The sequence below is a fragment of the Muntiacus reevesi genome, chromosome 9, assembly GCF_963930625.1.
Source record: "Muntiacus reevesi chromosome 9, mMunRee1.1, whole genome shotgun sequence".
In the NCBI taxonomy this organism is placed as follows: domain Eukaryota; kingdom Metazoa; phylum Chordata; class Mammalia; order Artiodactyla; family Cervidae; genus Muntiacus; species Muntiacus reevesi.
The window spans coordinates 83928181-84072359 of NC_089257.1; the positions used below are offsets into that span (position 1 = coordinate 83928181).

The following is a 144179-nucleotide window of genomic DNA, read 5'->3' on the forward strand; positions in this document are numbered from 1 at the left end:
CCCCACGCCGCCCGAGCGGCCCAGGCAGCCAGGCGCTTGACGGGCGCTCTCTCCCCGGGTGCGGCTCGTCTTCTGCCCCGCGCGGTCCCAGTCTCAGTCCCCGCTGGCACCAGTCGGGCGTGCGCGCCCTCTGCCCTCCGCGTCCCCAGCCCCAGTTCCCGCCCGCGCCGGTCGGGCGCCTGCGCCCTCCGTCTCACCGCGACCCTCCTTGCGGACTTCGGTCGCCCAGAATCTCGGTCCCTTTGTTCTGCGAACGGCCGGCAGTGTGTTCGGGCCGGTTAACTTTCTCTCTCTTGCTCTCCCACAGTTCAAGCTGGGAACTCACAAAAGCTCCCTCCGATTGTCCTCAGGGCGCTCAGGCCCGGACCCTGCCCCAAGTAATGCCGCCCGCCCCTCTCCGTTCCGCCCCCACTTGCTGGTGGCGGATGCGGGCGTCTGGGGTACTTTTCTGCTGGGAGTTGCTTTTAGGCTCGTAATCTGTGGGTTTTATTTATTCTATCCCTCCCAGTCAGATTCAAACTCTTGAGATTCCAACACTTCCCCCAGGCCCGCCAGTGCGAGGGTTTCCCGGTGTCTGGGAACGTCCTCTATTAAGACCCTTCCCGGGACGGATCTCCGTCCTTAGCTCTTTTGTCTCACTTTTTATCTTTTATATTTTGTCCTACCTCCTTTCGAAGACAATGGGCTGCTTTTCTGGGCGCCTGATGACTTCAGCTAGCAATCAGAAGTTGTTTTGTGAAGTTTGCTCTGCGTTCAGTTATTTTTTTGATGAATTTCTAGGAGAGAAAGTGGTCTCTCCGCCCTACTCCTCCGCCATCTTGGCTCCTCTCCAGATTCTGTGGAATCTTAAAAAGTCAGATAAATAGAAGTAGAGAGTATAATTGTGGATACTGAGAAGAAGGAAGTGGGGGAAATGGGGAGATGCTGGTTAAGAGAAAAAAATTGCAGTTATTTTGGATGGATACAGAGATACAATATATAGCATAATGACTGTAGTTATTATAGTTAATAATATTGTATTGAGTAACGGAAATTTGCAAAGGATAGAATCAGGTTCTCTCATCACAAAAATTACATAGTAAATATATTTTTTATTTAAAATATAAAATTTTTAAAAATGGGCACTTGCTCTCAAGGGCACAGAGCACACACACACACACATCTTAATTGCCCATAGATTAGGGATTTATTCCTGATGTTTAATTCAATTCCATTGGTGTATATGTCTATCCTGGCAAAGGTTAGTTTTCATTCCAATCCCAAAGAAAGGCAATGCAAAAAATGTTCAAACTACTGCACAATTGCTGTCATCTTACATGCCAACCAAGTAATGCTCAAAATTCTCCAAGCCAGGCATCAACAGTATGTGAACCATAAACCTGCAGATGTACAAGTTGGATTCAGAAAAGGGAGAGGAACCAGAGATCAAATTGCCAGCATTCGTTGGATCACTGAAACAGCAAGGGAGTTCCAGAAAAACATCTACTTTTGCTTTATTGACTATGCCAAAGCCTTTGACTGTATGGATCTCAACAAACTGGAAAGTTCTTAGAAGATATGGGAATACCAGACCGCCTGACCTGCCTCTTGAGAAACCTGTATGCAGGTCAAGAAGCAACAGTTAGAACCAGACATGGAACAACAGACTGGTTCCAAATTGGGAAAGGAATCAATCAAGGCTGTATATTGTCACCCTGCTTATTTAACTTATATGCAGAGTACATCATGCAAAATGCTAGGCTGGATGAAGCACAAGCTGGAATCAAGATTGCTGGGAGAAATATCAATAACCTTTAGTTCCTGAAGAGGAACTAAAAAGCCTCCTGATGAAAGTGAAAGAGGAGAGTGAAAAAGTTAGCTTAAAGCTCAACATTCAGAAAACTAAGATCATGGCATCCAGTCCCACCACTTTATGGCAAATAGTTGGGGAAACAATGGAAACAGTGACAGGCTTTATTTTTTTGGGGGGGGGGGCTCCCAAATCACTGCAGATGGTGACTGCTGCCATGAAATTAAAAGGCGCTTGCTCCTTGGAAGAAAATCTATGACCAACCTAGACAGCATATTAAAAAGCAGAGACATTACTTTGCCAACAAATGTCTGTCTAGTTTTTTTTAAAAAGTTGTGGTTTTTCCAGTAGTCATGTGTTGGTCTTCTTTACAGACTGGGACCTAGTGGACCGGAGCTGACAAAAAGAGAGAAAGAGAGAGAGAGCAGTATCTCTCGGGTTATGTGGAAAACCAATAAAGCCCATACACAGGACTTGTACCACTCACAAAGGCACAGGGTGTCCTCTCAAGGAGGTCTTGAAAGCCTGGGCGAGAAAGTGAACTTGGTAGGTTTCCATGTTCCGATGAGAATGAAGCCAGAAAGAAGGACATGGGGGAACCAGGTCTCTAGTGGAGCAAGGGTATTTTATTAGCAGAAATGCAGGTTTATATATCTTTAGTAAAATAATTACTCAACTATTACAAGGGGTGAAATTCCATCAGTTGCAACAAAATGGATACATACAAGGTTGCTGACGCTGAAAAGTCATTGAAGGGAGTTACTGAAAGGAATCCAAGCAGGTACCCTTTCCCATGAGCTCAGTCCTGAGAACTGCATGCAGCTCTACTCACTCCCGGAATAGGAGCTGATAAGGAACAGAGAATCCTTGAGAAGTGGCACATAAAAGAAGAAAAGTGCAACATATTGGATTCCTTAAAGTTGAACGTCCCCTGACAATTCCCCCCCCCCTTTTTTTTTTCATAATTGGGTGTGACTGTAGATACTTTAGTGAAAAAGGTCCTGACCAAATGAGTTTGTTTAGTCTGAACAATTTTAGTTGAAAGGCATCGGTATAATATGCATATAACCATTAGGACAATTATTAGCGTTACAATTTTAGATCCAATACTATGTGTAATGTTTTGCAGCCATCTTCGAGGGTCTAGCCCAGATAATTGATTGGCTAGCTGTTCAGCTAAGGTTTCCAGATGGTTGGAAGAGGGTAGACTCTTAAAGAAGGCCTCAAAGATTTCTTTTCGTAATAATTGTACATTTAAGGAAGCATTATCATGTAAATCTTGTAAATGAAAGTTGATTTGTTTCCAATTGTAGGCACCATATCTGAACCGCACAAAGGTAATACAAAATTGAGTAGAATTTCAATCACATTTTAGTATAACTTGTTTTTGTAAATCTTTTACTTGATCTCCGACCCATTGGAGGGCTATTTTTATTTTCTGTATTTCATCTTGAACTTCGTCACTTATCTGAGCCTGCGTGGTCCACATAGTATGAGCATCTTTAGTTCAATTTTGGATAAAATTGTGCGTTTGCATTGAGGTTTATAAAGCAATCCTGGCAACAGCAGCAGTAGTGCAAATGCCTAATAATCCCCAAATGCCAATAATTAGCCATCCAATGAATCATTTAGATCGTCGGAGTAATAGTAAGTAACCGGGAAGCAAGTCCGGCCATGGGACCTTCCTCCCAGGGTCGCTGGAGATCTATTGGCTACCATAGGTTATGTTGGGGTCGAAGAATCAGAAGGGATTCATTTTTTATAGACATGGAGGAGTTAAGACAAGTATATAGTTTGCAGTTTATACAAGTTACAGAATGTAAAGTCTTATTAAATTGCAAGTTTCCTATAGCTACTACAAAAAGAAGGGGAACACAAGCTTGTATGAAATATGAATGATTATAATGAAAGGAATAATGACTAGAACCATGACTAGTCCCTCTAAAATATCCAGTCCAAGTTACAAGTTCTTCAGTGTTCATGGTAAATTTCCAAATGTCCCATTGTTCAGGTCCAATCTGTTTATTAAGGACGATTCGAAGGCAAGGAGGAGCCATCCCATCGCTGCCACTAAGAAGCCCTTTGTCATGGTAATGTTTCATTGTAGTATTGGTAGTCTCTCATGTTACTTGAGTAGTATAATCACATACAGTGCGGTTAATATTATCTGAACAGTCAGATAACCATATACCATGGGGTCCCCAATCGACAATGGTGTAATTGGCCACAAACATTAATTTTCCTGATTTGGTTTGACATCTGTCTTAATGAATAGGAGTATATTTAAAGTTTTTATAAGTAAACCCTTTACACAATGTTTTTTGTCCTTTTCCTAGAGTTTCAGTAGTGTTGACATGGTTTTCATAAAAAGAAAGGGCAGTAAATAATCAAGCAATGTCTGATAGTCCTTTTTTGGAGGCAGGACGAAAGTCCAAGTTTGTCGGCTAACGTTTATGCATAATTATGTCGGTCCCATGCATAAAGGAAGGATTTTATAGCCTAGAGAAATATTAATTAGTCTCCCTTCTTCCTCAGGGTGTGAGGGCCCCTCCAGGCTCTAAGGAGGAGGCATACGTACTGAGTCATTAGTGGATACAATTGAACCTATGTCTGTCCATATTATAACCTGCAATAAAAAGTGGTTAGGTATATGAGCCTAATAAGTGTAATTAATCAAGTCAGCCTGAGCAGGGGAAGCAAAAGCAAGCAAAGCAAGCATAGCGGCAAAAATATTTTCTGGATTCTGAGGCATTCCCTGTTGATAAACCAGATTTTCAACTTGATTAGTAAGGGTTTTTATCTGTCCCCAAGTACGGAGATCCCGAGGTAGATGACGTTGAGTGAGGCGTTTTTTGGAAATCTCTAAAGCCGCCATGACTTGTACTGGAACCTCCGAAGGGATTTCGCCTTTTCCTATCTTGAATGTTGGTGGTTCCCTGGGGGTGGATCTTCTGAAGAAGGAGCCAACTGACTTCGTTGGATCCATCTGGAGAAATATAAGCATGCCTCTTTCTCTGTAATATTAATTTTCCAGATTTTCATTGTTTAGTTAACCCGTCTTGATACCAATGGGCAGAGGAAGGGAGGTATCCTTCAATGCCTCGAAATGTTTTTCTGCTTTTGTCAAAATATCTCCTTGCAGTAAGTTTAAAAAATTTAAAACAAATAAAGCTGTATTAACAATTGTTATAGGTTTAGAGAATAGCTTATGTTGGAATCTAGTAAAGTCTGTTTTAGATAAGGAAGATAGTAGTGTTCCTGTGTATTCTCCCTTTAAAAATTTTTTTATTTGTAGTTTTAGTGTGTGATGTGTTCATTTGACTATATCTTGTGTTTGTGGATTATAAGGAATACTTGTAACATGTTTAATAGAAAATGATTGTAAAAATTGTTTAAAGTGTTTAGAAATATAGGCAGGGCCATTGTCTGTTTTTATAGAACTAGGAGTTTCCTTTATAGCAAAACAAGTTAATAGATGAGTTATAACGTGTTGTGTAACTTCACCTCGAAGAGATGTGGCCTAAATAAAAGCAGAGTTTGGGTCGGATACAGACATGTAAGAAAGAAGATGGAGGGTTCAGGGCAATGAGTCATATCCATTTGCCATAATTCATTGGGTTGTAATCTTCAAAGATTGATATCTTGTGTAATGGGTCGAAGATGTAAGGGTTTATGAGTAGAGCAATTATTAATGAATTTTTTAGTTTGGTGGTATGGAATTTTTTATATTTGGTGTAAAGAGCCAGCATTATTATGTAATAAAGCATCTTGTTTTTTGGGGAGTAGCAAAAGAAACAAATTTATTAGCTGCTCATTGCCATGAGTCATGGGGCCAGGAAGGCAAGAATGTGTTCGAATATGTGTAATGTAAATGGGAGAAGTGCCGTTTCTAATAACAGATTGTAGTTAGAAAAAAGTTGTTGAATAACAGGTTGATAGGAGTTTATAGTGGAGGTTTCTATATTTTTTAATATAGAAACTGAGTATAAGGAATCAGAAACTATATTAGTGTAGTAAGGATGTAAGTAAATAACTTGAATGAGAGCATATAATTTGTTTAGTTGAGTAGAATGAAATTTAGTATAAAAATTTTTCTATTTTTTAAGAGACCAGAATGAGGCTTTGGCATTTTTGGTCCCATCTATATAGAAAACATCATCTTAAGGCATAGGTTGTGAGCTGTCGATGAGGGAGATAATAAATGCAGTCTTTTTGAAGAAATTCTAGAGCTTGTTAGAAGGATAATGAAATGAAATTTCTCCAAAATATTTCAGAAAGTCTGTTTGGAAATCAGTAGAAGTTTGTAATGTGTTTTTGAATTGAGATTTATTAATAGGTATAACAGTTTTATGAGTATCAGAGCCAATTAATGTCTTAGTTCTACTTCTTTCACTGATAACAATTAAAGTGATTAAATCAAGATAGGGTGTAAGTGATTTTGTCCTTCTAAAATTGATATCAGTTCAGTTCAGTTCAGTTGCTCTGTTGTGTCCGACTCTTTGCGACCCCATGAATCGCAGCACACCAGGCCTCCCTGTCCATCACAAACTCCCGGAGTCTGCCCAAACCCATGGCCATCGAGTTGGTGATGCCATCCAGCCATCTCATCCTCTGTTGGCCCCTTCTCTTCCTGTCCCCAATCCCTCCCAGCATCAGGGTCTTTTCCAATGAGTCAACTCTTCGCATGAGGTGGCCAAAGTATGGGAGTTTCAGCTTCAGCATCAGTCCTTCCAATGAGCACCCAGGACTGATCTTCTTTAGGATGGACTGGTTGGATCTCCTTGCAGTCCAAGGGACTCTCAAGAGTCTTCTCCAGCACCACAGTTCAAAAGCATCAATTCTTCAGCACTCAGCTTTCTTCACAGTCCAACTCTCACATCCATACATGACCACTGGAAAAACAATAGCCTTGACTAGATGGACTTTTGTTGGCAAAGTAATGTCTCTGCTTTTTAATATGCAATCCAGTTTGGTCATAACTTTCCTTTCAAGGAGTAAGCGTCTTTTAATTTCATGGCAGCAGTCACCATCTGCAGTGATTTTGGAGCCCCCAAAAATAAAGTCAGCCACTGTTTCCACTGTCTCCCCATCTATTTCCCATGAGGTGATGGGATCAGATGCCATGATCTTAGTTTTCTGAATGTTGAGCTTTAAGCTAACTTTTTCACTCTCCTCTTTCACTTTCATCAAGAGACTTTGTAGCTCCTCTTCACTTTCTGCCATAAGGGTGGTGTCATCTGCATGTCTGAGATTATTGATATTTTTCTCGGCAATCTTGATTCTAGCTTGTGCTTCATCCAGCCCAGCGTTTATCATGATGTACTCTGCATATAAGTTAAATAAGCAGGGTGACAATATACAGCCTTGACGTACTCCTTTTCCTATTTGGAACCAGTCTGTTGTTCCATGTCTAGTTCTAACTGTTGCTTCCTGACCTGCATACAGGTTTATCAAGAGGCGGGTTAGGTGGTCTGGTATTCCCATCTCTTGAAGAATTTTCCACAGTTTATTGTGATCCACACAGTTGAAGGCTTTGGTGTAGTCAATAAAGCAGAAATAGATGTTTTTCTGGAACTCTCTTGCTTTTTTGATGATCCAGTGGATGTTGGCAATTTGATCTCTGGTTCCTCTGCCTTTTCTAAAACCAGTTTGAACATCTGGAAGTTCACGGTTCATGTATTGCTGAAGCTTGGTCATACCATTCAGGTATGACCTAAATCAAATCCCGTATGACTATACAGTGGAAGTGAGAAATAGATTTAAGGGACTAGATCTGATAGAGAGCCGGATGAACTATGGATGGAGGTTCGTGACATTGTACGAGAGACAGGGATCAAGACCATCCCCATGGAAAAGAAATTCAAAAAGGCAAAATGGCTGTCTGAGGAGGCCTTACAAATAGCTGTGAAAAGAAGAGAGGCAAAAAGCAAAGGAGAAAAGGAAAGATATTCCCATTTGAATGCAGAGTTCCAAAGAATAGCCAGGAGAGATAAGAAAAGTCCAGAATGGGAAAGACTAGAGATCTCTTCAAGAAAATTAGAGATACCAAGGGAATATTTCATGAAAAGATGGGATCAATAAAGGACAGAAATGGTTTGGACCTAACAGAAGCAGAAGATATCAAGAAGAGGTGGCAAGAATACACAGAAGAACTGTACAAAAAAGATCTTCATGACCCAGATAATCACAATGGTGTGATCACTCACCTAGAGCCAGAAATCCTGGAATGTGAAGTCAAGTGGGCCTTAAAAAGCATCACTACGAACAAAGCTAGTGGAAGTGATGGAACTCCAGTTCTGCTCTTTCAAATCCTAGAAGATGATTCTGTGAAAGTGCTGCACTCAATATGCCAGCAAATTTGGAAAACTCAGCAGTGGCCACAGGACTGGAAAAGGTCAGTTTTCATTCCAATCCCTAAGAAAGGCAATCCCAAAGAATGCTCAAACTACTGCACAATTGCACTCATCTCATACGCTAGTAAAATGGGTATAGATCCATTCTATTGGGTGTTTTAGTTGGGCAAGAAGTCCTGTGGGGGAATGAAGAGGGGAGTATAATTAATTTTAGACGTAAATGAAGTCTAATATGAGTAAGAAATTGCTATTAAAGAGAGTTTTTCTTGTGTCTCTCACTAAAGTGAACACGGGTTGTTTAAATTGGGATCTCCTTTCAAAATATTAAATAAATTAGTTGATAATTAGCAATGTCTAAAGAAGATCTAATCCAATTTATGTTATCTATAAGTTTTTGAAAATTATTAAAGGTTGATACTTTATCAATATGAATCTGTGTTAGCTGAGGAGGAATGTGTTGTCTATTAATAACAAATCTTAAGTAAAGGTAAGATATAGAGATTTAGATTTTTTCCAGGGGCAATAATTAATCCAGAGTCTTTCAAGCATTGTTGAGTTATATTAAACATGTGTTGAGTTTCTAAAACAGATGGAGCTGAAAATAATATATTATTTATATAAATGAATAACAAAAAAGTTAGGAAATTGTTTTCTTATAGGTTCCAGGGCTTTGGTTACATAATATTGACATATGGTAGGAGAATTCATCATTCTTTGAGGTAATATAGTCCATTGGTATTGTTTATGGGGCCTGGTGTGATTAGGATAAGGAAGAGAGAAAGCAAGTTTCTCTCGGTCTAGAGGGTGTAAAGGTATAGTAAAAAAGCAATCCTGTAAATCAATAATAATAATATGCCAGTTTTGAGGAATAGTAGTAGGTGATGGAGGAGAAGGCAATGGCACCCCACTCCACTACTCTTGCCTGGAAAATCCCATGGACGGAGGAGCCTGGTAGGCTGCAGTCCATGGGGTCGCGAAGAGTTGGACACGACTGAGCGACTTCACTTTTATGCATTGGAGAAGGAAATGGCAACCCACTACAGTATTCTTGCCTGGGGAATCCCAGGGATGGGGGAGTTTGGTGGGCTGCCGTCTATGGGGTCGCACAGAGTCAGACACGACTGAAGTGACTTAGCAGCAGCAGCAGCAGCAGCAGCAGTAGGTGATGGGATTCTTGGTTGTAAAGCATCCATAGGTTTCATAGATGCATTAACTTTTTAAAGGTCTGTTAGACATCAATTGCCAGATTTCTTTTTTATAAAAAAATGGGAGCGTTCCAAGGGGAATAAGATTTTTTAATATGTTTTAATTTTAATTGTGTATCTATCTATAGTTCTTTAGTAGCCTGTAATTTCTCTTTTGTCAGGGACCATTGTTCTGTCCAAATAGATTTGTCATAATTTCAAGATATTTTAATAATTGTTTTGTTTGTTAAATGAGCAGTGGCCCCTAGGAAAATGTGGAATGTATATTTGAGTTTGTCATAGTATAAGTAAATATCTTTCTATTAGATTAAGGGGTACATCTATCATATGAGGTTGTAATGTTGCAGGCGGGCCTTCTGGTCCCTCATAAGGATAAGTTTGAATACTTTGATAAACTTTTTTTATTTTGGTTTGAGAAACTCCTGTAATTTGGCAGGAAATTTTCTGGCCAAGATTTGGGCCATAAATGTTTGGAAATAATAGTGATGTCAGATCCAGTATCGAGGAGACCAGAAAATTTTTTTACCATAATTTTGATGTTTATATTTGGTTGGGCATATATAGACACCAATGATGTCCACAAGGATTGTTTTTGATCTGTATTTCTTGATCCATCTGTCTGTATATCATGAGAGGAGTTAATAGAAATATAAGGTAAAAGAAATAATAGGGCAATTTTTTCTCTCTTCTTGAATTGCCATAGTATCTGAGATGACATGATAATTTGAATTTCTCCCTTATAATCTGAATCAATTATTCCAGGGTGAACAGTAGTTTTCTTAGAAGTCAAGCTAGACTGGCCAAGTAAAAGGCCAAAGGTTTGTGGAGGTAGGGGTCCAAAAAGTCCAGTAGGTATTCTAGAAGGGATTGTTTGAGGGAAAAGATGGAGTTTGCCCCTGTTTTTTGTTGAAGGGGACCTGGGGAGACCCCTGTTTGAAGTTTTTCAAAATAAGTTTTCCCTCAATATCATATTTAGATCCACAACCTTTGGCCCAATGTACCCCCTTATGGCAGCGAGGGTAGATTTTTGGAAAATTTTTTATTAGTTTTAATTTTTTATTAATTTTAATTTTTTCCCATGTTTCTTAGGGCAATGTTTTTTTAAATGGGTCTTATCCCAATATGTAAAATAGCCTTCATTTTCCTTTTTTAAAAGTAGCAGCCATTGTTTCAGCTAACATTTGTGTTTTTTGTGTCTCAGACCCTAGATTTTCAAATAATCAATAACACTCCTGGTCTCACATATTGGAGTGATAGCCCTTTGACATTCTTGATTTGCATCCTCATATGCAAGTAGTTTTCCTAGTTGTATTCTGGTTTCTTCTCCAAACACACTATGGGAAATAGCAGTTTCTAGTCTAGTTAGAAAATCAGCATAGGCTTTATTAGGCCCTTGTAATATCTTAGTGTAGCTATCTTTAGGTTCTCCTTGAGGAGTAATTTGGCCCAAGCTTCAAGGGCAACTTCTTTTAATTGTTTGATGAGCCTCCAAGATGATAGCTTACGGTGAACGATACTGTTAGATTAGTGGTCTCTGAAGGAGAGTTAATTTCTGGACCAAAGATAGGTTTCAGTCATTGAGAGCTTTGTGTAAAGTGACAGATCAGAGAAAGCTTCTGATATAGATATCAGAAGGGGGTAGAAAGAGTATTTGTCTCAGTAGTTTAAGTGGGACCTTATATATTTCTCAACTGGTTGAGAATAGGTAAAAGAATACCTCAATGTTGTAAGAGTTCTATTAAGCCCTTTCCCAAGAAATATATCTGGAGATAACTTTGGCACAAGATTAGCCAGGGAGAGCAGGTTCCAGATAATGTCTCTGGGCAAGATTTGTTACAATTATAATCATTAACATAGAGCCTAAGAAAAGCATTTCCATGAGTAAGATGTTGTGCTGTGTAATCATTAGTTTTGGATCTAAAGAAAGGTCAGTTCTCCGGCAAGATCCATTGTTGCACAAGGCGCAAGGAAAGCATGAGTGGGAATGTTTGCTTCCTCTTTATAGGGCCTTGACTGTCTGTTTGAGCTTTAACTCTTTCATTTCCTCCTGCTTTTAGGAGAATATGGTTGTCAAGGAAAGGAGTGGAGAAATCATTCCGTAACTTTTTCCTGTTGGAAAGGGGTGTAGACCCTAAATTGTTGAAGCAATATATTTTCTTTATCCTCATATTGAGGATCTTTGATCCAGGGGACCCAAGTAATAGTTGGAAGAGCCTGTGGCAATCATAGGAGCTTGAATAATCTTTGTAATTAAATGCTTCAAACATTTTAGATACAAAATTAATTATATAGTTATAGATATAAAAAGCAAACAGCAAGAATAAGATGACTACAATTATTACGTCAAAATAGTTTTCCATCATTTGGAGATAAGCCTCTATTTGCTGACATGAAACTGAAGGTCTTTGAACTTTAATAAATGATGAAGTAAAGTAGAAAAATGTTGGGGCTTTCCAGCTGTTTGTTCCATAACCTCACACTTACCTGATCTCAGTAGGTCCCAGGCACTCCGTCCTGAATACCATGAATTCCAAGTCCCTGTTTTGGGGGCCACTTGTTGGTCTTCTTTACAGACTGGGACCTGGTGGACCGGAGCTGATGAAAAGAGAGAGAGAGAGCAGTATCTCTTGGGTTATGTGGAAAACCAATAAAGCCTATACACAGGACTTGTATCACTCACAAAGGTACAGGGCGTCCTCTCAAGGAGGTCTTGAAAGCCTGGGTGAGAAAGTGAGCTTGGTAGATTTCCATGTTCCAACGAGAATGAAGCCAGAAAGAAGGACATGGGGGAACCAGGTCTCTAGTGGAGCAAGGGTATTTTATTAGCAGAAATGCAGGTTTATATATCTTTAGTAAAATGATTACTCAACTATTACAAAGAATGAAATTCCATCAGTTGCAACAAAATGGATAGTCTAATACATACAAGATTGCTGATGCTGAAAAGAGTCATTGAAGGGAGTTACTGAAAGGAATCCAAGCAGGTACCCTTTCCCATGAGTTCAGTCCTGAGAACTGCATGCAGCTCTACTCGCTCCCGGAATAGGAACTGATAAGGAACAGAGAATCCTTGAGAAGTGGCACACAAAGGAAGAAAAGTGTAACATATTGGATTCCTTAAAGTTGAACCTCCCCTGACAGTCATGTATGGAGGTGAGAGTTGGACTGTAAAGACAGCTGAGCACCAAAAATTGATGCTTTTGAACTGTGATGTTGGAGAAGACTCTTGAGAGTCCCTTGGACTGAAAGGAGATCCAACCAGTCCATCCTAAAGGAGATCAGTCCTGAATATTCATTAGAAGGACTGATGCTGAAGCCAATACTTTGGCCACCTGATGTGAAGAACTGACTCCTTGGAAAAGACCCTGATGCTGGGAAAGATTGAAGGCAGGAGGAGAAGGGGACAATAGAGGATGAGATGGTTAGATGCCATCACCAAGTCTATGGACATGAGTTTGAGTAAACTCCAGGGATTGGTGATGGACGGGGAAGCCTGGCGTGCTGCAGTCCACCATGTTGCAAAGAGTCAAACATGACTGAGCACCTGAACTGCTACTGATATGTCTATCCTGTGCCAGTACCACACTGTTTTAATTACTGTAGCCTCCTAGTAAGTTTTTAAATTGGGAAGTGTGATCCTCAAACTTAGTTCTTATTTTTCAAGGTTGTTTTGGATATTTGTGGCCCCTTGTGATCCAGGAATTTCAATACAGATTGCATTGAATCTGTAGATTGCCTTGGGTAGTGTTGTCATCTTTACAATATTAAATCTTCTCATCCATGAACATGGGAATTTTTTCCATTATTTAGGTCTTTAATATCAGCAAAGATTTGTAGTTTTCAGTGTACAAGACTTCCCCTTTCTTGGTCAAATTTCCCCCTAGGTGCTTTATTCTATTGGGTGCTGTTAATGTCATTTTGAGCTGTTCATTGTTGGTATGTAGAGACACAACTGATTTTTGTGTATTGGTCTCATACCCTTACAACTTTGTGAATTTAATAGCTCTATATTCCTTGTTTATTTGTTGGGAATTTTTATATATAGAAGCATGGCATTTATAAATAGTGAGTGTCTTCTTTCCCAGTTTTGAAGTTTTTTCTCTTACCTAATTGCTTTGGCTAGAATTTTCAACAGGATGTTGAACTTCAATGATACAAGTGGGCTTCTGTAGAAGGAAAGCTTTCAATCTTTTACTATTGGGTACATTAGCTCTTTTTATCTATTTTTTTTAATAGATGCCGTTTGCCAGGTCGATGAAGTCACTTCTGTTTCTAGTTTTCTGAGTGTTATAAAAGATGTTGGCTATAAACAAATACTTTTTCTTCATTGAGATGGTCACATGATCCCCTCCACGTTTGTTCTATTAATGTGGTATATTACATTGATTGATTTTGTTATGTTGAAACATCCTTGTATTCATGAAATAAATCCCATTTGATTGTGGTATATGATCTTTTTAATATGTTGTTGGATTAAGTTTGCTAATATTTTGTCGAAGATTTTTGCCTTTATATTCATAAGGGATATTGGTTTGTAGTTTTCTTGTGGTGAGTTTGTCTGTCTTTGGTATCAAGATAATGACACCAACTGATATTCATTCAGAGAATGAGTTAGGAAGTGTTCTATCTCAGTTGATTTTTTCCCTAACTTCCTTTGATGCAGAGCATTTTGTAGTTCCTGGAAATTTCTTTCCTAATCCTGCAGCAAAAGCAGCAGAATATGACATGATTTGAGAATCCTTTTGCTGCATTCCTGTCAACACTTTGAAGGATCAATATCAAAAGAAGAAAAACAGCAGGCTTGGGGGCATGGGAAAAGTTCTGCATAAAAGGAGTGGCAATTTAAGTGGCTGTTAAGAAATTATTAAATAATGATTATGATATTTTATTAATAAAAATAGACAAGGCCTTTGAGTAGTTGGGAAGTGATATATCTAGGTATTTTTGGGCAGAAGTCTATCTCTTCTTCAAATGAAATGGAAAAGTGTTACGATGGATGGATGGGTGAAAGGGGAGATGGTAGGTATAGTGGTGCTGCTGCAGGAGAAGTGGAGAGAGCTGAGCACTCTCTACTCAGTAAAAATCTTCTAGGACTTAATCTCAGATCTCCAACTCATTTTCTTCTTAGTTGTCTGCTATTTATATCCAGAGATATCTGTTGTGTTCTCCTGTTTGCTGCAAACTTAGTAATGAACCTGTGCATCTATGATCACACAACAGCAGAGCAGATATAAAATGTTCGTATTTATCAAATGTTTCTTTTTATAATATTATGCATTACTTCTTAGGAAGTTGTCAGTCACTGCACTCTAATACAGAACAATTTCAGGGATAATAACAAATATCTCTTTTGCTGGAAACATATTTAATGGAAATATGCCATATGTTCTTTAAATTATACACTTTGCATAGAACAAAAATTTAATTTTCCTGTATTTATTAGATGGATTTGGAGAGATCTATTTGTAAATGTATTATTGACAGAAACTTTCATCAAGGGCATATAAGCCTACTGTACAGCACAGGGAACTCTCCTCAATGCTCTGTGGCGCCCTGAGTTGGAAGGAAACCAAAATAGAGAGGATACATGTAAATGTTTGGCTGATTCACTTTGCTGTATAATACATAATGCAACATTGTAAAGTAACTATACTCCAATAAAAATTTTGAAAAATAAACCGAAAAAGGATATATAGAAAATTACAAATAAGGAAGCCTATCAAAAAATGGGCCAGAGACTCAAATTGGCACATCCCAAGAGTACAGCCAAATGGCCAACAAACAAATGAAAAGGTGTGTAATCTTGAATCAGCAGTTACCAAAGAAATGCAAAGTACACCCACAGTGGGATACTGTCACCTGCCAGGATGACTGAAATTCAGGCCTGATAAATCAAGAACATGAGACAATAAGACCTCTTAGGCCACCACGGGACTGCAAACTGATGGAACCACCTTGAGAAACTGTTTAGCATTTTCTACTGCAGCTCAGCTCTACTCATAAACCCTCTGACCCTGCAATTCCTGTCCTAGGTATATACCTAAGTGAAATGCTTACAAATTTGCATCAATAGCCATGTATAAATAGTTCTTACCCATGTTATTTGTATAAACCAAATTCTGGAGACCCAAATGTGCAGGAGAAGAACAAATCAATATGCTCACAATGGAATACTAAACAGCAATGAACGTGAATTAGTGACTACTTACAATAATATGAATTATTCTCACAAACATTGACGAAAGAATCTAGGTGAAAAGAAGCATGATTCTATCACATGAAATTCTTAAACAGGCAATATTGATCTATGATGCTGAAAGTAAAGCACTTGTTAGCCTCAGAGGAGAAGGAGAGAAGTGTGGTTGGGAAGGGGCGTAAGAGGGACTTCCAAAGTGTTGGTCTCTGATCTGGGTGGGGGTTAAAGAGGTCTGTCCACGTTGTGATTATTCATTGTGCTGTATATTTATGACATGCATTTTACAGTTTTATAGAGATATACTTGATATATGATACTGTGTATGTTTAAAGTTTACAGAATCATTATTTGACTTACATATACTGTGAGATGATTGCCACAGTAAGTTTAGTTAACATCCACCATCTCATATAGATACAAAATAAATTTTTTTTCCTTTGTAATGAGAATTCTTAGGATTTACTCTGAACAACTTTCTTACATATCATACAACAGTGATCAACTAGTCATCATGTTGTAATTATATACCTATCAGATATTTACCTTAACCTGAAACTTGTACATTTTGACCTTTTATCCAGTTGTCCCCTCCCCCACACTTCACTTATGGTAACCACAAATCAGCTCTTTTCCTGAGTTTGGGTTATTGTTTTCTAGATTCTGCATATATGTGAGATATTCACTGTTTGTCTTTCTCTGTCCAATTATTTCACTTATCATAATGTCCTCAAAGTCCATGTATGTTGTGTGTGTGTATATATATATATATGTAAACACCACAAGCTTTTTGATCCATTCACCCATTAGTGGTCACTTAGATTGTTTCTACATTTTGGCTATTGTAAATAATGCTGCTAATGAACGTGGGGGTGCAGATATCTCTTCAACATAGTGTTTTTATTTCTGTTGGATACATTCCCAAAAGTGGAATTGCTAGATCATATGATAGTTCTATTTTTAATTTTTTGAGGAATCTCTATATTGTTCATTTCCTTTCCAATTTTTTTTTTTGCTATTGTTGCAAGAGTTCTCTCTATATTGTTCACTTCCTTTCCAATTAATGTTTTTTTGTTATTGTTGCAAGAGTTCTTTATACATTATGGATATTAACCCCTTATTAGATATATGGTTGCAAACACTTTTATGCTTTTGACTGGTTGTCTTTTAATTTTGTTGATCATTTCTTTTCTTATGCAGATGCTTTTTAGTTTGATGTAGTCCCACCTGTTTATTTTTTATTTTGTTGCTTTTGCTTTGTGGCATATTAAAAAAAAATCGTTGCCAAGACCCATGTCAAAGAGGTTCTTTCCTGTTTTCTTCTAGGAGTTTTATGGTTTCAGGTCTTACATTTAAGTTTTTAATCCATTTGAGTTAATTTTTGTGAGGAGTGTTCAGATAGGGATCTAATTTCACTCTTTTACATGTGAATGTCCAAATTTCCTAGCCCCATTTATTGAAGACTGACACTTCCCCATTGAGAATTCTTGGCTCCTTTGTCAAAATTACATTACCATATATTATTGTTCAGTCACTCAGTCATGTCCAACTCTTTGTGACACCATGGACTGCAGCACACCAGGCTTCCCTGTCCTTTGCTATCTCCCGAAGTTTGCTCAAACTCATGCCCATTCAGTCAACGATGCATCCAAGCAACTCATCTTCTGTTTCCCCCTTTTCCTCCTGCCTTCAATCTTTCCCAGCATCAGGGTCTTTTCCAGTGACTCAGCTCTTCAGATCAGGTGGCCAAAGTATTGGAGCTTCAGCTTCAGCATCAGTCCTTCCAATGAATATTCAGGGTTGGTTGCCTTTAGGATGGACTGGTTTGATCTCCTTGCTGTCCAGGGGACTCTCAAGAGTCTTCTCCAGCACCACAGTTTGAAAGCATCAATCCTTCGGTGCTCAGTTTTCTTTCTGGTCCAACTCTCACATCTGTACATGACTGGAAAAACCACACCTTTGACTATAGGGACCTTTGTTTGCAAAGTGATGTCTCTGCTTTTTAATATGCCATCTAGGTGTATCATAGCTTTTCTTCCAGGGAGCAAACATCTTTTAATTTTATGGCTTCAGTCACAATCCACAGTGATTTTGAAGCTCAAGAAAATAAAGTCTGTCACTGTTTCCATTGTTTCCCCATCTATTTGCCATGAAGTGATTGGACCAGATGCCATGATCTTAGTTTTCTTAATGTTGAGTTTTAAGCCAACTTTTTCACACTCCTCTTTCACATTTATCAAGAGGCTTTTTAGTTCTTCTTCTTCTCTTTCTGCCATAAGGGAGGTGTCATCTGCATATTTGAGGTTATTGATGTTTCTCCTGGCAATCTTGATCCCAGCTTGTGATTCATCCAGCCCAGCATTTTGCATGAATGTACTCTGCATATAAGTTAAATAAGCAGGGTGACAATATACAGCCTCAACAGATTCCTTTCCCAATGTCGAACCAGTCTGTTGTCTCGTGTCTTATTTTAACTGTTGCTTCTTGACCTGCATACAGGTTTCTCAGGAGGCAGGTAAGGTGGTCTGATATTCCAATTTCAAAAGATTTTCCAGTTTGTTGTGATCCACACAGTCAAAGACTTTGTGAAGTGAATTTGCTCAGTTATGTCCGACTCTTTGTGACCCCATGGACTATAGCCTACCAGGCTCCTCCATCCATGGAATTTTCCAGGTACTGGAGTGGGTTGCCATTTCCATCTCCAGGGGATCTTCCCGACCTGGGGATCAAACCCAGGTCTCCCTCATTGCAGGCGGATTCTTTACCATCTGAGCCACCAGGGAAGCCCACAGTATAGTCAGTGAAGCAGAAATACAAGTTTTCTAACTCTCTTGCTTTTTCCATGATCCAGTGGATGTTGGTAATTTGATCTCTGGTTCCTCTGCCTTTTCTAAATCCAGCTTGTACACCTGGAAGTTTCTGTTCATGTATTGTTGAAGTCTAGCTTAAAGGATTTTGAGTATTAGCTTGCTAGCGTGTGAAATGAGTGCAATTGTATGGTAGTTTGAACATTCTTTGGCATTTCCCTTCTTTGGAATTGGAATGAAAACTGACCTTTTCCAGTCCTGTGGCCACTGCTGAGTTTTCCAAATTTCTGGCATATTGAGAGCAGCACTCTAACAGCATCATCTTCTAGGATTTGAAACAGCTCAGCTGGAATTCCATCACCTCCACTAGCTTTGTTTGTAGTGATGCTTCCTAAGGCCCACTTGACTTCATACACCAGGATATCTGGCTCTGGGTAAGTGACCACACCATCCTGGTTATCCCGATCAGTAAGACCTTTTTTTTATACAGTTCTCCTGTGTATTCTTGTCACCTCTTCTTAATCTGTTCAGCTTCTGTTAGGTCTTTACTGTTTCTGTTCTTTATTGTAACCATCTTTGCATGAAATTTTCTCTTGGTTTCTCTAATTTTCTTGAAGAGATCTCTAGTCTTTCCCATCCTATTGTTTTCCTCTATTTCTCTTCGCTCTTCACTTAAGAAGGCTTTCTTCTCCTTGCTATTCTCTGGAACTCTATATTCAGTTGGATATATCTTGCTCTTTCTCTTGTGCCTTCAGCTTCTCTTCGCTATTTGTAAGGCCTCCTCAGACAACCATTTTGCCTTGTTGTATTTCTTTTTCTTGGAGATGGTCTTGATCACTGCCTCTTGTACAGTGTTTTAAACCTCTGTCCATAGTTCTTCAGGCATGCACTCTATCAGATCTAATCTCTTGAATCTGTTTGTCACTTCTACTGTATAATCATAAAGGATTTGATTTAGGTCATACCTAAATGGCCAAGTGGTTTTCCCTACTTTCTTCAATTTAAGTCTGAATTTTGCAATAACGAGTTCATGATCTGAGCCACAGTCAGCTCCTGGTCTTGTTTTTGCTGACTGTACAGAGTTTCTCCATCTTCAGCTGTGAAGAATATAGTCAATCTGATTTTAGTAATGACCACCTGATGATGCCCATGTGTAGAGCCTTATCTTGTATTGTTGGAAAAGGGTGTTGCTATGACCAGTGCATTCTCTTGGCAAAACTGTGTTCACCTTTGCTCTGCTTTTTTCTCAGGATTGCTTTAAGCTCTTTGTAGTTCCATCTAAATTTTTGGATTGTTTTTCCTTTACCTCTGTTAAAAACGCCATTTGAGTCTTGGTAGGGATTTCACCGAATTTCTAAATGGTTTTTGGTAGTATTGATTTTTTACAATATTAATTCTTCCAACCCTGGATATATTTCCATTTATTTGTGTCTTCTATTTCTTTCACCACTCTTATGATTTCAGAGTGGAGATCTTTCATCTCCTCGATTAAATTTATTCCTAGGTTTTTGCTTTTGATGCTATTGTAAGTGGGACAGTTTTTCTTTTTCAAATAATTCATTATTGGTGTATAGAAAAACTACTGTTTTTGAATGTTTATTTTGTAAACTGCAACTTTACTGAGTTTGTTGAACAAATCTAAAAGCTTTTTGGTGGGTCTTCCCTGGTGGCACAGTGGTTGGGAATCCGCCTGCCAAATCAGGGGACACAGGTGGTCTGGGAGGGTCCCACATGCTGTGGGGCGACTAAGCCCCTGTGCCATAACTACTGAGCCCGTGTGCTGCAACTACCGAGGCCTGCAAGTCCGAGAGCCTGTGCTCCGGAACAAGAGAGAATATACCAACTAGAGCGTAGCCCCCACTTGCCTCAACTAGATAAAGCCCAAACGGAGCAATGAAGACCCAGTGCAGCTTATACATTTCTGAAAAAGATTTATGTTTTGTCCATAGTCTGTATTTAACAAAATAAAAGCTTTCTGGTGGAGTCTTTAAATTCTTTTATATATAAAATCATGTTATCTGCAAACTGGGTTAGTTTTACTTCACTCTTTCTAATTCTGTTGCCTTTTCTTTTTCTTGCCTGATTGCTCTGGCTAAGACTTCTGGAACTATGTTGAATAGGAGTGGTGAAAGTGGGCACTCAATGTCCTGTTCTTTAAAAAAAAAAAAAAGTTTTAAATATTTATTTGGCTGCACCAGGTGTTAGTGGCAGCACATAGGATTGTCAGTCTTCATTGAGGCATGTGGAATCTTTAGTTGCAGCTTGCAAACTCTATTAGTTGTGGCATATGGGACCTAGTTCCCTGACCTGGGATCAAACTCAGGTCTCCTGCATTGGGGGCACGGAATTTTATCTACCTGACCATCAGGGATGTCCCTCTTGCTTTGTTCTTGATCTTAGAGGCTAAGCTTTCAAACTTTCACTAATGAGTATGTTAGCTGTGGGCCTGTCATACATAACTTTTTATGTTGAGGTACATTCTTTCAATTATGTTAAGATAAACAGATGTTGAAATTTTCAAATGCTTTTTCTGTCATTGAGATGATTTTTTTTTCCATTCTATTAATGTGATGTATCACAGAATTATTTGCATATGTTAAACCATCCTTACATCCTAGGAATAAAAGTCCCAGTTGATCCTGGTGAATGATCATTTTTGTGTGTGTGTGTTGCTGAATTCAGATTGCCAGTATTCTATGCAGAATTTTTGCAACTATATTCATCAGGGATATTGGCCTATGGTTCTTTTCAGGTAGTGGCCTTTTCTGACTTTGGTATTACAGTAATGTGAGCCTCATAAAATGAATTTAGGAGTGTTCCTTCCTCTTTTTTTTGGTAAGAGCTTTGATAATGATTTAGTTCTTCTTTCAGTGTTTTGTAAAATACTCCAGTGAAGCTGTTTGGTCCTGGCTTTTTTAGTGCTGGGAAATTTTTGACTACCCATTCAGGCTCCTTTGGAGAAGGAAATGGCAATCCACTACAGTACTCTTGCCTGGAACATCCCATGGATGGAGAAGCATGGTAGGCTACAGCCCATGGGGTCACAAAAGAGTCAGACACGACTGAGCAACTTTTCACTTTCAGGCTCCTTATTAATAAATGGTCTGTGCAAATTTCCTATTTCCTCTGAGTCAGTTTGGCAGGTTATGTTTCTATTTTTCCCATTTCAGCAGTGGGCCAGGGTATGCCTCAGCTTTCGGGGGTGAGAGTAGACCACGCTTCAGGGCTGTCAAATCTCTGTGGGGACCCAAATCAGGCAGACCTGCACCTCACCGAGTTCCAAGGTTAGACTGTGCCACCAAATTGATTCTGCAGATGAGCAAAACTGCTGGGACTACAACACTTGCATGTTGCTGGTCAGACTTCACCTGCCACGTTCTGAATGCTGGTATTGCAAGCCTTCTCCTTTTCTCTGTTGGATTCCCAGTGGTCAAGTCCCTCAGATTTCCTTGCAGTTCCCATGGAGTGAGACAAGTGGGTGCTCCAAAGAAGTGACCCGTAGTGCTGGGGGAACTGGATGTCCACTCTGGGCTTTCTCTTCCAAATGGGGTAACGTTAAGCTCAGGGGAGACCTCTTGGTATGGTGCGGGGCTAGCCTGGGGGAGGGGCAGTGAGTCACCATGTAGCCCTTCCTCTGTACCTTTTAAATGTGGTCTTTCTTGGTGTCTGTGGTGCAAGGGGATGCTTCAGCCTCACTCCTGTGTTCCAGGCTTCTCTTGGTGCACAATAGTTGTTAGCTGTCCTTCTTTAAGTGGGGTGGGGGGGAAGTCAGGAACAATCTATTTTGCTATCTTGGTGACGACACACGGCAGTTTTTTTGTATGTATAAGATACTTCAGTTTTTTAAAAAATAATTAGCTGAACCTTAAAAGGGCATTTTTTCCTTGACAAATGTGATGTTTATTGTATCTACACTCATATCATTGTTTACCTAAGTAAGACACACATTCAAGCCTGATGTTGCTGGGGGCATAACTCTGCCCAGAGTGAAGCTGAAATAATGATGGGGAGGGAGGAAGAATTATGTACAAATATTACTGTAGGAGTACTTTTTATTATATAAAGAATTTTCTGCAGATTGCACCTTTTCCCCTTGGATACTCTGTAACAATATATATTTAAGTCTTCCTTGCATGTGTGGTAAGTCGCTGAGTCATGTCTGACTCTGCAACTCTATGGATTGTAGCCTGCCAGGCTCCTCTGTCCATGTGATTCTCTAGGTAAGAATACTAGAGCAGGTGCCACGCCCTCCTCTAGGGGATCTTTCTACAGGGCTGGAACCCCCATCTCTTATGTCTCCTGAATTGGAAGGTGGGTTATCACTAGCCCACTTGGGAAGCCAAATCATCCTTTTGATATAGTTGAATTATATCCAGTTGTAAAGAAAAAGTGTTGAAAAACCATATGTTAATACAGTTGCAGCTGATTTATATCAGGAATGGTAATTTTAAAATTTCTACAACAGATACACTTGTTTTAAAGATTCTACCCAGAAGAATAAATAAGTGGCTTTAAATGAAAGTCCTTTGAGCAGTGCCTCTGAGACCCTGGTGTTCAGAATCACCTGATAGGATTGCTAAAAGACTGCTGGGCTCCACCCCAGAGATTGTGATTCAGTAGATCTGGGATGGGATCTACTGTAACAAGCTTCCATGTGAGACTGCCGCTGGTCCAGGCAACCACACAACAATCTGCCTTTTCACTTTGGGCATTTTCTGTTAGTTTCTCCTGAGCTTGATAAAAATGAAGCAAAACCACACACTACTCTTGGATAAAGAACAAAATTTTATTCTAAAAATAGATCTCAGTAACAAGGCAATACCAAAAGTTGGTCCTTATAATAAAAAGAAAAAATCTAACAGAAATTTGCTTTATATTTTTTTCCTGAAAAATACAAAATTATCACTCTAATTTTGCCAGCTCTCATTAACTGTATTTGAATTATTCATTCTATGGACTATCCAAGGACATTTAAAAATCATAAGCTGAATTCTACCTAATATTTAAACATACATTTGAATTGCTTTTATCTTCAAGTAACTACATTCTTAAAGAATGCAAATGAAACTGAATAGTTGCTGAAGTAAACATAATGAGGAAGATAAATTTATGCTTAGGAAATGTGCTCCAAAGTGAAATACTGGTTTATATAGCTGTTTCCCTTATTTTTTGCAGATTACAAAAAAAAAAAAAACCCCAAACCCCAAAACCTGATTGCATTGAAGTACTGATATTTGAAAGTAACAAATTATACAACTTATATACAGAAAAAGACATAACTAAATTATTTCAAGCCCCAAGCACAGGAAATTTTAAAGGCAAATAATGACATTCAGTACTTAAAAAGTGGTTTTATATTTTCAAAGTGCTAAGAAACAAGTATTCAAGAAAATTTCAGGCCTGTCTACAAAGTTCTGACTGACTTGAAGTACTGAAATATCAAGAATTCAGAAGACAAGTTAAGGTTAGAAAACCTTCTTTACTGTAAAACATGTCTTCAGTATATTTTGCAAAGAAATGAAGCAGTGATTAAAAGACCAGTTATGGATAAGTTAGTAACACACAACTTATCTATCAGCCCAGATGTCTTTTCAAACTAATGCAAACACATGTTTAATAACACCCTTCCATACTGCACGTGTCACATCGATCCATCCTGTCACATCCATATTTTGTGGACAATTCTTATTATTCATCATGTTAGTTGGCCATAATACACAGTGAGTAGAAATGATCCTTTCATATCAAAATTCTTGATTCTCTGCACAAAAGTTACATTTAATGCCTCTTAAATGTACGTACACATTTATTAGGACTTCTTAGCTCATTTCTGGGCTGTCAGAAATTGGTGTGATTTACTTTAACCGTCTAAGATAGAAGAAACAGTATGTTAGTATGTAGTATGACTAAGTATCTCTTTTGTTAAAACTTGACCCTGAGTTTTGTGTCCTGGAATATAAACTGTAAAGCTGAAAACACTCCAAAATATGTTGGCTAATACTGCTGTCTTTACAATATTATGCTTTTTCTCTCCATTAACACAATACATCTGAAAGTGCCTCCTCTTCAGCAGGGGAGAAGAGGAGTAGTCTAGAAAAGACCCAAATATGGAAGCAGGAACGTCCAGTCTTAAAAACTCCTGTTTTAAAACTGTGTAAGAATTTATTCCAAAATATGTTGGTGTTTTAGTGTAAAGACGCTATTTCCCCAAATCTCTGAGTGACACTGATGGAGTGCACCTACAGGTTTAGCAGCCTGAGGGGAGCCCCACAGCCCCCGCCTTGGCAGACACAGCACTTCTCTCTCATCTGGACCAAAGACTGCTAACTGTTGCTGTGGAAATCATCTAAAGGTCTTTTTTTTTTTTTTTTAAAGCTAGGTCTGTTTACATTATGTTAACCATTTCTAAACATTGAAAGCAGTTCTATATCTATTAAAAATATTCACTAAATATAAAATTAACAACTGAACATGAAATAAAGCAATTTCCAGTGGTGACAGTGTTCTCACAGTAGCAAATAATCTAATTATTTAATACTAACAACTAAGTCTTTAAAACATTATTATGTTAAAACACCACAACTACAGAGGGGAAAAAAGGCAGTTACTTGTCAACTGCTATTGAAAGCGCAAAAGAAAAATAAAGGCTCTCCAATGGTTCTCTAACAAGGATAAGCCCAGATACTGTTTCTAGTTTTAATTTTTTTGTTGTTGTTGTGGGAGGGCATGTATTTTGTTCTAAACAAAAGAACTAACTTTATAAAATATCGATGGTTTCTGAAGAGACAATAAACAAATTACGCTTAAGACGTGGCTTATTCATATAATTTCTGCTATGTGGCAATGGTAATTAGGATATATCCAGTTGTCAATAGCACTGAGATTCTTTGTGTGACTAACAAAGACATCAAAATCCTTAGTGCTGAGACAAGCTCCTTATTTGAATGACCAGATGGCATCATACCCTTCAGGGATAGTGCTTTCCAATCACTGGCCTATCACTTTTCCAATCACTATGACCACTGCCACAGAAAAGTAAGACTGAACTTGTTTGTCTCACTATGTATTTTCTAAAACTGAATATAATACCACTGCATTAACTATATGCTCCATATGTTCATTAAAAACCCCCAAACCAAACCCCTTTTCCTTTAATAATCATGAGGAATCTTTACATATTTATATAATACACTGTATATTATATGCATGGCCTGTTTATGCTATTTTCAAGAAGAGAATACTGTATTAAAGTAATAAATCAAAATTAACTGATAGGGCTGTATCACTCTTCTTTCCATTGGTTCTTGGAGTCCCTTAAATGATGGCATCATGTTCATCGCTGTAATAAATCAAAAGTTAAAATTACTTTGTTTTATATTTGTATCAAAATACTTATAGTTCGTATTTTTAAGTAATGAATAATTCCAAGCTTCAGAATCAAAACTGTCATTGCTTTGTGTTTTCTTAAGCAAAATACCTGGTATACTGTAGTGGTTAAGGATTCAATCAGTGTATTCAGGTTGCAAAATGGATCTACATTCAAATCTCTGCTCTACAGTGGCTGTGTGACTTTTTATCAATTAACTATTACAATGCTCTTTAAAAAAGAAGATAACTAGAACAACAATCATTTCATGAGCATCTACTATGTGCCAGGTGTTCTGCTACAGACTTTACACCCATAGCTCATTCAGTCATCACAGGGTTACAGCTCATTCAGTCATCACAGGAGCCCTAAGCAGAGGGAGGGCACTGAAGAAAAAATATGTATGGGTGTGTATGTATGTATAAGGTTAGGTATTTAATCAATCAATTCCATTTTGCAGAAGATCAGAAGCTAAGCAAGCATGTAAGCATGTGGACTCTCATCGTGACTACTAGACACTGTGCTACACCATTTACATGAAAGTAGGCGGGCACCCTGCCAGTCAACAGTAGACCCAGACTCAGATTCAAGTCTGTCTGCCCCAGCCCATCTCCTACCACATCACCCCACTGTCTACCCATGCAGCCCTGAGAAACACCACAGCTAACCCTTAAGCAGCATTATTATCCAGTAAATTGAAGTTAGAAATGCTCACAATTACTAGATGCTGGTCTCAGTTTCCTTAATGGGAAAATAGTAAGTCTTTATTTATGGAATGTCATTCTTTATAGCTTCAAAGGAATGACTGGCTTTAAAATATACTTTAAATATTGATATTATAAAAAAGGAGATGTATTAAATTTAATCAAAATGTGCCTTCTGTTTAACTGGTGAAATTTACAAAAAAAAAAAAAAAAAAAAAACCAGATGATAAATATTTCTAGGAAGTGAGTGTTTTAAAAATATTCCAAATTTAAAGCATTTTTAGAATTAACTTGATTTAGTTAGTTTCCTTTTTTCTTCTTCTTTTACGACTGAGCTACAAGAGGAAAGACTGAATGTTTCTGAATGTGCTTTAATCTGACAAAACACTATGTTGATATTCTTTTAAAGTAAGTTTGATATGATGGCTACTATACATGGAAGGTAAGTTACAATTTAAATATTTTTTAAAGTCTGGTTTTCTTAGTTCAATGAAAAATCTGAGACTTATTTTGATATTATATTTTCCTCCTAGAAATTCATAATGTACATCAACATATCAAAGGCTTAACAGAATTTTACTGTGCTGAATCTGTATTTCCCAAATGTTTCTGACATGGAAACTCTATGGGACACATATGCATTGACACATGACAACTTAAATTTTGGAAAATGCCATCTATTCTATGGTATTTATTTTATATATACATTAACTGATGCTGGGAAAGATTGAGGGGAGGAGAAGAAGGGGACAACAAAGGATGAGATGGCTGGATGGCATCACCAACTCAATGGACATGCGTTCGGGTAAACTCCGGGAGTTGGTGATGGATAGGGAGGCCTGGCATACTGCGGTTCACGGGGTCGCAAAGAGTTGGACACGACTGAGTGACTGAACAATCAAAAGAATAAATTCACTCTTGTACATATAAGACTCAAAAGAAAAACCAAAAGGACTTTGTTGGAGTAACAAAAATTGGGAGATGATACCTCTAAAAACCATCAGATCTATAGAATGACATGATTTGTTGTTGAGGACTTGTTGATAAAGCTCACCTGAAAAATGGTTTTACTATAGATTAACTGTATATATTATACTAACAACTCATTATCAGGGAAAATAAGGCTGTCAGAATTTATTTTCATTGTCACAGAAAGCAAAAATCATGTTTTTATCGAGGATGCTATTTTAGTGTGTTTTATGTTTGTTGGCAGCACTAAGTCAGCAGCCTCAGGAGACCTGATGCGGTATTTCTTGTGATTAGAGGTGTAAGCATGTGAAAAGGGCTAATTAAACTTGGGTCTCCAGTTAAAAAAAGAAAAAGGATGACACACTAATAAAATACAATCATTTTTACAGGTATGTACATCCATATTCATTTGCAAGTATTTATAATCATGAGCTTGTACCCAATTTGCTTTAGGCATAAAGGATTAATAGGAATATAACTCATAAATCTATGAATTATTAATCCCTGAGATGAACACTGGCTCTACTCTTAAATTTTGTCATGATATTTAAATAAAGAACTAATAATAATAATAATAATAAAAGTCCTGGCCAATCAAAACTTACATGGTTCTATACCGAATGCCTCGTCTTGAATAATACACTTTGCATCCAATGTAAAGAAAAGATAAAACTCCCAGTGTTAATACAATACCACCAACAAAGCTGCCAGTATCAAATTTTGATCCTTTATTTTCCTTAGAAATAATAGTTGCTGTGACTAGAAGAAAACAAAACAAAAAATAGGTTTTAGTGCTTTTAAAATACATTCTAATAAGCTAAAGCACTCTGAATTTCCATATAAGCATTCTGACTTGGGGACGAGAAGGACATGAAGTTGCTTTCTAGTTGATTTTGTGTCTAGTGACTGCCTGGCTTTAGTTTTCTTCAGCTGACGCAACACATCCCTTATTAAAGAAACCCCCACTGCCTGCAGTCCCAAGATCTTAATTCGAGACTGGACTTGGATGGTCTACCAAAGCCATCCAAGGCAGCAAGATTTGGGGAATTCTTTTATGAATTCTCTTTAAAGGTTCATGCCCTAAGCAAAACATGTCTGGGTAACAGCTGTACTCCTGAAACTGGATCCAATTTGAGTAAATGTTTCTAATGGAAATTTCTCCTTTTGAACAAATTGTGAATTTTAACTATTTTAGTTTTGTGAAGTCAATACATAAATTGTGGTAATAAAGAAGAGAAACTATTCAGAATAGAAGTATATAAAAACACAAAAAAGGAACCATAAAGTCTGATATTTGTTCTGATAAATGTAACCAACAGCTTTTAAAGAGAAGTTCAACTTTGGATAACTTAAAAGAGAATTTTAAGGTTTTTGAATTCCGGGTTTCACAGGCATTACATTTTAAACAAATGAAAAAAAAAAAGAGTGCTGACACTAATAATATATATGTGACTATATCTAATACCATTAAAAAATATCTTTATGGCACAAGTGGATTAAAACTGAAGCTCGCCATGATTTAGGTTTAGAAATCATGGAGGCTGATCCTACCTAATTCCCTTCTAGAGTGAGGTACAAAAAATTAAAGGTATGACAAGTTTTCAAATCATGCAAAATAAAATTCCGTTTAGGATAATTTATTTATTTACAGATGGATCTTATACAGTCATTATTTGGCATGATTAAGTTGGAAGCTAATTTCTTAAAGGAACAAGATAGTTACTACATCAACTCTTTTCCTGATCTCTACAACTAATTTCTACAGGAAATGAGAAATAATTGCCTAAATTTCTACATTTTGCAGAATGGAATGATATAAATGCGGCATTTAACAACTATTTTTCAGCATAGGAAAAAATAGGTCCATTTTATACATACCTGTTACTGATGAAGGAACAGATGTCATCGAATTATTGTGGGCTGTGGTAACTGTGGATACTGATAGCTGGGATGTATTTTGTGAAACATTCATTATTTTGGGTGTAGACCTTAAGATGGTGGAAGTCGTATTTGTTGACACCACTGGTGTTATCACTTTAGATGTTGCAATGGGTTTCGAGGTGGTGGCTGTCCCACTATTTGAGCCTGAGGAATCTTTATTTTCTGATGATTTTCCCGCAGGTTTCAAGGTAGTAGTGGTCACATTCTTTGGGGAAACTGAAGCTGTTGATGGTTTCACACTGACATTGGAAGATTCATGTCTATGGTTGGGATGTCCCTGTTGGTCTATGAGAAGATGAAGAAACATTAAGGCAAGAGCTGTGACTCGGATAATCAAGCTGCCACTTCACTCACTGCCTTTCATGGTCACGCATAAAGGAAAAGGTCTAACAAACACAGCAGCGTGAAGACACTTGGTCTACTAATACTCTGCAGTACCCAGCAATAAGCCATTGAATGTCCCAAATAGGAAAACATTCAAAAGGAACCAAGCCTGGATATACATAAAGTGAGGAATTTTTGTGACCATATGGTGGGGCGGGGGGAAGGGGGAAGGAGACCCAACCCAGAAGACGGAGCTCTTTCAGTACAGGGACAGTGTCTTAACCACCTCCGTCTGAATACTCCATGCTTTATGTCACAGTGTTAGTTGAAAAGATTATTAAACCAATGGATGTAAAAAAGGTTTTCAAACTTTAAAGTTTCCCTGCCACATTCTTCCAAAAGGCTTTGAGGACAAACAGTAGCTGCATGCTTCTAACTGCCTGAAGTGGATGTAAGCATAAGCGGGACATTCTTTATAAGAGTAAAACCAACTTCCCATGATACATTAGGAAGTGAAATAACATTGCAGAACATGGTTGGTTCGAAATCTCATAGTGGTGATAATAATTTTCCATCGTTGGAAACATATTTCTAAAAATATTTTGGAAAGCTTTAAATATGCAAAAGCCAATTTTATAAGAGGAAACCATTGATGTTAATTTAAAACAAACAACTGGAAATAAGTAAGCACTATTACCAAAAAATAAATACTAAGTATCTATGTATAAAATGCCCTATGGCCAAAAGCAAACATTTTTGTCTTAATATTTTTTCATACTCTATCGTCATTGTAACACTATAACCTAACTGATACTTACAACTAAAGATACTTTAGTTATTTATAATTTACTAAATAAATGTGTGTTAGTTGCTCGGTCATATCTGACTCTTTGTGACTCCATGGACTGTAGCCTGCCAGGCTCCTCTGTCCATGGAATTCTCCAGGCAAGAATACTGGAGTGGGTAGCCATGACCTTCTCCAGGGGATCTTCCCAACCCAGGGATTGAACCTGGGTCTCCCACACTGCAGGTGGATTCTTTACTGTCTGAGCCACAAACTATTTTACTACATACTATCCAAGGAATCAGAAATCTCTCTTTGCCCTATTGTTGTTGTTCAGCTCCTCTGTCCTCCACTATCTCCCTGAGTTTGCCAGACTCATGTCCATTGAGTTGGTGATGCTATCCAACCATCTCATCATCTGCCGCTCCCTCCTCCTCTGCATTCAGTCTTTCCCAGCATCAGGGTCTTTTCTAACGAATCAGCTCTTTGCATCAGGTGGCCAAAGTATTGGAACTTCAGCTTCAGCATCAGTCTTTCCAAAGAATATTCAAAGTTGATTTCCTTTAGGACTGACCGGTTGCAATTTCTTTCTTTATTTGTGTCTGCAGGTTTAGTAGTTTGCTATGTTGTCTGCATTTTCTCATTTCACTCTCTCTGGCCAAGAACCAAAGTGGAAAGAACTTGCCCCTGGCCTGCCTTCTCCAGCGACAGCAGCATCAGGCCTTCAGAGTCCCTGTCACACCCAAAAGCGATGACTTCAGGTACTAACACCCTATCTTTCACAATTATTCTGGACTTTTTATTCAAATAATTCAAATATTTATTTTCAGCTTTACCGGCTGGTTTTAATAGTGCTTCTTATCTGGCCATCAGCTTTTACTATTTAAATTCCTATCACCTTTTCTGAACTCTGGGTCTTTATTGTGTGATCTCTTCCACTGAGTATTATCTGAGTTTTAAAAAAGACGCAAGGAATTAGTACTTCTATATTATGTTGTTATTGTTCAGTAGCCCAGTTGTGTCTGACTCTCTGTGAACTCATGGACTGCAGCATGCCAGCCCTCCTGTCCTTCACCATCTCCTGAAGTTTGCCCAAGTTCAGGTCCATTGCATTGGTGATAATACAAAAACTTTTGTATTATATAGACTAATAAATTATAATTATTCAAGTAGATGATAGAATGTTATGTATTTGAACTAACCTTTTATTAATCAATTAAAATGCTCTATAGATATAAGTAATATACTTTAGCACTGAAATAATCATGTACTATTTTAATCTACTGAGTGAATTCTATTATAGTGAAATTAAATACAGCAAAGAACCATTGTTTATATCATATCTTTAGAACAGAATGATCTTTGCAGAGTGCAACAATGAACATAGTGCTGCTTTTGGATTACACACACACACACACACACACACACACACACACACAGAGCCTACTCTCTTCTCCTGGCCATAATAAGATATTCTTCATGGATACTGTACAAAGTCACGTGGGCAAAAACAGGGACCTGTCAGGTTAGTTCTTCATTAAGAAAATCCAAATGTGTTAAAGAAATGACTAAGAAGCTAAAAATTTCTACAAATTTTGCTTGACAAAACAGGCAAATAAGTTTTATGTTAAGGTGTGTTCTGTGATGTTTAAATGTATTAGCTGCAACGCAAGGATGCTCTCTTCCAGGTCAGAGCCCACGGTCATCTGTGCTCCTCTGCAGAGGAGACCACCCCGCCATGGGATCTGGGTGTCTTCCCTCTCCTGTAACTGCTCAATGACTGGCCAGTGTCCTCCACGGCAAGGCACAGTGAACACCTGCAGAGATGTCGGAGGAACAGACCACCTGTGCAGGGCTTGGGCAGGGTTAAGCTCTGCTGCATTAGCCCTTCAATCTCCACAGCCTCTGAGAAGCAGAAGTCATAAAGGTGTGGAGGGCGGGTGACATGAGCGAAGGGGGTCAAAGGGATCAACTTCTAGTTATAAAGTAAGTCAATCATGGGGATGTGATGTAAAACACATGGTGACTCCAGTTGTATCACACTGTATATTTGAAAGTTTTTAAGAGAACAGATCTGGAAAGTTCTCATCACAAGAAAAAAAAATTGTAACTAAATATGATGACAGATGTTATATAAATTCTTATATATATTATGATAGCTGTTACTTATTGTGATCATTTTATAATATAGACAAATATCAAATCATTATGTTGTATACCTGAAACTAATATGTTATATGTCAACTATGTATTTCAATCCAAGAAAGTACAAAAACATCCAGTTAAGACAAAAGAAGGTATAAAGGCCCCAGGAGGGGACGTTATTGGAAAGTGTGACGCATGCTCTGTGTCCACCCGCACCTCTGCCCGTGGAGGAAAACAGGGGTACACATGCCCTCACCCTCAAGCCAAGCTGGAAAGGCTTCAAGGGAACCACCTGAAGAGCGGGCCCAGCGTCCCCTGGGCCTGAAGGGACAAACACTGGGATCTGACACCGGCCTGGTGACGCTAAAGGCGAGGCGGCGGGTGAGCTGTCTGCCTGTCCACGGGTTGAAAAGGCTGCTCGGGGAGTTGATTTTCGCCTCCAGTGACCACAGAGGCGCTTGTTTCCCACAGACCAAAGCAGGCCCCTGGAACATGGCCAGCATGGGGCTGCTTTCAAAGACAGCTTCACAGAGAGTTCTGCACACAGGGGTAGAGAGACCCAGCAGAGAGGTGGGACATCAAACAGCAGGGGCCACGGGAGTGGCATCACCGACTTGATGGGCATGAGTCTGAGCAAACTCCGGGAGCTGGCGATCGACAGGGAGGCCTGCTGTGCTGCGGTCCATGGGGTCGCAGAGAGTCGGACACGACTGAGCGACTGGACTGAACTGGACTGGAGGGAGTGGAGCGCGAGGGCCGGTGGGGGGAGGCCCCAGGGCATAGAGACTGGACGGGGAAGCGCCAGCTGAGGGTCTCCCCAGAAGCTCCGCAAGAACCGCATCTGCCACCCGGGGCACCTCCACCAGGTGAAAACATCCCAGAGGGCTTCTCCCCAAGCCCCTTCAGGCCTGCTTCTGTGAGGTCAAAGCAGCAGAGGTGAGGGGAGAAGGGCGGGGCAAGGACGGGGCCAGAAGTGCAGACCCCCTGCAGCGGGCCCGGGCTGCCGGAGAGAGGAATCCCAGTCATCACAGTGCTATTCCTTTTGGTTTCATTCTGAACAAGACAGACATCCTGCCAACTACAGCTCATTCAACAAGCGGAGCATATGTACTGTCAGTAACACCTCGGCTAACGCAGGTGGGGCTGCGGGACAGGGTGCAGGGGGCGCACAGGGCCAACACTTACTCAGTGTCAGCGCTGAACTGTGTCCCCCTAACACTCACATGGTGAAGCCCTAACCCGGAGTACCTGAGGATGTCGCCTTATTTGCAGATAGGATCTTCACAGAGGATTATAATCAAGTTAAAATGAGGTTATCAGGATGAGGCTTAAGTACCTGGTATCCTTGTAAAGTGGGAAATTTGGAGACAGACAAACATACAGGAGGAACACCATGTGAAGATGAAGGCAGAGATCAGGATGGTGCTTCCGAGAGGCCAAGGAAAACCAAAGAGTGCCAGCAAAACACCAGAAACGAGGCAACAGGCATGGAACAGACCCTCTGTCATCAGCCCTCAGGGCAATGTAATCTGACAGCCTGTCGACAATCTGACAATCCATCTATGCTGCTTACACCACCCAGTTAGTGGTCCTTTGCTGTGGTAGCCCTGGCAAACGAATGCACTCAGGATCACAGGTCTTCCATTTCTAATAAGATGTCTCTGGGCAACAGCGCTGGCTGGTGGCTGGTTCCTTTCACAGATCTTTGAAACTCAGATCTTTGAGACAAATTCAGTCAGTCAGTACTTGTCAAACCACTCTCAAAATTTGCTTAAGTAAAACCTAAGATTATCTAGAGATTTCAGTCAGAGCTATAAAAATTTCCTGACCTTACCTCTTGGTTTCAGCTAACAATCACAGAAAAGGAGGTGAGGGGCTGCAGTGAGGGCACCATGTGCCCTTCGGGCCAGCAGCTGCCAAGCTCAGGGGGAGAGGAACGAGACAGACAAGGTACCGTGGAGATGAGGGACATTCTGCCACTGCTGCAGAGAGGCTCAGAACAGACCTACTTCCATGATTATCACCACTGCCGCTGGGATCACAGCACGTGAAGAGGATGCTATTGAAGATATTTTCAGTTCACTGATACAAACAACCAAAAAAGAAAAAAGGGATACTCCAAGCCTTTTTCTAATAACACCAGCTGGCCACCTTCTATCACAGCAAGACCAAGGACACTATGAAGCAGCCTGTTTTTTTAGCACCAAGTAAAAGTACTCATCCTCTTCAGAGTCTGCATTTATTCCAACTACATTTGTATACCCCTTCATGGATCACTGCCTTATGGCGAGGGAGCTTGCGTAACTCAGTGATGCTACGAGCCATTCTCTGCAGGGCCACTCAAGGCAGATGGGTCATAGCAGAGAACTCTGACAAAACGTGATCCACTGGAGGAGGGAATGGCAAGCCACCCAGTATACATGCCATGAGAACCTCATGAACTGTACAAAAGGTCAAAAGGATAGGACACCTAAGATGAGTCCCCCCGGGCCTGAAGGTGTCCAATACGCTACCGGGGAGGAGCGGAGGAAAATTACCAGTAGCCTCAGAATGAATGAAGCGGCTGGGTCAAATCGGTAAGACAGTCAGTTGTTGATGTGTCTGGTGACTAAAGTAAAATCCGAAACTGCAAAGAACAGTACTGCACAGGAACCTAGAATAGAATGTTAGGTCCATGAATCAAGGAAAATTGGAAGCGGTCAAACAGGAGATGGCAAGAGTGAACACCGACATCTTAGGAATCAGCAAATTAAGATGGATGGGAATAGGTGAATTTAACTCAGATGACCATTGTATCTACTACCGTGGGCAAGAATCCCTTAGAAGAAATGGAGTAGCCCTCATAGTTAACAAAAGAATCTGAAATACAGTACTTGGATGCAACCTTAAAAATGACAGAATGATCTCGGCTCATTTCCAAGACAAGCCAATCAACATCATAGTAATTCAAGTCTATGCCCCGACCACTGATGGCCGAAGAAGCTGAAGTAGGTTAGTTCTATGAAGACCTAGAAGACCTCCGAGAACTAACACCTAAAAAAGATATTCTATTCATCATCAGGGATTGGAATGCAAAAGTAGGAAGTCAAGATAAACCTGGAATCACAGGCAAGCTTGGCCTTGCCGAACAAAATGAAGCAGGGCAAAGGCTAACTGAGTTCTGCCAAGAGAATGCACTAGTCATAGCAAATACTCTTTTTCAACAACACAAGAGACAACTTTACACATGGTCATCACCAAATGGTCAATACCAAAATCAAACTGGTTACATTCATTGTAGCTGAAGATGGAGAAGCTGTATACAGTCAGCAAAAACAAAACCTGGAGCTGACTGTGGCTCAGATCATCAGCTTCTTATAGCAAAATTCAAGCTTAAACTAAAGAAACCTGGGAAAAACACTAGGCTAGCCAGATATGAATTTGCAGTGGAGGTAATGAATAGACTTAAGGGACTAGATCTAGTTAACAGTGTGCCAGAAGAACTATGGACAGAGGTCCGTAATACTGCACAGGGGGCAGTGAACAAAACCATCCCCAAGAAAAAGGAAAGCAAGAAGGACAAGTGGCTATCTGAGGAGGCTTTATGAATAGCTAAAGAATGAAGAGAAGCAAAAAGCAAGGGAGAGAGGGAAAGGTACATCCAATTAAATGCAGTTTCAAAGAATAGCTGGAAGAGACAAGAAGGCCTTCTTCAATGAACAGTGTTTAATAACAGAAGAAAACAACAAAAGGGAAAAGACTAGAGATCTCTTCAGGAAAATTGTAATCATCACGGGAGCTTTCTGCCCAAAGATGGGCACAGTAAAGGATTAAAAATGACAGAGACGTAGTAGATGCTGAAGAGATCAAGAAGAGATGTAAAGAATACACAGAAGAACTGTATAAAAAAGATCTTAATGAATCAGATTACTATGATGGTGTGGTCACTCAACCAGAGCCAGACATTCTGGAGTGCAAAGTCAAGTGGGCCTTAAGAAGCACTGCTTTAGTTAATAAAGCTAGTGGATGCGATAAAATCTTAGCAGGACTATTCACATCCCTAAAGGAGGATGCCATCAAGGCTTTGCATTCATTATGTCAGCAAATCTGGAAGACCCAGCAGTGGCCACAGGACTGGGTACATGCCCAAAGGGCTCTTATTGCTGGGCCTGAGGGGCAGGCTTCTAATTAAACACACATCAAAGAGCTGACCACAGTCCTTTCCAGAGACCTAGGGTGGGCCCTATCTTCATGTTCCCCCTCTGCCACACTCTAGAGCACTGGAGTATATCCTGGAGTTGGCTTAGACGTGTCTGGTGCCCTGTTTTTTTGTGGATGCTCCCCAGGGGACACCCCTTGAGTGCCTGACTCTGGAGGCCAGGGACACTCGTGTTCCTAGATCCCGTGGGACTGTAACAAACGCAAAGGTAGTTCCTGGCTGACTGCCACCCCCAGAGAACTGCACAGACAGCAGATGGAAACACATTTGTCTTTCTGAGAGGCAAGAGCTCTGGCCTGAGGGGCAGGTTTCAGGTTTGGCATACTTCCCGAGGCCCACAAAGGTGCTCCGAGGGGATGGAGGCTGGGGGACACCATCTTTCCCCTCTCTCTCTGCCTAACTCAAGGTTTTCAAGATCTTCTGCAAAGGAGGTTGCATCCTCTTCTGATGCCCCAGTTTCTGTGATGCTGCCCACGGGACAGCACCAGATCACCTGGCTCCAGCTGCCTGTGGGGCTTGTGTGTGTGGCCCTGCAGGACTGCGTATGCTGGCATACTCTGAAAGCTGTTACGTACGGGTTTGGCTTCCAATCGGTGCTGACTGAGATCCTCTCCTACGCTGACATGTCTTGGCACACCCTCAGCTATTAGCATCCATTAAAAGTAAACAGACTATTTAACAATCAGAAAGGTTTGAGAGAGAAGCATGAGCTAGGGCAGGACTGAACAGGTTCGTCTCCTACATGGATCCACTCACTCAGGTCTGGGCCAGATGGCTGTTTTATCTAATGCACAGAAACCATGACAGACAGTCAAAGAAAAGGAAGAAACAGGAATGTGTTCCAAAGTTAAGAACAAGATAAAACATTAGAAAAAGACTTCAATGAAACAAAGATAAGAAATTTACCTGACAGAACATTCCATCCAAAAAGCTATAGAACACACAATCTTCTCAGTGCACATGGAAAATTCTCCAGGATAAATCATATTATTAGACCAGAAAACAAGTTCTTAATGAAGTTAAGAAGACTAAAATAATATCAAGCATCTTTTCCAACCACAATGGTAGGAAACTAGAATTACAGAAGAAAACTGGAAAATGCACAAAGATGTGAAAATTAAACAACATGCTACTTATTGAACAACCGATGAGTCAAAGAGGAAACAAAAAATACCTTAAGACATATGAAAATGGAAATGTAGGATACCAAAATTTATGCGTGCATGCTAAATTGCTTCAGTTGTATCCAACTTTTTGTGACCCCATGGACTGCAGCCTGCTAGGCTCCTCTGTCCATGGGATTCTTCAGGCAAGAATACTGAAGTGGACTGCCATGCCCTCTTCCAGGGGATCTTCCTGAACCAGGAACCAAACGAGCATCTCTTATGTCTTCTGCACTGGCAGGTGGGTTCTTTACTACTGCTGCCGCCTGGGAAGCCCCTTATGGAACGCAGCAAAGGACTTCTATCAGTGAAATGCATAGCTGTAAATGCCTACCTCAAGAAACAAACAAGAAAACCTCACATAAACAACCTAAATTTACACCTAAAGAAACTAGAAAAAATATTAAACTCAAAGTCAGTAGAAGCAGTAAACTAACAAAGATCAGAGTAGAAAAATGAAATAGAGACTAAAACGGAAACAGAAAAGATCAGTGAAATCAAAAGTTGTCTTGTCTCTCTCTTTGAGAAGATAAACAAAAAATGGACAAACTTAGCTAGATTCACCAAGAAAAAAAAAAGAAACATTAAGTCAGAAATGAAAGAGACATCAAAACTTATACCACAGAAATACAAAGAATTTTCAGAGACCACTATGAACAATTATATGCCAACAAATTGTACAACCAAGAGAAAACAGATAAATTCTTAGAAACAAAATCTTCCAAGACTGACTAAAGAAGAAATAGAAAATATGAACAGAACAATTACTAATACAGAGATTGATTTAGTAATCAAAACCTCCTAACAAACACAAGTCCAGGATAGGACAGCTTCACTGGTGAATTCTGCCAAATATTCAAGAAGAATTAATATCAATCCTTCTAAAACTCTTCCAAAAAACAGAAGAGATGAGAAGATTTAAAAACTAATTTTAACTCATTGACTGGGGGATTTTTGCAGAAACTAACACCTATGGCCAGTGATTTTTATTTTGACTGGCCAAAAATTAAGTCTGTCATTTCACTAACACTTTGTGGGTTATTACACTCAATAGTTACAACTGGCACACCGGTAAAATCTGCTAACTGTCATAAAAAATTGTCTCCAATCCACTCTTCTGTAGAAGAAATGGAGCATTCTCCAGCACCGTTTCATTTTCACTTGCCATATCAGAATCAGTCAGTAGGGTTTATTGTCTTTTGTTGGTCTACTAATCATACATGAATCAGAACTGCACTCTGAAGAACTACTGAGACCCTAGTATATATGTCACTCAGATAATCAGAGAAAGTATCTGCATAAAATTTACTGAAAAATTCTTCACTCAAAATTTTTCATTTTTGATGCATTTCATTGCACCATTTTTGAAAATCTTATGTTTATTGTAACATATGCAAGGTTGAAACCAAAACCTAATGGAACAAAATGTGGATGATAATGATCATAAGTTGTATAATGAATTCTTAGTCAATTTTAAGCTCTAACAGCTTTGCACAGTGATGTTAACTGTATCACTCTCTAAAAATGTATTGATATGTGATAGGTCTCTTGTTGATAAATGTTTGGGTAACAGAAGATGTAGTAACACATCTCCAGTCAATAAAGTGTTAAGAGGTCAACATTACCCTGACACCCAAATCAGACAAAGATGCCACGACAAAAGAACAGGCCATATCACTGATGAAAATGGATGTAAAAATCCTCAACAAAATATGAGCAAGCTGAATTCAACAATACATGAAAAGAATCATACATTATAATAAAGTGAAATTTATTCCAGGGATGCAACTATGGTTCAACATCTGCAAATCAATCAATGTTATATACCACATTAACAAAATGAGGGATAAAAACCATATGATTATCTCAATAGTAAGTAAGTGAAAGTCACTCAGTCGTGTCCAACTCTTTGCGACACCATGGACTGTACAGTCATGGAATTCTCTAGGCCAGAATACTGGAGTGGGTAGCCTTTGATGCAGAAAAAGCATTTAGGAAAATTCAACATCCATTTATGGATATGTCTCAACAGAAGAGAGGCCATAATGTGCCTCAACATGATAGAGGCCATAAATGACATGACTGTAGCTAACATACTCATCAGTGAAAAGCTGAAAACCTCCTGTAATATCAGGAACAAGACAAGGATGCCCACTGTAACCACTGTTATTCAACACAGTATTGGAAGTCCTAGCCAGAGCAATTGGGCAAGAAAAAGAAATAAAAGGCATCCAAATTAGAAAGGAAGAAGTAAAATTGTCACAATTTGCAGATAAAATGGTATTATAAACAGAAAACCCTTAAGACGTCACAGAAAACTGTTAGAACTAAAAAACAAATTCAGTAAAGTTCAAGGATACAAAATATATAAAAATCTATTGCATTTCTACACACTAATGACAAACTATCACATAAAGAAACTAAAACCAATCCAATTCACAATTTCATGGAAGAGCTAAAATACCTAGGAAAAGATTTAACCAAGTAGGTAACAGGCCTGTACACTGAAAACTATAAGACACTGATGAAAAGAATTAAAGAAGATACCAATAAATGGAAAAATACTCTGTGATCATGAATTGGAAGAACACTGTTAAAATATCCACACTAAAAAAAAAAAAAAAAAAAAAAAAATATCCACACTACCTAAAGCAATCTACAGAGTCCATGCAATCTTGATAAAAGTTTCAGTGGTATTTTTCTCAAAAATAGAAAAAATAATCCTAAAATTTACATAGAATCACAAAAGATCCTGAGCAGCCCAAGCAATCCTGAGAAATAACAACAAAGCTGGAGCCATCACACTTTCTAAATTAAACTAATCACAAAGCTACAGTAATCAAAATGTATGGTATTGGCATAAAAACAAACACACATATCAACAGAAGTGACAGCCTAGAAACCATACAAATATGGCCAATTGATTTATGACAAAGAAGCCAAGAATATATGAATACAAAGGGAAAAGGACAATCTCTTCACTAAGTGGTGATGGGAAAACTGGACAGCCATATGGAACAGAAAGAAACTAGACCACTCTCTTATACCATACACAGAGAATTAACTCCAAGTGCAGTAAGACTTGACAGTACTTAATGTAAGACCTGAAACCATAAAACACCTGAGAAAACACAGGTAATAAAGTCCTTCACAGAAGGGTTGGCTATGGTTTTTGAGATTTGACACCAAAACCAGAGATAACTAAAACAAAAAATAAACAAATGGGACTACATTAAACTAAAATGCGTTGGAACAGCAAAGAAAACCATAAACAAAATGAAAAGGCAGACTACTGAATGAAGGAAAATATTTGCAAATCATATATGTTAAGAGGTTAATATCCAATTTGTATAAAGTCATATAGCTCAACAGCAAGAAACTAATCTCATTAAAACACAGAGAATCTGAATAGACATTTTTCCAAAAAAGACAGAGATGGCTAACAGATCAAAAGTGTTCAACATCACTAATTATCAGTTCAGTTCAGTGGCTCAGTCGTGTCTGACTCTTTGCGACTCCATGGACTGCAGGACTCCAGGCCGCCCTGTCCATCACCAACTCCTGAAGCTTACTCAAACTCATGTCCATTGAGTCAGTGATGCCATCCAACCATCTCATCCTCTGTTGTCCACTTCTCCTCCTGCCTTCAATCTTTCCCAGCATCAGGGTATTTTCCAGTTAATCAGTTCTTCACATTAGGTGAACAAAGTATTGGAGCTTCAGCTTCAGCATCACTCTTTCCAATGAATATTCAGGGCTGCTCTCCTTTAGGATGGACCGGTTGGATCTCCTTGCAGTCCAAGAGACAGTCTCAGAGTCTTCTCCAACACCACAGTTCAAAAGCATCATTTCTTTCATGCTAACTTTTCTTTATAGTCCAACTCTCACATCCATACATGACTACTGGAAAAACCATTGCTTTGACTAGATGGACCTTTGTCAGCAAAGTAATGTCTCTGCTTTTTAGTATGCTGTCTAGGTTGGTCATAGCTTTTCTTCCAAGGAGTAAGCATTTTTTAATTTCATGACTGCAATCACCATCTGCAGTGATTTTGGAGCCCAAGAAAATAATTCTGTCACTGTCTCCATTGTTTCCCCATCTATTTGCCATCAGGTGATGGGAACAGATGCCATGATCTTCATTTTTTGAATGCTGAATTTTAAGCCAGCTTTTTTACTCTCCTCTTTTCACTTTCATCAAGAGTTTCTTTAGCAGCTCTTCACTTTCTGTCATAAGGGTGGTATCATCTGCATATCTGAGGTTATTGATGTTTCTCCCGACAGTCTTGATTCAAGCTTGTGCTACATCCAGCCTATCATTTTGAATGATGTACTCCGTATAGAAGTTAAATAAGCAGGGTGACAATATATAGCCTTGACAGACTCCTTTCCCAATTTGGAAACAGTCTGTTGTTCCAAGTCCGGTTCTAACTCTTGCTTCTTGACCTGCAAACAGATTTCTCAAGAGGCAGGTCAGGTGCTCTGGTATTCCCATCTCTTTCAGAATTTTCCACAGTTTGCTGTTATCTACACAGTGAAAGGCTTTGGCATAATCAATAAGGCAGAAGTAGATGTTTTTCTGGAATTCTCTTGCATTTTCTATGATCCAATGGATGCTGGCAATTTGATTTCTGGTTCCTCTGCCTTTTCCAAAACCAGCTTGAATATCTGAAAGTTCACGGTTCATGTACTGCTGAAGCCTGGCTTGGAGAATTTTGAGCATTACTTTGCTAGCGTGTGAGATGAGTGCAATTGTGTGGTAGGTTTGAGCATTCTTTGGTATTGCCTTTCTTTGGGAATGGAATGAAAGCTGACCTTTTCCAGTCCTGTGGCCACTGCTGAGTTTTCCAAATTTGCTGGCATATTGAGTGCAGCACTTTCACAGCATCATTGTCTAGGATTTGAAATAGTTCAACTGGAATTCCATCACTTCCACTAGCTTTGTTCGCAGTAATGCTTCCTCAGGTCCGCTTGACTTTGCATTCTAGGATGTCTAGCTCTAGGTGAGTGATCACACCATCATGGTTATCTGGGTCATTAAGATCTTTTCTTGTATAGTTCTTCTGTGTATTCTTGCTACCTCTTCTTAATATCTTCTGCTTCTGTTAGGTCCATGCCATTTCTGTCCTTCACTGTGCCCATCTTTGCATAAAATGTTCCCTTGGTATTTCTAATTTTCTTGAAGAGATCTCTAGTCTTTCCCATTCTTTTGTTTTCCTCTATTTCTTTGCACTGATCACTGAGGAAGGCTTTTCTCATCTCTCCTTGCTATTCTTTGGAACTCTGCATTCAAATGGGCATATCTTTCCTTTTCTACTTTGGTTTTTGATTCTCTTCTTTTCACAGCTATTTGTAAGGCCTCCTCAGACAGCCATTATGCTTTTTTGCATTTCTTTTTCTTTGGGATGGTCTTGATTTCTGTCTCCTGGACAATGTCATGAACCTCCATCCATAGTTCATCAGGCATTCTATCAGATATAGTCCCTTAAATCTATTTCTCACTTCCACTGTATAATCTTAACAGATTTGATTTAGGTCATACCTGAATGGGCTAGTAGTTTTTCATACTTTCTTCAATTTAAGTCTGAATTTGGCAATAGGAATTCATGATGATAGCCATAGTCAGCTCCCGGTCTTGTTTTTGCTGACTGTATAGAACATCTCCACATTTGGCTGCAAAGAATATAACCAATCTGATTTTGGTGTTGACCATCTGGTGATGTTCATGTGTAGAGTCTTCTCTTGTGTTTTTGGAAGAGGGTGTTTGCTATGACCAGTGCTTTCTCTTGGCAATACTCTATTAGCCTTTGCCCTGCTTCACTCTGTACTCCAAGGCCAAGTTTGCCTGTTACTCCAGGTGTTTCTTGCCTTTCTACTTTTGCATTCCAGTCCCCTATAATGAAAAGGACATCTTTTTTGGGTGTTAGTTCTAGAAGGTCTTGTAGGTCTTCACTGAATCCCTCAACTTCTTCAGCATTACTGGTTGGGGCATAGACTTGGATTACTGTGATATTGAATGGCTTGCCTTAGAAACGAACAGAGATCATTCTGTTGTTTTTGAGACTGCATCCAAGTACTGCATTTTGGACTCTTTTGTTGACTATGATAGCTACTCCATTTCTTCTAAGGGATTCTTGCTCACAGTAGTAGATATTAATGGTCATCTCAGTTAAATTCACCCATTCCAGTCCATTTTAGTTCGCTGATTCCTAAAATGTTGACATTCACTCTTGCCATCTCCTGTTTGACCACTTCCAATTGCCTTGATTCGGGGACCTAACATTCCAGGTTCCTATGCAATATTGCTCTCCACAGCATTGGCCCTTGCTTCCATCACCAGTCACATTCACAACTGGGTATTGTTTTTGCTTTGGCTCTGTCTCTTCATTCTTTCTGGAGTTACTTCTCTACTGATCTCCAGTAGCACATTGAGCACCTACCGACCTGGAAAGCTCATCTTTCAGTGTTCCATCTTTTTATCTTTTCATACTGTTCATGGGGTTCTCAAGGCAAGAATACTGAAGTGGTTTGTCATTGCCTTCTCCGGTGGACCACGTTTTGTCAGAACTCTCCACCATGACCCGTCTGTCTTGGGTGGCCCTACACAGCATGGCTCATAGTTTCATTGAGTTAGACAAGGCTATGGTCCATGTGATTAGATTGGTTAGTTTTCTGTGACTATGATAGGAATGATGGCTGATATTGACAAATGAGAGAATTAGACACAGGGAGACGGTCACCGAAGGGTCATCTTAGAATTCTGCCTACCAGTGTTTTTGATCCTGCTTTGCAAATATGAGAAAACTAAATTCCCAGCTGCTGAATGGGAGAAAGTGTGAGCAACCCCTCATTAAATTCAAAAGTTCAAACTCAGGCAAAAAAATTGGCTCCCAACCATAGGCAAGCTAAAGTTCTCCTATGTAAAACATAATTTTGGGTGTTTCAAAAAAATGTGTTTCCTCATGCCCTGAATCATTCATTACTTATTATTTACCAAATGTCCGACCACATAAGATGGATGGAGTTTGAGGAAGCTCTGGGCGTTGGTGATGGACAGGGGAGCCCGGAGTGCTGCAGTCCATGAGGTCACAAAGAGTCAGACACGACTGAGCGACTGAACTGACTGACTAACTAAATGTTAATTGTCAAATCAGGGCTAATCATGTCCCCCATGTGCCTGAACACAGAATTAACACAATGCTGTGAGGTTAAGTGAGTTTCCTTCTCCAGGCTGCAGAAATTTAAAATGGTCCTCCAGGAACAATCACCAAGAGAATTAAAGCCTGCTCATTTGTCATCTCCCAGCTACCTCAATTGCCCAGAGCAACTGTGTGTCCAGTCTGTTATATAGTGATTGCTTTTGAAATGTTCAATTAACTACTTTTCTTATTCATAATATTGCATATCAGCTTTACCTCCCACTGAAGACATGAACATCAGAGTGAGCTCAATAGGGCTCTAGTAGAAGAAAAATGAAATGACTGATTTAGGCATAGAAAGTACTTTTAAAACCTAATGCAGTATATTTTGTTGAATTTATGAACAGATTCAATTCTGTTCTGTTTATGAACAGAAATTATTGGTGCAGATTAGAAACATTTGGTATAAAGACTGAGAAACAGTTTTGCTGGCATTTCTATATGGGAGGTAGTATTATCAATTCTATCTTTCAGCTCTTCAACATTTCCTACCAGGCTTGGAATGGTTTTTTTGGATTAAGTAGAAAATGAACTGTGTTCCTCTGCTGTTTTAAACCAGGCAATAGTAATGCTGAAATATGCTTTAAGTGACAGAGACTTTCATGTTGAGATCAAATTTCTTTCTGTGGAGAGTTAGAAAATACATGGGAAGATAATAGAAATTTTACATAGAAATATGCACATATCTACATATTATATATGCATTATATATAAATATGCACTCTGTCTCAGAAACTGTGATGGATATTTTCTGTCTGTCCCTCCAGATCCCTCCCTACCCCTGTCCCACCAGCCCTCTGCCCTGAAAAATGACACAGGCTTAACCCCTAGGCTTCTGGTTTGGTTAAGCCAAAGGGAAAGCATCATTCATTGATGATTTATACTCCTCCTTATCCTTATGAGCTTATATGACTAATCTGACTGAAAGGACAGTGTCTTTTACTGTTTGGGGACTGATCCAATCTGGGATAAGCTCACAGAGCTGAGCTTATGTGCTCTATGCTCTACAGCTGTCTATCTGCTGTACTTATTTAATGTGCTTATTTAATGAATATTTGAACAGTCCCTGTTATGAACCAGACACTGCTTTGGTATTCTGTAAATACTAGCAATTTTCAAAATTACTGTAAGGGGCAGATTTTATGTTCATCCCCATTTCATAGATGAAACTGAGGAACAGAGAGGTTCAGTGACTTGAGAACAAACTAGGGAAGGGAAGAGCCAGAATGTGAACTGAGGCAGTTTGGCTCAAGAGCCTCTGTTTTCAAGCTCTGTGTTTGGCTACCAGTCATGAAAAGTAGTGCCGTCAAAGCAAAAAGCTTTGTCGGGATGAGTGAGTAGCTGTGTCATTGCCCTAATGACCTTCATTCAACATGTTTTTCTAAGAATAAGCTAGAAATAGATTTTAGGGAGAAAAAAAAACAACATGAACGTTTTCAAAATTACTCTCAGTATTTAATAACCCCCAGCTAGGTATGTACAGAATACTCTGGATGTTCTACATGTTCTACAATCCTACATACAGGAAATTCTACCGTCTGTCTCCATTGTAAAATACACACAAAAAATAACAATAGTTTCTGATACTCTGAAATACCATTTCATTGTCCCAGTTGCGCTAAAATGTACGAGCAAACATGTCTGGAATATTTTGAAATAACATTATTAGAGCTATATCTGCAGCATCAAAAGACTATGCAGGTGGTGCTGGCACTCAGTCACAGAAGATTTGTGGTCTGAACATGGAGAATAAGCATGTGTAATGTGCAGCTGCCGCATAAGAATCTGGTTGTTAACGAGCTCAAAGCACCATCACAAAGAGATATTCAGTCAGCAAAAAAAAAGCTGTCTGCTCAAATGTCAGCAAAAAGAAAAACCTAGAGATGGCAACTGTACAGTTTAACATCCACTATTAAATAATTTTAGCTCATTGTATAAAAGCATTAGAAAATTTAGTATTTAATACTGAACATTTTTTCTTGTACAACAAAAGAAAAATATAAAACTTGCAATTACTAAAAATACACACTTGCTAAAATGCTAGACACAGAACAAGAATCAAGAGGCAATAATCTGTGCAAGCAGGAAGAAAATACTGAGGATCTGTTGTGTGCCAGTAGCTGGATATATTTCATATTAAAAATTAAATATCTCATATTTTTAATTTAAAAAAATTTCATGTGATCTGTGTAACAGCATGAGAAGTGGGCTTCTTCCCTGCAATTGACTGATGAGAAACTGACTCCAGTTAAGTAAATGCTCCAAATCACTGTCATACATGGTGATGAACAGACCCTAACACAGGCTGTTGGACTTCTCCAAGCCTGGTGAACTTTCCACTGGTTTCCTCATTGTCTCTTAATGGAAATCCTCTTGAATTCCAGAGCCTATTGCATTTACTTTAGGTGTTAATTTTACCATTGACTATCTTCACTGTACTAAAACCACCATCAATAAACAAATGTATACATGTAAGCTGAAGCTAAAATAAAAGCTCAGAATTTAAAAATTGAGAGCCTCTCAAAATTTTCATTAAGCAATATGTTTAAGAACATCTCATGGTTAAGAACATCTGTGTTCTCATTAGTTTGATAAAGACATAAAATTGTCAGTTAAGAAATCCCCTCAAATTGTGCACCTCCTCAAATGCAGTGCCTTCAAAGTAACCATTACCCTGAAATTATTGTAGATTTATTTATAATTTACTGTCTCAAAGCACTTCCTATACTATTCCTAAGTACTACACTATTTCTGTTTCACTTTCCTTCTATGTGGACCTCACTTATAAACCTGCTTCTAGCAAAGAATATGTCAAAACTATAACTTCTGAGGTTAGGTCATAAAAAGGATCGCTTCTACTTGGCTCTCTCTAGGATCCAGTGAATCTCTAGACAGCTCACTCTTGGGGAAGCCTGCCACCATGCTGTGAAGATACTCAAGCAACGCTATGGAGAGAGAACTGAGGCCTCCTGCCCACAGGCTGACTGTGAGTTAGTTTACCTTAGAGTGAAGCCTTCAGTCCCACTCAAGCCTCCAGTACTGTAACTTCAAATCCACCTTCAGTGAAAAGTGAAAGTCACTCAATTGTGTTCGACTCCTTGCAACCCCATGGACTATACAGTCCATGGAATTCTCCAGGCCAGAATACTGGAGTGGGTAGCCTTTCCCTTCTCTAGGGGGTCTTTCCAACCCAGGGATCGAACCCAGGTCTCCTGCATTGCAGGAGGATTCTTTACTAACTCAGCCACAAGGGAAGCCCAAGAATACTGGAGTGGGTAGCCTATCCCTTCTCCAGTGGATTTTCCCCACCCAGGAAACGAACTGGGGTCTCCTGCATTGCAGGTGGATTCTTTACCAACTGAGCTATCAGAGAAACCCTGAAACCTTCAGCGAAGTACCCGGCTAAGCCCCTACTGAACTCTTTACCCAGAGGAACTGAGGTAATATATACAGTCAAACCACTAAGTCCTGGCAGTTCTGTTACGCAGCAATAAGCAATAATGTGGGCCTCCCAGGTGGTGCTAGTGGTAAAGAACCTGCCTGCCAGTGCAGGAGACATAAAGAGATGCAGTTCGATCCCTGGGTCTAGTGGATCCCCTGGACAGCATGACAACCCACCCCAGTATTCTTGCCTGGAGAATTCTATGGACAGAGGAGCCTGGTGGGCTATGGTCTACAGGGTCGCAAAGAGTCAGACACAACTGAAGTGACTTAGCACATGTGCACATAACCAATAATGTACTAATACAAAAAGGTCAATAGTTTGGTAAAAAAAAACTAGGTGCAGAACTAATGTTCTGCCTATTTTGAGCCTATTTTGTATATTCATTCCACAAATAGTGATTATTTCTAGGGAGTTATTGAGAAGGGAAAGGGAGGGAGGCATCAGATCTTTTTTTATCTTATACGCTTTTGCATTGGTTGAAGGATTAAATGTAAGCATTATTAATTTCTAAAAATGCTTAAGAACTTAAAAAAGATTTCAAAAATAAACATGAAATTTTAAACCAACTGAGATTTTAAAAAAACTTCCTCTCACTCCTTGTGAAAAAGAACAAAATTACTTTAATTTTAGACATATTGCTAAGAAGTTGTATTCTGTGGTTTCCTAGTTGACTGCTGACTAAAAGCAGCAAATTGAGGGAGGAGTGGGTATCAGAGGGAAGTATAATGCCAATACAAAGACATGACAGTTGAGTCTGTTAGAAAAAAGGAGAAGCTAAAAGAAGCCATCTGAAGCCACTCGAGTGTGGGAACAAAGACCCCTATGTATCTAGAAGTCTCTGAGGATATAACTGTCTCACAAGACTATGATGATAGAAACAATGTTTATAAAGCAGTGAATAGCTTATGAACTATTCCATGTACTAAATTTTACTTTATCCCACAATAAACCTCAAGGCATACAGAAGTATTTTTACTGATGTTTTACAGATCTGGAAACAAAGCCAGGAAGTGCGTGGAGCCAAGGCACACAGGCCCTGAATTCCATTCTGAATTAGAACTTGATTACACAGATAATGCTATTTATCTGATATGGAAATGGGAGAGGGTCAAGCTCATAGACGCGGGACCCCGTCACTTCAGCCAGAATGAGTGCTCCCTCCAGACCATCCAACTCTGCACAGACTGCACTCACTTGCTACCTTTTCAGAAAAGGTCTTGGGGAAAGACAGACAAACCATCTTATCAGGGGTTTCTGGGAAACACCAGGGGCAGAAAAAGCTGCTGAAAATTCAGAAGTAGTAATGAAAATTCTAATCTGTATCAATTGGTATTCTCAAGATGGCAGAATAGGTATCTAATTATCTGTCAATCAATCCCTGGAGATTTTGAAGAGGCTGCCAGGTATGTCAGAAAGAAACCCCCAGTTTTCAAACCAACTCCTGGGCTTCCCAGGTGGTTCAGATGGTAAAGAATCTGCCTGCAATGCAAGACACCCGGGTTCGATCCCCGGGTCGGGAAGACCACTGGAGGAGGGCATGGCAACCCACTCCAGTACGCTTGCCTGGAGAATCCCAGGGACAGAGGAGCCCGGCAGGCTGCAGTCTGCAGTGTCGCACAGAGTCAGACATGACTGAGCGGCTAACACTTTCACCTTCCTTCCTGTGCTCAAGCGGTCATGCAATTGTTTTCTAAGTGTACAACGTTTCCTCATCTCTAAAATAGGGAAAACAATACTTAACTCATCTGGTTATCATGCAGAATTCAATAACAAGGGTGAAGAACCCGCATGATGCTAGGCAGCCAGAGGCTACCATTGTTACCACCACCACCCTCACCCTCATTTCACAACAGGGAACACATGACTTAAAGACAGCCTGGACCATCTTTCCAACCCAGATTCATTCCGTTCCCCACACCATTTCTCACATCGTGTCCTCCAATGACAAATCTGTTCTTCCTTACTACATTTTTGAATGCCACATCCACTCAGACATGTTCAAGTGCTATTTCCTTCAAGGTTTTCCTAACTGAAAGTAATCTCTCCCTTCTTTGAGTGTGTTTTTCTACTAAGCACATTTTTGATTATAGCTATTACTACCTTTGGAAGTAAATTCCAAGTATCATAAAAACAGTGTCTATATCCAGTTGGTCTCTACAACTCCCAGAGTCTGGCACACTGCCTAACACATATTAGGTTCAAAAGGAACCTTTGATGAGTGGATGTAAGAAAAGAATATCAGAGGCTTATGTAGCAGAATCATCACTGAACTCTGACAGAAAGGTCAGCTAGGTTTTTACAGCTTTGAGTCTAAGTAACTATGTGGTTGTTTAGTTGCCAAATCCTGTCTCTTTGGGACCCCATGGACTGTTAGCCCTCCAGGCTCCTCTGTCAATGGGATTCTCCAGGCAAAAGTACTGGAGTGGGTTGCCATTTCCTTCTCCAGGGTATCTTCCCGACCCAGGAATCACACCAGGGGATCTTCCTGACCCAGGGGTCGAACGAAACTGCATCTTCTGCTTGGCAGGTGGATTCTTTACCACTGAGCCACCTGGAAAGCCCCTAAGTAACTACAGCATCCTATTAGAACTTTGACTTCTCACTCTTGAGCATCTGGATCATTCTTAACAATAATAATAATTCATATATATATATGTGTGTGTGTGTGTGTGTGTGTGTATAATATATATATTATATATATATATAATTTATGATATGCCAGGCACTGTTGTAAATCCTTTACATGTTATCAACTTGCTTAATCCTCACAACCTTAGAAAGAAGAGCTAGAAGAAAACTGAGGCACAAAGATTTCAGTTCTTTTCCTTCTAACTGTGTAAGAAAAAGAAAGACTAATGAAAACTCAGATTGGTAAAATAGGAGCCAACAATTTGAAAAGGCTATAACGGGTAAGGAGAATTTATTAAGTGTTGCAAAGCTCCTCACAGTTTACCTCAGTAATCTCCATAAAACTTCTGTCAGTTAGAATTAGTTCTTTTTTTTTCTTTTTTAGAATTAGTTCTATGCTTTATTTTCCACTCTTTCTTATTCATATTTCAGTGATATTTGTATTTATATTTTCCTCAAGTAAAAGAAGTTTCTACTATCATAATCAATTTCCACTGATCTACTGAGATACTTTTACTTACTTCTAACTAAACAGTGTCAATATCAAGCAAATTCTCTCCCTATCTCTAGGCAATGAACTTCCAGAGGGACTTAACTTTGCCTGATGTCAACTGTCTTGCAGCTAACTAGTGGGATGGACAGAGCATATATGAGATTTTAAAACAGAACAAAAGATGCATTTAACCAAAACCCTGTCTTGAGTAGAAAATAATGCAAGGTCAGTTTCTTTTAATACTCTAATACTGTAAAACCTCTACATACAGAGATTACTATGTAAATTTTAGCTATCTCAAGGAAGTTATAAAATTTGTCTTTGACTTCATTAATAATGGAAAACCCCAGGAAAGTTTACACCCAAAGGTATGTGAGGATTTTGGTATGCCCTTTGTTGTTATTATTTAACACTGAAAGCAAAATTACTTACTAGGGTATGATGATAAAGACTGAATGAGCATGTGGCCTAGTGTTTACAAAGGCTGTTTTATTCCCTACTTATTGATTAAAATCTGGCTAATACATTTACAATTAGAAACTTCTATTTTGTTTGGCGATACCCTGATTACTATAAATAGCAAATAACTGATGTATATGCCTAGTCACAAACCTTTTTATTAACCGAATAGCCAGCTGTGATAAACAGTTTTGTGTCTGGGCATATACAACCAGTTACCTGCTAGTCTATAATAGTTAGGACGTCACCAAGCTGAACGGAAGTCTTCTAATTGTGAATGTGTTACTGTCTACTATGGAATGCTTTAACTTGCAGAATTAAGCTGCAATGTTTTGGTCTTTAGCAGGTTCTCTTTTCACAACCTTCAGTCTGTGGCTGGAACTTAACCTGCCTCTTATCCACACTCTGTATCAAGCTAGAGTGCTGAGCAACACTGTTATTCACAGCTGGCTTAATGTCCTCAGCAGCACCCGCCTCTCTGTCCCTGCAGAGGTCTGGGTGTGTGCTGGGAGGAAGGCGGCTGGGTCCTTCTCCACAGCCGGTTTCCTTAGGGCTGCTCAGCCCTCCCTCTTCCTCTAGGCACGGTGGGGGTTCCCACCCTTTTCCTCATGGACTGGAGGGCCCCCTTGTGCTCAGAGGCCTTGAACAGCCCCCTGGGTGCACGATCACTCACCCCGGGTGAGACCATGCACCTCTGGGACAGGGCCGCATAAACCGAGTGTGCCGGGCCACCTCGGGGCGCTTGCCGGGTCGTGGCTGTGGGGCAGCACTGAGCAGTGAGCACTGCTCTTCAAGGCCAATGGCACAATGTTACCCCCGCACATATCAATTAATCCCCATTCCGTGGGCTTTTTGACTGCTCTGAGTTTCACAAAAGCTGCCCCAGGTCCCTTCTGAAGTAGCACCTGACCAACTAGAGGACAAGAACTACGAGGGACAAGGAGAAAGGTAGAAGTGGCAGAACAAGAATAGGGTGGGTATACGTTCTAAGGAAATAGACTTAAAAAAAATTCTTTGTTTTTCCAGCCCACTGGAACACCAGGTAAATCCTAGTAAATAGACTTTAAATGTAAACAATCTGCCAGCTCATTCAGGAAGACAAAGAATATTTTCTCTACACAGAGATGTAGAAAAGAAGAATACACATAAACCTTCTGAGAATTATCATGATAACTTTCTGGCAATGCATACTTCAAGTATAAGAACTTGCTGAAAAAAAAAATTGAAGCAAACAAGAAAAGTGATTTTAGATTATTTTTACTCAATATCAGAAATTACTGGTCATCTGGACAATTTATAAAGCTAAACGAAAAAGATATTCTGAAATTCAAGGGAAACGATCCCTCTCCAATTCAAAGTGGCATAATATTTTTGCCACAGTTCACGTATTAATATAAAGTTGACAAGAGATGTTTCTGAAGAGAAAGATAATAACTATCTGGCACTTACTCTAATCAGGCTTCTGCCTGTCATTACTACTGACAGTGGCTACGTGGCTGGTGTAGCAAACATTCACTGTTCTTCCCTTGTCTAGCTCCTGGTCCTCATTTTTTCATAACAGCTTCTACTCTTCCTTTAAAGACCCCTCAGTCCTGCCCTCCATGCAGTTTGGAGGCACTGTGAATAGGTAGGCGATGACTCAAATTAGGTCAATCAGATCTTTCCAGGAATTTGAAACTCAAGCAGCGTACAACAGAATGGAAAGGAGCTGACAAGTCATCTTGATGGAAAACAGCTGACAAGTCATTTTGACAACTCTTTCAAGATTCTTTCTGTTCAGCCCTGCCCTTAAAATACCTGGTGCTAGGTCTAGCTGTTCAATGTTTTCTCTTTGATTTTGTGACTGACCCCATCTGTGTCCAACAACTTCTTGTTTGCCTAAGTGCTTAGGTGGAGTTAGTTTTTGTTGCCTGCAACCAAATACATGTAACAGGAAATATGAAACATGAAAATTAAATCTGTGGTGATGTTTACTTTCTTCTTTCTGCTCCCTCGCTTCATAAACAGGCTTACAGTTTCTCATCAGGTTATTTTCTTTTTTCCTTTCCAACAGAATGTACTTTTCAACCTGTGCCAGCAGGAAAATTACCCGAGCTATTTATTGAAATGAAAGTTCTGGTGTGTAAAGTGGAAGCTCCTAAAATTAGACTTTTCTTTTTGAAATGGACTTTGACACCCCTCGATGAACTTCTGACTAAGCTAACGAACATGAATTCCTGTGTCTGTGTGCTGCAAGGTTACAGTACTTACACCAAGTCAACTGGACTCTAAGAAGTGATTCTAAAGTAAACTGTTAAAATCACAGCATTCTACTAAGCAGAAGTTTTATGTCTTATGCATAGCACCTTTCACTGGTAAACTAGCATGGATCCCAGATGCAGCCAGACTCACTGAACTTACAGAGACTTATCATCATTTAAAGCACTTAGTCTAAAAAGTTTATCCTGGGTCAGCATGATCTAGTCTAGTTATAAATAGAATCATCCTCAGAAAAACTTAACACAGAGAGATTAACCTCTTTACAGAGACAGCCACACATACATTTGTTATACATATCATGTCGTCTCATCAAAACAATTATGCTGTGGTAAGCATGTCATAGTTGGTGTGTCATAGTTACTGCAGACTGCTGAATCTTAAGGCTACTTTGTGAAACAGAAACTCTGTGAATAGAAAGGATGTAGTCATGGCAAAACTTGGATTATACAACTCACAAGAAAACTGAATAGCTAAACTCAACTGGAAAAAGTCAGAAACTGAATACTTTCTCCTCTCTGGTTAAGTTTGGATGTTCACTTTAGAACTGTATAGTACTTTTGGTTTATAATTTTCACATAACTAAGCATTATCATAGTTCCCAGCACAAATAGGTTAAATAACCAAAAGGAAAAAAAAATCATACAGCTGAGGGAATGACAGGTTGCTCAGTTGGTTAGAATATGGTGCTAATAACGAGAAAAACTGCCCAAAGGTTACTTCTAGTTCTAAGATTTGATAATTTTAAAAAATAAAATGCAGTAATATAACTATTAATACTAGATGACAATTTCTAAGACTTACCCTGCAAAGACCCCCCCCAAACTGGCTCATGTAGGAAGTTAAAACTGCCTAATTCTCACATTGTCACCCCTACCTCTCAGCTTTCTCGAAGACAAGGAAATACACAAAGTGGGGCTCTCCTCACCCCCCACTTCTTTGTCCGTGCTCTTCCCTCTGTCTTTCATCACGAGGCACTCCATCTTTGGACACTCTGCCCACTCGCCTTCTCCACTCTGCTGGGATCTCTCAGCCATTCTCGTTTTTAACTCCTCCCCTGTAGTAACTGCCTGGACACGTGGTGGCCAGGTGTTGGGTTTCACTGGGCCGGTACAACATCTGAGCTCAAACTCGAATACCCAGCCACCAGTCCCCTCTTCCTCTCACCTGCCATAGTCAGCCCCATCAGCAAAATCTGTCTTCATGTCCACCACAAGCGTCCTGGCCCACCATCCATTTGAACTAATCTGTTTAAAACCCTGCAATGTCTTCCCACCGCATTACTGTCAAACCCATACTCCCTAAGGGACTTGGGCAACTCCTTCCATCCCCCAACATGAGTAAATCCAATGCCTCCCCCCTTTATCACCGCTATAACCTCTTGTGTCACACAGAGCACAGATGGTCCCCTCCTGCAGAAGGTCACCAGGACTGAATGACCTGAGCACCCCCAACTCAGCAGGAAGACTGACCACAGCTCGGCCCTGCTGAGCCTGGCGAGCTCCACTCTGTCCTCGCAGACCTGAAGGCCCCTGTCCACCACCTTCCCCACACCCCTCATTGATCAGGGCCTGGCTGGAAAGGCTTCATGGGAACAAGAACGAAGACAGGCGTTGCCCAGGAATGCAGTGACAGCATTATGGCAACGCTCCTACATCATGTAAGCCTGTTCTTCCCGACTGTAAAGTAAAAAGCCCTGTGTCCCATTAGAGAAGTATCTGTAGAGAGCAGACGGTGATTTATTGTGATCAAAGGACTCCCAACTAACCTTGCAGGTAAGGCTGGGGTAGCAAGTACAGAAACTAGATTCCTCCTCCCAGGGCATTCACTCATCCTTTGCTTCAGCAAAAATGTGTCAGGCCTGAGCTGGACACTGGCAATGTGGTGCTAAGGAAGATGACTTTTCAGCTGAGAAGGCAGTCTTCGCTAAAGCCTAACACAGACAGATATGGTCCTCGGGAGGCCTGTTAAGCATAGGGCAAGGACTACTCTCAGAGGAGGTGAGGCTGGAGCAGACCCCTGAGGGCAGAACGGGTGTTCAGCAGGCAGAGGCAGAGAAGGGAGGGGAGAGTGCCTGAGGGAGCGAGAGCAGAATAGCCAAGGTTCTGGGGCAGAGAGCTGGGGATCAAACAAGGCCCATTCTCACAGGGCCGAGGACAGACTGGGGCCAACAAGGGAGACTTCTCGTTGCAAAGTTAAGTCATGAAGAGGCAATGTACAGCACAGCAAATATGGTCAATAATATTGTAAATGCTCTGTATAGTGACAGATGATAACTAGACTTACTGTGGTGAACATTTCTTAATGTAGAATACCAAATTACTATGCTAAACACCTGAAGCTAACATAACATTTTAAATTACTTATATTTCAATGAAAAGAAAAAAGGACCATCATGGCTGGAGAGCAAAGAGGAACACATTAATTTAGTTTTTAATTTGTGCCAGGTACTTTTTTAAAGCCAGGTGCTTTACTTGTAATTTATCCCATTAGGAGATCTGTATTATTTTATCAGTTCTATTTTTTACAAAAGGAACTGAAGCATAGAGAGGTTAAGTAACTAATCCAAGTTCACTTAACAGCAAAACAATTATTTTTCTCTTTGTATCTTCCCCCAAACACAACAGGGCACACACACTGGGGTGAAAACACTAGAACTGGCGAATCAAATTCACTGCAGAGTGAAAAAAGCAGTCAAACCAAAACTTACTAAGCAATAAGTAAGTTATTATTGTAATAGGTAATAGGCTAAAAGTGTCACTTCTCAACTAGCTGTTCTCATGCTGTAACTTGAAACCATAATAAAATGTTTTTTGGAAGAGTGTTAGTTTCCATTTAAGAAACTGTGCCTATATATTGATTCTGAGTATAAAAAAAACTAAAAGTGCTTGGTGGGAGTAATTTGAATAATTAAAAAACTACTTTGCTGTAGTTTCCAAAATCTCCACAAGAACTGTTTTTACAATTAGAAAAAATTTAATAATTTAAAAATGGGCAAAATACTTAAATATATTGAAATGGATGGTTGGGGTTAGCAGATGTAAGATTTTACATATAGAATGGATAAACAACAAGGTCCTACTGTGTAGCAGAGAGAACTATATTCAATACACTATGATAAGCCATAATAGAAAATAACATATAAAGGAAGAATGTATATATATGTATGTAAAACTTAATCAGGGCTTCCCTGGTGCCTCAGTGGTAAAGAATCTGCCTGCCAATGCAGGAGACACAGGTTCAGTCTCTGAGTCAGGGAGATCCCCTGGAGAAGGAAATGACAACCCACTCCAGTATTCTTGCCTGGAAAATCCCATGGGCAGAGGAGCCTGGTGGGCTACAGTCCATGGGCTTGCAAAAGAGTTGAACACAACTTAGCAACTAAACAACCATACAACTGAACCACTATGTAGTACAGCAGGAAGTAACACAACACTGTAAATCAACTATACTTCAAACTAAAAAACCAAGTGTTTTCCAAAGAAGACATGCAAATAACTAATAAACACATGAAGGGTTTTTTTTTTAAGAACATCTTTATTTCATATCACAAAAAATATGTAATCACAAACTTCTGATTTTACATTGTGTATATTTCTTTTTAAATATAAATTTATTTATTTTAATTGGAGGCTAATTACTTTACAATACTGTAGTGGTTTTTGCCATACACTGACATGAATCAGCCACGGGTGTACATGTGTTCCCCATCCTGAACCCTCCTCCCACCTCCCTCCCCATCCCATCACTCAAGGTCATCCCAGTGCACCAGCCCGGAGCACCCTGTCTCATGCATCGAACCTGGACTGGTGATAAGTTTCACATATGATAATATACAAGTTTCAGTGCCATTCTCCAAAGGCATCCCACCCTCGCCCTCTCCCACAGAGTCCAAGACGGTTCTATACATCTGTGTCTCTTTTGCTGTCTCGCATACAGGGTTATCATTACCATCTTTCTAAATTCCATATATATGTGTTAATATACTATATTGGTGTTTTTCTTTCTGGCTTACTTCACTCTGTATAATGGGCTCCAGTTACATCCACCTCATTAGAACTGATTCAAATGTGTTCTTTATAATGGCTGAGTAATATTCCATGGTGTATATGTACCACAGCTTTCTTATCCATTCGTCTGCTGATGGGCATCTAGGTTGCTTCCATGCCCTGGCTATTATAAACAGTGCTGTGATGAACATTGGGGTACATAGGTCTCTTTCAGTTCTGGCTTCCTCAGTGTGTATGCCCAGGAGTGGGATTGCTGGGTCATATGGCAGTTCTATTTCCAGTTTTTTAAGGCATCTCCACACTGTTCTCCATAGTGGCTGTACTAGTTTGCATTCCCACCAACAGTGTAAGAGGGTTCCCTTTTCTCTACACCTTCTCCAGCATTTACTTGTAGACTTGTATAGCAGCCATTCTGACTGGCATGAAATTATACCTCATTGTGGTTTTGATTTGCATTTCTCTGATAATGAGTGATGTTGAGCACCTTTCCATGTGTTTGTTAGCCATCTGTATGTCTTCGTTGGAGAACTGCCTGTTTAGTTCTTTTGGCTCATTTATTTTTCTGGAATTGAGCTGCAGGAGTTGCTTGTATATTTTTGAGATTAATTCTTTGTCAGTTGCTTCATTTGCTATTATTTTCTCCCATTCTGAAGGCTGTCTTTTCACCTTGCTTATAGTTTCCTTTGCTGTGCAAAAGATTTTAATTTTAATTAGGTCCCATTTGTTTATTTTTGCTTTTATTTCCAATATTCTGGGAGGTGGGTCATAGAGGATCCTGCTGTGATTTATGTTGGAGAGTGTTTTGCCTATGTTTTCCTCTAGGAGTTTTACAGTTTATGGTCTTAAGTTTAGATCTTTAATCCATTTTGAGTTTATTTTTGTGTATGGTGTTAGAAAGTGTTCTAGTTTCATTCTTTTACAAGTGGTTGACCAGTTTTCCCAGCACCACTTGTTAAAGAGATTGTCTTTTCTCCATTGTCTATTCTTGCCTCCTTTGTCGAAGATAAGGTGTCCATAGGTGCGTGGATTTATCTCTGGGCTTTCTATTTTGTTCCACTGATCTATGTTTCTGTCTTTGTGCCAGTACCATACTGTCTTGATGAGTGTGGCTTTGTAGTAAAACCTGAAGTCAGGCAGGTTGATTCCTCCAGTTCCATTCTTCTTTCTCAAGACTGCTTTGGCTATTCGAGATTTTTTGTATTTCCATACAAATTGTGAAACTATTTGTTCTAGCTTTGTGAAAAATACTGTTGGTAGCTTGATAGGGACTGCATTGAATCTATAAGATTGCTTTGGATAGTATACTCATTTTCACTGTATTGATTCTTCCGATCCATGAACATGGTATATTTCTCTGTCTATTTGTGTCCTCTTTGATTTCTTCCACTAGTGTTTTATAGTTTTCTACATAAAGGTCTTTTGTGTCTTTAGGTAGATATATTCCTAAGTATTTTATTGTTTTCGTTGCAATGGTGAATGGAATTGTTACCTTAATTTCTCTGTTTTCTCATTGTTACTGTATAGGAATGCAAGGGATTTCTGTGTTGATTTTATATCCTGCAACTTTACTATATTTATTGATTAACTCTAGTAATTTTCTGGTGGTGTCTTTAGGGTTTTTCTATGTAGAGGATCATGTCATCTGCAAACAGTGAGAGTTTTACTTCTTTTTTTCCAACCTGGATTCCTTTTATTTCTTTTTCTGCTCTGATTGCTGTGGCCAAAACTTCCAAAACTATGTTGAATAGTAGTGGTGAGAGTGGGCACCCTTGTCTTGTTCCTGACTTTAGAGGAAATGCTTTCAATTTTTCACCATTGAGGATAATGTTTGCTGTGGGTTTGTCATATATAGCTTTTATTATGTTGAGGTATGTTCCTTCTATTCCTGCTTTCTGGAGAGTTTTTATCATAAACGGATGTTGAATTTTTCAAAAGGTTTCTCTGCATCTATTGAGATAATCATATGGTTTTTATTTTTCAATTTGTTAATGTGGTGTATTATGTTGATTGATTTGCAGATATTGAAGAATCCTTGCATCCCTAGGATAAAGCCCACTTGGTCATGATGTATGATCTTTTTAATGCGTTGTTGGATTCTGCTTGCTAGAATTTTGTTAAGGATTTTTGCATCTATGTTCATCAGTGATATTGGCCTGTAGTTTTCTTTTTTTGAAACACAAGAAGGATGCTCAACATCATTAGTCAACAAAGAAATGCAAAACAAAACCACAATGAGATATTATTTCATACCTACTAGGATGACTAGAATCATAAAGCTTAAAAGTGCTGCAAAGGATATAGAGAAATCAAAATCCTGACACAGTGTACACTGCTCATCGGAATGTGAAATGGGACAGCCTTTTAGGAAAACAGCCTGGCAGTTCATCAAGCACAGCTGCCATATGACCCATCAATTCTGCACACCTGTTTATAGCAACACTATTCATAACAGTCAAAAGGTTGAAGCAACCTAAATGTCCACCAGTGGATGAATATATAAGCATTATATGGTATCTTTGTACAATGGAACATTACTCAGCCATAAAAGGGAATGAAGTACTGACAACTTGCTACAACTCACGTTATCTTGAAAACATAAGTTAAAGAAGTCAATCATAAAAGATCACATACTAAAATGATTCTGTTCATATGGAAGTCCAGAATAAGGAAATCTAGAAATAGAAACTAGATAAATGATTGCTTAGGGATTGGAGGGTCAGGGTGAGATGGGGATAAGGGGGGTGATGGCTAAAGGGCACAGAAGTTCTTTCTGAGGCAATGAAAATATTCCAAAATTAACTGGTGATGGTTGCACATACTTGAATATACTAAAAAAACCACTGAATTATACACCTGAAATGAGTGACTTATATCTCAGTAAAGTGGTTTTTTAAAAAAAGAACCAAGCCCCTTCAAAATCAATATGAAAATATTCTAAACTTATTTAAAGGACTGTAACTCCAAACAAGGAGACTTCATTAATCACGTATCAGATTGGCAAATATTAAAATGTTTGCTATTACCCAGTGCTGTTGAGACTGTGGAAAACAAGCTCCTTTCACTGCCTGTGGGAGTAAACTAGTGTAATCTTCTTGCAAGAAAATTTAGCAAAATATCATCAATTAAAATACATGCACAATCTGACTCAGCAGTGCCACCACTTGCAAAAAGCACCACAGGGGCCCTAGCAGAGGGAAGCCAGCATGGAACAGGAGGGATATTCACTGCAGCAGTGCTTAAACGAGCAGAGACTGAAAATAACCTACACCTCCCTCAGTGGGGACCTGGGAGGATCATCTGTACCGTGGAATACCATGTAGCCACCAGGAAGGATGAGTGCAAGTGAGACCAGCTGAGCAGGGAAACATGTGCTTAGTACATTTATGTGCTTATCCATTTATGTTCATAAAAAATACATATGCTATATATGGATTAGGCTTAAACTGTCTTGCCTGGAGAATTCCATGAGCAGTGGATCCTTGTGAGCTACAGTCCATGGGGTCACAAAGAGTTGGACACGACTGAGTGACTAACACTCTCTTTTAAACTGTCTTTTGGAAGAATACATGTAAAACTGGTAATCATTTCTTGCTTTAGATACAAATGGTTGGTCATTCAAGTGAGACACAAAATACAGATCTTTGGATGGAAACAATGAGTCTGGCTTTTGACCATTAAAGGACATCTGAGAAAAGGAGTCAGTGGGACTCAATTGAGAAAGGAAGGCAGGTATTATGTATTTCATATTTTCAAGTATTCTCTGAACTTTCAAATTATGTACATGCATTACTCATTTTATAATAAGTTGTAAACAAAATTAAAATATTAAGGAGAAAAAGAAGATACTGACAAAAAGATAAATGCCTGATACCAACTACTGCTTAATTCTATCATCAAAGTCTTTTTTTTTTAAAATACTATGCATGTGGGAAAGTTATTCTTGAGAAATCTCTATGTATTACTGTACACGATTGAGTAGATAAGTCAATAACATTTGTCTGAAAGACGACATGAGAGTCCAGAGCAAGCTAAAAAAAATGAGTGTCATGTATTCAATGCCAAGTAAGTCCATTCTCCTATTCAAACTAAAATTCAGATTCAGCAAGGACCCACTGGGGCACTCACTGTGTGTCAGACCCTCGTGTGCATACTGAAAGATAACAGGAAAAGAGGGTCTGGTAGCTGGCTTTCTGCCCTAGATTCACTTTTGGGGGGAGAGGGAGGACACCTATGTTTATCTTCTACGCTATCTGTGAAAAGGAACAAAAGTACTAGAAACTGCTCATTTTCCTCATTTCTGTTGCTGTTTAGCATTTCTTGGTATTTCTGGGATTTCTGCACTGAATTCTCAGCGCATGTGCATCCCACACCGTTTCTCTCTCCTAACCTCCATTCATCACAAGCTCACAGCCCCCACAAACCCAAGCTAACATTCACGATCTCCTGGGTTTCCCAGAACTCACACAGCAGGCTGGTTACCCAGCCCCATACCGCTAACCCTGAAAATGGTTTAACTGTTAAACATCTGATGCTCCCTTTTAAAGCTCACATCACAGTCAAGTACAAGCAACAGTTCTTGATCTGAACTGAAAGCTTTTCATCTGGCTCCTAATTATAACTTCGGGATAGTGGCACACTTCAGGAAAGAAAGCACCAGAACCGCTCCAATTTATTATTATACCTGTTGTCTTGAAAGTACAGAGAATATGAAGGTGCACTGTGGTTTAGAATCACCATAACATTTTATGTGTGAAGAACTAACACCTACCTCCACTCGAACAACAACAAAAAAGACCCAGAAAATTTAATGAAGTAGCCAGAATCCACATCTCTGGCCTCTTCTTCTGAAATGTGCTCTACTATGTTTTTGATGTTTCAAAATACAACTCTTACATATTAAACACTGTATTCCCATTTCATAATTCCTGTATGTAATAAGTGCACACCCACGGCTACATGCCAGCCACATGTCACAGAGGTTCACTCCTGTTTCACACCTGCACTAATTATTCCTTCTGCCTGCAACGCTCTTCCTTCTGGTATATGCAGGGCTGGCTCCTTCCTGTCAGTCAGGGCTCAGCTCAGATGACTCCACCTCAGAGAGGTCCTCCCAGACCACCCGGTCTGAAGCAGCCCTTCCTCAGTCATTCTCCACCATATACATACATACATATATATATATAAATATCCTGTTTATTTCTAAAAATCACGATCTGAAATCGCCTTCAGTTGTTTATCTCATAGTTTGTATCTCCTCACCAGATTATAAGGGCTTCCCTCATAGCTCAGTTGGTAAAGAATCTGCCTGCAATGGAGGAGACCCAGGTTCGATCCCTGGGTTGGGAAGATCCCCTGGAGAAGGAAATGACAACCCACTCCAGTATTCTTGCCTGGAGAAGCCCCATGGACTGAGGAGCTGGCAGGCCATAGTCCATGGGGTCAAAAGAGTCAGACACTACTTAGAGACTCAACCACCAACTGATTATAAACTTCTTGAGAGCAGGGCCTAATCTGTCTTATTTATTAGGTTGGTGAAAAAGTAACTTTAGTTTCAGACCATGAATCTTAAATCACTGTAACTAGGCACAAACACATTTTTCTTAATAAAAATAGAAACCTTAATGATTAACATATTTTTGCCAACGAGAAATAAGTTTGTTTATTGCTGTAGCATAAAAATCCATGCTTTGGGATTTGAAAAACTCCTACAAAGCATTTCCTGCCGCCTGCTGGCTGTGGAAGCATTTTCCCTGCAAAAAGTTGTCAAGATGCTTGAAGAAGTGGTTGTGGTGTGTAAGAGGTCAGGTGAATATGGCGGATTAGGCAAAACTTCATAGCTCAATTTAAGAATATATTCTAGTATCAAACAGCAAAGTTCAACAATGCAAAACCACAATTACTTTTAAACCAACCTAATATCACTACATGCCTTGTGCCTAAAACAGTGAATAGCAGAGTGGGCAGTCAAAACAAACATTTGTTCCTGAAACTGAACATAATATTGCATGATTTCCCACTCTACATTCCTACAAAATCTAATGATGTTAAAAATTATCAGCAATTTTCAAATGCAATCTCATAAACATGAGTTGAACAAAATAAAGCCTTTGAAGAGTTGAAGCACTTCCTTAAGTACACAGTAACCTTCGGAGTAGTCAGAGAAATTGTTTCCTACATCAACTCTCTGGTTAGAAATAACAATATCTATACCTACATCTCTGTCTGTCCATCTAACACCATCTGCATCTGAGATAACCTGTCAGGTTATCTAGTTTCTGCCTTATAGCAGCTTACAACCTAACTGGAAGTTTCCATCTAATATTTCTTTCATACATAAACCATATTACCCAAAGGAAATAAAGGAAGGCACTAAGGAATATGAGATTATGTACCTGATGAATTCTTCCCATCAGTAAGGTTTCTAGTGTTTTCATTGGGGGTAACAGTTGAAATAATTATTTGAGTAAGCTGTTCCCAAATTTCCACTACCTTTTCTGCAGAAATCTAACACTCAAACCAGGTGCATCTGTTCAAAACTGCTGTGGTCCTGCTGAAACTGTGGATAAAGCCAACCCCACTAGAGTAGCCCAAGCAACTGTACCAAGGATGTACCAAACAACTGTACCAAGCCAAAGGCAGTCATGTATGGTGAGAACATTAAGGGAGGTCAACTGCTTTGTAAAATTATGCCCAAGAAAAGAGCTTCAGACTGGATGGTGGTACCTTGAACCTGAGACTCCCCTTTTGGGGGAAGCATTAATCCTAACTGATCAAGAAGAATGACCCTGTATCCTGATACTGAACTGTTGTTCTGATATCTACTGTCCATTCTAGACTATGTTACATTTCCTTGCCCAAACCCTGTTATGAAAAACAATCTGGGCCTGTGCCTTTCTTGCACAGGAAGGATAAATCGATCCATCCACAGACCCTAAATAATATGCTCTCAGACTATACATGAAATGGGGGAGATTATTTTCTTTCTAAGAGGATGAAGCATCAAACAAGTCCCTGTACAAAAGAAGGTCAAAAGTATGTCTGTCTTCAAATAATTATTAGAACATACTAAAAAACAAAACCATCACATGTAACTCTGTGGTACAGTTAGAAAGTAACCTTAATTCCTGTTTCTTTAACCTCAAGTGTCTATCTTACTCTATAAATAGAAAAAATTCAGCTAGAATAACAGAGAAGATTGGAGCATGAACCAGTAAAGTCTGAAAAACATATACAGTGGTTCTTTGTAAATCAGCAACTACAAAATATGTACTTGGTTCCATATAGTGTTAGGTGCCAAGATGAATAAATCAAAAGGATCAAACCCAGAGTGGACTTGTACTGGTGACTTGAAAACAAAGACTTCTAAAAAATGAAGCAGACGACATCTGAAGGAGACAGTTTTTCCAAGATGACTGAACCAGGCCTGTATACCTTTTTCTCTCATTCTTGGAAAGACAATGCTTTTATCTGCATTTCCCAAACTACTGCAAAAGGGGGAATTTCTCTGACCATTGGATCTGTCATTAGAAACTTCCATCTGTTCATGATAGTGGAAATACCTCGTTTTCCCCTGTAACCAACTGCTAATCACCAACATCCGCTGGCTCATAGAGAAAGTAAGGGAATTACAAAACGCATCTACTTCTGTTTCACTGACTACGCTAAAGTCTGACTGTGTGGATCACAACAAACTGTGGAAAATTCTGAAAGAGATAGGAATAACAGATCACCTTACCTGCCTCCTGAGAAACCTGTATGCAGGCGAAGAAGCAACAGTTAGAACTGGACATGGAACAACAGATTTGTTCAAAATTGGGAAAAGAATATGCTAAGGCTGTCACCCTGCCTATTTAACTTCTGGCAGAGTACATCATGCAAAATGCTGAGCTGGATGAAGCACAGGCTGGAATCAAAATTTCCAGGAGAAATATCAATAACCTCAGATATGCAGATGACACCATCCTTATGGCAGAAAGCGAAAAACTAAAGATGAAGAGCCTCCTGATGAAGGTGGAAGAGGAGAGTGAAAAACCTGACTTGAAACCCAACATTCAAAAAACGAAGATCATGGCATCTGGTCCCATCACTTCTTGGAAAATAGAAGGGGTGAAAGTAGAAGCAGTGATGTTTTATGTTCTTAGGCCCCAAAATCACTGAGGATGGTGACTTCAGCCTTGAAATGAAACATGTTTGCTACTTCGAAGAAATGGTATGACAAAGCTAGACAGCATATTGAAAAGCAGAGGCATCATTCCACTGACAAAAGTTCACATAGTCAAAGCTATGGTTTTTCCAGTAGTCATTTATACATGTGAGTTGAACCATAAAGAAGGCTGGACACAAAAGAATTGATGCTTTGGAACTGTGGTGCTGAAGAAGATTCTTAAGAGTCCCTTGGACAGCAAGGTGATCAATCAATCCTAAAGAAAATCAACCCTCAATATTCATTGGAAAGATGGATGCTGAAGCTACAATACTTTGGCCACCTGATGCAAAGAGCTGACTCATTGGAAAAGACCCTGATGCTGGGAAAGACTGAGGGCAAAAGAAGAAGGGGGCAAGAGAGGATGAGGTGACTGGATGGATTAATCACTGATTAAGCAGTGATCTGATTCAATGGACATGACTTTGAGCAAACTCTGGGAGACAGTGAAGGACAGGGACGCTTGGCATGCTGCAGTCTGTGGGGTCACAGAGGCAGACATGACTTAGTGACTAAACAACAACAAATCACTTATATGTAGAATTTAAAATATGGCACAAATGAACCTATCTATGAAGTAGAAACAGATACACAGAACAAACATAGGGTTTCCAATGGGGAGCAAGGGTCGGGGAGGGAGGGACTAGGGGTCTGGTGTTAGTAGATGCAAACCATTACATATAGAACTGAGAAATAACAACAGTACACAGGAACTACATTTAATATTCAGGAATAAACCAAAATGGAAAAGAAAATAAAAAAGAATGTATACATGTATATAACTAAGTCATTGTGCTGGACAGCAGGAATTAACACAACATTGTACATTAACTGTATTTCAATAAAAAATCTCCATGATATAGCACAACACTGTGAATGTATTTAATGCAACCTGTACACCTAAAAATGGCCAAGTCTGTGAATTTTTAGTTATGTGTATGTTTAAACAATAAAATAAAACAAAAAACAAAAACTCCCAAGAAGTTAGAGCTTGGTCCCTTTTGCACTGTGTCCACACATTACAGACACTCAATAGTCATTGAATAAAGTACGAAAAACAGGAGGGACAGGGTCTGTGTACCTTTTGAAGTTTCTACCTCTGTCACTCTTAATAAAGGCAGTGAGAAGATAAACTAAATATAACTTAGTAGAAACATGTGTTGATGGTACTATTATTTATAACATTAGTCTGGTTCCTATCCTTGCATGTTTAATCAGAAAATCAAGGAAGAAATCCATCTGTCCCAACCTAAAAGCACAAGAAAAGGGCCTCATCTTCTGTTTCAATAAGGAAGCAAGGGGGTGGATTGAAATCTAACTGATAGGTGAAATATAAGCAAGGTCTCCTCAGAGTCCACCAAGGCAAATTAAGGCTACCATAGCTGACCAGCTTAAAGTGATTTCTTCTACCAGCAAGATCAGCAGATTTATGAGTTCCTAGCCATAGGAAGAGCCGAAAATGTCATACCGAAAAATGTGCTTCAAAACTCACTAATAAATTCCAGTATGTTTTTATTAATACTTTTACAATTTACTCACAACTTTGCCAGTTGATGCTAGATGAAGAATCCAGTGAACTATCATTTCCTGATGCCTACTAAGGGAAGCCTTTGATGGGAGGCTTTAAGTATTCACAAATGCAAAATCATGGTTAAGACAGGTCAGTGTACCAGCTTACAAGTATTGGACTAGCTGATATTACTTTATGTATGCTTGACAGATAATCCATTTTCTGACCTCTTAAAACTCACCTCCTTGGTTGTTACCATTGGAGTTTTGTACAGACTGAGGATTATTCTGGTTTGGAGCTCCTATAAAAACAAAGAAATATCCTGTGAAGAATGGACATCAATATTTAACTAAGAATAGTGGCAATATGTTTCTTTTGGCCTCTGAGGGGTGGGAGGGTAGATTATCCCACAGGAAGTTCTACTTTTGCCACTGCTTCTATAAAACATGCCTTGAAACTGTTCATAAATCTAGATGTGTATCACTGGATATTTTAAGACAGAAAACATATAGCTAATGTAACACTTACCAGGTACTTACTATGTGCCAGCCACTGATAAAATAGTTTCTACATGGGCTATGTGGTTACGAGGAATTTCTACTACTGACAAGTCTGCTCTTCTGAGGACAGTGGACCACCCTTACTATTAACGAGTGCCCAGGTCTTGTACACCAGCACGCCTAACTTCATACAATGGAGAGAAGATGAAATGGCTTAGGGTTTTCATATAAAATTGCAAGCCTTCTTGATATAATTCTTTGAATTTTAAACTAGTACCTTAAAATTTGGAAAAAGTTTGGAAGAATTCTATGCTCCAGTTAAGCAACTTTTCAGGGTGCATTATTCACCCTGGATCTTGGTATAATGGAAGATTAAACATATATGGGAGGCGAGCAAGTGTATTACTGTGTACTTTTCCAAAGAAGGCGTCCCACACCGCAAAAACCTCCCAAGTACAAAGAAACTAAGGAATAACAATTCTGATGGAACTATCTTTACTTTGTGTGCAAATATCTTCCTCTTGCTGGAACCATAATCCATTTATCCCAAAAGACTATGGTGTGAAGACTAAACCTAAAAAAGATCAAGGTCAGTAGACGATGTATTTAGATGTATTTAGCAGCAGGTAGCAAATAATTGACAATATTATGAAGGACCTGCGCCATGCCAGGCCTTGTGGGGAGCATGTAACCTGCATGAGCCCATCTAACCCCCCAAACAATTCAGTGACAGAACACAGCTAGGCAGTGACAAAGACCCATAGGAGACCCACAGGAGACCACCCAGCAGTGCATCATTGCTCAGTCATGTCTGACTCTTTGTGATCCCATGGACTGTAGCCCAGCAGGCACCTCTGTCCATTGAGATTCTCCAGGCAAGAATACTGGAGTGAGTTGCCATGTCTTCCTCCAGGAGAATCTCCCCAACCCAGGGATCGAATCCAGGTCTCCTGTTTGGCAGGCGGATTCTTTACCATCTGAGCCACCAGGGAAGCCCATGAATACTGAAGTGGGCAGCCAATCCCTTTCTCCAGGGGATCTTTCCCACCCAGGAATCGAACCAGGGTCTCCTGCCTTGCAGGCAGATTCTGACCACCCAGCCAGTAAGTGGCGGATTCTCAGATGTGGACCAGGCTGTTTGATTCCAAAGCGTGTACAAGAGAGTACCAAATGGAAGTGCTGATTTTCTAAGATAAACCGGCTTCTTCCCGCATGTTCCCACTTGTTGCATTGCTGGTTGCTCAACCCTAACCCCGGAAGTTACCTTTTGATTCTTCCTTCTTCCTCACTCCACCATCCATTCCATTAGCAATGATATCAGTTCCACTCCCCAAGCAGATCTAGACTCGACCCACTTATCTCCATTACCCCATGTCTTCCTGTTGCCCAGATTACAAAAGTCTCCTGTTTTTCTCCCCCTGCTGTTGTCACTCTACGACAGATGCTTTCCTTTTTTCTTTTTTCTGGCTTGAGGAAGAAGGCAGAAACTGCCTTCTTTCTAAGCTCTTTCTAGTTTTAAGACCTCTTCACCCTTTTCCAAAAAATACTTATGAAGTACCTACTGTATGCAAGCACTGAAATAAAGAATGTCTTGGACGATCTAAGTACAAGGAAGCGGATGATTTAAGTGACAAAAAAAGACAAAGTATTACAGCAGAATACTTCACCAAATGGAATTAAGTTCATAAAGTGGCACAGATTCATAAAAAATTAATTTCATCTCATATTGGCTATGCATTATGGTGGCTTTAGAAGTCTAGCAATCACTTTACACATAGCTTATTAAAAAGCAGAGACATTACTTTGCAAACAAAGGTCCATCTAGTAAAAGCTATGGTTGATTCACTAGTCATTTACACATGTGAGTCGAACCATAAAGAAGGCTAAACACAAAGATTTGATCCTTTTGAACAGTGGTGCCAGAGAAGATTCTTAAGAGTCCCTTGGACAGCAGGGAGATCAAACCAGTCAATCCTAAAGAAAACAACCCTCAATATTCATTGGAAAGATGGATGCTGAAGCTACAATACTTTGGCCACCTGATGCAAAGAGTTGACTCATTGGAAAAGACCCTGATGCTGGGAAAGACTGAGGGCAAAAGAAGAACATGGTAAGAGAGGATGAGGTGACTGGATGAATTAATCACTGATTAATCAGTGATCTGATTAAATGGACAAGAGTTTGAGCAAACTCCAGGAGACAGTGAAGGACAGGGAAGCGTGGCATGCTGCAGTCTGTGGGGTCACAGAGGCAGACATGACTTAGTGACTAAACAAGAACAAATCACTTATATATGGATCCTAAAATATGGTACAATGAAACTATGAAGTAGGAAGAGACTCATAGACATACACAACAGACTTAGGGCTTCCAAGGAAAACGCAAGGTTTACAAGCTAGGGGAAGGAGTAGGAGTCTGGGGTTAGTAGATGCAAACTTTTACACACAGAATTGAGAAACAACAATGGTGCACAGAGGAACTACATTTAATATTCAGGAAAAAACCTCAATGGAAAAGAAAATAAAAAAGAATGTATATCAATATAACTAAGTCATTTTGCTGGATAGCAGAAATTACACAACACTGTAACTTAACTGTACTTCAATAAAAAATTAATAAAATATCTCCATCATATTGCACAACACTGTAAAAGTATGTAATGCCACCTGTACACCAAAAAATGGCTAACATTTGAATTTTATGTTATGTGTATGTTTTAACGATAAAATAAAACAAAAAACAAACAAAAACTCCAAGAAGTTAGAGCTTGGTCCCCTTTGTACTGTGTACACACATTAGAGAAACTCAATCAATATTTGTTGAATGAAAGTAGAAAAAATGGGTCCAGGGACAGGATCTGTGTACCTTTTTAAGTTTCTAACTCTGTCACTCTTAATAAAGGCAGTGAGAAGATAAACTAAATATGACTTAGTAGAAACATGTGTTGATGGTAGTATTAATTATAAAAATTATAAATTATTTTTATAAATTATAAAAAATTATAAATTATAAAAGTATATTATTTATAACATCAGTCTGGTTCCTATCCTTGCATGTTAATTCAGAAAATCAAGGAAGAAATCCATCTGTCCCAAACTAAAAGCACAAGAAAAGGGCCTCATCTACTGTTTCAATAAGGAAGCAACGGGGTAGACTGAAATCTAACTGATGGGTGAAATATAAGCAGGGTCTTCTTAAGAGTCCACCAAGGCAAATTAAGGCTGCCATGGCTGACCAGCTTAAAGTGATTTCTTCCACCAGCAAGATCAGCAGATTTATGAATTCTAGTTCATATCCATAGGCAGAGGCCAAAATGTCACACTGAAAAATGTGCTTCACCTCACTAATAAACTCCAGTATGTTTTTATTAACACTTTTAGAATTTACTCACAACTTTGCTAGACTGAGAAAGATGATGAATCTAGTGAAGTATCATTTCCTGATGCCTACTAAGGGAAGCCTGTGATGGGAGGCTTTAAGTATTTACAAATGAACAAATCATAGTTAAAGACAGGTCAGTGTACCAGCTTACATGTACTGGACTAGCTGATAGTACGTTATGTATGTTAGACAGATAATCTGTTTTCTAACCTTTTTAAACTCACCTCCTTGGTTGTTACCACTGGACTCCTGTTCAGACTGAGGATTATTCTGGTTTGGAGCGCCTGTAAAACAAAGAAATATTCTGTGAGGAAAGGACATCAATATTTAACTAAAGATACTGGCAATATGTTTCTTTTGGGCTCTGAGGGGTGGGAGGGTCCATTATTTCACAGGAAGTTCTACTTTTGCCACTGCTTCTATGAAATATGTCTTGAAATTGTTTACAAATCTAGATCTGTATCACTGGATATTTTAAGACAGAAAATATATAGCTAATGTAACACTTACCTAGTACTTTCTATGTGCCAGCCACTGAAAAATTAGTCTCTACAAGGGCCTTGTGGTGATGAGAAATTTCTACTACTGACAACTCTGGTCTTCTGAGGAAAGTGGACCACACTTACTATTAACGAGTGCGCAGGTCTTGTACACCAGGACGGTTAACTTCATACGATGGAGAAAAGATGAACTAGCTTAGGGTTTTCACATCAAACTGGAAGCCTTCTTGAAATAATCCCCTGAATTTTTAACTAGTACCTTAAAATTTGAAAAGAGTTTGGAATAATTCTATGCTCCAGTTAAGCAACTTTTCAGGGTGCATTATTCACCCTGGATCTTTATATAATGGAAGATTAAACACATATATTACATAGGAGGCGAGCAAGTGTATTATTGTGTAGTTTTCACAAGAAGGCCTCCCCCACCCCCAAAACCTCCCAAGTACAAAGAAAGTAAACAATAACATTTCTGACGGAGCTATCTTTACTCTGAGTACAAATTTCTTCCTCTTGCTAGAACCGTAATTCATTTATCCCAAAGCTATGGTGTGAAGATTAAACCTGAAAAAGATCAAGGTCAGTAGACTTGTATTTAGATGTATTTAGCAGAAGGTACCAAATAACTGCCAATACTATGAAGGGCTTAAACATGCCAGGCCTTGTGGGGAGCATGTAGCCTGCATTAGCCCATCTAACCCCCAAAACAATTCAGTGACAGGAACACAGCTGGGCAGTGACAAAGACCCACAGGAGACCACTCAGCTGTGCATCGTTGCTCAGTCATGTCTGACTCTTTGTGATCCCATGGACTGTAGCCCACCAGGCACCTCTGTCCATGGAGATTCTCCAGGCAAGAATACTGGAGTGAGTTGCTATGTCCTCCTCCAGGGGATCTCCCCAACCCAGGGATCGAATCCAGGTCTCCTGCACTGCAGGAAGATTCTTTACCATCTGAGCCACCAGGGAAGCCCATGAATACTGGAGTGGGCAGCCAATCCCTTTCTCCAGGGGATCTTTCCCATTCAGGAATCGAACCAGGGTCTCCTGCCTTGCAGGCAGATTCTGGCCACCCAGCCAGTAAGTGGCGGATTCTCATACGTGGACCAGGCTGTTTGATTCCGAAGCGTGTACATGAGAGTGTCAAATGGAAGTGCTGATTTTCTAAGATAAACCGGCTTCTTCCCGCATGTTTCCACTTGTTGCATTGATGGTTGCTCAACCCTAATCCCGGAAGTTATCTTTTGATTCTTCCACCTTCCTCACTCCACCATCCATTCCATTAGCAATGATTTCAGTTCCACTCCCCAAGTAGATCTAGACTCTGTCCACTTACCCCCATTACCCCATGTCTTCCTCTTCTGCCCATATTACAAGAGCCCCCTGTTTTTATTCTCCCTGCAGTTGTAACTCTTATGACAAATGCTTTCCTATTTTCTTTTTTCTGGCTTGAGGAAGAAGGCAGAAACTGCCTTCTTTCTAAGCTCTTTCTAGTTTTAAGATCTCATCACCTTTTTTGAAAAAATCTTATGAAGTTCCTACTGTGTGCAGGCACTGAAATAAAGAATGTCTTGGACGATCTAAGTACAAGGAGGCAGATGCTTTACATGACAAAGAAAGACCCACTATTACAGCAGAATACTTCACCAAATGGAATTAAGTTCATAAAGTGGCACAGATTCATTAAAGATTAATTTCATCTCTTAACTGGCTACCCATTATGGTGGCTTTAGAAGTCTGGCAATCACTTATACATAGCTCATCAAAAGCAGAGACATTACTTTGCAAACAAAGGTCCACCTAGTCAAAGTTAAGGTTTTTACAGTAGTCATCTATGGATGTGAGTTGAAACATAAAGAAGACTTAATACAGAGAATTGATGCTTTTTAATGTGGTGCCAGAGAAGATTCTTAAGAGTCCCTTGGACAGCAAGGAGATCAAGCTAGTAAATCCTAAAGAAAACAATCCTCAAAGTTCATTAGAAAGACTGATGCTGAAGCCACTATACTTTGGCCACCTGATGCAAAGAGCTGACTCACTGGAAAAGACCCTGATACTAGGAAAGACTGAAGGCAAAAGAAGAAGGGGGCAACAGAAGATGATGGGACTTGATGGATTAACCACTGATTAACCAGTGATCTGATTAAATGGACATGAGTTTGAGCAAACTCCGGGAGACAGTGAAGGACAGGGAAGCTTGGCATGCTGCAATCCACGCGGTCACAGAATCAGACACAACTTAGTAACTAAACAACAACAAATCACTTATATGTGGAATCTAAAATATAGCACAAATGAACTGATCTTTGAAGTAGAAACAGACTCACAGACATACAGAACAGACTTAGGCTTTCCAAGGAAACCCCAAACTTTCCAAGGGAAGGGAGAGACTAGGAGTCTGGGGTTAGTAGATGCAAACTGTTACACATAGAATTGAGAAACAGCAAAGGTGCACAGGGAACTACATTTAATATTCTGGAATAAACCACAATGGAAAAGAAAATAAAAAAGAACGTATACATGTATATAATTAAGTCATTTTGCTGGACAGCAGAAATTACACAACATTGTAATATAACTGTAGTTCAGTAAAAAGTTAATAAAAAATCTCCATGACATTGCACAACATTGCAAATATATTTAATGCCACCTGTACACCTAAAAATGGCTAACATTGTGAATTTTAAGTTATGTGTACGTTTGAACAATAAAATAACACAAAAAACAAACCAAAACACCAAGACGTCAGAGCTTGGTCCCTTTCGTACTGTGTCCACACATTAGAGACACTCAATCAATATTTGTTGAAGAAAAGTACAAAAGACGGGTCCAGGGATAGGATTTGTGTACCTTTTTAAGTTTTTACCTCTGTCACTCTTAATAAAGGCAGTGAAAAGATAAACTAAATATTAGTTAGAAGAAACATGCGCTGATAGTACTATTACTTATAACATTTAGTCTGGTTCCTATCCTTCCATGTTAACTCAGAAAATCAAGGAAGAAATCCATCTGTCCCAAACTAAAAGCACAAGAAAAAAGTCTCATCTACTGTTTCAAGAAGGAAGCAAAGTGGTGGGTTGAAATCTATCTGATGGGTGAAACATAAGCAGGGTCTCCTTAGAGTCCACCAAGGCAAATTACGGTTGCCATGGCTGACCAGCTTGAAGTGATTTCTTCCACCAGCAAGATCAGCGGATTTATGAATTCTAGTTCATATTCATAGGCAGAGCATAAAAGGTCATACCTAAAAAGGTGGTTCAAAATTCAGTAATAAATTCTAGTATGTTTTTATCAATAGTTTTAGAATTTACTCACAACTTTGCTAGACTGAGAAAGACGGTGAATCCAGTGAACTAGCATTTCCTGATGCCTACTAAGAGAAGCCTTTGATGGTAGGCTTTAAGTACTCACAAATGCACAAATCATGGTTAATACAGGTCAGTGTACCAGCTTATGTGTACTTGACTGGCTGATATTACTTTATGTATGCTAGACAGATAATCCATTTTCTGACCTTCTAAAACTCACCTCTTTGCTTATCCTTCGAGTTTTCTGGAGATTTAGGATCATTCTGATCATTCTGATTTGGAGCTCCTATAAAAACAAAGAAATGTTCTGTGAAGAAAGGACATCAATATTTAACTGAGGATACTGGTAATATGTTTCTTTCAGCTTCTGAGGGGTGGGAGGGTAGATTTTTCCACAGGAAGTTCTACTTTTGCCACTGCTTCTATGAAACATGCCTTGAAACTGTTCATAAATCTAGATCTCTTTACTGGGTTATTTAAGACAGAAAACATACAGCTAATGTAACACGTACCAGGTACTTACTATGTGCCAGCCACTGATAAAATAGTTTGTACATGGGCCATGTGGTTATGAGGAGTTTCTACCACAGTCAGCTCTGCTCTTCTGAGGACAGTGGACCACCCTTACTATTAACAAGTGCCCAGGTCTTGTACACCAGCATGCCTAACTTCATACAATGGAAGAGAAGATGAAGTGGCTTAGGGTTTTCATGTAAAATTGCAAGCCTTCTTGATATAATTATTTGAATTTTTAATTAGTACTTTAAAATTTGGAAAGAGTTTGGAAGAATTCTATGCTCCAGTTAAGCAACTTTTCAGGGTGCATTATTCACCCTGGATCTTTATATAATGGAAGAATAAACACATATATTACATCAGAGGCGAGCAAGCATATTATTGTGTACTTTGTGAAAAGAAGGCCTCCCCCCAAAAAGAAACTTTCAAGTACGAAGAAAGTAAGCAATAACAATTCTGATGGAGTGATCTTTACTGTGTGAGAAAATTTCTTTCTCATGCTGGAACCATAGTACCTTAATCCCAGAAGGCTACGGTGTGATTAAACCTGGAAAAGCTCAATGGCAGTCAACTATGTCTTTAGATGTATTTAGCAGCAGGTACCAAATAACTGCCAATATTATGAAGGGCTTAAACATGCTAGGCTTTGTTGGGGAGCATGTAACCTGCATCAACTCATCTAACATCCTAAGATATCTGCGACAAGAACACAGCTAAGCAGTGACAAGACCCACGGGAGACCGACAGGAGACCCAGAGGAGACCACCCAGTCGTGCATAGATGCTCAGATATGTCTGACTCTTTGCGATCCCATGGACTGTAGCCCACCAGGCACCTCTGGCCATGGAGATTCTCCAGGCAAGAATACTGGAGTGAGTTGCCATGTCCTCCTCCAGGGGATCTCACCAACCCAGGGATCGAATCCAGGTCTCCTGCACTGCAGGTGAACTCTTTACCATCTGAGCCACCAGGGAAGCCCATGAATACTGGAGTGGGCAGCCAATCCCTTTCTCCAGGGGATCTTTCCCACCCAGGAATCGAACCAAGGTCTACTGCCCCTTGCAGGCAGATTTTGGCCACCCAGCCAGTAAGTGGCGGATTCTCAGATGTGGACCAGGCTGTTTGATTCCAAAGCATGTATATGAGCGTGCCAAATGGAAGTGCTGATTTTCTATGATAAACCTGCATCTTCCCGCATGTTCCCATCTATTGCATTGCTGGTTGCTGAACACTAACTCCTGGAACTTATCTTTTGATTCTTCCTTCTTCCTCACTCCACCATCCAATCCATTAGCAATGATTTCAGTTCCACTCCCCAAGTAGAACTAGACTCTACCCACTTATCCCCATGACCCCTTCTCTTCTTCTTTTGCCCAGATTACAGAGCCTCCTGTTTTTCTCTCCCTGATGTTGTCACTCTTATGACAGATGCTTTCCTTTTTTCTTTTTTCTGGCTTGAGGGAGAAGGCAGAAATGCCTTAAATAAAGCACTGAAATAAAGAATGTCTTGGACGTTCTAAGTACAAGGAGGCGGGTACTTTACATGACAAAAAAAGACCAAGTATTACAGCAGAATACTTCACTAAATGGAGTTAAGTTTATAAAGTGGTACAGATTCATTAAAGATTAATTTCATTTCCTAATTGGCTACCCATTACGATGGCTTTGGAAGTCTGGCAATCACTATATAGATAGCATATTAAAAAGCAGAGATTTACTTTGCAAACAAAGGTTCATCTAGTCAAAGCTATGGTTTTCCAGTAGTCATATACAGATGTCAGTGGGACCATAAAGAATACAAAAGAATTGATGCTTTTGAGTGTGATGCCGGAGAAGATTCTTAAGAGTCCCTTGGACACCAAGGAGATCAAGCCAGTCAATCCTAAAGAAAACAACCCTTAATATTCATTGGAAAGACATGCTGAAGCTGCAATAGTTTGGTCACCTGCAGCAAAGAGCTGACTCACTGGAAAAGACCCTGATGCTGGGAAAGACTGAGGGAAAAAGAAGAACGGGGCAACAGAGGAAGAGTTGACTGGATGGATTAATCACTGATTAATCAGTGATCTGATTAAATGGACATGAATTTCAGCAAACTCTAGGAGACAGTGAAGGACAGGGAAGCTTGGCATGCTGCATCCGTGGGGTCACAGTGGCAGATGGACATAACTTACTGATTAGGCGGATGGACATAACTTACTGATTAAACAAGAACAAATCACTTATATGTCAATCCTAAAATACGGTACAAATGAATCTATCTATGAAGTAGGAAGAGACTCACAGACATACAGAACAGACTTAGAGTTTCCAAGGAAACCTCAAGATTTCTAAGGGGAGGGAAGGACTAGGACTCTGGGGTGAGTAGATGCAAACCATTACATATAAAACTGAGAAATAATGGTGCACAGGGAACTACATTTAATAATCAGGAATAAACCACAAAGGAAAAGAAAATAAAAAAGAATGCATAAATGTATATAACTAAATCATTTTGCTGGACAGCAGAAATTAATACAAGATTGTAAATTAACTGTACTTCAATAAAAAATTAATAAAAATATCCATGATATTGCACAACACTGTGAAAGTACGTAATGTCACCCGTACTCCTAAAAATGATTAAAACTGAATTTTATGTTATGTGTATGTTTAAACAACAAAATAAAACTAAAAACAAACAAAAACTCCAAAAGTTAGACCTCGGCCCCTTTTGTATTGTGTTCACACATTAGAGACACACTATTAATATTTGTTGAATAAAAGTAGAAAAAATGGGACCAGAGACAGGATCTGTGTACCTTTTTAAATTTCTACCTCTGTCACTCTTAAAAAAGGTGGTGAGAAATAAACTAAACATGACTTAGTAGAAACATGTGTTGATGGTACAATTATTTATAACATCAGTCTGATTCCTATCCTTCCATGTTAATTCAGAAAATCAAGGAAGAAATCCATCTGTCCCAAACTAAAAGCACAAGAAAAGGGCCTCATCTACTGTTTCAATAAGGAAGCAACGGGGTAGACTGAAATCTAATGGATGGGTGAAATATAAGCAGGGTCTTCTTAAAGTCCACCAAGGCAAGTTAAGGCTGCCATGGCTGACCAGCTTAAAGTGATTTCTTCTACCAGCAAGATCAGCAGATTTATGAATTCAGTTCATATCCATAGGCCAAAAATGTCACACCGAAAAATGAGCTTCACCTCACTAACAAACTCCAGTATGTTTTTATTAATACTTTTAGAATTTACTCACAACTTTGCTAGACTGAGAAAGATGATGAATCTAGTGAAATATCATTTCCTGATGCCTACTAAGGGAAGCCTTTGATGGGAGGCTTTAAGTATTTACAAATGAACAAATCATAGTTAAGACAGTCAGTGTACCAGCTTACATGTACTGGACTAGCTGATATTACTTTATGTATGCTAGACGGATAATCCATTTTCTGACCTTTTTAAACTCACCTCCTTGGTTGTTACCACTGGAGTTTTGTACAGGCTGAGGATTATTCTGGCCTGGAGCTCCTATAAAAACAAAGACATATTCTGTTAAGAAAGGACATCAATACTTAACTAATGATACTGGCAATATGTTTCTTTTGGGCTCTGAGGGGTGGGAGGGAAGATTATTCCACAGAAAGTTCTACATTTGCCACTGCTTCTATAAAACATGCCTTGAAACTGTTCATAAATCTAGATCTGTACCACTGGATATTTTAAGACAGAAAACATATAGCTAATGTAACAATTACCAGGTACTTACTATGTTCCAGCCACTGATAAAATAGTTTATACATGGCTCATGTGGTGATGAAAAATTTCTACTACTGACAACTCTGGTTTTCTGAGGACAATGGACCATCCTTACTATTAATGAGTGCCCAGGTCTTATATACCACGATGTCTAACTTCATACGATGGAGAAAAGATGAAGTAGCTTAGGGTTTTCACATCAAACTGGAAGCCTTCTTGATATAATTCCTTGAATTTTAACTAGTACCTTAAAATTTGGAAAGAGTTTCGAATAATTCTGTACTCCAGTTAAGCAACTTTTTAGAGTACATTATTCACCCTGAACCTTTATATAATGGAAGATTAAACACATATATTACATAGGAGGCGAGCAAGTGTATTATTGTGTAGTTTTCACAAGAAGGCCTCCCCCACCCAAAAAACCTCCAAAGTATAAGAAAAATAAGCAATAACAATTTTGACGGAGCTATATTTACTCTGTGTGCAAATTTCTTCCTCTTGCTAGAACCATAATTCATTTATCCCAAAGCTATGGTGTGAAGATTAAACCTGAAAAAGATCAAGGTCAGTAGACTTGTATTTAGATGTATTTAGCAGAAGGTACCAAATAACTGCCAATACTATGAAGGGCTTAAACATGCCAGGCCTTGTGGGGTGCATGTAGCCTGCATTAGCCCATCTAACCCCCAAAACAATTCAGTGACAGGAACACAGCTGGGCAGTGACAAAGACCCACAGACCACCCAGCTGTGCATCGCTGCTCAGTCATATCTGACTCTTTGCGAGCCCATGGACTGTAGCCCACCAGGCACCTCTGGCCATGGAGATTCTCCAGGCAAGAATACTGGAGTGAGCTGCCATGTCCTCCTCCAGGGGATCTCCCCAACCCAGGGATCGAATCCAGGTCTCCTGCACTGCAGGAAGATTCTTTACCATCTGAGCTACCAGGGAAGCCCATGAATACTGGAGTGGGCAGCCAATCCCTTTCTCCAGGGGATCTTTCCCATTCAGGAATCGAACCAGGGTCTCCTGCCTTGCAGGTAGATTCTGACCACCCAGCCAGTAAGTGACGGATTCTCATACGTGGACCAGGCTGTTTGATTCCAAAGCATGTATATGAGCGTGCCAAACGGAAGTGCTGATTTTCTACAATGAACCTGCTTCTGCCCGTATGTTCCCAGCTATTGCATTGCTGGATGCTGAACCCTAACTCCCGGAAGTTATCTTTTGATTCTTCCTTCTTCCTCACTCCACCATCCAATCCATTAGCAATGATTTCAGTTCCACTCCCAAAGCATATCTAGACTCTACCCACTTATCCCCATTACCCCATGTCTTCCTGTTGCCCAGATTACAAGAGCCTTCTGTTTTTCTCTCCCTGATGTCATCACTCCTTATGACGGATGCTTTCATTTTTCCTTCTGGTTTGAGGAAGGCAGAAACTGCCTTCTTTCTAAGCTCTTCCTAGCTTTAAGACCTCTTAACCCTTTTTCAAAAAATACTTATGAAGTACCTACTGTTTGCAAGCACTGAAATAAAGAATGTCTTAGACCATCTAAGTACAAGGAGTCGGATGCTTTAACTGACAAAAAAAGACAAAGTATTACAACAAAATACTACACTAAATGGAATTAAGTTTAGTTCATAAAGAGGCACAGATTCATTAAAAATTTATTTCATGTCCTAATTCGCTACGCATTATGGTGGCTTTTGAAGTCTGGCAATCACTTTATACATAGCTTATTAAACAGCAGAGACATTACTTTGCAAACAAAGGTCTATCAGGTAAAAGCTATGGTTTATTCACTAGTCATTTATACATGTGAGTCGAACCATAAAGAAGGTTGAACACAAAGATTTTATCCTTTTGAACTGTGGTGCCAGAGAAGATTCTTAAGATTCTTTCCTTGGACAGCACAGAAATCAAACCAGTCAATCCTAAAGAAAACAATCCTAAATATTCATTGGAAGGATGTATGCTGAAGCTACAATACTTTGGTCACATGATGCAAAGAGCTGACTCGTTGGAAAATAACCTGATGATGGGAAAGACTGAAGGCAAAAGAAGGGGCAACAGAGGATGTGGTGATTGGATGGATTAATCACTGATTAATCAGTGATCTGATTAAATGGACATGAATTTCAACAAACTCCAAGAGACAGTGAAGGACAGGGAAGCTAGGCATGCTGCAGTCCGTGGGGTAACAGAGTCAGACATGACTTACTGACTAACCAACAACAAATCACTTATATGTGGAACCTAAAATGTGGAACAAATGAACCTATCTATGAAGTAGAAACAGACTCAGAGACATACAGAACAGACTTAGGGTCTCCAAGGGGGAGCAAAAGTCGTGGAGGGAGGGACTAGGAGTCTGGGGATAGTAGATGCAAACTATTACATATAGAATTGAGAAATAACAACAGTGCACAGGGAACTACATTTAATATTCAGGAATAAACCACAATGGAAAAGAAAATAAAAAAGACTGTATACATGTATATAACTAAGTCATTTTGCTGGACAGCAGAAATTAATACAACATTACAAATTAACTATACTTCAATAAAAAATTAATAAAAGTATCCATGATATTGCACAACACTGTGAAAGTATGTAATGTCACCTGTACACCTAAAAATGACTAACATTGTGAATTTATATTATGTGAATGTTTCAAATATAAAATAAAACTAAAAACAAACAAAAACTCCAAGAACTTAGAGCTTGGTCCCTTTTGTACTGTGTCCACACATTAGAGACACTCAATTAATAATTGTTGAATAAAAGTAGAAAAAAATGGGACCAGGGAAGGATCTGTGTACCTTTTTAAGTTTGTACCTCTGTCACTTTTAAAGAAGGCAGTGAGAAGATAAACTAAATATACATTAGAGGAAACATGTGTTGATGGTAGTATTATTTATAATATCAGTCTGGTTCCTATCCTTCCATGTTAATTCAGAAAATCAAGGAAGAAATCCATCTGTCCCAAACTAAAAGCACAAGAAAAGGGCCTCATCTACTGCTTTAACATGGAAGCAACGGAGTAGACTGAAATCTAACGGATGGATGAAGTATAAGCAGGGTCTCCTTCTAAGGCAAATTAAGGCTGCCATGGCTGACCAGCTTAAAGTGATTTCCTCTACCAACAAGATCAGCAGATTTATGATTTCTAGTTCATATCCATAGGCCAAAAATGTCACACCGAAAAATGAGCTTCACCTCACTAACAAACTCCAGTATGTTTTTATTAATACTTTTAGAATTTACTCACAACTTTGCTAGACTGAAAAAGATGATGACTCTAGTGAACTATCATTTCCTGATGCCTACTAAGGGAAGCCTTTGATGGGAGGCTTTAAGTATTTACAAATGAACAAATCATAGTTAAGACAGTCAGTGTACCAGCTTACATGTACTGGACTAGCTGATATTACTTTATATATGCTAGACAGATAATCCATTTTCTGACCTTTTTAAACTCACCTCCTTGGTTGTTACCATTGGAGTTTTGTACAGGCTGAGGATTATTTTGGCCTGGAGCTCCTATAAAAACAAAGACATATTCTGTTAAGAAAGGACATCAATATTTAATTAAGGATACTGGCAATATGTTTCTTTTGGCCTCTGAGGGGTGGAAGGGTAGATTATGCCACAGGAAGTTCTACTTTTGCCACTGTTTCTATGAAACATGCCTTGTAACTGTTTATAAATCTAGATCTGTATCATTGGATATTTTAACAGAAAACATATAGCTAATGTAACACTTACCAGATACTTACTATGTGCCTACCACTGATAAACAGTTTGTACATGGGACATGTGGTGATGAGAAATTTCTACTACTGACAACTCTGCTCTTCAGAGGACAGTGGACCACCAGTTCTGTTAACGAGTGCCCATGTCTTGTATACCACCAAGCCTAACTTCATACATTGTAGAAAAGATGAAGTAGCTTAGGGTTTTCACATCAAACGGGAAGCTTTCTTGATATAATTCTTGAATTTTTAACTAGTACCTTAAAATTTGGAAAGAGTTTCGAATAATTCTATGTTCCAGTTAAACAACTTTTCAGGGTGCATTATTCACCCTGGATCTTTATATAATGGAAGATTAAACACAAATATTACATGGGAGGCGAAAGTGTATTATTGTGAATTTTTCCCAAAGGCCTTTCCCACTCCCAAAAATGTTCCAAGTACAAAGAATGTAAACAATAACATTTCTGTCAGAGCTATCTTTACTCTGAGTACAAATTTCTTCCTCTTGCTAGAACCGTAATTCATTTATCCCAAAGCTATGGTGTGAAGATTAAACCTGAAAAAGATCAAGGTCAGTAGACTTGTATTTAGATGTATTTAGCAGAAGGTACCAAATAACTGCCAATACTATGAAGGGCTTAAACATGCCAGGCCTTGTGGGGAGCATGTAGCCTGCACTAGCCCATCTAACCCCCAAAACAATTCAGTGACAGGAACACAGCTAGGCAGTGACAAAGACCCACAGACCACCCAGCTGTGCATCGCTGCTCAGTCATGTCTGACTCTTTGCGATCCCATGGACTGTAGCCGACCAGGCACCTCTGTCCATGGAGATTCTCCAGGCAAGAATACTGGAGTGAGCTGCCATGTCCTCCTCCAGGGGATCTCACCAACCCAGGGATCGAATCCAGGTCACCTGCACTGCAGGTGGACTCTTTACCATCTGAGCCACCAGGGAAGCCCATGAATACTGGAGTGGGCAGCCAATCCCTTTCTCCAGGGGATCTTTCCCATTCAGGAATCGAACCAGGGTCTCCTGCCTTGCAGGTAGATTCTGACCACCCAGCCAGTAAGTGACGGATTCTCAGATGTGGACCAGGCTGTTTGATTCCAAAGCGCGCATATGAGAGTGCCAAATGGAAGTGCTGATTTTCTACGATAAACCTGCTTCTGCCCGCATGTTCCCAGTTGTTGCAATGCTGGTTGCTCAACCCTAACCCCGGAAGTTATCTTTTGATTCTTCCTTCTTCCTCACTCCACCATCCAATTCATTAGCAATGATTTCAGTTCCACTCCCCAAGCACATCTAGACTCTACCCACTTATCCTCATTACCCCATGTCTTCCTGTTGCCCAGATTACAAGAGCGTCTTGTTTTTCTCTCCCTGCTGTTGTCACTCTTATAACGGAGGCTTTCCTTTTTTCTTTTTTCTGGCTTAAGGAAGAAGGCAGAAACTGCCTTCTTTCTAAGCTCTTTCTAGTTTTAAGACCTCTTCACCTTTTTAAAAAAATACTTACGAAGTATCTACTGTGTACAAGCACTGAAATAAAGTATGTCTTGGACGATCTAAGTACAAGGAGGCAGATGCTTTACATGACAAAAAAAGACCAAGTATTACAGCAGAATACTTCACTAAATGGAATTAAGGTCATAAAGTACCACACATTCATTAAAGATTAATTTCATCTCTTAACTGGCTACCTATTATGGTGGCTTTAGAAGTCTAGCAATCACTTAATACATAGCTCATCAAAAAGCAGAGACATTACTTTGCAAACAAAGGTCCACCTAGTCAAAGTTAAGGTTTTTACACTAGTCATCTACAGATGTGAGTCGAACCATAAAGAAGACTTAACAGAAAGAATTGATGCTTTTTAATGTGTCGGAGAAGTTTCTTAAGAGTCCCTTGGACAGCAAGGAGATCAAGCTAGTAAATCCTAAAGAAAACAACCTCAATGTTCATTAGAAAGACATGCTGAAGCTACTATACTTTGGCCACCTGATGCAAAGAGCTGACTCATTGGAAAAGACCCTGATACTAGGAAAGACTGAAGGCAAAAGAAGAAGGGGGCAACAGAAGATGATGGGACTTGATGGATTAACCACTGATTAACCAGTGATCTGATTAAATGGACATGAGTTTGAGCAAACTCCGGGAGACAGTGAAGGACAGGGAAGCTTGGCATGCTGCAATCCACGCGGTCACAGAATCAGACACAACTTAGTAACTAAACAACAACAAATCACTTATATGTGGAATCTAAAATATAGCACAAATGAACCGACCTTTGAAGTAGAAACAGACTCACAGACATACAGAACAGACTTAGGCTTTCCAAGGAAACCCCAAACTTTCCAAGGGAAGGGAGAGACTAGGAGTCTGGGGTTAGTAGATGCAAACTGTTACACATAGAATTGAGAAACAGCAAAGGTGCACAGGGAACTACATTTAATATTCTGGAATAAACCACAATGGAAAAGAAAATAAAAAAGAACGTATACATGCATATAATTAAGTCATTTTGCTGGACAGCAGAAATTACACAACATTGTAATATAACTGTAGTTCAGTAAAAAGTTAATAAAAAATCTCCATGACATTGCACAACATTGCAAATATATTTAATGCCACCTGTACACCTAAAAATGGCTAACATTGTGAATTTTAAGTTATGTGTACGTTTGAACAATAAAATAACACAAAAAACAAACCAAAACACCAAGACGTCAGAGCTTGGTCCCTTTCGTACTGTGTCCACACATTAGAGACACTCAATCAATATTTGTTGAAGAAAAGTACAAAAGACGGGTCCAGGGATAGGATTTGTGTACCTTTTTAAGTTTTTACCTCTGTCACTCTTAATAAAGGCAGTGAAAAGATAAACTAAATATTAGTTAGAAGAAACATGCGCTGATAGTACTATTACTTATAACATTTAGTCTGGTTCCTATCCTTCCATGTTAATTCAGAAAATCAAGGAAGAAATCCATCTGTCCCAAACTAAAAGCACAAGAAAAAAGTCTCATCTACTGTTTCAAGAAGAAAGCAAAGTGGTGGGTTGAAATCTATCTGATGGGTGAAATATAAGCAGCGTCTCCTTAGAGTCCACCAAGGCAAATTAAGGTTGCCATGGCTGACCAGCTTGAAGTGATTTCTTCCACCAGCAAGATCAGCGGATTTATGAATTCTAGTTCACATTCATAGGCAGAGCAAAAAGGTCATACCTAAAAAGGTGATTTAAAATTCAGTAATAAATTCTAGTATGTTTTTCTTAATAGTTTTAGAATTTACTCACAACTTTGCTAGACTGAAAAGATGGTGAATCTGCTGAGCTATCATTTCCTGATGCCTACTAAGGGAAGCCTTTGTTGGTAGGCTTTAAGTACTCACAAATGCACAAATCATGGTTAAGACAGGTCAGTGTACCAGTTTACATGTACTTTACTGGCTGATACTACTTTATGTATGCTAGACAGATAATCCGTTTTCTGACCTTTTAAAACTCACCTCCTTGGTTGTTACCATTGGAGTTTTGTTCAGACTTAGGATCATTCTGGTTTGTAGTTCCTATAAAAACAAAGAAATGTTCTGTGAAGAAAGGACATCAATATTTAACTGAGGATACTGGTAATATGTTTCTTTCGGCCTCTGAGGGGTGGGAGGGTAGATTTTTCCACAGGAAGTTCTACTTTTGTCACTGCTTCTATGAAACATGCCTTGAAACTGTTCATAAATCTAGATGTGTATCACTGGATATTTTAAGACAGAAAACATATAGCTAATGTAACACTTACCAGGTACTTACTATGTGCCAGCCACTGATAAAATAGTTTGTATATGGGCCATGTGGTTATGAGGAGTTTCTACCACAGTCAGATCTGCTCTTCTGAGGACAGTGGACCACCCTTACTATTAACAAGTGCCCAGGTCTTGTACACCAGCACGCCTAACTTCATACAATGGAGAGAAGATGAAATGGCTTAGGGTTTTCACGTAAAATTGCAAGCCTTCTTGATATAATTATTTGAATTTTTAATTAGTACTTTAAAATTTGGAAAGAGTTTGGAAGAATTCTATGCTCCAGTTAAGCAACTTTTCAGGGTGCATTATTCACCCTGGATCTTTATATAATGGAAGATTAAACAATATATTACATGGGAGGCGAGCAAGTGTATTATTGTGTAGTTTGTAAAAGGAAGGGCTCCCCTCAAAAAGAACCTTTCAAGTACGAAGAAAGTAAGCAATAACAATTCTGATGGAGCAATCTTTACTGTGTGAGAAGATTTCTTCCTCTTGCTGGAACCATAGTACCTTAATCCCAGAAGGCTATGGTGTGAAGAATAAACCGGAAAAAGATCAACGTCAGTCGACTATGTATTTAGATGTATTTAGCAGCAGGTACCAAATAACTGCCAATATTATGAAGGGCTTAAACATGCCAGGTCTTGTGGGGAGCATGTAACCTGCATCAACTCATCTAATCCCCAATGAATTCTACGACAAGAACACAGCTAAGCAGTGACAGAAGACCCAGAGGAGACCGAGAGGAGACCAACACGAGATCCACAGGACACCACCCAGCGGTGCATAGTTGCTCAGCCATGTCTGACTCTTTGCGATCCCATGGACTGTAGCCCACCAGGCACCTCTGGCCATGGAGATTCTCTAGGCAAGAATACTAGAGTGAGTTGCCATGGTCTCCTCCAGGGGATCTCCCCAACCCAGGGATCAAATCCAGGTCTCCTGCACTGCAGGTGAACTCTTTACCATCTGAGCCACCAGGGAAGCCCATGAATACTGGAGTGGGCAGCCAATCCCTTTCTCCAGGGGATCTTTCCCACCCAGGAATCGAACCAGGGTCTCCTGCCTTGCAGGCAGATTCTGGCCACCCAGTCAGTAAGTGGTGGATTCTCAGATGTGGACCAGGCTGTTTGATTCCAAAGCATGTACATGAGCGTGCCAAATGGAAGTGTGACTTTCTATGATAAACCTGCTTCTGCCTGCATGTTCCCAGTTTTGCATTGCTGATTGCTGAACCCCAACACCCATAAGTTATCTTTTGATTCTTCCTCCTTCCTCACTCAACCATCCAATCCATTAGCAATGATATCAGTTCCATTCCCCAAGCAGATCTAGACTCTACCCACTTATCCCCATTACCCCATGTCTTCCTGTTGCCCAGATTACAAGAGCCTCCTGTTTTTCTCTCTCTGCTGTTGTCACTCTTATGACGGAGGCTTTCTTTTTTTTTCTGGCTTGAGGAGGAAGGCAGAAGGTGCCTTCTTTCTAAGCTCTTTCTAGTTTTATGACTTCTTCACCTTTTTTTCAAACTAATACTTAGGAAGTATCTACTGTGTGCAAGCACTGAAATAAAGAATGTCTTGGACGATCTAAGTACAAGGAGGCAGGTGCTTTACATGCCGGAACAATACCAAGTATTACAGCAGAATACTTCACTAAATGGGATTAAGTAAAGTTCATTAAGTGGGACAGATTCATCAAAGATTAATTTCATCTCCTAACTGGCTACCCATTATGGTGGCTTTTGAAGTCTGGCAATCACTATATAGATACCATATTAAAAAGCAGAGATTTACTTTGCAAACAAAGGGTCATGTAGTCAAGGCTATGGTCTTCAGTAGTCATGTACGGATGTCAGTAGGACCATAAAGAACACAGAAGAATTGATGCTTTTGAATGTGATCCCAGAGAAGATTCTTAAGAGTCCTTTGGACAGCAAGGAGATCAAACCAGTCAATCCTAAAGAAAATCAACCTTCAATATTCGTTGGAAAGACTGATGCTGAAGCTACAATACTCTGGCCAACTGATGCTAAGAGCTGACTCACTGGAAAAGACCTTGATGCTGCCAAAGACTGAGGGTAAGAGAAGAAGAGGGCAACAGAGATGAGGTGACTGGATGGATTAATCACTGATTAATCAGTGATCTGATTAAATGGACATGAGTTTGAGCAAACTCTGGGAGACAGTGAAGGACAGGGAAGCTTGGCATGCTGCAGTCCGTGGGGTCACAGAGGCAGACACGACTTAGTGACTAAACAAAAACAAATCACTTATATACGGAATATAAAACATGGCACAAATGAACCTATCTGTGAAGTAGGAAGAGACTCACAGACATACAGACAGACTTAGGGTTTCCAAGGAAACCCCAAGGTTTCCAAGCGGAGCGAGGGACTAGGAGTCTGGGGTTAGTAGATGCAAACTTTTACACATAGAATTGAGAAACAACAAAGGTACACAGGGAACTACATTTAATAATCAGGAATAAACCACAATGGAAAAGAAAATAAAAAAGAATGTATACATGTATATACCTAAGTCATGTTGCTGGACAGAAGAAATTAACACAAAATTGCAAATTAACTGTACTTTAATAAAATATTAATAAAAAATCTCCATGATATTGCACAATATTGTGAATATAATTATGCCACCCGTACACTTAAAAATGGCTAACACTGTGAATTTTAAGTTATGTGTATGTTTGAACAATAAAATAAAACAAAAAGAAAAATTCCAAGAAGTCAGAGACTTGGTCCCTTTTGGACTGTGTCCACACATTAGAAATAATCAATAAATATTTGTTGAAAAAAATAGAAAAAATGGATCCAAGGATAGGATTTGTGTACCTTTTTAAGTTTCTACCTCTGTCACTCTTAATAAAGGCAGTGAGAAGATAAACTAAATATGACTTAGAAGAAACATGCATTGATAGTACTCTTATTTATAACATTAATCTGGTTCCTACCCTTCCATGTCAATTCAGAAAATCAGGAAGAAATCCATCTGTTCCAAACTAAAAGCATAAGAAAAAAGTTTCATCTACTGTTTCAAGAAGGAAGCAATGGGGTGGACTGAAATCTAACTAATGGGTGAAATATAAGCAGGATCTCCTTAGAGTCCACCAAGGCAAAATAAGGCTGCCATAGCTGACCAGCTTAAAGTGATTTCTTCCACCAGCAAGATCAGCAGATTTATGAATTCTAGTTCATGTCTATAGGCAGAGCCCAAAATGTCACACCTAAAAATGTGCTTCAAAACTCACTAATAAATTCCAGCATTTTTTTATTAACAGTTCTAGAATTTACTGACAATTTGCTAAACTGAGAAAGATGATGAATCCAGTGAGCTATCATTTCCTGATGCCTGCTAAAGGATGTCTTTGATGGTAGGCTTTAAGTAATCACAAATGCACAAATCATGGTTAAGACATATCAGTGTACCAGTTTAATATGTACTGGACTAGCTGATATTACTTTATGTATGCTAGACAGATAATCTGTTTTCTGACCTCTTAAAACTCACCTCCTTGGTCACTGTGGGAGTTTTCTACAGACATAGGATTCTTCTGACTTGGAGTTCCTATAAAAACAAAGAAATATCCTGTGAACAACGGACATCAATATTTAACTAAGAATACTGGCAGTATGTTTCTTTCGGCCTCTGAGGGGAGGGAAGATTTTTCCACAGGAAGTTCTACTTTTGCCACTGCTCCTATAAAACATGCCTTGAAACTGTTCATGAATCTAGATGTGTATCACTGGATATTTTAAGACAGAAAACATATAGCTAATGTAACACTTACCAGGTACTTAATATGTGCCAGCCACTGATAAAATAGTTTGTACATGGGTCATGTGGTGATGAGAAATTTCTACTACCGACAACTCTGGTCTTCTGAGGACAGTGGACCACCCTTACTATTAACGAGTGCCCAGGTCTTGTACACCAGCATGCCTAACTTCATACAATGGAGAGAAGATGAAGTGGCTTAGGGTTTTCACGTAAAATTGGAAGCCTTCTTGATATAATTCTTTGAATTTTTAAGTAGTACCTTAAAATTTGGAAAAAGTTTGGAAGAATTCTATGTTTCAGTTAAGCAACTTTTCACAGTGTATTATTCGCCCTGGATCTTTGCATAATAGAAGATTAAACACATATATTACACAGGAGGCGAGCAAGTGTATTATTGTATACTTTTTCAAGGAATGCGTCCCCCACCCCAAAAACCTCCCAAGTATAAAAAAGTATGCAATAACAGTTCTGATGGAGCTATCTTTACTATGTGTGCAAATTTCTTTCTCTTGCTGGAGACATAATCCATTTATCCCAAAAGACTATGGTATGAAGATTAAACCTGAAAAAGATCAAGGTCAGTATATTATGTATATAGATGTATTTAGCAGCAGGTAGCAAATAATTGACAATATTATGAAGGACTTACTACATGCCATGCCTTGTGTGGAGTACATAACCTGCATCAGCCCATCTACCCCCAAAACAATTCTGTGATAGGAACACAGCTAGGAGTGACAGAAGACCCACAGGAGACCACCCAGCTGTGCTTAGCTGCTCCTTTAGGTCTGACTCTTTGTGATCCCATGGACTGTAGCCCACCAGGCACCTCTGTCCATGGAGATTCTCCAGGCAAGAATACTGGAATGAGTTGCCATCTCCTCCTCCAGGGGATCTCCCCAATCCAGGGATCGAATCCAGGTCTCCTGCACTGCATCTGAGCCACCAGGGAAGCCCATGAATACTGGAGTGGGCAGCCAATCCCTTTCTCCAGGGGATCTTTCCCACTCAGGAATCGAACCAGGGTCTCCTGCCTTGCAGGCAGATTCTGGCCACCCAGCCAGTAAGTGGCGGATTCTCAGATGTGGACCAGGCTGTTTGATTCCAAAGCGTGTACATGAGAGTGCCAAATGGAAGTGCTGATTTTCTACGATAAACCGGCTTCTTCCCGCATGTTCCCACTTGTTGCATTGCTGGCTGCTCAACCCTAACTCCCGGAAGTTATCATTTCATTCTTCCTTCTTCCTTACTCCACCATCCAATCCATTAGCAATGATTTCAGTTCCACTCCCCAAGTAGATCTAGACTCTACCCACTTATCTCCATTACCCCATGTCTTCCTCTTGCCCAGATTACAAGAGCCTCCTGTTTTTCTCTCCCTGATGTTGTCACTCTTTTGATGGATGCTTTCCTTTTTTTTTTTTTTTTTTTTTGGCTTGAGCAAGAAGGCAGAAACTGCCTCTTGAAAAAAGCTTTGAAAAAAAGCTCTTCACCCTTTTTCAAAAAATACTCATGAAGTACCTACTGTGTGCAAGCACTGAAATAAAGAATGTTTTGGACGATCTAAGTACAAGGAGGCGGATGCTTTACTTGACAAGAAAACAGCAAGTATTACAGTAGAATAATACACTACATGGAATTAAGTTAAATTCATAAAGTGGCATAGTTTCATTAAAGATTGATTTCATCTCCTAATTGGCTACCCATTATGGTGGCTTTTGAAGTCTGCCAATCACTTTAGACAGTATATTAAAAAGCAGAGACATCACTTTGCCAACATAGGTCCATCTAGTCAAAGCTATGGTTTTTCCAGTTGTTATGTATGGATATGAGAGTTGAACTATAAAGAAAGCTGATCGCCAAAGAATTGATGCGTTTGAACTTGAGTGTTGAAGGCTCTTGAGAGTCCCTTGGACTGCAAGGAGATCAATCCAGTCCATCCTAAAGGAAATCAGTCGTGAATATTCATTGGAATGACTGATGCTGAAGCTGAAACCCCAATACTCTGGCCACCTGATGGGAAGAACTTACTCATTGGTAAAGACCCTGATGCTGGGAAAGACTGAAGGTTAAGGAGAAGGGTACAACAGAGGATAAGATGGTTGGATGGCATCACTGACTCGATGGATATGAGTCTGAGTAAACTCCAGGACTTGGTGATGGACAGGGAGGCATGGAGTGCTGCAGTCCATGGGGTCGCAAAGAGTCGGACAGGACTGAGGGACTGAACTGAACCACTTTACAAAGTTCCTCTTAAAAAAAAAAGAAAGTTCCTCTTATTTGGATTCCCCCTGCAGGCTAAGAACACTTTAAGGCTTGCCAAAGGTTTGACAGATGTAATCTAGACCATTAGAAATGGCTGTCTCTTAGCAACCTGTTTGATCTCTTGAATGCAGCATTTCTGAAGCCACCTCAACCCTTGGACTTTTCAGTTCAAGGTCATTAAAGTCCCTTCTCTCCCCTATGACTGTTTAAGGTGGGTTTCTGTCACTTGCCACTAACAGTCCTGAGTAACAGCCTTCCCCTCCCTTACATCTTTCGCTGCACTACCACCATCTATCCTGTTTATTGGCTTGCTAACTTGTTTAAACTATCCTTCCTCCTTCAACTGAAAATATTTATTAAAGTATGCAGCAGACTGAAGAAAATCTTAAAAGTAGAATTTCAGTAACGCTTTTTATCTTTTCCCACAATATTCTGGGCAATGACAGTACTGCTTGAAGAGTCAACATCACACAATGCAGCTTAGTGGAAAATGGTTGAAAGATGGATTCTGAACTCTGAAATCAAACCTGTATTAGCTGTTTCACTTTGCACAAGTTAGGTAACTTCTAAGTTTCCTCATTTTCCTCAGTTTCCTCATTTATAAAATGAGGATAATACTGGAAGGATCCAATGGGATGATGTATAGACCTCAATTAGCACAGAGTGAGGAGCTCACAGAGTGAAATGAAAGTGTCTAGTAAAAATTAGTTATGGAACTCTTGTATGACAAAAATCACTGTACTTCATAATGACACTTTAAACAGATTACAGATGACCTATAAACACTAGGATAACATTTACTTGTTCTTTTGAGATGTCCTTTATAGAACCTTCCTTTAGTTTCAAGGTGACATTATAGTCTGGAGAAACGGATTCCCGCTCACATTGGTGATACCAGTTCATGAAATCAAGGCTCTCACATAGTAGAGCATTCCAAAATTTTCAAATAGCATTAACATCTAGTGAGACATCAGGTAATAAACAGAACTGTCAAACAGGGAGTATTAAATTAGGGCAAAAAAATCTGTTATGAAGGTGAAAGAAAAGCAAGGACACTTTACTCAGTGATTCTTCAGAGAAACAATAAAAAGGTATACTTTCACAAAGTAACATAAAAATTGGAGACCTACTGACATAAATATTGGTATAAAATTAGCACCAAGTTATACTCTTTAACTCTAGATAGTTCACTTTTACAATCAAACACCTCGTAATATTGAAAATATGATGGACATGCTTTTACTGATCATTCTTTCCTTAAAGGATCTCAAAATGAGGTCTACAAAGTTAGTCTGTCACATGTGCAATTCAGCAAAGCAAACAAAAAAATTCAGCAAAACAAAGGAAAGTCGTTGTCTAATTCACCCAGATTATTCTAGCAAAAGTAGGCGTTGTGTCTGAACCATCTGGTTTTGCAAACTCTAGATAAAACTAATGTAAAGCTAAATATACAGTGGATAGAATTTAAAAACCATGAAAAGCTTGGGTCTTTAAACTAACTTATTCTGGTTTACTGATCATTAACCAGTGATCTGATTTCTATAAGAGTTGACAAAGAGAAAACAAAATTTACACAGGAAATCCCAGCTTTCGCCGCTTTATCGAAAAAGTCCCCAAAAGGCCAAGGGCCTAAAGGGACACCTCCCTTCCCCCTGAAGTTAAAGGTCAAAATCATTCTGTCATTACCCTACTGGCGGTGTCCTGAACTCCTAACATCCGCGCAGCTGTTCAAGGCGGCAGAGTCAATGCGCCTCGGCCGCTGTTTACGGTACACGAGGGGCCGGGAGCGGCCATCCACAAGGGCGCGAGCATCACCCGCGCCCGGGAGGGCTGGCCACACGCCTCCGAAGCTCCCAACCTGAACCCCAAAGTGCGAACTTGAGGCGTCCGGGGTCCTTAAGACTATACATGCATAATTGGTTTGATTTTACACGAGGCGATGAGACGCCGGAAAACGCTGAAAGGTTAGGATCTAACTGGTAGATACGTCTGCTCAGGAGTCGGTAGACATATTTTCCAGTCCCCCTAACCGTTGACAAAAGGAAGCCTGAGAGGAACTCTAACCTACCCGAGAAACGTTAACTTCGGGGAAAGGCTGGAACAACTGCGCTGCAGGCCGGTCGTCGGTAGCGCAACAGGTGACTCGCCGCCCTCCGGCCCCGGCCGCGGCGCGCCCCGGAGCTGAGGGGAGGGCCAGACGCTCCTTCCGCGGGCGGCCCCGCGGGGCGAGAGGCCTCCTGGCCGCCCCCCGCCGCCTTCAGGCCCGCGCTCGGCCGTCCCCCGCCGCCCTAAGGCCCGCGCACGGCCGCCGCGCGCCCATCCCCACACTCGCATAACTTTCCGCGCGGCCACAGCCAGCCGGGAGGCTCGCGGGCCGAGAACGGCCCCGGAGTCACTCACCCTCGGGGTCCGCGCTGTCCGTGAAGACCTTCAGCAGCGCCACCCCAAGCACGACCCCCAGGGCCAGCAACGTCAGGAAACCTCTCGTGCCTAGTCCCATTGTTCCGAGGCGGGACGCCGAGGCCTCGCGGGTCCTCACCGGGCGGCGGCGGCAGCGGCACGGCTGCGAGCCTGCTCCCGCTCCCCTTCCCCTTCCCCTTCCGCCGCGCACGCCGCCCCTCCCGCCGCCTCCCCCCAAACACCAAATCGGGCGCGGGAGCCTGACCCGGAGGGGGCGTCGCGTGCCGGCCCAGGCGGCGGGGCGGGGCGAGGCGGGGCCGAGGCGGTGGGGCGGGGCTGAGGGGCGGGCACGGGCCTAGGCTTGGGGCGGGGCCTAGGCTTGGGGGCGGGGTGGGGCTGATGCGGCGGGCCGGAGCCGTGGCAGGGGCGCGGGGCCGAGGAGGCGGGGCGGGGCTAAGGCGGGGGGCGGGCCCGAGGCGAAGGGGCGGGGACGGGGCGGGGCTTGCTTTTGGCAGCGTAGGGCTGTCCTTGCTGCCTCCCCTTCCCGCGCGCGTCTGCGAGCCCCAGAAGGCTTCATCAGGTTCCTTTTTTTTTTCCCCCCCACAAATGGCAGTTTCGTGGGTTTTTTTGGAAAATAGCGAACACCTTTGCCTCTCCGGATAGCGAGCGCGCCGGGCTTTGCTGGGCTCGGAAGGAAGTCTTTGAAGAGTAGATTTATGGTGGGGCTCGTGGGATGCTTGCGGCTTCGAGTGAGAGGGAGAAGCCTTGGGCGAGGGCGGAGTAAAGGGAGGTCCAGGAAAGAAGCTGGAGTAGATGGGATCCCCTTTGAAGGGTCCTGGGCCGTCAGAGGGTCTTTTTTTGTTGTTTTTTTCTGAGTGATCTAGCCTAAGATGGGGCGAGAGGTGGAGGACTCGACAAATTCGTTTATGATTCCCTGGTGGCTCAGACGGTAAAGCGTCTGCCCGCAACGTGGGAGACCGGGGTTCTATCCCCTTGTTGGGAAGACCCCCCTGGAGAAGGAAATGGCAACCCACTCCAGTACTCTTGCCTAGAAAATTCCATGGATGGAGGAGCCTGGTGGGTTACAGTCCAAGGGGTCGCAAAGAGTCGGACACGACTGAGTGACTTCACTCACTTTATACCTAAAACATCCTGATCTCTATACCCCAAATTATACGCCATCTTCTTATCTCTATACCCCAAATTATACGCCATCTTCTTTCACAGGTTCCCGGCTTCTCTAGACAGCTTCCGTGCCTAAAGCAGTTGTTAAAGTGGACTCTGGGGCGGAGGTGCGGGGGATGGCGGCAGGGGGACACGGAAGAATCTGGTAGCTATTCAGAGGAAAGTATAGCCGGCAAGACCGAGTTTGCACACGTCTAACCTAGTACGTTCTCTCCTTGGAGAAGGCGTCTGCTATCCCAGTTGGGATGGAATAAGCTGTTTTGAATAGTTTTTGCCTAAGTATCTCTTCAGCCCTTGGAGCCAGTGCTACTCACCTGTCTTGACTTGCAGTACTCCTAAAGTGTGCATTTTGTTTCTGCTAAGAACTCTGAAATAACCTGTAGTAACCCGTGGCTGATGCAAGAGAATGACAAAAATTTAATCCTGATTTGGGTGGGAAACCCTCAGTTGAGAAGGATCCAGGGCACATAACATCCAGCTACACCCCAAGCCCAACTATATAAATGTTGCAGATCAAAATGTTGTTGATTCTTTTGGCACCTGACCCAGATTTCATGACATAAAGGCCTTGATATAGCGGTTAAACCCCACAAAATATGTTATGACAGATTGTATAATTTCTGATCTCAGGTTCAGTCTATCATTGTAGACATGACTTCTATTTCTTTGCATTGATCTCTGAGGAAGGCTTCTTCTCTCTCCTTGCTATTCTCTGGAACTCCGCATTCAAATGAGTGTATCTTTCCATTTCTCCTTTGCTTTTTGCTTCTCTTCTTTTCACAGCTATTTGTAAGGCCGCCTCAGACAGCCATTTTGCTTTTTTGCATTTCTTTTTCTTGGGGATGGTCTTAATCCCTGTCTCCTGTACAATGTCATGAACCTCTGTCCATAGTTCATCAGACACTGTCAGATCTAGTCCCTTAAATCTATTTCTACTTGCACTGTATAATCATAAGGGATTTGATTTAGGTCATACCTGAATGGTCTAGTGGTTATCCCTACTCTCTTCAGTTGAAGTCTGAATTTGGCAATACGGAGTTCATGATCTGAGCCACAGTCAGCTCCTGGTCTTGTTTTTGCTGACTGTGTAGAGCTTCTCCATCTTTGGCTGCAAAGAATATAATCAATCTGATTTCGGTGTCGGCCACCTGGTGGTGTCCATGTGTAGAGTCGTCTCTTGTGTTGTTGGAAGAGGCTACTTGCTATGACCAGTGCATTCTCTTGGCAAAACTCTATTAGCCTTTGCCCTGCTTCATTCTGTACTCCAAGGCCAAATTTGCCTGTTACTCCAGGTGTTTCTTGACTTCCTACTTTTGCATTCCAGTCCCCTATAATGAAAAAGACATCTTTTTTGGGTGTTAGTTCTAAAAGCTCTTGTAGGTCTTCATAGAACTGTTCAACTTCACCTTATTCAGCATTACTGTTCGGGGCATAGACTTGGATTACCGTGATAGTATGACCAACCTAGACAGCATATTAAAAAGCAGAGACATTACTTTCCCAACAAAGGTCCATCTAGTCAAGGCTATGATTTTTCCAGTAGTCATGTATGGATGTGAGAGTTGGCCTATAAAGAAAGCTGAGCACGGAAGTATTGATGCTTTTGAACTGTGGTGTTGAAGAAGACTCTTGAGAGTCCCTTGGACAGCAAGGAGAGCAAACCAGTCCATCCTAAAGGAGATCGGTCCTGGGTGTTCATTGGAAGGACTGATATTGAAGCTGAAACTCCAATACTTTGACCACCTGATGTGAAGAGCTGACTGATTTGAAAAGACCCTGATGGTGGGAAAGATTGAGGGCAGGAGAAGGGGATGACAGAGGATGAGATGGTTGGATGACATCACCAACTCAATGAACATGAGTTTAAGTAGGCTCCAGGATTTGGTGATGGACAGGGTGGACAGGGAGGCCTTGTGTGCTGCAGTTCATGGGGTCGCAAAGGTCGGACATGACTGAGCGACTGAACTGAACTGAACTGAATGAATGGTTTGCCTTGGAAATGAACAGAGATCATTCTGCTGTTACGGCGATTGCATCCAAGTACTGCATTTTGAACTCTTGTTGATTATGATGGCTACCCCATTTCTTCTAAGGGATACCTGCCCACAGTAGTAGATATAATGGTCATCTGAGTTAAATTCACTCATTCCAGTCCATTTTAGTTTGCCGATTCCTAGAATGTCGACATTCACTCTTTCCATCTCCTGTTTGACCACTTCCAATTTGCCTTGATTTATGGACCTAACATTCCCTTGATTTCTGGACCTAACATTCCAGGTTCCTATGCTATATTGCTCTTTACAGCCCTGGACCTTTCTTCTATCGTCAGTCACATCCACAAGTGGGTGTTGTTTTTGCTTTGGCTTCAACCCTTCATTCTTTCTGGAGTTATTTCTCCACTGATCTCCAGTAGCATATTGGGCACCTAGTGACCTGGGGAGTTCATCTTTCAGTGTCCTATCTTTTTGCCTTTTCATGCCCCTGTTCATGGGGTTCTCAAGGCAAGAATACTGAAGTGGTTTGCCATTCGCTTTTCCAGTGGGCTGCATTCTGTCAGATCTCTTCACCATGACCCAGTCATCTTGGGTGGCCCCACATGGCATGGCTCAGTTTCAGTGAGTTAGACAAGGCTGTGGTCCATGTGATCAGACTGGCTAGTTGTCTGTGATTGTGGTTTCAGTCTGTCTGCCCTCTGATGCCCTTTCTAGTGCCTACCTTCTTACTTGGATTTCTCTTACCTTGGACATGGAGTATCTCTTCACGGCTACTCCAACAAAGTGGAGCTACCGCTCCTTAACTTGGATGTGGAGAGGAAATAGAAAAAAAAAAAAGGAAAAGAAATAGAGGAACTGATTCAAATGAATTCTTTTTAATGGCTGGGTAATATTCCATGGTGTATATGTACCACAGCTTCCTTATCCATTCGTCTGACTGGAGCCCATTACACAGAGTGAAATAAACCAGAAAGATAAAGACCAATACAGTATACTAACACATATATATGGAATTTAGAAATATGGTAACGATAATCCTATATGCAAAACAGAAAAAGAAACACAGATGTACAGAACATACTTTGGGACTCTGTGGGAGAAGGTGAGGGTGGGATGTTTAGAGAAAACAGCATCGAAACATGTATATTATCAAGGGTGAAACAGATCACCAGCCCAGGTTGGATGCATGAGACAAGTGCTCAGGGCTGGTGCACTGGGAAGACCCAGAGGGATCGGGTGGAGAGGGATGTAGGAGAGGGGACCGGGATGGGGAATACATGTAAATCCATGGCTGATTCATGTCAATGTATGACAAAAACCACTACAATATTGTAAAGTAATTAGCCTCCAACTAATAAAAATAAATGGAAAAAAAATAAATAAAAGACAAAAAAAAAAAAAGAAATAGAGAAAAACAACAAAATAGGAAAGACTAGAGATCTCTTCAAGAAAATTGGACATACCAAGGGGACATTTCATGCAAAGATGGGCTCAATAAAGGACAGAAATGGTATAGACCTAACAGAAGCAGAAGATATTAAGAAGGGGTAGCAAGAATACACAGAAGAACTATACAAAAAAGATAATCACGATGGTGTGATCACTCACCTAGAGCCAGACATCCTGGAATGTGAAATCAAGTGGGCCTTAGGAAGCATCACTACAAACAAAGCTAGTGGAGGTGATGGAATTCCAGTTGAGCTATTTCAAATCCTAAAAGATAATGCTGTGAAAGTGCTGCACTCAATATTTCAGCAAATTTGGAAAACTGAACAGTGGCCACAGGGCTGGAAAAGGTCAGTTTTTGTTCCAATCCCAAAGAAAGGCAATGCCAAAGAATGCTCAAACTACCACATGATTGCACTCATCTCACACGCTAGTGAAGTAATGTTCAAAATTCTCCAAGCCAGGCTTCAGCAATATGTGAACCGCGAACTTCCAGATGTTCAAGCTGGATTTAGAAAAGGCAGAGGAACCAGAGTTCAAATTGCTAACATCTGCTGGATCATCAAAGAGCAAGAGAGTTCCAGAAAAACATCTACTTCTGCTTTATTGATTATGCCAAAGCCTTTGACTGTGTGGATCACAGTTTATTACTGTGGAAAATCTGAAAGAGATGGGAATACCAGACCACCTGCCTGCCTCTTGAGAAACCTGTATGCAGGTCAGGAAGCAACAGTTAGAACTGGACATGGGACAACAGACTGGTTCCAAATAAGAAAAGGATTACATCAAGACTGTATATTGTCGCCCTACTTATTTAACTTATATGCAGAGTACAACATGAGAAATGCTGCTGGAGGACGCACAAGCCGGAATCAAGATTGCCGGGAGAAATATCAATAACCTCAGATATGCAGATGACACCACCCTTATGGCAGAAAGTGAAGAAGAACTAAAGAGCCTCTTGGTCAAAGTGGCTCTTTCAGCCATGAAATAAAAAGATGCTTACTCCTTGGAAAGTTATGACCAACCTAGACAGCATATTGAAATGCAGAGACATTACTTTGCCAACAAAGGTCTGTCTAGTCAAGGCTATGGTTTTTCCAGTAGTCATGTATGGATGTGAGAGCTGGACTATTAAGAAAGTTGAGCTCCGAAGAACTGATGCTTTTGAACTGTGATGTTGGAGAAGACTCTTGAGAGTCCCTTGTACTACAAGGAGATCCAACCAGTCCATCCTAAAGGAGATCAGTCCTGGGTGTTCTTTGGAAGGACTGATATTGAAGCTGAAACTCCAATACTTTGACCACCTGATGCAAAGAGCTGACTCATTGAGAAAGACCCTGATGGTGGGAAAGATTGAGGGCAGGAGGAGAAGGGGATGACAGAGGATGAGATGGTTGGATGGCATCACTGATTCAGTGGACATGAGTTTGGGTAAACTCCAGGAGTTGGTGATGGACAGAGTGGACACGGAGGCCTTGCATGATGTAGTTCATGAGGTAGCAAAGAGTTGGACATGACTGAGTGACTGAACTGACTGAACTGTAGACATGACTAATCATAGAGTTTACCTGGGGCAGTTCTGTTCTTAATTTACAGACTTTCATCTGTTGATTCAACCATATGTAGAAATACAAAAAGCAAGCACTGCAGATTTAGCTTTCTTTAGTTGTTTCAGATGGTAAAGAATCTGCCTGCAATGTGGGAGACTCAGGTTCAGTCCCTGGGTGGGGAAAATCCTCTGGAGAAGGGAATGTCTACCCACTCCATATTCTTGCCTGGAGAATTCCATGGACAGAGGAGCATGGCAGGCCACAGTCCATGGGGTCGCAAAGAGTCAGACACGATAGTGACTAGCACTGCCCCCATTTAATTGGGAATCTGCTTTAGGAATAAGTTGTGCTGTCTGCCTACCCATCTGTCCAAGCATTTCACAATCCGGGCTCAACCTGCCTTTCCAGCATCTGGTTCATTTCTCCGTGAACAAGAGATGCTCTCTGGTTCTTTGGCATTTGATAGAGTAGCTCTAGAGGTGGCTGTCCTTGTTGGCAGCGCTGGCAGCAGCAGCAGTTTCTCCAGGGTTACAAGACTGAGTTTCTGATGCAGAAGTGGCATTGGTGGGGAGCGGCAATGGAGACGGTTTCCTCACTGGTCTAGTTCTACTGGTTTTGTGCATCATTTCTGGAGGCCTAACCTCTGTGATGATTCTCTTTACCCTCTGATAATTCTGAGAGCCACCCAGTATCTTCAACATGCTCCTTTTCTGCTGTCTCAGCCAGAGTCAGCTTTTCTTTCTCACAACTAAGAATCCTGACTTTATATGGTTGATTATGTCCTTTTCCCTTGGGAGGCTACAATCTCCATTAGATACTTTACCAGCTATTATTTAGTGCTTGCTGTGTGATGGGCTGGGTCCTAACAGAACTTCTAGTATAGTGGCAAGACAGATATAGTGACAGTTACAGCCTAGTATCTAAGAGAATGTGATTAGAGGCTATGATGGGATAATGGAAAAGCACACATTGGAGCCAGGGTCTGTATCTTTATATTTGTACCTCAGGGCATAACACACTTCCTGTCACATAGAAGGCATTTGGTTTCTATTCATGGAATGAATTTTAGATAGAGATAAACAGAGCAGCAAAGCTCTGGTACTCCTCTCCCTCAATTATGTCCTTTTCAAAAAAACCACCCTGTATTTCCCATATGTCTGTATCTTTGATTTAAGATCACCTAGGGGTGTACCAGAGATTGGAACTGCCATTTATTATTTTACTCTATCAGAAAATACACAAAAACTTACCACATGCATGACATGTAGCAGACACTGTGCTAGGTGCTAGGAAATAGCAGTGAATAACTGTGATCTAGCTATCACATAAAATGATAGACCCAGTGAGTGGTTTCAGAGTGAGTTAATTTCTGGATAGGAAAGACAGAAACTGCTTCTATTATGACTATACAAAAGTTATTGAGTGTTCATGTTTTCCCACCGAAACGTGTGTATATCCCACACTAAATTTTTATTTGTAAAAAAAAAAAGAAGTGAGAGAAGAAGGCTCATCTGGTTTGATGTCTACAGATGATTATTACTTTCTACCTATATACAAATCATTCTGTTGAGAAAGCCATACTTGCATGAAGAACAAATCAGAATCTGCCTGACTTTAAGACTGAGAGGTAACTGCAAATAAGGCAAGGCAGTGGAAAATCTAACACAAGAGTGGGAGTTGGCCTGTGGCCCTTTCCCTGATTCTGCCTATTTCCTGTCGACTTCCATTTTAGCAGATTGACAACGTGTTAGAAACTGTGATCAAGTCTTCACAATGAAAGCTGATTTGGGGGTGTATTCCCTCTTTTGTACCCCACTTCCTTTCCTTATATATTAGAGCCCCTCTTTTTGTCACACCTCCTTCTTCCCTCTCCTTTTAGTTTTATCTTCATGTTTTTTCCCTTCAGAGTACAAACTGCAGCCAGAGTGTGAATCTGTTCAATTAATCCAAACAAAACAAAACAAAAACTCTTACTGGTATCTTGTGTTTGATGCTATGTAGGATTCTAAGATTAAGACAAAAGTAAAAGTAAAAATTTTTGCTGTTCAGTTGCTCAGTTGTGTCCAACTCTTTGCACCCCATGGACTGCAGTGTGCCAGGCTTCCCTGTCTTTCACCATCTCCTGGAGTTTGCTCAAACCCATGTCCATTGAGTCGATGATGCTAGCCAATCATCTCATCTTCTGTCATCTCCTTCTCCTCCTGCCCCCAATCTTTCCCAGCATCAGGGTTTTTCCAGTGAATTGGCTCTGCGCATCAGGTGGCCAAAATATTGGAGCTTCGGCTTCAGCGTCAGTTCTTCCAAAGAATATTTAAAAGTAACAATAGAGCAAAACAAAACAAAACCCAAATGGACAAGTTATGGTAAAGAAAACCGAAGGAAGAACAATGAATTCCTACTGGATTTTCCTTTTGAAATGAGGAAACCAGAGAAGAAAGTTCTTAGTGGATTAAAGGTTTTAAGGACTGACTTCTCAAAAAGGAATTGAAGGGACTTCCCTGGTGGTCCAGTGGCCAAGACTCTGAGCTCCTAATGCTCAGAGACCTGGGTTCAATCAGCGAACTAGATCCCATAGGCAGTAACTAAGACCCAGTCTCCAACCACCCCCCACCAAAGGGCTAAAAAAAAAAGGAATTGGAGAGCTGTGTTTGAATCTGAAGGATTTGGTTGGGAGAGGTGGTGATGGAGACTGTTCAGCATTGATGTGAGCAGGATTCTGTTGTGTGAGGCAGTAGAAGGTGAGGTCTGAGTTCAGAGACTTCAGGTGATGGGCACCAGAAAGTTCCACGGGCATTTCCAATGAAAGTTCCATGGGCATTAGTCCCGGGTTGTTTATCAGCTCCCACTTTGGCTCTATTTCTTCTCGATAGGAAGCTGTTAGGAATTGGCATACTTTCCTTTCCTGTTTAAAGTCACTGCCACAGATCCCATTATTTGGTGTTTTTATTTCTTCAACCCTTCATATGGAGTTAGTTGCCTAAATCCCCAGGCCATTCTATAGTAAGGGTTAATAAGGGTGGAGAATTTTAAGTAAATAAAATAGCTGTTGTGAGGAAGTTAAAGAAAAATCTGATGTAAAGTTCCTAGACTCTTAATTCTTGCTCAATGTTTCCTCTCCCATCTAGGAAACAGAAGAGTAAGGCTTACCATTCATTCATTCAACAAAAGTTTGAGCAATTGAAAACACACACATATATTTAAGAAACAACTAGAAAAGTGTCATACACAAAACACATGTCATGACAAAACACAACATTGTGATGGAGAACAACTGGGCGGTTACTTTAGAATAAATAGGTAAGTCCTCTGTGAGTAGGTAAAAGTTCAACTGAGTCCTTAAATGAGATGGTTGGATGGCATCACCGACTTGATGGACATGACTTAGAGTCAACTCCGGGAGTTGGTGATAGACAGGGAGGCCTGGCGAGCTGCAGTCCATGGGGTCGCAAAGAGTCAGACACGACTGAGTGACTCAACTGAACTGAACTGAGTCCTTAAAAAGAGCCATGTGAAAACCAGGGGGAAGTACATTTTAGATAAGCTTGGTGTGTCAGGGGAACAGAAAGCAAGCAAGTGTGGCTGAAGCAAAGAGATGTAAGATGAGGCTTGGGCCTTAACAGGTGAGGAGTTGGGTGTTAATTTAAATATGATGAAAAACCATTAAAAAGTTGGCATTAACATGTTATGGTTTATATTTTTAAAATGGTTACACCAGCTGCTATAGAGACAAACGAGTAGAAACAGGAAGTTCAGTTAGGAGGCTGTTGCATGGTGCCTTGAGCAAGGGTAGAAGTAGTGAAAATGGAAGAACTGAATGCATTGGGCGTGTGGGTTGAGTGTGGAGTCAATCAGATGTTTTGTTTGAGGGAAAGAGAACTAAGGCAGAATCCTAGTTTTGTGGTTTCAGAACTAAATGAACGGTAGCTCCATATCCCTTGTCCTGGAATATTCAGTCATACTTTCTGAACTTAGTTCTACCGTCCTCCTGTCCTTTGGAGTCTTACAGCAAACTCCGTCAAGAATGCATGCAGAGATAGCTGGGGAGAACAAAAAGTTTCGGTGATTATCTGTTGGTACCTGTTGACTCATGTCAAGCAGTGTTGGGTATTACCTGAGTTTGCTCTCACTCCACAGGAGTGCACTTTGGGTAATAACTGAACCGGAGGAAGAGATCAAATAAGAATTATAGTTAAATACATGTCATGGTTGTTTGGAAGGCCATATCATAGTGCTGGGGAAAGGTAGCAAAGACTCCAACAAAAGACCCCTTCATATCAGCAATCCCCAATCTTTTTAGCATCAAGCACCAGTTTTGTGAAAGACAATTTTTCCATGAAAGGTGGAGAGGTGAGTGTTGGTTTGGGGATGATTCAAGCACAGTACGGTTCACACCTCTGAGAATCTAATGCTGATCTCACGGGAGGCGGGACTCAGGCAGTAAGGCGAGAAAGGAGCTATGGGGAGTGGCTCTCAGTTGCCTGCCACTCACCTCTTTCTGTATGACCTAGTTCCTAACAGGCCATGAACTGGCATTGGTTGGGAACCCATGCTCTATACCAGTATAGAAGAGAGAATGTAATTTTACTATTGAGTAAGCATTATCAGTGATAACATGCATATCAGATATCACAACAGTGAATACCAAGTTTGGAGTGATTTTCACACAGGTATATTCAGAAAGTAGAAAAGAGAAAAATGAAAACTTATCACTCAGAGACAAGATGATATACCTTGTAATTATCTTATTATACCCATGAGAGACCTCTGAGCTAATTCCAGAGGAATGTTTACAGTTTCAAGGGTCAGAAGTCCTGTGACTGTTTTGTAAGACCAAAAGATCAGATCCTACTTTTCAGGCCTATCATATACTTTCAAGGTGACATCCTAAGGAGAGGGTGAGTTGGTAGTCACCTCCTTTATCAAAAAAAATTTTATCATTTTACCTTTACAACTTGCCACATATTTTCCCAAAGAACTTTCATGTAGTCCACCCCAAGTAAGTAATATGTGAGAATTTCATCATGTGATGAGAATAAAAGAAAAGACAGTACCTTATAAACACTTATGGCTTCTCCCACATTCTCTGCCTCCTTGTCCCCCAGTCCTAACTTCTGGGTCTCCTTCCAAGAGAGGGGCTGAGTGTGCAGCTCCATTCCTGAGCTTTCCTGATGCAAAATCAGAGCCTGAGGAGAGAGGGGGTTGAGCTGAAGAAATAAGAGTAAGAAAAAGAAATAAGAGAACACCAAAACGATATAAATGCCTGTAATTTTTGGCTGAAAGGAAGAAGAAATTGAAGTTAAAGGGGAAGAAACGTGAAACCAAGAACCACAGGGGATGAAGTTGAGAGAGAATTTTTGGTGAAGATTTTGAGATGGGGGCTTTAACTCAGCCATGGACTTGAGATGTACTGAAGTGAAAAGAATGGGGCAAAGGAGGTTTTAAGAAGTGTTATTATGGATTATGGAAGTAAAGATTCAGATGCCTTTATTTTAAATCAATCAATTATTTTTATTTATGGGCTGTGCTGGGTTTTTGTTGCTACACAAGCTTTTCTCTAGTTGCCGTGTGTGGGGGCTACTCTCTAGTTGCAGTGCATTCTCCTTGTGGTGGCTTCTCTTGTTGCTGGAGAATGAGTTCTAGGGCACGTGGGCTTCAGGAGTCATGGTGTGAAGGCTCAGTAGTTGCAGTTGCTGGGCTCCAGAGTACAGGCTCACTAGTTGCGGTACACGGGCTTAGTTGCTCTGAGGCATGTGGGATCTTCCCATCCCAGGGATCGAACCCGTGTCTCCTGCATTGGCAGACAGTTTCTTCACCACTGAGCCACCAGGGAAGCCTCCCAGATCATTTTAAATGATCTTTGATTACTGAACCAAAGGTCACAGAATGTGAAGCCCTGACAAGACTGGGTCCTGCAGGTCCTGGGTTAGATTACCCTTAATGGAGCGTCTGAGGTGTATTAACTTTGAAGATGGTCTGAAATCAGTAATAGGCATTCAGAAATTCTTTACTGAGGATCTACTGTGTTTGTAGCACTCTGCATGGCATGGAGGAAGAAACAAAATAGTATAATGTGTGGCCATGTCCTCGGAGCTTATACATTTAGATAAATGACACATTTCCATGTGGACAGGTAGGTAAGAACATGGCACCGAAACGAGTGTCATAAGACGGTGAGGGCCGTGACTTGCTAGGAAGGAGTCCTAACTCTATGTTGGGTGCTTTCCTAAACCTTGAAATCTTCATTTATCCTTATTCTGTTTTTTAAGCTTGCTTCCCAAATTGTAATAATTTTCTTAAGCTTTAAGGTTCTATGATTTCAGCCATATATACCAAACAAAAACACCATATTTAGGGGGGGAAAGCCTGGAAAAAAGTACTGAAAAGTTAATAGTTATTTTTCTGGCTTTCTAGGCAGCAAGGACCACAGGACTGGAAGAGGTCAGTTTTCATTCCAATCCCAAAGAATGTTCAAACTACCATACAGTTGTGTTCATTTCACATGCTAGCAAGGTTATACTCAAAATTCTTCAAGCTAGGCTTCAGCAGTACACGAATCAAGAAATTCCAGATGTACGAGCTGGGTTTACAAAAGGCAGAGAAATTAGAGATCAAACTGCCAACATTTGTTGGATCATGGAAAAAGCAAGGAAATTCCATACATATCTATATATCTATGTATCTATATCTATCTATATATATACACATACTTCTGCTTCATTGACTAAGTGAAAGCCTTTGACTGTGTGGATCACAACAAACTGTGGAGAATTCTTAAAGAGATGGGAATACCACTTTACCTGTCTCTTGAGAAAGCTATATTCAGGTCAAGAAGCAGGAGTTACAACCAGAAATGAAACAACTGACTGGTTCAAAATTGGGAAAGGAGTAGGACAAGGCTGTATATTGTCACCCTGCTTATTTGAGTTACATGCAGAGTTCATCATGAGCAATGCTGGGCTGGAGGAAGCACAAGCTGGAATCAAGATTGCTGGGGGAGATATCAAGAGCCTCAGATACGCAGATGATAATACCACTCTAAAGGCAGGAAGAGAAGAGGAAGTAAGAACTTCTTGAGGAGGGTGCAAGAGGAGAGTGAAAAAGCTGGCTTGAAACTCAACATGAAAAAAACTAAGATTATGGCATCTGGTACCATCAATTCATGGCAAATAGAAGGGGAAAAAGTAGAAACAGTAACAGATTTTATTTTCTTGGTTTCCAGAATCACTGCAGATGGAGACTGCAGCCATGAAATTAAAAAGACACTTGCTCCTTGGAAGAAAAGCTATGGAAAACCTAAACAGCATATTAAAAAGCAGAGACATCACTTTGCCAACAAAGATCTGTATAATCAAAGCTATGGTTTTTCCAGTAGTCGTGTACAGATGCCTGTACATGTTGGACCATAAAGAAGGCTGAACACTGAAGAATTGATGCTTCCGAGTTGTGGTACTGAAGAAGATTCTTGAGAGTCCCTTAAACTGCAAGAAGATTAAACCAGTCAATTCTAAAGGAAATCAACCCAGAATTTTCATTGGAAGGACCGATGCTGAAGCTGAAGATTCAGTACTCTGAGCACCTGATGCAAAGAGCCAACTCACTGGAAAAGACCCTGATTCTGGGAAAGCTTGAAGGCAAAAAGAGAGGAGGGCGACAGAGGATGAGATGGTTGGTTGGCATTACTGACTCAGTGGGCATGAGTTTGAGCAAGCTCAGGAAGATAGTGAAGGACAGGGAAGCCTGGTGTGCTGCAGTCTATGGAGTTGCAAAGAGTCAGACACGACTTAGCAACTGAACAACAACAGGTGCCCTTTTCTTTTCCTTTCTACTTTTCTGAATTTTCCAACTCCTCTAAAATAAATATTTGCTGCATTTCAAGGAATTTTTTTAAAGCCCTTAGTTTAGAATGGTAAGACTAATAGTGATCCAAAAATATTTCTATGATTATTCTATAGTTAGGTATCAGGCTAAAGACAAGTGTGACGTTATCTTCTCTCAGAGCTTAGGCCTGAAGAAAAGAACAAAACAAAATTCTCTCCACATGGAGAGGAAAATCCAGAACTTAATTCAAATTCTTTCCTCCAATACTGTTTTTGTTTCCTCCTATGTATCTACTGATCTGTTTCCAGGGGCCCACTCTTTGTATAAATAGTGCTGTCATTAGCCTGAACATGTGAGTTAAATCTTAGTGGAGTTAACCTTTAAAAGAGAGTTATACTAGGAGTCCAGATACTTGCTTTCTCTTGTCAGCTTGTTACCAAAACACAAGCCTGTGTGCCTGAGCACAGTGAGGCCAAACAGTACCAAAACATTGGAGTTTGGAACAGAGAAAGGTTTATTGAGGACCGTGTAAGGAGATGGGTGGCTCATGCCTTAAAAACCTCAAACTCCCTGAAAGCTCTCAGCAAAGCCCTTTTACAGAAAAGGTAAGGGGCATGTAGTTCTTGCAAACAAAGTTCTTGGTGTCAGTTCCTCTTTTTTTGAGGTCAGGTCATGGTCAGGTAAGAGTGTTTCTATTCATCTCCACCAAATAAATGTTATTCTCTGTTCTGGTGAGAAAGGGCAAGGTCCCAAGGCACACCTTTTGTCCCCTAAGGGATGAGCCCTGGCTGAAGAGGCAGAGCTCAGTTGGCAGCTCCCTTGGGGCCCAGTCCCCAGACCTGGCCCAGCTGTCATTGTTGAGGGAGTCAGTCACCCAGCTCAACTGGCCCTCAGGCTTCTCAACCTGCCCAGGCCAGGTCCTGCAGCCTGCATTCTTTGCACACTGCTGCTGCTGAAGCAGCTCTCCATCAGCTCAAGGCCTGGACCCGGTCAGGGGCTGACCTAGGCGAGGGTTCTGGAGCCCTGCAGGACACAGCCCCCAGCCTATCCCTGGGCCCCCAGCTCACCAGCAGGATGACCCTGGGGAGAAAGTTCGAATCTGCCTCTTACCTTGCTCTCCACTTGATGGCCACCACTCACGCTGGCTGGATAGGCCCACTGATGGTCTCATGGTAACCGTTGCCTGGTAACAGGGAGTGAGCTAACAGTACACAGCAAAGGCAGTATGCTAGGGGCCGCCTATGGCCACATGCTACTATAAGATCTGTAGTTGACTTTCTATATCTATGGTCAAGCTATCTAACCAGTTTTGACCTTGATTTCTTCATCTTAAAAATGAGGAACTTACATGCATTGTTGGTAGGAATGTAAAATGATGTGACTGGTGACTGGTGTAGAAAACAGATTGCCAGGTCCTCAAAAAGTCAAATATAGAATTTCATATTACCCAGCAATTCTACACCTAGGTATATACCCAAAACAATAAAAATTGGGCTCAAATAGATATTTTAAAATCAATGTTCATAGCAACATTTTTCATAATATTCAAATGGTAGAAACAACCCAAGTGTCCATTCAAAGAGAAATGGGTAAACAAAATGTGCTATATGCATACAAATGGTTCTGAAAACACTTCCATGGTAACAAGAGAGAGTTTCCCAACAAACAATGCTTTGATACCAGTTAGGTGTATTACATTTTAACTCAGTTTTGATACTTCCTACCAGGAGATAGAATCAGATTCCACAGGTCAGGGGTTCAGTCATACAAGACTGCCCTGGGCTTCAGATGCCAATCAAAAGTCCAGGTTGTTAGCTGTGCTTGTGACCAACTGACTATAAATCAGAGGTTCCCATGATCCCCTCTTTGGGTTTGGTTCATTTGCTTGAGTGGTTCCCAGGACTCAGGAAACCCTTTAATGTACCAGATTACGATTTTGTTATCAAAGGATATAACCCAGGGACAAGCAGACAGAAGAGGTGCAGGGCAAGGTATGGGGGAAGGGCGCTGAGCTGTCACGCCCTCTCCAGACGCACCAATCTCTGGCAGAGTCACCAAGCTGAAAGCTCTCCAAACCGTCCTTTTGAATCTTTACGGTGGCCTCATTAAATAGTCACGATTGATTAAATCAATAGACGGGGTGATGATTCAACATCTAGCCCCTCTCCTCTACCTGAAGGCCAGGCCAAGGGGCTGAAAGTGCCAGCCCTCCAATCACAGGGTTGGTTGCCCTGGCAACCAGCACCCAGTCTTAGCTGACCTACAGGCATTCCAAAAGTCACCTCATTAACGTGACAAAGGAAGCCTCTATTTCTCTCATCACTTAGAAGATGCCAAGTGTTTAAAACTCCTGTGCTAGAAATGGGAACAAAGATCAAATGTCATGTTGACCAAAAAGTTTGTTGGGGTTTTTCTGTAACATCTTATGGAAAAATTCCAACGAACTTTTTGGCCAACCCAAAGCCTATTTCCTGATATAAATCACAATATCACAACATACAATGAAATGTTACTCAATTGAAGTGCTAATACATGCAATGATGTGGATGAACCTTGAAAACATTATGCTAAGTGAAATCAGAGACACAAAAGGACAAATATTGTATGATTCCATTTCTGTGAGTTACCTAGAATAGGCAAATTCATCGAGACAGAGAATGGATTAGAATTTATCAGGGACTAGGGGAGGAAGAAGTGGGGAGTTAATTGTTTAATGGGTACAGAGTTTCTGTTTAGGGTGATGAAAAAACTTTGGAAAGAGCTAGTGGTGATGGTTGCACAACCTTCTGACTGTAATTAATGACACCAAATTGTACACATACAATGGTTAAAGTGGCAAATTTTATGTTATATATATTTTGCTACCATAAGAAATTGAGAGATTTAAATACGATTAAAAAAAAAATCTTTGAACTCTAATTTTCTATAATATGATGGCCAAAGTGCTAGTGGAAGAAGAGGGAACTGGTTTGGGTGGTGAAGGACGTGTTAGAATTAGTCCACTGGAACTCTGTGAAGACAAAAAAAAGTAAAACCCAAAAACGGCAGATGGGAGGCTGTCGGCCAAATCCTGCTAGGAGGTGTGTTTTGTTTGGTTTGCGCAATGTCTACCGACATAGCATTTAAGGTTTTAAAGGAATTGGTTGTTCAAATGTACAACCTGAGTTTATTGCTGTTAGGGGAACCACTGACTGGAACTGCCTGCCCTGGCCAGGCACAATAGTTACCTAACCATCTACAGGAGTTGTCTTACAACAGGAAGTCTGGGTAAGGAACTTGGAACTAACAATCTACCACGAAGCAGAAAAAATGAGGAAAGGTCAAATGCAGAGATGAGACCCCAGTCTATATTTCCTACTAACCTCCCAGAATCCTTCTCACTGAAATTCATCTTGGCTGAGTGATGCAGAAGCAACCAGGAGGAACCCTAAGTCAGAGATGACCTTGAAATGAAGCCTGCTACCACAGAACCTGAGGCTGTGAGCCAGGCGGCATAGCAGTGTTCGCTTCCCTCCTGTGTTCCTTCCACTAGTGCTCTGTGCCCCTGGGCATTCCTTTCCAACAAAACCTCTTTCCTTTTTAGTATGAATTCAGACAACTCATTTGCAAGTATTAAACAAGAGCCCACTCTTGGGCCCTGGAAGGGGCTCCTGTTCCTGCAACATTGCTATGAAAAACTCTGGTTTCTGATTTTCTTTGAAATATTAAAAGATCTGGTAATACCAGATTCAAACTCTCAACTAGCTGGAGTTTTGAAATCGCTATGGCCTTTAAGCAGTACACCCTCTCCAAACAGCCCCTCTGGCCTTTAGTAGCTTATTTCCACCTGGCCTAATTGATCTCTGCTACTTGTCTGTCTCCTGTAAAATCTGAACTTGTGGCCTCTGGCACAAATCAATGATCAGGTGATTTTTTCTGAGAGCCCTGTGCTTGGTTTGTCAACTTCTTTAAAGAAAAGTATTATCAACTGAGGAAAAAAGGCACAATCTAAAAGTTGAAAATTATGTTTTATTTTGGTGTACCTATTAAGGACTTAACCTGAGAGACAGACTCTCAGATAGCTCTGAGGACTTCTTCCAAAGAGGTAAGGAAGTAGCCAGGATATGTGAGTTTTTGCAAAAACCAGGTAGTTGGAAAATCAGTTTTTACTATCAATTAAAAAAAACCCCAGACATCTCAAGTGGATGAATTTAGGATTTTCTAGGGACAGAGGAGCCTGGCAGGCGTTCACGGGGCTGCGAAGACTCAGATACACTGGGCAGCTGAGCACACCTTCATGTGCATAGGGGAAAATGCAGGAGTTCAGGCCATGGAAACCATTCCTTTGATGTGCATCTTAAATCTGGGGCCAGTACCCTGTTCTCTCCCATCTTGAGTTCCCTCAGAGTGCACACTTGGGAGTGTCTGCAGTTGCTGATGGCTTGGTGATGGCAGCATTTTTTCCTTACTGATATTACAGGAGACATTCTTCATCCACAGTGTTGAAAGAAATTTCTTTTAATTCTTTTTGTTCCTTTCTTACCTCTTCTACAACATGGAAGTGACTTTTTATGCTACCACTTAAGGCATCAGTAACTGACATGACTATGTGTGAATAACTGCTTAGAATAAGTATTCTAAACAATACTTGAGATAATTCATGCATGCAGTTCTTGCAGATTTGATCACTGCTTCTGTTGCAGTCATGAAGTTCAGTTCAGTCACTCAGCGTCTCTGACTCTTTGTGACCCCATGGACTGCAGCACATGAGGCTTCCCTGTCCATCACCAATTCCCAGAGCCTGCTCAAATTCATTAAGTCAGTGATGTCATCCAGCCATCTCATCCTCTGTCGTCCTCTTCTCCCCCGCCTTCAATCTTTCCCAGCATCAGGGTCTTTTCCAAGGAGTCAGTTCTTTGCATCAGGTGGCCAAAGTATTGGAGCTTCAGCTTCAGCATCAGTCCTTCGAATGAATATTCAGGACTGATTTCCATTAGGATGGACTGGTTGGATCTCCTTGCAGTCCAAGGGAACTTAAAGAGTCTTCTCCAACACCACAGTTAAAAGCATCAATTCTTCAGCGCTCAGCTTTCTTTATAGTCCAACTCTCACACCCATACATGACCACTGGAAAAACCACAGCTTTGACAATATGGACCTTTGTTGGCAAAGTAATGTCTCTGCTTTTTAATATGCTGTCTAGGTTGGTTATAGCTTTTCTTCCAAGGAGCAAGGTTCTTTTAATTTTGTGGTTTCAACCACCATCTGCCGTGATTTTGGAGCCCAAGAAAATAAAGTCTATCACTGTTTCCATCGTTTCCCCATCTATTTGCTATGAAGTGATGGGACCAGATGCCATAATCTTAGTTTTTTCCATGTTGAGTTTTTCACTCAACCTGAGCCAGCTTTTTCACTGTCCTCTTCTACTTTCATCAAGATGCTCTTTAGTTCTTCTTCACTTTCTGCCATAAGGGTGGTGTCATCTGCGTATCTGAGGTTACTGATATTTCTCCCAGCTTGTGCTTTATCCAGCCCAGCATTTGGCATGATGTACTCTGCATAAAGTTAAATAAGCAACATTACAGAAGCAGGCTTGACATACTCCTTTCCCAATTTGGACCTAGGCTGTTGTTCTGTGTCCAGTTCTAACTGTTGCTTCCTGACCTCCATACAGGTTTCTCAGGAGGCAGGTAAGGTGGCCTAGTATTCCCATCTCTTTAAGAATTTCCCACAGTTTGTTGTGATCCACACAAAGGATTTAGCATAGTCAACGTTATCCACACAGTCAAAGACTTTAGCGTAGTCTGTTGCAGGGAGGAAGCCAATTCTGACTCCATGTTGGAGACTGTTTCTTTGACTTGTTTTTATTATTAAAATCATACTCAATGGCTTGCCAGAAGGACCCCACCCCTCTGCTTGACTGTGAACTTAAGTGCCTCTGTTCAGCTCGTGGAGAGATGGTTTGTCCCTGCCCACTTGTGAATAAAAGAGATTATCACACCCCTTCCAAAGGCTGGACATTCCCTTGGAGATATTTTGTAAGACTGAAAGACCCTTTCACCTTACTTCCCCACTGCCTGTCCCTCTCTATTCTGCCTTTTGCCTTAGTTCCTCATTGCTTCTTTCTCTCTGATCTATAAAAGAAACTGGCATCCAGACCCCAGTAAGATGGTTATTTTGAGGCACTAGCCTGCCATCTTCTCAGTCTGCTAGCTCCCTGATTAAAGTCTCTTTCTTACCTCAACACCTCCTCTCTCGGATTCATTGGCCTATCGTTTGGCAGAGGGAGCCTGGACTCGGTAACACTTTCTCAAATCTTCAAACATTTTATAACTACTTTAATTGAGTTTGTTATTTTATTTCAAAAACGTCAAAGTTAATGTTGAAAGAAAGTTTCAACAATACACAGAAATACATAAAAGGCAAAGCCTTTCCTGTTTTTCCTCCCCAGGGGTAACCACAGTTAGCAGCTGGGTGTTTCCAGATTTCAGACCTTTGTTTTTGTTTGCAGGTTTGTTTTTACTTCTGTTTTTTGCACATAGTTATGTAGAAACTTGTGTACTTATATGAACATAGAAACATAGAACATATTTTTCCCCCACAAAAAAAGAGATTATACTACAATTATTGCTTTGCAACTTGTTTTTAAATTTGACAATATATTGTGATCATTTCCCCATATCTACGCACATAGATATGCTTCATTCTTTGTTATGGCTATGAATCATCAGAGTATGAGGTATAAATATAGTTTATTTGAACATCTCACTTTTGACATATTTAGGTTTTCTCTGATTACTACTAATATAAATTTAATGACACAAAGGACATTCTTCAGCCAACATCCTGGCAATAGGGAAGAAGTTATTCTGAAGATTAGACTCTTGGAAGTGGGCTTATTTAGTAAGGAATCTGTGTTTTAAAATTTTTATCAGTATTGTAAAGTGCTCTTTAAAATTTACATTCCCGCTGTTGCTGACACTGATCATTATCTATGTCTTTGACTTTTACCAGTATAGTAGGCAAATCATGGTGTCTCATTTTGTTCCATTTGCATTTCCTTCTTTATTAACTAAGATGACATACCATTGTGTATTTCATTAGCCATCTGTATTTCCCTTTCTGAAAGTTATCTCTTCATATTCTTGGTTGGTTAACTCTTTCAATTTATATACATGAGAATATGTAATCAGAAAATATATTTGTATGTCTGGGTACTAAGAGATGTTTCAAAAACCTGGCTCCTGGCTTGGAGTGTGTATATACCCTTGTTCCTTGCTAGTGTATTAACATCCTCTTGTTGTGGCTTGTAGATATATATGAGTCAGCCATCAGACAAGCAACATTTGTTCTTTGTCCAGGACAACTAATTAGGTACATTGTGTAAGTTAAAGAGAAATAAAATAATGTAAATGGCAAGAGTCTCTTACTGACCTTTAGAAGATCATGATCTAATAGCTGTGAAATGTACATGGAAGCAAGGACAACAAAATTAATGGTATTTGCTTGCCTTTGATCAGTGCTTTACAGCTGATATTCTTTTGATAAAGAAGTCAAGGACAAAAATAGTGAAAATGTCAAATTAAAACAGATAAGCACCATAACATTGTGGCAGAGGTTTGGGGGCTATAGAGAAAAGTTGGGAGCATGGGACCTGGGATTGTAGAACAGCAGAAAATTCCAGGAAGGACAATAGAGAAATGAAGGATGAAAGGGAAAGCATTTTTTATGGGTGGGAGAAAACCATGTGAAGAAATAAGACAAAAGGATGTGAGTCTGTCTTGGAAAGGAAGATAAATTTCCTTTGGATGGAGAATGGCATTTGGAATGCTTGGGAAACTGACCATAGGAGTAAATCCCCTATTAACTTTTTTTCTTCTGAGTTCCATGCTCTTTTTAACTTAATAGCAAGGCCACCTGATGTGAAGAACTGACTCATTCGGAAAGACATTGGTGTTGGGAAAGATTGTAGGCAGGAGGAGAAGGGGACGACAGAGAATGGGGTGGTTGGATGGCATCACCAACTCAATGGACATGAGTTTGAGTAAACTCTGGGAGTCGATGATGGACAGGGAGGCCTGGCGTGCTGTAGTCCATGGGGTCACAAAGAGTCGGACGCAACAGAGTGACTGAACTGAACTGAAGTTTATATCATAATTATTTATCAGCCACATCTCACTATTGTTTCATATTGAGTTTGAGAGGAACTTAAATCTTCTGGTGTTTTCACATGGACCTTGTCTGTAACCACATAAGCAAGATGCCACAGTCAAAAAATCCTGTCCTGATCTTCATAGTCATATCCATTAACTCATTGACACCTTCATTTGTCTAACCTTTACAACATTCCAAAGACAGCTATGGCCTACCCACTATGCATTAGGTCCAGGCATGATGCTGGGGAGGTAAAGATGAGCATGTCAAATTCCTGGGAGAAGTGAAGCCTTTAGACACTTAGCTAGCTAGAACAAGTATCCCAGCCTCAGAGACAGCATGTCCTGATCAGGCAGCAGCATCCCGTCTAGAAAACAGAAAAGCACTCTGAGAGGTTGTGCTAAATGGAAGAAAGTGTGGGGTGAGGAAGCTGTTAGCAAGAGAACAGAAAGGATTCTTTTTGGGGGTGGGGAGAAGATGGACGGGATCCACTATGACAGATTACCTCCTTAATAGTGACCAGAAAATTCCTGGATGGTTGACTAAGGTTGCATTTCAGGGGAAGGTTGAAACTGTAGTTGGGTTAGGTATTAAATCTAGGTTTGGTATCATGGTCTTTAGCAGAAGTGATGCCATTTGGGGACTGTGGTTTTTCTCTTTAATACTAACAGGAGGGTACTATTATTATCACCTGCATATCACACATAAGGAAGTTCAACGTACAGGTTCACAGCTAAGTGGCAATGAGAATTTGAGCACAGGAAGTTTGGTCCAAAATTCATGCTCTTAACCACTCTACTTTACTGGTTTTTTTATGAAAATTGCTTGTGCTCCTGACCACTTGCTTGATTTAATTGAAGGTTAGAAAACTTTAAGACATCTGGGAAAATTTAGACAAATTAATTATGAACGTGAGAAGGAAAACTGTATGGACTAAAAGATTAAAATGACCTTATCAGGGGGCACTAGTGGTTAAGAACCCACCTACCAATGCAGGAGACACAGGAGATCCGGGTTTGATCCCCGGGTCTGAAAGCTCCCCTAGAGGAGGAAATGGCAACCTACTTCAATATTCTTGCCTAGTGAATCCCATGGACAGAGGAACCTGTGGGCTATAGTCCATAGGGTCACAAAGGGTTGGACACGACTGAAGTGACTTAGCATGCATGCACAAAATGTTAAAATATTCTACAATAATATAGAAAATACTAAATACAGGGCACATTTTTGAAATGAAAAGAGTGAAACTCCGTAGGAATAGTAAATAGAACTACCAGTCAGAGACTTCTGTTTCTGGCAAAATGGCAATATAGATATCTTGGTTGATGCTCACGGTAAAAATGTTGGATAAAGGATAAAAGTGTTAGCAAGTCCAAGCTCAGTCTTCTCACCGCGTGACAGGCCAATAATTCAGGAGACAGGGCTTGAGGCAAGGAATAACGATTTTATTTGAAAGCTGGCAGACCAAGAAGATGGCAGAGGAACTTAAATCTTCTTTGAGATTAGTGTCTCAAAATAACCATCTTATCTGGGTCTGGATGACAGTTTCCTTTCTAGAACACAGAGCGGGAGGGGGTGAGGAAGTAAAGTAAAAAGGCCATCAATCTTACAAATATCTCCTAGCATGGCCAGCCTCAGGGAGGGGATGTGTTAATTTCTACTTAGTTGCAACCATTCACAGGGGGACAAGGTCAGGATATGAACAAAGCACTTTGGTTTAACATTCAGGCAGAGGTGCAGGGTTCACTGAGGAAGCCCATTGTGTATGGCCGTTGTTCCTTCACTGAGTCACTTAGTCGTGTCCAACTCTCTGCAGTCTCTTGAACTGCAGCACACCAGGCTTCCCTGTCCTTCCTATCTCCCAAAGTTTGCTCAAACTCATGTCCATCGAGTCAGGGATGCTATCCAACCATCTCATCCTCTGTCGTCCCCTTCTCCTCTTGCCTTCAATCTTTCCCAGCATCAGGGTCTTTTCCAAGGAGTCAGTTCTTCACATCAGGTGGCCAAAGTATTGGAGCTTCAGCTTCAGCATCAGTCCTTCCAATGAATATTCAGAATTGACTTCCTTTAGGATGGACTGGTTTGATCTCCTTGCAGTCCAAGGAACTCTCAAGAGTTTTCTTTGGCACCACAGTTGGAAAGTATCAATTGTTTGGCACTCAGCCTTTTTATGGTCCAACAATCACATCTGTACATGACTATTGGAAAAACTATAGCTTTGACGATATGGACCTTTGTTGGCAAAGTGATTGCTCTGCATTGTAATAGGTGTCTAGGTTTGTTATAGCTTTTCTTCCAAGGAGAAAGCATCCTTTAATTATGTATGGACAGTATCCAAAAGCAACAGGAAGCACAGGTTAAAGTAAAAGAAACAGATCCAACATGTCATATTTTCTTATTCCTTGTAACAAAAGGACATTTAGAAACATGGGTGAGGAAATTAGCAATTTTAGAAGCTAAAAAAGTAAGTGAAAGCAGAAACACAAAAATGTCAGTGAGTTGGGTTTAATTGTGGGGACATTTGCTAAATCAAATTCTGGTTTTCAAGTGACCAGGTTTAGGACATGCTATGTGTTGGAGAAGACTCTTGAGAGTCCCTTGGTCTGCAAGGAGATCCAACCAGTCCCTCTCTAAAGGAGATCAGTCCTGGGTGTTCATTGGAAGGACTGATGCTGAAGCTGAAACTCCAGTACTTTGGCCACCTCATGCGAAGAGTTGACTCATTGGAAAAGACCCTGATGCTGAGAGGCATTGGGGGCAGGAGGAGAAGGGGGCGACAGAGGATGAGATGGCTGGATGGCATCACTGACTCCATGGGCATGAGTTTGAGTAAACTCCGGGAGTTGGTGATGGACAGAGAGGCCTGGCGTGCTGCAATTCATGGGGTCGCAAAGAGTCGGACACGACTGAGGGACTGAACTGAACTGACTGATCCTAAAATACGACATCTTAGTATATTGAATATTTTAAGCTGAAGGAATCTGAGAAAATGACAATATTTCTCTGACCTTCCCGGGGCCCTCCCTCCATTTAGCAGGTCATGAGAGAAGGACAAGAAGAAAGGTAGACATGTTTCCTGTCCTTCCAAAGCTTATAGTCCAACTCTAGGAGTGGGCTGTATTTATTCCCAGATGCAAACAAGGCAAATGATGTTCAGAGAGGCTAATTGTCATGTAATTGTTAATTGGAAAAAACTATGTTTGTCTCAGTCTTTAGTCCTTGCTCTCTCTACCACATGAGCTACTTATTGAAGATTTGTGTTGGTGAAGGCTTTTGGGTTGCAAATGTCAGAAAAGGATCTCAAAATGATTCAAGGTGGCTTCAGCTGCAGCGGCTTGAATCAGGGTTTTGTATCCTGGCAAGAGACTGAAGTTAGGCCACAGGAATGAAAGTTGTGAATCCTAGCTAGCAAACCACCAGGGACCAGTAACCAGTGACAAGGCCCTGGCCTGTCAGCTGTGTAGACATGAATTTCCACACAGAAACAGAAAGTAGTGAAACAATATAGTGCTTATTAGGAGGAAAAAAACTATGTGTAGATGGACATGTAGGCAGGCTCAAGAGAGAGAGTCATGCCTTTGTGGTATTTTGAATCACAGTTACGGGGCATTTCTTCCACGTTTCCTTGGGCCAATCATCTTGCTTTCCCGGTTCTGAGTTCGGATCTGGTATACTTCAGGGTCCTCCCATATGTGCATTTCTTAGCCAAGATGGAATCTAGGGAAGAGACATATGGTTAGGTTGACATCACTTACTCTGAAGTGACACTCCCTCTCTTTTGATCTCTAAATAGCCTTTCTGCCCATGTGTAGTTGGGAAGGTCTCCTTGACTTTGAAAATGAGGACTCTGTGGTTTTTATCTGGGCAGAAGTCAGCTTGTCTCTCTCTGCTCCTCTTTGAGTGTCTGTCCACAGGGTGTGAACTCTGACTGTTTATACGGCGTCTGTCTATCTCCTGCTTCAAAACTACTTTAACCTAAAGGGGAATTCTGTTGATTTATGAAACCAAGCCTGAGAAAGGGAAGAGAAGGTGCTGGGTTGACTTGGTCCAGGGAATTCCGGTGTTGAGAGTTTCTCACTTGCACTCTTGCTCTCATTCTTGCTCTATCTCCGTGTCTTTCTGCAGTTTGCATTTGTTTTGTCCCCATATTGAAGAGATCCTTCTCATGTTCTAGGGAGTATGCTACTGGCAATATGCACCATGTCCTGATGACTTGCAACAAAGGAAAAAGGGCAGCTTCCCTGCTACCTATACTTAGCACAGTTCTGGGGAAAACTGGTTTATTCTTCATGGGAAATGAACACACCACTGGTTCCATCATTGAGGCCAGAAGAGTGAGGTATTTTGATTGGCTTTTCCTATGTCTGTTCCCTACTTCTAGAGCCAAGAAAGACAGAAGGAGGGGAGGTGGCATAAATGTGGCTGCCAAAGGGACGGTGAATGGTGCCAGCTTTTAGTAAGCTCCTGATCAATGCTAGGCCAGGAACAAACTTAGCTGTTGTCTAGTATAGCACCTTTGCATCAGTATTTACTAACAATACTGCACTAGAAATTTCAAATGCTATATTGATCAGGTTTCTTTACTATTTGTTGTTGTTGCTCAGTTGCTAGTTCAAGTCTGACTTTTTGCAACTTCATGGACTGCAGCACACCAGGCTCCCCTGTCCTCCACTATCTCCCTGAGTTTGCTCAAATTCATGTCCATTGAGTTGGTGATGCCATCCTCTGTCGTCCCCTCCTCCTCCCACCTTCAATCTTTCCCAGCATCAGGGTCTTTTCCAACGAGTCAGCTCTTCGCATCAGGTGGTCAAAGTATTGAAGCTTCGGCTTCGGCATCAGTCCTTCCAACAAATGTTCAGGACTGATTTCCTTTGGAGTTGACTGGTTTGCTCTCCTTGCTGTCCAAGGGACTCTCAAGAGTCTTCTTCAATACCACAATTTGAAAGCACCAGTTTTTCATCTCTCAGCTTTCTTTATGGTCCAACTCTAACATCCATACAGCACTACTGGAAAAACCATAGCTTTGACTAGATGGACCTTTGTTGGCAAAACGATGCTTATGCTTTCTAATATACTGTCTAGGTTTGTCACAGCTTTCCTCCCAAGGAGCAAGTGTCTTTTAATTTCATGGCTGTGGTCACAGTGTGCAATGATTTTGGAGCCCAAAGAAATAAAATCTGTCACTGCTTCCACCTTTTCCCCTTCTATTTGCTATGATGTGAAGGGACTGGCTGCCATAATCTTAGTTTTTTTTCATGCTGAGTTTTAAGCCAGCTTTTTCACTCTCCTCTTTCACTTTCATCAAGAGATTCTTTTTTAGTTCTTTATTTTCTGCCTTTAAAGTGGTATCATCTGCGTATATGAGATTGCTGATATTTCTCCTGGCAATCTTGATTCCAGCTTGGGTTTCATCCAGCCTGACATTTCACATGATGTACTCTGCATTTAAGTTAAATAAGCAGGGTGACAATATATAGCCTGGTTATATTCCTTTACCAATTTAGAACCAGTCAGTTGTTTCATGTCTGATTCTAACTGTTGCTTCTTGACCCACATACAGGTTTCTCAGGAGGCAGGTAAGGTGATCTGATATTCCCAACTCTTTAAGAATTTTCTGTAGTTTGTTGTGATTCACACAGTCAAAGGCTTTAGCTTAGTCAATGAAGCAGAAGTTTTCCTGGAATTCTCTTGCTTTCGCTATGATCTAACGAATGTTGGCAATTTGACGTCTGGTTCCTCGGCCTTTTCTAAACCCAGCTTGTACATCTGGAAGTTCTCCAGTTCACATTCTGCTGAAGTCTAGCTTGAAGGATTTGAAGCATCACTTTACTAGCATGTGAAATGAGTGCAACTGTTTGGTAGTTAAAACATTCTTTGGAGTTGTCCTTCTTTGGGTTTGGAATGAAAACTGACATTTTCCAGTACTATCATTTTCCAGTCCTACTATGCTGGCTTCTAAAAAATTAATTAGGAAGCCTGTCCTGTTTTGAAAAGTGAAAGTGAAAGTCACTCAATTGTGTCTGACTCTTTGTGACCCTATGGATTATATAGTCCATGGAATTCTCCAGACCAGAATACTGGAGTGGGTAGCCTTTCCCTTCTCCAGGGGATCTTCCCAACCCAGGGATAGAACCCAGGGATCGAACCCAGGTCTCCCACATTGCAGGTGGATTCTTTACCAGCTTAGCTGCAAGGGAAGCCCAAGAATAATGGAGTGGGTAGCCTATCCCTTCTCCAGGGGATCTTCCGGACCCAGGAATCAAACCAGGGTCTCCAGCGCTGAAGGCAGATTCTTTACCAACTGAGCTATCAGGGAAGCGCCTGTCCTGTGTTATTCTTGTCTAAATAACATTCAATATAGTGTTCCTTAAAGATTTTAAAAAAGCTCACCCATAAACACATTGGGTCCTTGTATTTTTTGTGAAATAGGTTTTGAAACAGGATGTTAATATCTATTTAGAATTTCTTCCTTGGAATTGGGTATATTTAAATGTTGACAATTAACAGCATACAGTAGAAACTCAAAGTATATTAGATTCCCCTCTCCTTATCTGGAAAACAGAGTAGACTGTAATGTTGAAGATGCTTGAGAAAGGGCACAAAATATTGAGAGCAGAGTTTTCAGAAGATTAATGTGATAGCAATTTTTAAAGGTATTAGAGAAGCCCTGTAGGACAATGCCTCTCAACCAATTTGTGATGGAGTACCAGTTTTTCTTTTTAAAAATCTATTGCAGATCATTTGTAAGATCTAATTACGAATTACTAGAAAAATAAAATTTAAACAACTGGTATGCAAAATACCAGCCTGATGTTCTATGTTTAGATTCAACAGACATAAAATTACTATCTCAAATGGTTGTTGGTGTTTCTAAATAACAAATCCTAATTTCTGTATTTACTTTGTGTTGGACTGGGAACAAATTGTTCACAGGAGGGCACTGGTTCCCACTGACTAGGAGGTTGTGCAATAATTCTTATAATCAATGCTATCCAGTCAAAGACCACAGGAACACACCTGTTCCTGAGAAAGTTGGTTATTACTTGTTGTAGCAAAATGAGTTACAACCTGCAGCATCTTAGAAAGATCAGTCTTCTGCCCTCATCCTCGGGGAATGTGTTCCAAGACTTTCATTGGGGTGCCTGAAACTGTGGATAATACTGAACCCTATACTGAAATGTAGATAATACTGAAACTGTGGCTAATACTGTGCTTCTTTTAAAAAATACATGCCTATTTATGATAAAGTTTAATTTTTAAATTAGGCCCAGTAAGAGATTAACAATAGTAACTAATAATAGAATAATTAAAACAATATACTGTAATAAAAGTTATGTGAGTATGGTCTCTCTGAAAATACTGTACAAATTTAATGCCTTTTCCATTTTAGCTATGCACTTATGCACTATGGTTATAATTTCTGCAGTTTGAGGCACAACAGTAAAACTGGAATGAATTACTTCTCCTTTTTCACAGTTTCATGGATAGAAGAATTGTTCTTCCTGTAGATCTTAGCAACTTCAACAAACCATTTTTTTTGCTTATTATCAAGTTGAAGGCTACTCTTGGGCAATTCTGAATTGCCAGCATTACTGCTCACTACAATGGGGGCCCTTGTTAAGTAAGGGTGACTTGATTACAAGCACTGTGATACCAGAACCAGTGCACCTGATAACCAAGTTGGGTACTGAGTGATTAAGGGCCACAATAACTGGACAAAGGGAGGATTTGCATTGTGGGTGGATGGAGCAGACAGTGTGAGATTTCATCATGCTTCTCAGAATCCCACACAATTTAAAACTTATGAATTATTTCTGAAATTTTTCATTTAATATTTTTAGGCTGAGGTTGACCACAGGTAACTAAAGTGAAACTTCAGAGAAACAGGGGCTTGTGTAATTAGGAAGATCTTATTTTATGATTTGGTCTTGTGTTAGGTAATGCCGAGAGATGGGGCTTTGTCTGGGGTTGGATGCCGTCAGGAAGTGGGGACTATTCTGTGTTTGGGTATCTTAATAAAACTTATTGGAAAGAGGCAAGAGTAAAATGAGTATAAAGTTTTAATTGGCAAAGAGGCAAGGGCTGCTTATTTTAGCTAGGATGGAAACTATTTTGGTTATCTTTGTGTTTTGGACGCGTTCCTGTTTTTGTCTGTGTTCAGATGTGACTGTGGAGTGGGTTTGTTTCTGTCCTGACTGCAGAGTGGCCTGGTCAGATGATGCTCTGTGAACCTGTTTGTGTTGTACACCAGCGCCCAAGCTGCTCCAGATGTCAGGTCCTGCTTCTCTCTCTCTCATCCCTGTAAGGTAACACGGGCTTGTCTGCAGGGACGAACATTTCATGTGAGCTTAAGGAACAGGATGTGGTGAGCTGCTATCATAGCACATGTCAATCCTCAGACTTTAACACACATCAGAATCACCTGGCAGACGAGTAAAGACACCTACTGCTGGGCCCCACGCCCCAGCTTCTGATTCAGTAGTCCTGGGGTGGGCTTGAGAATTTGCATTTCTAACCAGTTCCCAGGTGTTGCTGATGCAGCCAGACACCACAGTTTGCAAACCACTGAGGCAGACGGAGCTATCAAAGGTGAGGATTATTACAGGGAAAGAAAGAAGACCTATTATAGGTAGCTGCAATTTCCAAGATAAAAATCTACAGCATTCTCCTGGTGCAATTCCAACAATGAACTACACTATACATTTTCCTATGTTAAATTACAAGTCTCTGACGGGGCAGTTCACACGGGAAAATTCTTTTCAAAATTGCACAAATTGTTGACCACTAAAGTTTGTACTTAACATGAAAGTACAACTTGTGTGTTCATTATCCATTGTCCAGGAAGTTCCCATTACAAATAGGTAGATCTACTTTAGGAAAATGAGTTAGTAAACCAGCTCTTCAACTGGATTATCTGCAAATTGGCTTATTTGCAAACAGACTTTGTGCTTACTAAATGCAAAGTAACCCTTACAATCCCTCTGCTACTTATTCTGCTTCATCAATATTAAGACAAAATTCTCTAAAATGTATGTAACTGCCTATGCCTTTGAAATATTTAAATGTCTTTACTAAAAATTTGACATTTTTTACTTAATTTTGTTCATTCTTTTCTGGGATAAGAGAAAATGGTAAACAGAAAAAAGCAAGTGGTAAATAGAGGCGGGAATGGGTGATCCTTTCTTGTACTGAAGAGTTGGTTTTAATTTAATTTCCTCTGTGTGTGTGTGTGTTAGTTGCTCAGTTGTGTCTGACTCTTTGTGACGCTGTGGACTATAGCTCTTCAGGCTCCTCTGTCCATGGAATTCTCCAGGTGAGAAGGCTGGAGTGGGTTGCCATTTTCTTCTCCAGGGGATCTTCCTGACCCAGACATTGAACCCAGGTCTCCTGCATTGCAGGCAGATTCTTTATCATCTGATCCTAGTATGAGATAAAAGAAAAGAAATGTGGCACAAGTTTTTTGTGGTTCAGCTGGGTTGCCTCTACCTTATATTGTACACTGAGATTCAGTTCTTGGCCTAAGAGAATTTAAGTATAAAAATGTCTATATATGAACTTATTAAAATGATTTTTATAGCTCTTTTTCAAAAATATATTTATTTTTTATTATTTTTTTTGGTGGTATTGGGTCTTCGTGGCCGCACACAGACTTTCTCTGGCTTTTGGCACTCCGTGATGGGGTCCGCTCTTCCTTACGGTCCGCAGGCTTCTCAGTGGAGTCCTTTCTCTCATTGTGGGGCACGCACTTGGGGACACTTGGGCTTCACAGGCTTAGCTGCTCGAGGCATGTGGGATCTTCCCCTTCCAGGGATCAAACCCGTGTCCCTTGCATTGCAAGGCAGGTTCTTAACCACTGTACTGTCAGCGAACCTCTACCGCCTTTCTAACAGGTTATAAACCATTTTATTAACTCTCTCTTGGAAGACTACCAAGAAAACAGATCGACAGTCCAGGTTCGATGCATGAGACAGGGCGCTCAGGGCTGGTGCACTGGGATGACCCTGAGGGATGGGATGGGGAGGGAGGTGGGAGGGGTTTCAGGATGGGGGGCACAGGTGCACCCATGGCTGATTCATGTCAATGTATGGCAAAAACCACCACAATATTGTAAAGTAGTTAGCCCCCAATTAAAATAAATAAACTAAAAAAAAGATCAAGCCCCCCCCCCCCCCAAAAAAAAGAAAGGCTACCAAGAATCTGGTAATTCATGAAAAACAGTTCAAACAAGTAAATTATTGCTGTAGAACCAGGAAACTTGGCCTTCTTTTTTAACTGAAAAAAAAAAGAAAAAAGATTTTCAAAATCTTGCTCCCCTGGCAAAGACTGCTCTCTCTACAGATGTGATGAAATTCTTTAAAAAAGAAGGCCAGGGCTCCCCTCGTGGCTCAGTGGTGAATTCGCCTGCCCTTCAGGAGACTCCGTTCACTCTCTGACCTGGGAGGATCCCACAGGTCCTGGAGCGGCTGGGTCCCTGCGCTCAGCTCTTGAGGCCTTGCGTTGGAGCCTGCGCCTTGCAGCTCCTGAAGCCAGAGCGCTCCAGGGCGAACGCTCTGCAGCGAGAGAAAGCTCTTCAGTGAGAAGCCTGTGGACCACAACTAGGCAGTAGCCCTTGCAGCCACAAAGACCCCCACAACCAAAAATAAATAAATGAATAAAATTATAATTTAAAAAAGAGAAGGCCAAATTTCCTATTTCATCACATCTGTAGAGAGAATTGTCTTTGGCAGGTGATAGATTCGGCAAATCTAATAAGTTTTTTCAGGTTAGTATTTGAATAAGAATTCAAATAGAGTAAGATGGTTAATCTTGGGGTTGAGATGGGTCTACATCTGATTAGTTACTGGACCAGGAGCAGGTCTTGCTCTGATGAATAACTCATTGTAACTTCCGTTTCTTCATTTGCAAAATTAGAAGCTTAAACAAGTTAACCTGAGGGATTCTCTGAACTCTTTAATGTTTAAGCTGTTATACTAGGACTAGGGCTGTGAGTTTTAATTATACTTGTCTCTTTCACAGCTCCTGTTAATTATTATTATTATTGTTTTAGAATCAGAAGAATATTAATGATAAGGGCATGGAGTTGGCAAAGGGTCTCAGAATAGGAACTGAGGTTGTTGAGCTTGGAAAAGAGGAGGAACATAATGGGAAAGACACGAGATCTCTCTGAAAAATACTTGGAAAACTTGTCATGTGAAGGAGGAAAACACATTCCAGGTTCAAAGGGTGGAAATTACAAGGACACAAATTTTGGTTCAGTGTCAGAAAAAACTTTTCAAGTATTCATTCAAACATTACTAAATATTTATTAAGCACCTACTATGTGCCAGACAGGGACATCACCAGCTGGTCAGTACTGAAATCAGATTGATTATGTTCTTTGCAGATCAAAGTGGAGAAGCTCTATACAGTCAGCAAAAGCAGGACTTGGAGCTGTCTGTGGCTCAGATCGTAAGTTCCGTATTGCAAAGTTCAGCCTTAAACTGAAGAAAGAAGGAAAAACCATGAGGCCATTCAGGTTATGACCTAAATCAAAATCCCACACTCAGTGGGGGTGACAAATAAATTCAAGGGATTAGATCTGATAGACAGAGTGCCTGAAGAACTATGGACAGAGGTTCCTAACATTGTACAGGAGGCAGTGACCAAAGCCACCCCCACCAAAGATGCAAGAAGGCAAAGTAGTTGTCTGAGAAGGCTTTACAAATAGCTGAGGAAAGAAGAGAAGTGAAAGGCAAAGAAGGAAAGGAAAGATATATTCATCTGAATGCAGAGTTCCAGAGAATAGCAAAGCTATTGTAATAAACAAGGCCTTCTTAAATGAACAATGCAAAGAAATAGAGGAAAGCAATAGAATGAGAAAGACCAGTGATCTCTTCAAGAAAACTGGAGACAGCAAGGGAACCCATTTCACGTAAGAATGGGCATGATAAAGGACAGAAATAATGACCTAACAGAAATAGAAGAGATTAAGAAGAGGTGGCAAGAATACACAGAAGAACTATACAGAAAAGATCTTAATGACCCGGATAACCACAATGATGTGGTCACATACTTACAGGTGAACATCCTGAAGTGTGAAGTCAAGTGGGCCTTAGGAAGCATTACTAATAACAAAGCTAGTGGAGATGATGGAATTCCAGCTGAGCTATTTCAGATTCTAAAAGATGATGCTGTGAAAGTTCTGCACTCAGTGTGGCAACAAATTTGGAAAACTCAGCAGTGGCCACAGGACTGGAAAATGTCAGTTTTCATTCCAATCCCAAAGAAAGGCAATGGCAAAGAATGTTCAGTTGTGCTTATTTCACATGCTAGCAAGTTTATGCTCAAAATCCTTTAAATCAGGACTTCAGCAATACACGAACCAAGAACTTTCAGATGTTCAAGCTGGATTTAGAAAAGGCAGAGGAACCAGAGATCAAATTGCCAACATTCATTGGATTATAGAGAAAGCAACAGAATTTCAGAAAAATTTTACTTCTGTTTTATTGACTACACTAAAGCCTTTGGCTATGTGGATCACAACAAACTGTGGAAAATGCTCAAAGAGATGGAAATACCAGACCACCTTACCTGTCTCCTGAGAAAGCTGTGTGCAGGTTAAGAAGCAACACTTAGAACTTAACATGGAACAACGGACTGGTTCAAAACTGGGACAGGAGTACATCAAGGCTGTATATTGTCACTCTGTTTATTTAACTTACATGCAGAGTACATCATGTGAAATGCCAGGCTGGATGAATCCCCAGGTAAAATCAAGATTGCTTGGAGAAATATCAACAACCTCAGATATGCAGATGATATCACTTGAATGGCAGAAAGTGAAGAGGAACTGGAGAGCCTCTTGATGGGGGTGGAAGAGGGGAGTGATAAAGTTGGCCTGAAACTTAACGTGAAAAAACTATGATCATGGCATCTGTCACATCACTTCAAAGCAAATAGAAAGGGGAAAAGTGGAAGCAGTGACATATTTTATTTTCTTGGGCTCCACAATCACTGTAGATGGTGTTTGCAGCCTTGAATTAACAGACACTTTCTCCTTGCAAGAAAAGTTATGACAAACCTAAACAGACATCACTTTGCCAGTGAAGGATTCATAGAGTCAAAGCTATGGGTTTTCCAGTAATCATTACAGATGTGAAAGTTGGACCATCAAGAAGGCTGAGTACTGAAGAATTGATGCTTTTGAACTGTGGTGTTGGAGAAGACTCTTGAGAGCCCCCTGGACTGTAAGGAGATCAAACCAGTCCATACTAAAGGAGATCAGTCCTGAATGCTCATTGGAAGGTCTGTTGCTAGAGCTGAAAGCAAAAGGAGAAGAGTGTGGCAGGGGATGAGATGCTTAGATATCACCACCTACTCAATGGACATGAATCTGAGCAAACTCCAGGAGATAGTTAAGGACACAGGAGCATGGGGTGCTGCAATCCATGAAGTCACAAAGAGTCGGACATGACTTAGTGACTGAACAAGAAGGACAACAGCTATGTGCCAGACACTGATCTAAGTTCTGGGGATTTGCCTGTGGAAAAAAAAGGGAAAACTTTTGTCTCAGTGAGGTGTACATTCTGTTAGGGTGTCTCATGAGGCTGTCACTGGATTTCAAAGATGGGCTGATAATAGAAAATACTGTGACTGGGTTTCTTTCTTTGGATTGAATAACTTCCACAGTTTCTAAAGTCTCTAAGTATATGAACATTAATCAAAAGTTTTTTAAACAACTTCTAAGTGTTAGGTATAACCCTTGCCATTGGAAATGCAAAAATGCATGGATAGATCTTGCCTTCAAGAAACTCTCCATCTTGTTAGGGAGAAAGACATAAACAATGTGAAAATTTGGTAATAGAAATATGCAATCAAACAAGAGTACATCAGTGGGAAGAGCAAACTCAGCTTGAAGGTGTTTTTTTTTTTCTATTTTATTTTTTTAAATTCATTTTTATTAGTTGGAGGCTAATTACTTTACAATATTGTAGTGGTTTTTGCCATACATTGGCATGAATCAGCCATGGATTTACATGTGTTCCCCATCCAGATCCCCCCCTCCCCCGCCTCCCTTCCCATTGAAGGCGTTTTGAAAGAAGCGACACTTGAGCTAAGTTTTAAGCCTTGAGAACTTCACCAAACCTCAAAACAAGGTCACAAAGGCCATAAACATATGGCACATGTAGAAAACTGCAGATAGTTTTAGGATTCTAGTTTTTATTTTAATTCTCCATGGATAAAAGTGGGATGAGACCATAGTCACTTGGAATATACAAGTATCCCTGCCCTTTGAGTGTGGATCCCAGGATTTGGTAAAATAGACTGGTCATATATTTTGATTTATTCATGTATTATTTTAAAAAGCATTGAGGACATATTATGTGCTAGAAACTCCATTATACTGATTGGATCACAGAAAAAAAATTAAACTAAGTCTTTTTAGTTTAGGTCCAGTCCACTGGAAGGAGACAGATGCAACAAACCAGGTAGAACAAAGTGTCAGAGGTACTGTGATAGACATTTGTGTAGGGCATAGTGGCCCCCAAGATTAAATGAGAAAGGGTGAGAGAGGAGAGAAGAGAGAGTCGGAAAACCTTCACTGAGGAGCTGACCTTGGAGCTGAGTCTCCAATTTGAGAGGATTCCAGCAAGAGAATGAACAGCAAAATAGGCAAGCACATAGATGCTGGTAAAGAGCAGGGTGCGCCAAGAGCCAGCCTTGCCAGTGCCTGTCTTGAGTGCAGTGTGCAAGGGTATGTATCATGAAAAGTCTTACTTGTTATGCTAGAGGGTTCTATAAGTATCCTTACACTTGTGGCAGTGTAGCAGTGCTAGTTGCTCAGTCGTGTCCGACTCTTTGTGACCCCACAAACTGTAGCTCCCCAGGCTCCTCTGTCCTTGGGATTTCCCAGGCAAGAATACTGGAGTGGATTGCCATTCCTCTTTCCAGGGGATCTTCCCGATCCAGGGATTGAACCCAGGTCTCCTGCATCACAGGCAGATTCTTTACCATCTGAGCAACAGGGAAGATACACTTGTGGGGCCCAGGCCCAAAGCACAAGTACAGTGTCCTGGCTGGTCCCTTCTTTTCCCATCCCTACTCCTGTAATTCAAACCTCCTCACACACATTTGTGAGCAGCTCAGCTTGCATGTCCAGGCTCTGTCCCGTCTCCTTGCAAACAGCTGCCTTTGGCCTCCTCTGAGGCCTGAGTGAGCCCTAGCGGTGGGCTCAGGCTGTTCGGGCTGGGAATCCCAGGGGTACTGTTGAAAGGGTGGACACAGGCTCTGGATGGGATAACCCTTCGGCCAGCTGGGGATTTCTTGCCCTGAGCGGGGAGGGGCGTGGTTAGGGGAGGGCCAGAGTGGAGTCGTCTGAACTTAAGTGGGTGGCAAATGTTCTCTGCAAAGGCTAGATCTGAAAACCTTAGGCTTTGTCGGCCACATGTGACAATTGCTGGGTGTTCATCTTCTCTTCTTTGGTTAAACACTTAAAAAATATAAAATCCATTCTTATCTTGAAGGCCATACAAAAAGAGGCTGCAGGCTGGATCTGGTCAAGGGCCACAGTGTATATGACATGGAAAAGCAGAAGAGTGAGGTATCACTGCAGGATGCTCAAAAGGGGAGTGATAATCACTTTATGTTTTGGAAAGATCAATCTGGCTCTGTGGGAAGTATACTGGAGTTTGACGGGTCAGGAGGCTGTTGTGGTGATCCGGACAGGAAATGATGAAGTCCTGAATGGAGTCAGAAGTCACGGGACTGGAGAAGATGGCGAATAAAGAACATTTAAAAAGAGTTAACGACTTTGGGTTTCTAATTAAGTCAGGTGGTTGGTGATTCTAATGATTGAGATAGGGATATCTAAGGGTGGAACAAGTTAATATGTTCTAGTTTTAGCATCTGGAGCTTGAGTTCTAGGTAGGGTACCAAGGGGAGGTCACACGCACGAGGTGTTATTCTATAGTCAATACAAGGCTGGAGATATAGACTCGAGAATCACCAGGGGATAGATGGTCTCTCGCAGAACATTTGGAAAGTAAAATCGAGGAAGAGATACTCCTCCATCCTACCTGTGTCTCTTTCTTGAGATTAAAAGACTTCAAGACAAAGTGGGAGAGAAGACACAGGAGCCTTGCCCTGGAGGGCTGGCGGGGCTGAGGATGGATGCTGGGATGGTGAGCAGTGTGGGGTCCGAGGTATAACTGGAGCACAGCAAAAATGAGTCTGGAAGGGTGATTTCAAAATGGTCAACAGAGGCTCTTCCTCCTGGGGTTAGTCCCTCAGCTCCTGAATTTATACCCTGAGTAGGAATCTACTGTATTGTAACAGGTTCAAATCTAAGATCAAAAGCTCAGGTGTGCAAGAAATATTACATTTCTTTGTGATCCCTGGATCAACCTAGTTTTGATTCCAAGTTGCCACTCCTTTGGGCTGGTTGCTGTTTAGCTGCTAAGTCGTGTCTGGCTCTTGCAGCCCCATGGACTGAGACTGCCAAATCTCCTCTGTCCCTGGGATTTTCCAGACAAGAATACTGGAGTGGGTTGCCATTTCCTTCTCCAGGGGATTTTCCCAACCCAGGGATCAAACTGGGGAACTGACAGGTGGCTTCTTACTGCGGAGCCATGGGAAGCTCACTGGGCCCGTAGGAAGGTGTGTAAGTCTTTCTGAGAGCCTCCATTGCCGCCTCGACTATAATCCCTGGCTATGAGTCATCTCTCCCACCCCAGTTACTGCTGGTCTTCCCATTTTCTGTGTCTGCACAATCCTGTCTGGGCTGGCAGCTTCTGGCAGTTTCCCTGGCACACTGAGGGTGCTAGAATATTTGGCAAAGCTCTGCAACCCAGTGCCCGGGCCCCTGCTTCCCTGGATAAACCACGGATCTCCTGTCTGGAGCCTTGCTGCTTCTCGGGGCAATGACTTGGAATAGAGCCCGGCTCCCTGCTGCTTCTGGACCTATGGGCTCCTTCCCCACCACCGCTACGTAGTGTCCAAGTCTGGGTGGAAGTTCCTCCCTGGTGCTCCTTCACCATACACTTTAAGCTCATTCAATCCATAACTTGAAAAACACGTTCTTCTTTGCTCCCGGGAAGGGAGGACTTGCTTCCCCAAAGAAGCCAAAAATATTTGCATTTCACTTTCTAGTGCATTGAAATAAAAGAAAAACACAAAACCAGATAAGATTATGCATTGGAACAGTGTCAGCATTTACCTCTTGGCACATATTACTGATGGAGGGGAGGTTGGTGACTGCAAGGAAGAACCCAGACCTCTGATGGATGAAGGAGACAGTTGTTGGGACAGGAGTTGGGGATGAAGAATTGCTGAAGGTAACATCTTTGGATTTGGGCTTCCCTGATTTTTTAGAATAGAGCTTTGCAGGAAGGCTGTTCTCAAGGGTCGTAGATCAAACCTGGGATATCGTCAGCTGACTAGTAGGCCATGGGGGTGGGAGGAGGTGGGGCCCTGGGCATTGGTGGCTGTGTAGGAAAAATACCCAGCCTTTTCATATGTTTTTCTTTGTTCTTCCTTGTACTACCACGCTCATGGCACTTCTGATGCCAGATATGTAGGGGTCTTTCCCACATGAAGCAACACCAGATGGATGGCCTTCTAGAAGACGAAGTGTGCATCGCTTTAGTCATGTGTGATTCTTTGCAACCCCATGGACTATAGCCCGCCAGGTTCCTCGGTCCATGGGATTCTCCAGGCAAGAACACTGGAGTGGGTTGCCACGCCCTCCTGTATGTGATCTTCCTGACTCAGGAACTGAACCTGCATCTCTAACAGATGGCCTATAATTTAACTCAATTCTGACATGATCTACTTGGAGATAGCATCGGATCCAGAGGAGATTCTCCCCCTGCCCCACCCTACACACACACACTTCAGATACCAAGCCTAAGTAATAAGTCCGAAGCTACCCACAACTTCTGTCCAACTTGGCTACAAACCAGGGGTTCCTAAGATCTCCCTCTATCTTAGAGTCAATCATTTGCTAGAATGACTCATGGAGCTCAAGGAAAACAGGTATGTTTACCAGTTTATTAAAAGACATGATAAAGGATGCAGATGAACAGACAGAAAAAGAGATAAAAGAAATATATGGGTCAAGAAGACTGGAAGGGTCCTAGGTTCAGGGATTACTGTCTCCATGTAGCTAGGGTACACTGACGTGGATATGTTCACCAACCCGAAAGCTCTCCAAACCCTTTCCTCAGAGATTTTAATGGAGGCTTCATCACATAGGTATGATTGATCATTGACTCATTTCCTTCTCCTTCCTCAAGAGAATGGGGTATGTTTGGGGATGGGTCAGCAAATCCCAAGCTTCTAATAATGGTTTGGTCTTTCTGGTGACCAGCCCTCATCCAGGAGCACACCCAGAGTTGCCTCATGAGAACACTATCACCCAGGAAATTATAAAGGGTTCAGGAATTATTGTCAGGGGTCAAATATCAAATACTAGAAAAAAAATGCTACTGATGCCCTTATTTAGCAGATCACAAGGGTTTTAGGAGCTCTGTGGCATGAACTGGGGATGGACACCAATATGTATTTGTCTATTATTTCATAGTGTTATCAGTTCAGTTCAGTTAGTCATGTCCGACTCTTTGCGAACCCACGGACTGCAGCACGCCAGGTCTCCCTGTCTATCACCAACTCCTGGAGCTTACTCAAACTCATGTCCATTGAGTCAGAGATGCCATCTGACCATCTCATCCTCTGTTGTCCCCTTCTCCTGCCTTCAATCTTTCACAACATCAGGGTTTTTTCCAAGGAGTCAGTTCTTCGAATCAGGTGGCCAAAGTACTGGAGCTTCAGCTTTAGCATCAGTCCTTCCAATGAGTATTCAGGACTGATTTCCTTTAGGATGAACTGGTTGGATCTCCTTGCAGTCCAAGGGACTCTCAAGAGTCTTCTCCAACACCACAGTTCAAAAGCATCAATTCTTTAATGCTCAGCTTTCTTTATAGTCCAACTCTCACATCCATACATGACCACTGGAAAAACCATAGCTTTGACAATATGGACCTTTGTTGGCAAAGTAATGTCTCTGTTTTTCAATATGCTGTCTAGGTTGGTCATAGCTTTTCTTCCAAGGAACAGCCGCCTTTTAATTCCATGGCTACAGTCATCATCTGCCATGATTTTGGAGCCCAAGAAATTAAAGTCTGTCACTGTTTCCATTGTTTCCCTATCTATTTGCCATGAAGTGATGGGACCAGATGCCATGATCTTAGTTTTTTGAATGTTGAATTTTAAAGCAGCTTTTTCACTCTCCTCTTTCACTTTCAGCAAGAGGCTCTTTAGTTCCTCTTCACTTTCTTCCATAAGGGTGGTGTCATCTGCGTATCTGAGGTTATTGATATTTCTCCCAGCAATCTTAATTCCACCTTGTGCTTCATCCAGCCCAGCATTTTGCATGATGCACATAAGTTAAATAAGCAGGGTAACAATATACAGTCTTGACGTACTCCTTTCCCAATTTGGAACCAGTCTGTTGTTCCATGTCCAGTAACTGTTGCTTCCTGACCTGCATACAGATTTCTCAGGAGGCAGGTCAAGTGGTCTGGTATTCTCATCTCTTTAAGAATTTTTCACAGTTTGTTGTGATCCACACAGTCAAAGGCTTTTGGTGTAGTCAATAAAATAGAAGTAGATGTTTTTCTGGAACTCTCTTGCTTTTTTGATGATCCAACAGATGTTGGCAATTTGATCGCTGGTTCCTCTGCCCTTTCTAAATCCAGCTTGACCATCTGGAAGCTCACAGTTCACGTATTCTTGAAGCCTGGCTTGGAGAATTTTGAGCATTACTTTGCTAGTATGTGAGAAGAGTGCTATCGTGCAGTAGTTTGAACATTCTTTGGCATTCACAGTGTTACAGCCTCATACACACTTTCCTGCTTCTAGTCAGGATAGCTTTGGAATTTTATTGCATTGAACCTGGGTGCCTGAATCCTTGCTCTAATCTGTGGATTGCTGGGAATGGTTGGTACTAGAATCAGCTTTTATTTAGAAGCTAAACTTTTACTTGCTTATGCAATTTGCTCTTCAAAGCACCTGGGGAGATAAATGTTAATGATTTCCATTCTAATGATGGAATTCACTGAAATTCAGAAAGGCCAGGTGAAAATATCAAAGTAAGAGAGTTAATATGTGACTTAAAGGCCAGGTGAAAATACCAAAGTAAGAGAGTTAATGTGTGACTTAAACCCAGGTTGGCTTCCCTGCTGGTTCAGTGGAAAAGAATCTGTCTGCAATGCAAGGGATGTGGATTCGGTCCCTGGATTGGGAAGATCCTCTGGAGGAGGAAAGGGCAACCCACTCCATGTTCTTGCCTGGGAAATCCCATGGACAGAGGATCCTGGCCAGCTACAGTCCATGGGGTCACAAGACAGTTGGACATGACTTAGCAACTAAATAACACACTCGTGTCACTTGTGTGTTCAACCTACAGATGATTTATTGCCCAACAGTGACACTTTGAGAATGAAAGGGTCTGCTCTTAATAATTGTGCCAGGACAAAAGTGTGCAATGGAGTTCTCTTGGGCAGTTTGGGGTGTGTGGGCAACTGATTATTTTTCTATTTTTATTAACTTAAAAAAAACCAAATTGTAATTTTGGTAATCATTTCTACTTTAAAAAATTCTCTGTCTTATTACTTTGCAGCCTTAGTTTTATTATTTCCTTTCCTCAAGAAAGATAAGATTGCCAATTCCTTTTCTGAAACCATTTTAACCTCAAAACTTGATAAAAGTAGCCTCACTGTGAACAGAGATGCAAGAATCCTAATACATATTGCCTACCTGAATTCAGTAATGGTTAAATAATGACATATATTGTGGCTAATTATGATTAATTCTTAAGAGTGCAAGGAGAAATTTCTATGTGAAAGATTGATTAATATAATTTCCCATACTAACAAACTAAAGAATGAAATACATTTCAACAGGTTCAGAATAAGATTCATTTTATACTTATCTATGATTTAAACTAGAAATAGGAAGGAACTTCCTTAACATGATAGAAAGGTATTTATCCTTTTACATGGAAAAACTTGAAGGCATTCACCTTAAAATTAGGAATAATACAATAATATATGCTATCACAATGTTCATAATGTTGGAGGTTCAGGCCAATGTTATCAGATAGGAAAAAACACTAAGAAATAGAAGGATTGGTTGGGAAGAGATAACATTGTTGCTTTCTTTTTTCTTTTTTGGCCATGTTGCACAGCATAGGGGATCTTAGTTCCCCCACCAGGATCAAGCCTGCACCCCCTGCAGTGGAAGCATGGAGTCTTGACCACTAGACCGCCAGGAAGTTCCCAAATTGTCACTTTCAAGTGTCATGATTGTTTATGTAGAAGAAAATCAACAGACTCTTAGAAGTAATAAGTGAGTTCAATATTTGCTGTTTATAAGATCAATATACCAAAATCAATACCTTTCCTCTCAGAAAATGAGTGATAATCACTCTGTCATGCCTAACTTTTTGTGACCCCATGGACTGTAGCCCACCAGGCTTCTTTGTCCATGGAATTCTCCAGGCAAGAACACTGGAGTATTTGCTGTTTCCTTCTCCAGGGGATCTTCCTGACCTAAGGACTGAACTTGCCTCTTCTGCAATGAATGGCAGGTGGATTCTTTACCACTGAGGCACCTTGGAAGCCCTTAAAAGCTCCATCAAAGAGCATAAGAAAGAGCTGAAATAATAGTGAGATGAATTATCTTTGTGAATGAGAATACAATATTTAGAGATGACAATTCCCAAATGCAATGCAGTTCCAAGCAAGTCATAGCCCCTTTGGAGAGATCCTGCTGCCCTCATATTTTGAATGAACCATCAAGTGACTCCTGATAGAAGGCAGGACTCTACTTCCCTCTATGAAAAAGGACAGGTACTCCTTATTGCTTTTTGGAAGCTAGCACATATGTGATTCTAGCTCAGGAGTAAAATTCTCCTTCCCAGAACTCTGAATCTTATGTGAGCAGTACAGTAGTGCACGGGGCGTTCAGAAGGCTTTTCCCTGTGGTGGCATCTGACCAAGTGTCTCCTGCATTGCAGCCTTCTCTGTCGTGCTGTTGCCAGGCCTCCTATGCTTCTTGCTCATTTTTGGAGTCTTTTTCTATAACCTCCTTTCTGAGAATTTCTGTGAACGCTCCGATATCCTCTCCAACAAATTCATTTTGCATTTAGCTAGACAGAACCAGTTTCTGATGCTTGCCATCAAGCACTTGGAACTGGGAACAATGCCAGAATAATTCTGCAATTTATGTAGAAGAATTCAAGTCCATGAGTAACCTAGACCAGTGGTCAGCAAAACTTTTTCCATAAAAGGCTAGATACTAAATATCTTAGGCTTTGGTGGCCAGATGCAACAACTCAACAAGAGAGTCCCTTTGAGAGTCCCTCTGATTGCAAGCAGATCAAACCAGTCAATCCTCAGGGAAATCAGTCCTGAATATTCATTGGAAGGACTGATGCTGAAGCTGAAGCTCCAAACTTATACTACTAGATATTCAGACATGTCATCCAGCCATCCTTCATAAACGAAGTGATACTAGTACAGGAATACAAAAATGCACCATGGAACAGAATAGAATCCAGAAAGAGGCACACGGGAGTCTTGGTTATGTAAATATTTTGTTAGAAATATCTTGTTAGCAGCAGTTAGGACCGGACATAAAACAATGGACTGGTTCCAAATAGGAAAAGGAGTACATCAAGGCTGTGTATTGTCATCCTGCTTATTTAACTTATATGCAGAGTACATCATGAGAAATGCTGGGCTGGATGAAGTACAAGCTGGACTCAAGATTGCCAGGAGAAATATCAATAATCTCAGATTTGCAGATGACACCACCCTTATGGCAGAAAGTGAAGAGGAACCGAGGAGCCTCTTGATGAAAGTGAAAGAGGACAGTGAAAAGTGTCTTAAAACTCAACATTCAAAAGATGGAGATCAGGGCATCAGATCCCATCACTTCATGGCAAACAGATGGGGAAACAATGGAAACAGTGACAGACTTTATTTTCTTGGGTTACAAAATCACTGCAGATGGTGACTGAAGCCATGAAATTAAAGGAGACTTGCTCCTTGGAAGAAAAGCTGTGACCAACCTAGACAGAATATTAAAAAGCAGAGACATTACTTTGCCAACAAAGGTCCATCTAGTCAAAGCTATGGTTTCTCCAGTAGTCATGTATGGATGGGAGAGTTGGACCAGAAAAAAATCTGAGTGCCGAAGAATTGATGCTTTTGAACTGTGGTGTTGGAGAAGACTCTTGCAAATCCCTTTGATTGCAAGCAGATCAAACCAGTCAATCCTAAGGGAAATCAGTCCTGAATATTCATTGGAAGGACTGATGCTGAAGCTGAAGCTCCAGTACTTTGGCCACCTGATGAGAAGAACTGACTCCTTGGAAAAGAGCCTGATGCTGAGAAAGACTGAAAGCAGGAGGAGAAGAGGATGACAGAGGATGAGATGGTTGAATGACATCACCAAGTCAATGGACATGAGTTTGAGCAGGCTCTGGGAGTTGGTAATGGACAGGGAAGCCTGGTGTGCTGTAGTCCATGAGCTGGCAAAGAGTCAGACAAAACTAAGCGACTGAACTGAAATATTTTGTAGAAAAATTTGTTTCACTATATGAAAACAATTAATTAGCTCCCTACCTCAGGCAAAATATAAAAATAAACTCTGGAATACAAAAGTAAGAAAGGAGCTAAATCTGAAAGATAAAATTACTGGAAGAACACATTGGCTATCTTTAGGACTTTGGGTTAGGGAAGAATTATGGTTGTTAGGCCAGTATTAAACTATTTTATATTCTTGAAGGACCTGTTAGCAGAGAAAGTGACTGTGTTTTTAGGAAAAGTTAGCTGAAATCTGTGTGGTAAACTTAGGTGAGCAGAGGAGCAATGCAAGAACCGAGGCCTGGCAACGTGTTGTTTGCTGAACCACTGTCTGGGTGGTGAAAGAAAAGGAGGGCCAGGCCGAAGAAAGAATGAGTGTATTTTTGTTGACAACAATGATGATAAGAATTGAAGGGGGGACTCTGAGCCAAAAAAGCAATATGAAGTTCTGCTTGATGATTCAGTAAATACCATGGTTTTCAGGGACAAGAATGAAGCAAGTGACCAAGTCCAGACACAGAATTAGATATCCTATAATTTTGGTTTTTAATTTTGTGTATATTCTTAATGTTATCTTCCTGGAAATGAAAATAAAAGCATTCGCGCTCCTTCGCATCTGACTCTTTGCGATACCATGGACTGTAGCCCACCAGGCTCCTCTGTCTCTGGGATTATCCTGGCAAAAATACTGGAGTGGATTGCGATTTCCTTCTCCAGGGGATCTTCCCGACCCAGAGATCGAAGCTGTGTCTCCTGCGGCTCCTGCATTGGCAGCGGGCTCTTTACCACTGAGCCACTTGGGAAGCCCCATCTTCTTTGAGACACAACAACAACAACAGCAACAGACTGGAAACATACAAACATAGCTTCAAATCCAAGTGTCATTACTGGCTGTGTGAGTTTCCTCTTTTATGAAATGGAGGAAATAACACCTACCTTTCAGAGTTGCTATAATGATTAGAGTGTACGTATGTAGGGTGGGTTGAAGATGGCTACAAATTGTTTGAGAAATGGAGCTTATTTTCCTTCACTTTGAATCTGGACTGGGCTGGACCTGTGTATGCTTTAACCAGTAGCCCTCGGAACAAGTGATGCTTCTGATTCTGCCCCCTTAGAAATGGTAGGTCTGAGGATTCAGTCACTGTACAAAAGAGGCCGTTTGTGGGGAGAGAGGTCCCAGTTCTCCAGTCCCCCTGCTAAGGCACTAGATACATGAAGGAAGCCATCTCGGACATTCTGGTCCAGCCACCACCTAGCTGAAGATTTATGAAAGACCCTACACAAGACCGGGCTTACCAGGCAGCTGAGTAGTCAAGAACCCTCCTGCACTGCCAGTGCAGGAGATGCAGGAGACGCGGGTTCGAATCCCGGCTCGAGAAGATCCCCTGGAGAAGGAAATGACAGTCCATTTGAAGGAAATGCCAACTCTAGTATTGCCTGGAAAATTCCGTGGACAGATGAGCCTGGCAGTCTACCGTCCACGAATCACAAAGAGTTGGCTACAGCTGAGCGACTGAGCATGCACGCGCTCTGAGCAAGACTAGCAGAGCTACCTAGTCAAGCCCCAGAATTATGTGATAGAAAATGGTTATAGTAGTTTCAAGATACTAAGTCTGATGTTTATTCGCTACGTAGCAATAGAAAATCCAAAGAACATATTAAACAATGTCAGTGCTTGGAACAAAGTATACATGCTGAGTTTCTTCAGTCCTGTCTGACTCTGCTACACTATGGACTGTAGCCCGCCAAGCTCCTCTGCCCTTGGGATTCTCCAGCAAGAACATTGGAGTCGGTTGCCTTGCCCTCCTCCAAAGGGTCTTCCAGACCCAGGGATCGAACCTGAATCTCCTATGGCTTCTCCCTTGCAGGTGGATTCTTTACCTCTTCGCCACCACAGAAACCCTTCTAAGTGTTTACACGTTGGCAATTATTATTCCAATGAGCACAGGACATGGAGAAATCATTCAGTAAACAGTCAATTTCTAGTCAATGCTTTTCCAGGTCACTAATTTACACATTAATTAATTCCTTCTTTTCACAAATAATAAACGTGTGCCCTACTCACATGCTCTTCTAGGCGCTAACAAAGCAGCCAACTTCCTTGCCTGAAAGGAATTAAGATGATATCCTTTAGTCTTTGTTGGTGATGTGATGGTCACAGATATAACCAGAATATTAGGGTTTGGCCAAAAAACAACCTAAATATCTGATATGAACATATAAAAAATGAAGTTCAAAGGAAATCTTCCCTAAGTAAGTTATAATTAACATTTTCTAAGTATAATCCTTAATAAA

General features: G+C 40.6%; 1 protein-coding gene across 1 annotated transcript; it reads right to left on the bottom strand.

Moving 5' to 3' along the window:
• Window positions 1-23114: 23114 nt before the first annotated feature.
• Window positions 23115-96417, bottom strand: TMEM123 (transmembrane protein 123). The gene is made up of 11 exons (XM_065944467.1): window positions 96129-96417; window positions 91194-91250; window positions 87373-87432; window positions 83590-83649; window positions 79815-79874; window positions 76051-76116; window positions 72250-72309; window positions 68386-68445; window positions 29265-29612; window positions 27992-28145; window positions 23115-25686 (listed from the first exon to the last, which is right to left on the bottom strand). The coding sequence occupies exons 1-11, from the start codon at window positions 96226-96228 to the stop codon at window positions 25662-25664; spliced, it is 1050 nt and encodes a 349-aa protein (XP_065800539.1). The 5' UTR covers window positions 96229-96417; the 3' UTR covers window positions 23115-25661.
• Window positions 96418-144179: the final 47762 nt, after the last annotated feature.

Coding starts and splice junctions, on each gene's coding strand:
- TMEM123 (XM_065944467.1), bottom strand. CDS start 96,228: ATGGGACTAGGCACGAGAGGTTTCCTGACGTTGCTGGCCCTGGGGGTC. Junction 91,251..96,128: donor GGACAGCGCGGACCCCGAGG/GTGAGTGACTCC, acceptor TTGTTTTTATAG/GAACTCCAAGTCAGAAGAAT. Junction 76,117..79,814: donor CAGTGGTAACAACCAAGGAG/GTGAGTTTAAAA, acceptor TTGTTTTTATAG/GAGCTCCAAATCAGAATGAT.